The 137876-nt window shown below is 44.6% G+C and overlaps 4 protein-coding genes and 1 non-coding gene across 7 annotated transcripts; 2 read left to right on the forward strand and 3 right to left on the reverse strand.

Annotated features, from left to right (window-relative positions):
* The first annotated feature begins 3914 nt into the window (after nucleotides 1–3914).
* On the forward strand, nucleotides 3915–3987 carry TRNAC-GCA. Its single transcript has one exon. It is a non-coding gene; the product is annotated as a tRNA-Cys (tRNA).
* Nucleotides 3988–20544: 16557 nt separating this feature from the next.
* AMPD2 (adenosine monophosphate deaminase 2) lies at nucleotides 20545–32490 on the reverse strand. Of its 3 annotated transcripts, none has more exons than XM_043878758.1 (18): nucleotides 32021–32490; nucleotides 27068–27198; nucleotides 26713–26843; nucleotides 26155–26223; nucleotides 25954–26065; nucleotides 25530–25716; nucleotides 25173–25314; nucleotides 24952–25041; nucleotides 24571–24700; nucleotides 24183–24377; nucleotides 23966–24097; nucleotides 23640–23803; nucleotides 23277–23403; nucleotides 23026–23189; nucleotides 22612–22732; nucleotides 22167–22340; nucleotides 21880–21990; nucleotides 20545–21560 (listed from the first exon to the last, which is right to left on the reverse strand). In XM_043878758.1, exons 1-18 carry the CDS (start codon nucleotides 32028–32030, stop codon nucleotides 21351–21353), a joined length of 2400 nt encoding a protein of 799 aa, XP_043734693.1. In that variant the 5' UTR covers nucleotides 32031–32490; the 3' UTR covers nucleotides 20545–21350. The 3 variants fall into 3 exon arrangements, with proteins under 3 accessions (XP_043734693.1, XP_043734691.1, XP_043734692.1); XM_043878756.1 differs by lacking the exon at nucleotides 32021–32490 and adding an exon at nucleotides 31084–31439; XM_043878757.1 differs by lacking the exons at nucleotides 27068–27198; nucleotides 32021–32490 and adding an exon at nucleotides 31084–31439.
* Nucleotides 32491–39779: 7289 nt separating this feature from the next.
* GNAT2 (G protein subunit alpha transducin 2) lies at nucleotides 39780–48173 on the forward strand. The gene is made up of 8 exons (XM_043878761.1): nucleotides 39780–39897; nucleotides 41338–41380; nucleotides 41674–41815; nucleotides 42755–42912; nucleotides 44901–45029; nucleotides 45272–45401; nucleotides 47206–47359; nucleotides 47897–48173. Exons 1-8 carry the CDS (start codon nucleotides 39780–39782, stop codon nucleotides 48085–48087), a joined length of 1065 nt encoding a protein of 354 aa, XP_043734696.1. The 3' UTR covers nucleotides 48088–48173.
* Nucleotides 48174–56383: 8210 nt separating this feature from the next.
* On the reverse strand, nucleotides 56384–99043 carry GNAI3 (G protein subunit alpha i3). Its single transcript, XM_043878760.1, has 9 exons — nucleotides 98789–99043; nucleotides 73034–73076; nucleotides 72768–72909; nucleotides 68398–68555; nucleotides 66369–66497; nucleotides 63095–63224; nucleotides 62379–62532; nucleotides 57666–57878; nucleotides 56384–57575 (listed from the first exon to the last, which is right to left on the reverse strand). The coding sequence occupies exons 1-8, from the start codon at nucleotides 98904–98906 to the stop codon at nucleotides 57688–57690; spliced, it is 1065 nt and encodes a 354-aa protein (XP_043734695.1). The 5' UTR covers nucleotides 98907–99043; the 3' UTR covers nucleotides 56384–57575; nucleotides 57666–57687.
* A 2741-nt stretch (nucleotides 99044–101784) lies between these two features.
* GPR61 (G protein-coupled receptor 61) lies at nucleotides 101785–105033 on the reverse strand. The gene is made up of 2 exons (XM_043878759.1): nucleotides 102959–105033; nucleotides 101785–102290 (listed from the first exon to the last, which is right to left on the reverse strand). Exon 1 carries the CDS (start codon nucleotides 104562–104564, stop codon nucleotides 103209–103211), a length of 1356 nt encoding a protein of 451 aa, XP_043734694.1. The 5' UTR covers nucleotides 104565–105033; the 3' UTR covers nucleotides 101785–102290; nucleotides 102959–103208.
* Between the last annotated feature and the right edge of the window lie 32843 nt (nucleotides 105034–137876).

The raw sequence follows: 137876 nt of genomic DNA on the forward strand, positions 1-137876 counted from the left end.
GGAGAATTTTGAGCATTTCTCTGCTAGCGTGTGAGATGAGTGCAATCGTGTGACAGTTTGAGCATTCTTTGACACTGCCTTTCTTAGGGATTGGAATGAAAACTGACCTTTTTCAGTCCTGTGACCACTGCTGAGTTTTCCAAATTTGCTGGCATATTGAGTGCAGCACTTTCACAGCATCATCTTTTAGGGTTTGAAATAGCTCAACTGGAATTCCATCACCTCCAGTAGCTTTGTTCATAGTGATGCTTCCTAAGGCCCACTTGACTTCACATTCCAGGATGTCTGGCTCTAGGTGAGTGTGAGTGATCACACCATTGTGATTATCTGGGTCGTGAAGATCTTTTTTGTACAGTTCTTCTCTGTATTCTTGCCACCTCTTTTTAATATATTCTGCTTTTGTTAGGTCCATACCATTTCCATCCTTTATTGAGCCCATTTTTGCATGAAACAGGAGATGGCAAGAGTGAACATTGACATTTTAGGAATCAGTTAAATAATATGGACTGAAATGGGTGAATTTAACTCAGATCACCATTATATCTACTACTGTGGGCAAGAATCCCCTAGAAGAAATGGAGTAGCCATCATAGTAAACAAGAGTCCGAAATACAGTACTTGGATGCAATCTCCAAAACGACAGAATGATCTCTGTTCGTTTCAAAGGCAAACCATTCAGTATCACGGTAATCCAAGTCTATGCCCTGACCAGTAATGCTGAAGAAGCTGAAGTTGAATGGTTCTATGAAGACTTACAAAACCTTCCAGAACTAACACCCAAAAAAGATGTCCTTTTCATTATAGGGGACTGGAATACAAAAGTAGGAAGTCAAGAAACACCTGGAGTAACAGGCAAATTTGGCCTTGGGGTACAGAATGAAGCAGGAGCAAATCTAATAGAGTTTTACCAAGAGAACACACTGGTCATAGCAAACACCCTCTTCCAACAACACAAGGGAAGACTCTACACATGGACATCACCAGATGGTCAACACTGAAATCAGATTGATTATATTCTTTGCAGCCAAAGATGGAGAAGCTCTATACAGTCAGCAAAAACAAGACCAGGAGCTGACTGTGGCTCAGATCATGAACTCCTTATTGCCAAATTCAGACTTAAATTGAAGAAACTAGAGGAAACCACTAGACCATTCAGGTATGACCTAAATCAAATCCCTAACAGTGGAAGTGAGAAATAGATTTAAGGGACTAGATCTGATAGACAGAGTGCCTGATGAACTATGGATGGAGGTTTGTGACATTGTACAGGAGACAGGGATCAAGACCATCCCCAAGAAAAAGAAATACAAAAAAGCAAAATGCCTGTCTGAGAAGGCCTTACAAATAGCTGTGAAAAGAAGAGAAGCAAAAAGCAAAGGAGAAAGGGAAAGATATTCCCATTTGAATGCAGAGTTCCAAAGAATAGCCAGGAGAGCTAAGAAAGCCTTCCTCAGTGATTGACTGCACATAGCCTCTAGCTAAAAATTACACAGAAACTGGCTTCTCTGTGTACCTCTTTGGATTCATTTACTCTGAGCTACTGAATGACTATCTGCTGGACTGTGGGCCTCAGTAAGATACTGAATAAAACATAAACTCAGAGCTCTTACATTAGGGGTCTTTCTCATGGTTAACAGTTTTAGTGACCACAAAGGGACCCAGAGCAAATTTCTCTTCTTTACCTGAATCTACAAGGATCCAGAGCGTTGGTACTAGTAAAGTCTCCTTGTGCCCTTCACCTCCTCAGCAAGTCCCAATAACTGTATGTCTCTCCTGGCCTCAGATCTCACATCTTGGCTGATGATCCTGAGTTTTATTCCATGATTGGTAAACTCCTCACTATGAGGAGAAAGTCTCTCTGAATTTAAATCAGTTCAGAAAGAGGTACCTGGACTTTCAGTTGAACGACACTGGGAAGGAAGGTCACTCATTGGAAAGACACTGAGAAGGTTTTTAGGCAGGGGGCTGACCTGGATAAAAATGACCTCGTGTTCTTTGTTAATTAGCTAATTTAACAGAATTTGTTTGAATTAAAGTGAAGATATCATATGAGAGCTTTCAGCTTCGAAAATAAGGGACAGAGTTCCTCCTGGCCAGGTACAGATTTTTCAGGCAACTGAGCAATTTACAGAAGTGGTGGAGGTGAGTCTATACCTGTGCAGTGGTCCCTCGGGGAAAACCACTCACTAGTTTAAAAACTGCTTGTCTGAGGGACACACACATTAAGATTGGCCATGTGAGAACCCATGTTGAGATGGCTCTGAGAGCCCATGCTGGTTTTAGACTGCTGGAGGAAGAAGAAATGACTCTTGAGTGACACCTAGAGGAGTTCAGCTCAAAACAGCACACCAGCCCCGCACAGTTTTCTATAGTAATTCTGTCCTGACAAACCACCTTGAAATGGGAGGCAAAGGCATCAGATTGAACAAAAAAGGGGTGACAGGTAGATGGTCAAACCCTGACCACCCTAGCCAGGTTTATGTATGTACAGAGAATAAACTTAGAAGCACTTAGTTAAATGGGAACTAAAGACGATCTGGGCTTGAAATGGTCAAGATGAGGCTCCAAATGGGTTTTTTGTGTACACAACTAGAAAAAGCCAGCTTGAGAAAACATTTTTTCCAAGTTCTGACCCTAGGGGAGCAAAAGTCCTTCTGGGAGGAAATTACATTTATCTTCCTGTGCCTGTGAGATGTGGATGTTTCTCCAAGTCTTCTCAGGATGCTCTTATCTAGACCATCTCCAATTCCTGAGACTGAGAGGGAAAACAGCCTTTTTAAACTCAGGGGAGAGACTTAATTTGTTCCAGCTGTTCTTTATAAACTAACAGGAAGGGGGCTTCCCTGGTGGCTCAGTGGTAAAGGATCGACCTTCCAATGCAGGAGACACAAGTTCGATTCCTGGTCCAGGAAGATCCCACGTGCCTCAAAGCAACTCAGCCTGTGCCCCACAGCTACTGAGGCCGTGCTCTAGAGCCCGGGAGCCGCGACTACTAAGCCCAAGCACTGCAACTACTGAAACATGCGGACCCAAGAACCGGTGCCCTGCAGCAAGAGAAGTCACTGCAGTAAAAAGCCTGTGCACTGCAACTATAGTGGCCCTGTTCTCCGAAATTAGAGAAAAGCCCACAGAGCAACAAAGACCCAGCACAGCTATAAATCAAAAGTTATTTATAAACTAGTGAGTTTTGTTTATACCTGATTCATAACTAAAGCCTTACAATGAAAGCTATGTGATCTCTGGTTGTGTCTATCTATTATGTCTTATATATTTTATAGATAAGTTATGTTTCTAACTCCTGACAGTATTGCCGATCTTAATTTGTAAAGCAGCTCTCTTTAATTGGCTTAAAAGTAAATGCTTATGAATTAACTATTTCTAAATGTAATAGAAACCAACACATTATTGTTAAGATTATGTGATCTAGGACTGGGGCTTCCCAGGTGGCCCTAGTGGTAAAACACCCACCTGCCAATGCAGGAGACATGGAAGATGCAGTTTTTAATCCCTGGGTCAGGAAGACCCCCTGGAAGAAGGAATGGCAACCCCACTCCAGTATTCTTACCTGGAGAATCATGGACAGAGAAGCCTGGTGGGCTACAGTCCACGAGGTCACAAAAGAGTCAGACACGACTGAAGCGACTGAGCCAGCCCGCACGCGCGATCTAAGATTAATACTTAGTAAATAAAAACAAGTTTGTTGCTTGGCTTAATTCACATAGGCCTATCTTGTCTACAGAGTTATCAGTATTAAAACCTTTATTCTACCTAGGTTTACCAAAAGTGAAATAAGTTCATGTTCTGTCTAACAAAATTTGTCAGCAAGAAAAATAACTTGGTATGATGGTATTTTCATAAGTAAATTAAATGTAAGTGAGATAAGAGTTTGATGTAAACTTTTGAGAATAATAACTTCCCTGGTGGCTCAGATGGTAAAGCATCTGCCTGCAGTGCAGGAGACCCAGGTTCAATCCCTGGGTCAGGAAGATTCCCTGGAGAAGGAAATGGAAGCCCACTCCAGTATTCTTGCCTGGAAAATCCCATGGACAGAGGAGCCTGGTAAGCTAAAGTCCATGGGGTTGCAAAGAGTTGGATACGACTGAGCAATTCCACTTTCTTTCACTTTTGAGAATAACTATGTCTCATGGTACATCTACTTAAAAATAGTTTCTCCAGGGAATTCCCTGGTCGATGTTTTCACTGCCACAGGCTCAGTTTCAATCCCTGGTCAGGGAACTAAAATCCTGAGAGCCATGCAGAATGGCCAAAAAAAAAAAGGAAAGAAAGATCTTGAATTTAAAAAAAAGTTTCTCCAAATCTTCATGGTAACTTGAAACTTTGGAGTTTTGCTACATTAAATTAAATTATGGGAATTCGTTGAATGTCTAGATTATTTCCAAAATAAGACAAAATACTTAGGCATTAATTGCTAAACAAGTCTAAGTTTACCTATTTTTATCTTCTTAGTACAGAAAAAAAAAAAAGAAAGATGTTTTGGTTTATCAGACACACATCTCATACCACAATGAGGAAATAAATTATGCTGGGAGGACATGTGTGTTTCTAGAGGCTGTGGAATGTGTTTACAAGCTTGCAAATCTCACACTGCTAATGTGAAAGTGAGTAAGAGCTTCCCCAGTGGCTCAGAGGTAAAGAATCTGCCTGCCAATGTAGGAGATGCAAAACACAGGGCTTAGATCCCTGGGTTGAGAAGATCCCCTGGAGAAAGAAATGGCAACCCACTCCAGTATTGTTCTCTGGGAAATCCCATGGACAGAGAAGCCTGACAGGCTAGTCTATGGAGTTGCAAAGGAGTCAAGACACAACTTCAGCACTAACAACAAATGTGAAAGTAAATTTACAATTGCTTACTTCTTAGTTTTCACTAGAAATTAAGATTTTTAAAGGTTAAGAATTCTAGTCAATATGTGTGATTAAAACTAGTAAGGAAAAACATCTTGGTAAGCAAGGAATGAAAATGTGTTTGTTAAGGGAAAAAAAGTAATTTTATCCTAAAGAAAGGTTAATAAGAGTAAGAGAGAGAAAAGGAAAACATAGGACAAAATCTGAAGGTAAAAAAGTTGTAAAAAGTTCTCAGTAAAGTTCTTTTCCTGAGAAAAGAGTTTGGTGCATGGTCAGGAATGGCTAAGGTGAGAATAAATTTAACTGAATGAATGACTTTTTTGCATTAAAAGTAAGATAGTGCAAAACTAGAAACTGGCTTTCTCTCTGTTAGGAGGACAAAGGTTTCTTGGAATATCAATCTGCTTTTGATAACAGATTGTACAGTTTCTTCATCTTTTAAGTAACCTGTTGCAACTTTCTGTATTTGCCTTTGAAATCTTTACTGTCACTTTGGTTAAGTGAATAAGCATTGTTTCACAGTGAGCCATGATCCTATTTGGCCAAGTGTTTTAAAATCTTTTGATATCTTTGACAAACTTTCCCAAATCAAATTCTAAATGAAGCCCTTTCGATCTCTAACTAACTTTGAAACATTTTAGCAGGACTCTGAAACATCTCAAAGAAAGGTATTAAACAAGGTTTATTTGATATATTAAATTACATGGGAAGCACTGTCAAATGAGTGATAATAAACCTTAATTTATATTTTATGGATAAATGTTATTAATATAAATTCTCTAGGAATTACATGAAATTTGCATATGCTCTGGCATAATGTTATCAATCACAGTTTTAGTTATTATCTTAAAATGTCGCATGTCATAGAAATAACCAAATTTCTTTGTCAATCACATTGTAATCCAATCTTTAACCATGCCATTTTGTTTTGACATTTATAAATAGTTACTGTTTTACTCTGATGCTCTTACAAAATGCTTTGTCTTCAAGACAATTCATAGAAAGAACTTCTTGACAAGTAGAGGTTTCTGATAACTTTTAGATCAAACACTGAACGGGGTTGGAAATTACTGAACTCCAGTGGAGAACCTGATGGTTTCCTAAAACTGTTAACAGAAGGCTAATATCAACAAGAATTAGTTACATAGGGCTGAAGGTTTCCTTAAATCATGCTAAGTTTAATACATACATCAGCTTAATAATAGTAGGAAATTGACTGGGCACCTTATGAACAATGTGCTTAGTCACTCAGTCATGTCCAACTCTTTGTGACCCCATGGAGGAGGCTCCCGCCAGGTTCCTGGGTCCTGGGTCCTGCCAGGCTCCTCTGTCCATGGGGATTCTCCAAGGAGGAAGTCTAGAGTGAGTTGCCATGCCCTTCTCTAGGGGATCTTCCCAACCCAGGGATTGAACTCAGGTCTCCAGCATTGCAGGCAGATTCCTTTCTGTCTGAGCCACCAGGGAAACCCAAGAATACTGGAGTGGGTAGCCTATCCCTTCTCCAGGGATGGGAACTTCCCAACCCAGGAATTGAACCGGGGTCTCCTGCATTGCAGGCTGATTCTTTCCCCGGTGAGCTACCTTGGAAGCCCCACCTTATGAACCATATCAATATATAATTAGCCTTAAAGATAGTAGTTGGTATAGAACAGACTAGGTCAGGTAACCATGGATATACTAGATTGCACCTAATGGAGGTTCTTGACTTAAATTTTCACTTATGACCTTATTAATGTTATAAGACTTGTATTCTATTTTACAAGATGTTGTTTCTTTTTTTTTTTTTAAGATTTATTTATTTATGGCTGTGATGGGTCTTCACTGCTGTGCAGGCTACTGTCTAGCTATGGTGTGCAGGCTTCTCATTGCAGTGGTTTCTCTTGTTGTGGAGCACAGGCCCCAGGGCATGCAGGCTTTAGTTGCAGCTCACAGGCTCTAGAGCACTGGCTCAGTAGCTGGGGTACACAGGTTTAGTTGTCCCACAGCATGTGGGATCTTCCCAGCCCAGGAATTGAACCCATGCCCCCTGCACTGGCAGATGGATTCTTTATCACTGAGCCACAGGAAAACCCAAGATTATAGTTTCTTGTATTTCCCAATGTGTAAGTGAGCCTCTGACAAAAACAATGATTACTAAGCTACTTGAAATCATCAATCAAATATATAGTTCTAGACAAGATTAAAATTATTGTAGTACTGTAACTCTTGGTATGGGAAGAAGCAGCAAGGCAGAATCATGTCCTAGATCACAACAGTGAGACAAATGGCCCAAAGACTTTTATGGGTACCATTAGAAGGGCCCAGTCCAACCATAACACATCAAGTGGCCTGCCAACAAAATCCTCATTTGACCTAGGAACGAGCCTTTCTAGCACCATGGGACAAATTGGTCAGTAAATGTCTCTCAAACCTTGGTAGAATTTATGACCAAAAGGGGAAAAACTATAAGTAAACAGAGAGCATTGCTCATCACCCATCTCTACAAGAATTAACCCACTGCGCTGACCAACAGGGCACTTTGTGCTTCAGACAGAGGAAACAAAGACAATAACAGGATGTTCCGCTCTGTGGACAAGCAGGCCCCTAGTTAGGTGCACATCTCAGAAGAATTCTAGTGACTCCAGATTCTTGTACCCTTTCATGCATAGGAAAACACTATAATCCTTAACTTGAAATATGTGTCCTTTGTGACTAGCGTTAATCTTTCACCCAGATGTACACCTGACTGTACATAGTCTCTAGCTAAAAATCACAAAAAAACTGGCAGTTTACTCAGAGCTGAGTACTCATTTACTGAGCAAAGGTCTCCTGAGCCATAGTCCTCAGTCAGATGCTAAGTAAAACGTACATTCACAACTCTAGCCTTATGCATTTTTCTTTCAGTCAATGGTGGCAACGAGTTGGTCTGGCAGGAGCACAAACCAGGCTGTAGGCTTGGCTCCAGCAGACTGGAACTGGGCCTTGTGTGCATTCAGAAGCCCTGAGCTGACATGGGAGAAGCAGGAATCTCGAGTGATGATGTGATAGTGGTGGTGGTCTTGTTCGGGGAGTTCTGCCCTTGGAAGAGCATGAGGAGTTGGGGATAGCCCCAGAGGAGAGGCGGTGAGAACTGTGGTCTCAGTGGGCAATCTGGGACAGGTCAGCTCCAGCCTGGCTGAGAACTAACCAATTAAACATGAACCAGAGGTGACGCAGACTCTCGCAGAAGTGGCTGGGAGAGAAGGAAAAGCTGTGGCTTCAGGACACAGAGAGGTCAGACATCCCTCGCATCCCCAGATCCCTGAACCAACTCCAGCACACCACTTCCTGGTTCTGAGCCTTCCCACACTGGTCCTGCCTCAGCACTGGCCAGGCCCTGGAGTCAGGGGCAAGGCCAGAAGTGCAGTAGCTGGATGGGGCGGATGGAGGGTTGGGCCTGGGCAGGGCCTGACCTCCACTCCAAGCCCACCTCCCTCCCTGCCAAACAGACATCAACCCCTATTCTATTCAGGGTGTATGCAAGAGGGGGAGAGGAGAGGAGCCTAGAGGGATTGCCTGACCATGGGGGAGGAGGGTTTTCCCCTCTTTCCCCTCTCAGTTCTTCCTGCAGGCATAAGGCAGATCAACAGGAGAAAATCAAGTTTATTATGTGCACACAGGCAATCCACATAAGTATGAAGAATTTCAAAGACAGCAAGGCAAGATTAGGTATATGGACATGAGAGTGCTCAGTCACTACAGTCTTGTCTGACTTTTTTTGCGACCCTATGGACTGTAGCCCACCAGGATCCTCTGTCCGTGGGGATTCTCCAGGCAAGAACACTGGAGTGGGTTGTCGTGCCCTCCTCCAAGGGAACTTCCTGACCCAGGGATCGAAACCACATCTCCTGAATTGCACGTGGATTCTTGTACCACTGAGCCACCAGGGAAGCCCAGGTATATGGATATATACATTGATATTTGGTCCATCTCCTGGTGGTCAGATTTGCAGGTCCCGGGCAGGGGGAAAGCCATGCCTTACTTCTTGCCCTGGGAATGCCCAGCTTCAGCCCCTCCAGACCTCCCACAGATCACTGGCTTGTTTCCCAGTGGCTCCACTACTCTTGCAAGGGGCATATCTTCATCCACATGAGAACAATAGCCCATTAGGCGCCATCTCACCGCCAGAGCGCTTCGGGATTTTTGCCGGAAGGTAAGCCACAGCTCCCAGGGGCCAGCAGGGAGACTGGGACATCCCTGATGCAACCTTAGGAAGTGGCATTCAGAGAACAACAGGTACCTTTTATTGAAGAGTTGAACAGGAGCCTCTTTGTACGCACTGCTTTATTCCTTACCACCTCCCATGAAGTAAGTAGTATTTTAGCCTCTTTTAGCCAGTAAGAAAACTGCGGCTGGTTATTTCTTCTCACATTTGTTTTGTATTGAGGTGAAATTCACCTAACATAAAATGTAACGTTTTAAGGTGAGCAACTCAATGGCAATTAGTACATTTAAAATATTGTGAAACTGCCACCTCTATCTAGTTCCAAGGTTTTTATCACCCCAAAAGCAAGCCCCTTACCTCTTATGCAGCTGCTCCCATTGTCCCTCTTCCTCAGCCCCAAGCAACCACCAGTATGCTTTCTGTCTCTATGGATTCACCTGTTCTGGCTATTTCATATAAATGGAGTCATGCAGTATGTGACCTATTGTATTTCTCTTCTCTCACTTAGCGCAGTGTTTTCAAGGGTCATCCATGTTGTCACATGGTTCAATACTCCATTTCTTTTTTAAATGTATTTATTTATTTTATTTTGGAGGATGGGTACTTATTTTTATGGCTGGATAATATTCCATTGCATGGATATACCACTGTTGTTTATCCCTTCTTCTGTTGATGGACCGTTGGGCTATTTTTACTTTTAGGTTATCATGACCAGTGCTACTATGAACATAAATGTTCATGTGTTTATTTAAATACCACTTTTCAATTCTTTCGAATATATATGTAGGACTGCAATTGCTGGGTCTGATGGTAATCCTATGACTCACTTTTTGGGAAAACACCAAATTGTTTTCCACATTGGCTGCACCATTTTATACTCCCACCAGCAATGTATGAGGGTTTCAACCTCTCCACTTGTTTTCTATTTCTTCCTTCTAATTACAGCTATCCTTCTGGTTGTGAAGTTACTGCTGAGACTCATTTTTTTAATTATTATTATTTTTTTTTATTTTCATCAAATACAATGTTAACTTCTTCCCTCCTGCATAGCATGTGGGATCCCCAAGCGGGGATCAAAGCTGTGCCCCTGCATGGGAAGCACAGACTCTTAACCACTGGAATGCTAGTGAAGTTCTGAGATCGTTTTTTGTTTTTTTACATGAATTAATTTTAAATCAATTTTAAGAAGAGAATAGCTTGGCTGTTTGTGGACAGGGTAGGTAAGGCTGGCAAACACAAAGCCTGCAGCCTGGAGGCAGGAAAACAGATTTTTAGCCGGTTTGTCACTCCACTGGCTCACACTGCCTCCCCTGTAGCACCCCCAATGCCAAACCCAACCCTGACTCTGCAAGAAGCCTCCGAATCTCCTCTGTCCCCTGCATCGAGGTGAACCCCAGGTTGAGGTAAATCTCCTCTGGGTAGAAAGGCCATCACTGTGTCTCCCACCTTAATACCAGGGACTTGACCACAGAGACCAAGTCTTCTTTGCAGGCTCTACCTGGTCCTGTGCATGAGGACGCCCTGACTCGGATCACAGGGCTTCCCAGGGCAAGTCTGTGGGTTAGTCCCACCCTTCCCCATGATTTTTCCTATATGTATTAAATATGTATAGGAAAAGTACACAAGTTACAAGTATACAATTCGATGTATTTTCACAAAATCCGGACTCTGGATAACAGCATCGAGAAAAAAATAGGACATCATTTACACCCCCAAACAGCCCTAAAAGTCTGTACTACCTGTATGCAGGTCAGGAAGCAACAGTTAGAACTGGACATGGAACAATAGACTGGTTCCAAATAGGAAAAGGAGTACGTAAAGGTTTGTATATCGTCACCCTGCTTATTTAACTTATATGCAGAGTACATCACGAGAAACACTGGGCTGGATGAAGCACAAGCTGGAATCAAGATTGCCAGGAGAAATATCAATAACCTCAGATATGCAGATGACACCACCCTTATGGCAGAAAGGGAAGAAGAACTAAAGAGCCTCTTGATGAAAGTGAAAGAGGAGAGTGGGAAAAGTTGGCTTAAAGCTCAACATTCAGAAAACTAAGATCATGGCATCCGGTCCCATCACTTCATGGCAAATAGATGGGGAAACAGTGGAAACAGTGTCAGACTTTATTTTGCGGGGCTCCAAAATCACTGCAGATGGTGATGGCAGCCATGAAATTAACAGAAGCTTACTCCTTGGAAGGAAAGTTATGACCAACCTAGAAAGCATATTTAAAAGCAGAGACATTACTTTGCCAACAAAGGTCCGTCTGGTTAAGGCTATGGTTTTTCCAGTGGTCATGTATGGATGTGAGAGTTGGACTGTGAAGAAAGCTGAGCGCCGAAAAATTGATGCTTTTGAACTGTGGTGTTGGAGAAGACTCTTGAAGAGTCCCTTGGACTGCAAGGAGATCCAACCAGTCCATCCTAAAGGAGATCAGTCCTGGGTATTCATTGGAAGGACTGATGCTGAAGCTGAAACTCCAATACTTTGGCCACCTCATGCGAAGAGTTGACTCATTGGAAAAGACCCTGATGCTGGGAGGGATTGGGGGCAGAAGGAGAAGGGGATGACAGAGGATGAGATGGCTGGATGGCATCATCAACTCAATGGGCATGGGTTTGAGTAAACTCCGGGAGTTGGTGATGGACAGGGAGGCCTGGCGTGCTGGGATTCATGGGGTCGCAAAGAGTCGGACACGACTGAGCGACTGAACTGACTGACTGACCCCTGCAAGGGTTACCACTAGCCTGATCTTTAATACCATGGAGTGGTCTGGCCCGGTTTGAGGTTTTCGTAAATGGGGTCACTTAGCATACGTGTCTGGTTTCTTCAGCAGCACTGCCTGCGTGGTGTTCCTCTGTGTTTGTGTGTGACTGCGGTTCGCTCGTTTCCCTCACTGTCTGGCATTCCTTTGTGTGGCTCAGCCACATCCATTTCTTTCTTCTGCAGTTGACCCGCACTGAGCGGACTCCTTGCTGAGCTCCACGGATGGTGCTGCTGTGACAGTCTACCAAGGGGTGGGGTTCCTGGTCACAGGGCGTGCCTGTCCTGCTTTGCCAGATACCGCCAAACAGCTTTCTGTATCCACACCCACTGACTCTCCCCCCAATAACACAGGACAGTTCCAACGGCTCCACACCCTCATCGACACTTGGCGCGCCACCAGGCTTTTTCCTTTGGGGCCAACTTGGAAGGTGTCCAATAGTAGCAATCTGAGGTCTTAGTTTAGATTTCCCTGATGGCAAATGAAGATGAACACCTCATGTGTTTATTGGTCATTTAGATGTTCTCTTCTGTGAAATGCCTAACTAAGACCTCTGTTTATTTTCTATTGTTACCTTTTTATTATTGCTTTTTAGGAGTTCTTTTTTCTAGACACAAGCCCTTTATTTCCTGTTCTCATCCTGTGGCTTTTGATAAATAGAATTTCTTAATATAAATTTCATTTATCATTTTTTCCTTCGTGATTAGTGCTTTTAGTCTCCTGTTTAAGACATCTTTGCACTCCGGAGTCATCAAGATGTTCCTCTATATTTTCGTATAAAAGCAGATCTTCAAGACATGTAGAATTGACTTCTGTACATAGCGTGAGGGTGGAGTTGGCCTTGTTTCTTTATGCACATCCAGTTATTGAAAAAGCCATCCTTTCCTGACCCCCAGTTTTCAAGTAAGTAATAACAGTGGTTTCTCTTTGACTCACAGGAGCAAATGGAAGGCATTTGTTTTCTCCAGGTTTTGGATAAGGGTTGCACTTAGGACTGTATCTGTCATAGCCATACAAATGGTAAGTAGTCCCTAGGAGAAAAAAAATTCTCCCCAGGAGCCAGGAGGCAGTAAGGAAATCAAAGACCCTAGGGACCAGAAGAAGTACATAGGTGGGACATTCACAGGGAGTCCAGGGGATGGAGCTTTGGCTTGGTAGGCATTGACAGAAAATGGGGACAAACAGTTGACTCTAACTTTGGGTTACAGAGACAGGGCAACCCCAAATTGCCATCCCAGAGGGCAGAGGTTTTTGCTCAGGTCCAGGGCTGCAAGCACATCCTATATTGAAAATTCATTCTGGGGGCCTGTCATGGCCACCCTCCTCTTACAGTCTAAGGGACCTGCCCCCACCTTAGCCATAATGGGCTCCTTGGCCACCTCATCCACAGAAACCAAAGGAAGAAGGTAGTGGACACAACAGATAGAGCCAGATATCCTGGGTTGGCATCCTGGGCCCACCACTTCCTAGCTGTATGACCTTGGGAAAGTTACTTAACTACTCTGTGCTTTTTCCCTCTGTAAATGGCAATAATAATAATGCCTACTTCACAGGGCCAGTTTGAAGATAAATGAAATCATGCATGTAAAATTCCTAAAACAGTGACATATGGAAAGTGTTCAGTAAATGTTAGCCATTGTTATCATTATCCTGGACAACTGAATTCAGGCCCCCAAACTCCCTGCCAGAGCTATATGCTGAGCACCCATGGGAAGCACCCATTGAGAACAAGCACCCATTGATAATGCCTCCCATTCCAGCTGACTCAGCCCCTGTCTCCAAGAGCCAAGGAGACCCCTCCAGGCCCCACCCCAGGGAGGCACTGCCGTGTGGCCTTCAGGACACTGACCCCACACCAGAGGATGAAGGGGAGATGCTCCCCAGCCAGCCCCAGGATGCCTTCCTCCCTCCCCCTCCTCCATACAGGTTTTCCCCATCCTTACAAAGCCCAGTCAAAGCCCACCTCCTCCTTGGAGCCCAGAGCTTCCTCCTTGCTGACCACCACAGCCCACACCTGCCTCTGCCAGCACTCTTAGCAAGAGCTTTGTCTCTTTGACTAGGAACGTGTCAGGGACATAGGCCTTCCTCAAGCTCTGAAGATGACAGGAAAATCCACTCAGAGGAGATGAAACGAAATGAACTCCTGCAGTGCTCAGTGATCAGTCTGCCTCTTTGTGAGCCAGCCAGGCTCCTCTGTCCCGCCAGGCTCCTCTGTCCCGAGGATTTCTCAGGCAAGAATACTGGAGTGGGCAGCCATTTCCTCCTTTAGGGGATCTTTCTGACCCAGGAATCAAACCCACATTTCCTACGTCTCCTGCATTGCAGGTGAGCCACTGGGGAAGCCTGAACCCCTGTAGAAATCATCTTAAAACTAAGAGGTGTTCCAGATGAGGAGCCTGGGCAGCCGGGAAAGCCAGTCAGGATCTGCTGAATGTAACAGGACAGGGGGCCTGACTGCATGTGGCCCCTAGACCTGAAAGAAGAATGTAGTGACGAGGGAAGAGGGGTGGAACGGGGTCTGGAGCAGAAGAGCAAAAGGATTCAAATCCTCGTACGGGAGACAGCGTCCACACCAGCTCACCCCAGGCAACTTTCCTCCTGGGGGAGTCCTGGCTTAGCCTAAGCCACATCTCAATGGGAGGATTCATATGTGAGCCAGCCTGCCCACGGGGCTAGTGGGATGGGGCCCCATAGGTGCCAGTTGCATCAGACAGTGATATGGGTGCCTGGAGAGGGTGGCCCAGCCCAGCCTCAGAGCCAGGAGCTGAAGCCCTTGCACGTCTCACAAGGATCTCACTACCGCCACTGTGTGGATCTGTTTGAAACTGCATAGGGCTACCAGATAGTGGGGCAAGTGGAAGCTGAAATTCAGTCTACACTCTGCTCACCAAGGAACGTGCCCTGGTATGGCTGCCTGGGCCGGCGAGGGGGCTGAGGGGAGGCGGGAGTGGGGCAAAAACTCTTCTCTAGCCCACAACGCTATCAGGACGACACTTGCCCAAAGGGCCCATGTTTTCCTATCTCCCACAAAGGTGACACGTGGGTGAACATCAGCCCTGGGTTTGGACGTGACCCAGTGTTCAAGCAGCCCAGCAAGGCCTCTGGCCACACAGCGACAGCATGTGGCAGAGGGGCAGGAAGAGAGCCACCCGATTCTTCACAGCAGGGGCTCCAGCACCCAAGGCAGCCTGCCCTAGGGGCACCGTGACATGAGTCTCTGTACCCCCACAGCCGCACCGAGGCACCCAAGCGGTGCTGTGGGCACTGAGATCTGTTCAGCTGCAAGACAGGGATGGATCAGAGGTGACTGCAGCTTCATCTGACTTATAAGCTCAAGTAGGATGCTGCCAGGAGCTCCCAGATCCGGCTGGGTGACATCTTCCAAGGGCAGATGCAAGAGCCAGCGGCATCAGTGACAATGTGGCTGCACACACACCCTCAGGTTGCAGGTGCCCAGGGGCCAGCGTCAGTCTCCCCCCTCCATCCAACGGGGTATCCACTGACAAGAGTTCCTGGGTGATCAGGGATCAAAAGCCAGCCTACTGTCTGCTCACCAAGCTGTGCTCCCCAGCATGAGGCCTGTCTCGTCAAAGAAGGAGCATCTTTTTCTAATTACACAAAGGCACTCCATGAGTTAGCACGGCTCTGCCCGGGGGCACATGGCTGCAGAGGAGAAGGGGGTCCAGGGCCAACGGAGGCTGTTCAAAATCCTGGTTCCACCTCACTACTCACCAAGCCATTGCAGGTGGACTTTTGAGAAAACCCTCTGCTGGTGTTTTGATTCCTGTGATAAGTTGGTGAGCAGCTTGCCTGGTTTGCTGCAGGCCTCCCGTGAGCTGGGTCGGGGGGAGTCGGTTTCTGTGCTGCAGTCATCTCCAGACATCGTGACAGGTCGAGGAGCTGGCCTGCAGGGCCACCTCCTCCAGCAGCCTTTTGACTACCACACTACCGTCTCCATCTTGACCCCTGCCAAGATGTTCACCCGCCGAGGCCCTCAGCAAGCACTCCCTCCCTCTTGCTCCCTTCCCCGTCACCTCTGCCCCAGTACATGCCTCTCGCCCAGCAAATGTCTTTGCTGACTCTGGGATGTGAGCAAAAAGCATCAGCAGGAATCGGACTCTACAGTCTGCTGGGGAGAAGGACGGGTGGGTAGAGAGATAGAGACAGGAAGCATTAAGGTTTCATAAATTTCACACGAACACTCTGGCTTTTGTGTGCGCTCATCACCCAGCTGAGAGTTTTATTTAATGTCCATGGTAACCAGTGCAGGAGACCTTGGTATCTCCATCTTACAGGGAAGAGAACTGAAGCTCAGAGTTCATACAATTTGCCTAAGATCTCAGCAATAAAGTGAAAGAGCTGTATACCACGAAACAGCAAATTTAACCAGGGGTCACAAAGTTAACTACCTCCCTGACGGTATATAGATTGAACCAGGTGAAACGCTCAGGGAGGGGCAGGCGCTTTCAGTCCCTTCCAGATGCTGCATCTGATTCTTGGAGGCCCCGCCCTCATTGAAACAAACATTAAAATTGCACGCACATCCGTCATTAAATAGAACCCTCTTTGCTTGAAATGTGAAAGGATTTTCATGGATTTCCTTTTGAAATGACTTGCCTCCGAGTAACCCAATCAATATACTATTGGCTATGATTTCTCTTCAATCATCCTGCACAGTCTGGAACTGTTGCCAAAAATCCAACTTACAAACTGTTTTCAAACATAATGACATGTGTATGGATACCAAACTTAAATATTAAAGTTGATGTTACTTTCTCAAGGCACATTGCTAAACATTCAGCAATTTTGACATTGTCTTTTTCATAGTTTGAAGCCCCCGAAGATTTTCTTTCAAATCTCCAACATTCCTGGGCCTTTAGAAGTCCACCCTGGCCCCTAAAGAGGAGGGTGCATGCTAAGTCGCTTCAGTCATGTCCGACTCTTTGTGACCCTATGGACTGTAGCCTGCCAGGCTCTTCTGTCCACAGGATTCTCCAGGCAAGAATACTGGAGTGGGTTGCCGTGCCCCTCCTCCAGGGGATCTTCCCGACCAAGGGGTGAAACCCATGTTTCGTCTCCTGCATTGGCAGGTAGGTTCTTTACCACTAGCACCACCTGGGAAGCCCTAGGGTTGCTCATAAAGCCAGGACACTTGGCTCCTCCCCATCTCCAGACAAGCAGGCTGCCCCAGCAGGTCCAGCTGCAAGACCACCCACCCAAAATGGTCCAGGGCATCCTAATTAGGGCAACTTGGGCTTCCCTGGTGACTCAGACGGTAAAGAATCTGCCTGCAATGCAGGAAACCTGAGTTCGATCCCTGGGTTGGGAAGATCTTCTGGAGAAGGGAATGGCTACTCACTCCAGTATTCTTGCCTGGAGAATTCCATGGACAGAGGAGCCTGGCGGGCTACAGTCCACAGGGTCTCAAAGAGTCAGACACAACTGAGTAACTAACACTTTCTTCATAGATTATTCTCATTTTGAAAGCAGAATGATTTGCCAAATGTTGGGTTAAATGTATTTAATGCTTAAATTTTTATTGGAATTCCATATAAATACATTTACGAATGAGCCAATGCTTTGATGGAGTGAACGTTCTTATAAAAGGTTTGGAAATTAGGATCACTGTCATCCTAACCAAGCCTTACCAGCCCCTCCCATCTAGGGGCGCAGCCAGTGGCCCCCCTGGTCCCCTCAAGTCCCACAGGATAGGGCACGGGAAGGTAAAGCAGGGCAGGCCAGGGTGTGATGTGTCCTGGCACGATCCAACCAACCACAGTGTTTTGTGGCTGACAAGGGACAGTCCCCTGGCGCAGACTTTATTCAGGGCTGGCCCCATTCAAGGCAGACTGGCCAAGGCAAGCTGACTTGCCTGTTTTATTGTGTCTGGGGCCTTTCAGAGCAGACTAGTTTTTTTAATTCCCTCTGCCATCCACCATCACTCCACTCCCTTCTCCATGCAAGAGGCAGAAGCCCTAAGGAGGGAAGATGCAGCCTCTTCACAAAGCCTTCCATGCATGCCTCCCCAGCAGGTCATGGGGAGGGGCTCAACATGATCCCATGAAAGGGAAGGAGGCAGGATGCACAGGAGGCGTGGGCAAGGTAGAGGGCGGGGAAGAATTTTAACTGCGGTTTACACGCTTTGATTCATTCTATCAAGAAGCAGTAAGACAGGCAGACGATAGATACCTTGGACCTGGTCATTTTACTCATGGGCATCGAGAGTCGGAATATTCTGTAAAGCCTTATTTGCACGCTAAGTCGCTTCAGTCGTGGCCAACTCTTTCCCACCTATGGGCTGTAGCCCACCAGGCTCCTCTGTCCATAGGACTTTTCAGGCAAGGATACTGGAGTGGGTTGCCACGTCCTTCTTCAGGGGATCTTCTCGACCCAGGGATCGAACCTGGGTCTCCTGCATCTCTGGGATTGGCAGGCGGGTTTTTTACCACAAGAGCCACCTGGGAAGCCCAAAGCCTTGTATGCAGAGATAATAATATCTAACACATACTGAGCACTTAGTGCTTTATATCCAGGGACTCAATGAATCCAGAGTCAACCTGTGAGGATTATTATTATTGCTATTATTATTGCTGTTATTATTCCTATGAAATCAGTGAAGACATGGAGGCACAGAGAGAAGTAACTTGTCCAAGGTCACATAGCCAGTAAGGAGTGGAGCCAGAGTTCAAACTCCTGTGGTCTGGCACATGGCAGATAGTGGCAGCCAGGACATTAGGCCACAGTGATTCCTAACAAAGAGCCCTGACGGTCAGTTATGTTGAGGCTCACCATGGGACAGTGTACAGTAATTAAAATTTATAAAGAATATGAAAATATTAATGAAATGTGGAAAGACATTTAAAATATTTTTAAAATACAAAATAATACATGTATGATCTCACGTTGATGTAGGGCAGAATCCAACACAGTATTGTAAAGCAATTATCCTCCAATTAAAAAAAAATAAACAATTTTAAATGTCTTTTGAAAAAGAGCTAAAAAGTATGTAATATAAAATATATTTTAAACATATAAATGTATCTCAATAGTTGATCAAATATCTGTTGAAACTGGAGGATTGTGAGTGGACTTTTTTCTTCTTCTTACTTTTCTATATTTTCCAAATTTCTTTCATGAAAATTATTGTTTTCAGTTAGGAAAAAGTATTAAGGGCTGGTTTAAAATTATTTGCTCTCAGTAAGTGTTTAAGAGAGAAATTTCTGAGAAACAAAAACTCCACAAGTAAGTTGTTTTTAAAAAAAATAGTGGTGGGGGTAGTTGCTAAGAAACTTTTTAAACTGGTAATATGCTTACAGCAAGGCCTCAGAACACTGAGAAAAGTGTACAAGAGACGAAAAAACAATGAAGGATTCTATGACAAGACAAGTTCATTTACTCATTACTCATTACAATGAGTAAATAAGGAGTCTTTGCTGTCCTAAGGCAGCTCTTGCCTTTAAGGAACGCTTCTAGAAATCCTTTATCTTACAAATGAAGACACAGCATGTTGTTATTAAATACAGTCACTTCCTTGAAAAGTAAGTTCCCATCAGCCTGTTGAAGATCTTCCTGTGGGCAGATTCAGGCCCAGCGTGGGCCACAAGCTCCCCTGGCTCCAGCCCAGACTCAGCCACTGGCCCATTCCACCTCCTGAGCCCACTCCATCCCCAACAGAAATCAGCCAGACTTTTACAATCTCTTCCTTATCATCCAGCTCTAACACACTGCTCTCCACTGTATAAATGGCTAGAACGAATTGGCTAGAGATGCCTTCTGAAGACAGAACCCTGGGTCTTGGCCAGAAGCGAGCCTGTAGCCCTCAGGAGGCAGCAGCATCAAGGAGCCTCTGCCCAGAGGTGCAGACGCAGGAAGAGAGCTGGGGCTGGAGAAGGGCAGGCTGATGGAGAGGAAGCCAGCCTCCTGCTCCCTCACCAGGCCCCCAGTCACACAGGCTCATGCTGTTCCAAGGCTAATTGAGTCAGAACAGAATGAACAGCGTGTCTTTCTCCCCACTCAGCAGCAGCAGCAGGAAAACAGCTTCTCTATGACCAACCCAAGACCTGCACAGCACAGGGCACATTCCACTCTCCTTACATGAGCAACAGACTCCAAGAACCTCTGTGCCCAAGGAGGTGTTCCCAAAAACCATGCATTAACCATGGGACTGAAGCCAAGTGGCTTAAGTCTGCATTCAAAAAGCATAGGCTTGCTCCAACCCTTTGCAAGAGAATCTGCGGGGAACATGCAGATTTCTGCACTATGCCTCCCACCTACTGACTCAGAGTCTCTGAGGGCAGGACCTGGAAATGGCATTTTAAACAAGCTCCCCAGAAGAGCCTGATGCTCCTGGAGTTGCAGAACCACTGGCCTCAGGGTTGCATGCAAGCGCATATTCCCACATCTACTGGAGGCTGGGAGGGAGGACGATGGAGAAAGTGGAAAGGGGATGCTACTCCCCAAAATGATGTGATATGGATGTGCCCCAGACCTGGAGCCAAGTGTCCACTTCAGAGGGGGTGGGCCGGGCTGGATGAGGGCCTAGGGGCAGCAGTCGCGTCCCTGGCGGGCCTCTCCTCCCACCCCGCTTCCTCTGTCAGTTTCCACATGCATAAACAGTCAAGTCCATTCGTTCCCCTCAGAACTTGCTGTCCCTCCGTCCACAATGCTCCTGGATCTGACCTCAGCCACTGTCCACCACAGCTCTCCCTCTCCCAACAGAGACTCCACCTGCCTCATTACTTAAATAATCTTTATTTCTCATGCACTAGGAAAGATGGGATTGTATGAAACACTGCATTTCACAGCAAAGGCCTCAGTCCAGATCACAACACAGGGGACCAGGGGGGATCCAGGTGTGGTCAAAACTCTGGGGACCACAGTGGGGTTACTACCCTCAGGGCTGGTGGCAGATCCGGGACCCTCCCGCTACAAGGGCCCCAGACACGGCACAGGGCGGCTGCCCCCTCCCACAGAGGCACAGGAAGCTGACACCAGAGAAGCACACGGACCAGAGAAAGGACGGAGGAAACTGCTGGGCAGTGACTTGGCAGAGGCGGTGGTCCAGCACCTCCAGGGCCCGAGTCCAGGCTGGGACTCAGCCGACCCTACCTGCCGTAGAGCCGCTGGAGCTCACAGATCCCAGGCAGCCCATGCCCACAACAACATACGTGTACAGGCCACACCTGACTGCCTCCCCGGCCACTAAATTCAAGCCCCAGTCAAAGCTTGAATTTACCCAAGCAGGACCCCAAGGGCTAGAGGGGCCAGCCCCCCACAACCATCCCGAGCTCTCAGATGCCCGAGGACCAGTCAGGCTTCAGAGGATCCTGGGACAGGGCTTCCGGTGGGGCAGACCTCGAGCCTGGGCCCTCAGATGCCACGTGAGCCAAGACGAGGGCAAACCGGCCCCACTTGCCCCGGGGCGGCGCACGGACAGACACAGGTAGAAACATGCAGGACAGAACAAGGAACGACACATGCAGAGACCGTAACAGGCCGGGAGGGGTGTGCAGACAGGACGCGGGCAAGGTGCCGGGCTCACTGAGGCCCGGGGCTCATGGTGATGCCCGCCTCCTCCGGGATGGTCTCCAGCGTCTCGCTCTGCACGGCCTGCGTGATGAGCGCCAGCTCCTGGCACAGGGTCTCGTGGCGGTAGCCCACGCGGATGTCCGGCACGTTGGTGCGGCGGATGTCATTGCCCTCGGGGCCCTCCTTGGTATAGTTGGGTCCAAGCCAGTGGCTCTTCACCTGGAGGGGCAGGGTAAGGTGCAGGGCTGCCGCCCGCTCTTAGGGGCCAGCCGCCCTGTGTGTCTGTGTGTGTTAGTCACTTGGTCATGTCCGACTTTGTGACCCCATGGACTGGAGCCCACCAGGCTCCTCTGTCCATGGGATTTCCCAAGCAAGAATACTGGAGTGGGTTGCCATTTGCTCCTCCAGGTAATCTTCCCAACCCAGGGACTGAACCCGAGTCTCCTACATTGCAGGCAGATTCTTCACCTCTGAGCCACTGGGGACCTTCCCAAATGCAGAGCAGGGGAGGAGAGGGAATGGGGAGGGGGTGCAGTACCTTGTGGGAGAAGCCACTCATGAGCACGCTGTTGCGTGCCAGCTCGCACATGTCACAGGAGCTGAGCTTCCACACCTGGGTGGCGATGCTATACTCCTCCATCAGCGGCTCCTGCAGGGGCCAGGTTCCCTCAGGCAGGTGCACGGGGGCCTGCTGCCCACCCCCTCCCGGGGGCTGACCACTAGGCACGCTGCGCTCCACCAGCAGAGGCCAGCACCAGCATCGAGGCCCCGCAGCCCAGGGGGCCTTTGTGCCCCAGGACACCCGCCTGCCTGCCGGACGCTGACCTTGGTGAAATGGAACTGCAGGGGATCGTCTGTGGACAGCGAGACCATGAGGCCACGGGACAAGTACTCGGGCAGCGGGTTCCGGTGGTAGCTGAGGAAGAGGCTGTTGTTGCTGAGTGGGGACATGGCGATGCCAACCTGGGCCAGGTAATACAGGTACTGCAGGACCGGGGCCTGGGTGGGCGACAGGGAGGGTGGGCCTGTCAGGTTGGGGAGGACACCTGGTTCTAGGGGGTACAGGCCACAGTGCAGCTTGGGGGGCAGTCCAGGCTGGGCAGGAGTTGCGGAGGGTTGGTTACAGCCAGGTTCTGAACTGGGGCCTCGATGTGGAGGCTGGGGCCCCAGCTGGGGGTGCGTGAGGAGGAGGAGCAGCTGCTGAAGAGGCCTGATGGGCAGGGAGCAAGGGAGCCTCTGGGATGGGGGAGGCAGGAGAGCAGAGCCTGACCTTGCGCAGAAGCAGCCCGTGCGAGATGTTCTCAGCCAGCATGAAGGCCGACACCAGGTGGTGGATGGGCCCCGCCTCCCCGCAGTGTGGCCTCAGCACGAACGTATGGAAGCCCCTCTGTCTGGGGGGCCAGAAGACAGCGTTGGGTCCCAAGCCTGGTGCGCCCAGGCTCCTGAGCCCCCACCCAGTGACTCTGTGGGCTGAGGACCAGGGGTCAGGGGTAGGTTTTTGGCTGCGAGGGTTGAACTACAGAGCCCGGGGGGCAGAGAAACAACCCGTCAGATCCAAGACTGGGGGTAAGAGGTGGGTCAGGTGGCCCCAGCAGGCCCCAGGGCAGGCCCGGAGCAAGGCCTGCTGACTGAGAGCCAGCCAGGCGGGTAGAGGCGCGGCACCTGCGGAGCCCAGGGCAGGCACCTGCGGAGGTGGTTCAGCATGGCCATGTTGGCGAAGGTGTAGTACAGGTAGTAGGCGTAGGGCGGGTTGTCCTCCTCCACCCAAGCCTCAGGGAGCGGGCTCTCCAGGTTGAAGACGTGGTTCTCGGGCTTGGACTCATCATCCACACTGTCAAAGCCGTCCACCTGGCCCAGGACGCTGGGTCAGGCCCAGGGCTACAGCTGGGCCTGAGGCAGTGCCCTCCCCACACCCAGACCCGGGCCACCTCTCACATGCTCCAGGAAGAGATGCAGCTCCGGGTGGCTGGCAGGGTGGATGGTGGCCTCGAACAAGGGCAGGAAAATGTTCTCCAGCATCTCCTGGAAGTTGGCCAGCTGGCCCTTGGTACGGTACACATCGCTGCGGGCGAGATGTAGGTACACGGGCGCGCGCGGGTCAGGGCAGAACCACAGAAGCACTTCTGAGCCATACTGAGTGAGAGGGGCTGGAGAGACCGTGAGTGGAGCCAGGGCTCCCTCCTGTTCCGAGGGCCCGGCTGGGATGGGGGAGGGTCAGCCATCCCAAAGGGCAGGAGGCCAGCCCCGGCCCCATGACCTCTGCCCCCCACGTTCCCTCCCACGCCCAGGGACACTCACAAGAGGCGGGGCACCTGCACGAGCCAGCGCACGTTGGGGGAGTGTACACGGTGCATGACGGCCCAGCGCGCTAGCTTGTCCCACTCATCCCTTGAGCGCCCGTAGATGGAGAGCCGCAGCTCCGCGTTCTGGTATTTGCTCTCCTCCAGGTCGGACATCACCTCCTGAGCGGCATGCGTGGGCAACTGTCACCCTCAGGCTTCGTCCCCATCCCTGTCCCCGTGCCCACGAGGCACGCTCCATCAGACCTCTTCATGCCTCTCACCCGCCCCGCAAGCCCCCAGCCACCCAGGCTCTCAGTCAGGGAGGGCTGCCCTCCTCCTCACCTTGATGATGTGAGCAAAGTACTTCCCAGAAACCCTGTTGTCCGTCTTGATGAAGATCTCTCGGAGGACAGACTCCCCAATGGGGTTGTATTTGGCATTGAACTTGTCAAAGCGATGGAAGGTGTTTCTGTCCTGGGAGAGAAAAGCCAGCCCAGGTCACCCCTGAACCCCAGCCCGCACACCAGCCCAGCCCCTCAGCCCCCACGCCGTGACTGACTGCGTGCACGTCGAGCGTGTCCACACTCAGGTCATAGGCTGTGAGGTTCATGCTCTCGAAGACCTCCCGTAGCGTCTGCTCACGACCCTGCTCCACGTGCACGATCTCCTCCAGGTGCCGCTTCATCGCCCGTTTGATGAAGCGCAGCAGATGCTTCTGGTTCATGCAGGATGAGGCATGGATGTGCGTGTCCACCTGTGGTGGAATGGGCACTGCTGGGGCCTGGGCAGTGGGATGGGAGAGGACTCTCCAAACTGGATGCTGGGGAGGCGGGCAGGCCGTGGATGGGGAGGCTGGGCAGGGGTGCTGGGTCAGCTGTGTGGGGGCCCAGGCCCCAGAGGGGGAGGCTGGGCAGGGGTGCTGGGTCAGTTGCACGGGGAAGGCCCACCTTGCGGATGTTGTAGAAATCTCGGTGTGGCACCTTCTTCTGCGCGGCCAGCTCCTTCATTTCGTTAAGCAGCACGTGCATCTGGAACTTGGAGCTCAGGTACTGGAGCCGGCGGTAACAGAATGACTTTCTGGGCAGGAGGAGAACCAGGCAGGGGCTCAGGCATGCGGGGAGGCATCCGGGAGGGCCTAGGTGGCAGAGCCAAGGGAGGGAGCCGGAGGTGCGGGAATGGGGCTGCCAAGGGGACAGCAGCCGAAGACAGGGGAAGTCCAGGACTCAGGGACTATGAAAGGGTAAGACTGGGTGACAGGTGTCTGGGGCCAGACTGGAAAAATCCGAGCTGGGAGAGGAGCTGAGTGTCTGGGTCAGGCGCGGACTCACATGGGGCCATTGATGATCAGAGCCATCAGCACATTGACGTCTGCCACAAATTCCTGCAGGTCGGGATATGGCAGCTCCACCTCTGAGCAGCTGGTGTGTGAGGGGAGCTTGAGTGAGGAGAGCAAGCCAGGAGGCCCTGCGAGCCCTCCTGAGCCAGTGCCAGCCAGCCCCCTTAGTTTCCACCCCTCCACGGCCCCCAGCACACCGTACACCCCTCTTACTGCTCATCAGGTTCCCTGCGGGTGTACACGTGAACCACGCCCCGCACCATGCGCAGACCCAAGCCCAGGTCCCCTGGCATGGTGCTCGGCTCACAGTGCTCATAGGGGTGCTGCTCCAGCACTGGTGGGTGCACCGGGGCATCTGCAGGGGTGAGGAGGATGGAGTCAGGGCCAGGGCTCTTCCAGGCCACCTGCTGCCCAGCCCAGAGGCCCCAGCAGGACAGCTCCTGCCCCTGCCTCCCCGCCCTGCATGCCAAGAGGCTGGGAAGAAGGAGGCAGGCTGAGGTTCCTGGGCACCCAGCTCAGGGCGGCGGGATGCCAGGGTACACGGAGTAGGACAGGGATGGGGGGTCCCACCAGCGGACACGGGGGTGTCGGGGCCCTGCTCGTAGGTGCGTGTCTCCAGGGGCTTCTCGGCCAGCTGCTGCAGGTACCGGCGGGTGGTGGGGCAGAAGCTCTGCAGCGACAGGGCCATGTACTTCTCCCGGATGAACAGCGCCCGCACCACGCTCTTGGCCGCATCCAGCAGGTCTGTGAAGGGCACCTAGAGACAGAGGTGTGGACTCGCTCTCCTGGGTCCCAAACCCAGCCCGCTCTCAGCTCCTTCCTGAGGCCTGCACCCCAGAAACACTCAGACCACTCTATGCTCAACAAGATGGCAAGCTCCCAACCAGAGCCTCTGCCTCTCCAGCTATCAGAAAGAGAAACAGTCCCTCTAGCCTCTATCCCCATAGCCCCAGACTGGGGGAGCCCAGCAGGTTGCAAGGACAGGGACACTCACCCCACACTTCTCCTCGCCGGAGATGGTCACCCGCTGAAACTCCCGCTCCAGCACCACATCGCGCTCCCACAGGCCCCGGTCACCCTGCCCCTCACCCTGCTCCTTGTAGAGCCTGCAAGTGGGGAGGACAAGGGAGGGACTGGAAGCAGCAGAGGGACAGGCCCCAGCCCCGAAGCCCCCGTGTCCCTCTGCCCTCCTCACTGGAAGTCCGAGTCACTGTCAGTCTTCAGGAAATCTTGCTTGGCCCGAAGCAGGATGTCCGGCTCCAGCCTGGAGGCGAGAGGAGAGGGCAGGCACACGATGAGGCCCGTGCTCCTAGCCGGGCCCCTGCACTGTCCGAGGTGCCGTGCGTGTGTTGTCACGTGTGGCCCTCACAGGGATGAGGAACCCTGGGCCACGCGGGCTGCTCTCGCCCCATGTCAGAGATGAGAAAACACACCCAGAAGTTAAGCCACATGTTCCAGGACACGCTGGCGGGCAGAAGGCTGAACCAGACAGAGCCCAGCAGCCTGACGCCAAAGCCTATGCTTCTGTACACCACTACTCTGCGCCACCTCTCGGGGGTGGCCCAGAGGGAGGACTGGTTGGAAGAGAATAATGATGGGGCTCTGAAAGCGTCCGGATGGAAACAGAGGGATGCTGGACAGACTACTACTCCCCACTACCCTATAGCTGCCGCCTGGCTGTGCCCCCGCACTCTGCAGCAGCCTGGCCGAGCCCCCACCCCGTGGCCGCCTGGCTCTGCAGCTGGGGGCTTACTTGACATCCTGGCTGATCTGCCGCTCCAGGCGCTGCCTCCGCTCCTCCAGCTGCTCGATGGGGCTCTCCTCGGGGAACTCGTAAGGGGCGCTGCGGAGCTCACTCTCAGCCAGGGAGCGGCTGAACAGCTCCTGGTGGGAGGGAAGGAGGGGTCAGCGTGGCCGAGCCATCAGGGTCCAGGGATGCAGGGAGGGCACAGGGGCTGGGGGTACCTGGGATCACCTAGGGATCAGGGCACAGCCAAATATAAAGTTAGGGGACAGCTGAGGTGGAGGGGTGCAGGGAGCGGGGACCAGGCGTGGAGGCAGCGACGGGGGTGGGTGGGGGAAACGCAGGGGGTGGTGCCAAGCGATACCTCGGCGATCTCCTTGCATTTGCCATCCATGGACGTGCGCAGGTCGAGCGGGAAGTGCTTGAGGCAGGGGGCAGGGCCTGGCAGGGATCGGGCAGACTGTAGCGGAGGGGCCCCCAGCCCACCCCGAGCCTCTGTGGAGACAGTGATGCGGGGTCAAAGAGTGGAGGGCAGGGCCGAGGTACACTGGAAGCCCTGGGGCTCAGCATTACCCAAGGCCAGCCCCAGAGAGAGGCCAGCCCCGCTCAGAGGCTGCAGCGTGAGCCTACCTGTGCCCCTCACCTGCAGTCTGGGGACCCCTCAACCCATTCCAGGTTCGGGGGTGGGGCTAAGAGTCGCCCCTACAACAAACGGACTCATTCACCCCAGGAATAAAAATCTGAATCCTGGACTCGGGGCCACTCCATCAGGCCGTGAGACAACCTCCAAGTGAGTACCTGCTACAGGCAGCACCCACGTGTCCATGTACACACATGCACACTCTCACACTCTCTCTCTCTCCAGGCGCTCATCCACACCAGCGAAGCCCAGCGTACAGCTTCCACGGCAGACAGTCCAGGGTCAGACCTGCCTCTGGATGAGCAGACGGCCTCTCGAGGGCAGGCTGACCTAGACCCACAGAGCCTGGGGGAGCCACAGCTGCCACTTGGCTCTGGCCTGGGGACTGGCCCCCGAGGAAAGAGGAGGAGAGGAAGTGGGGGATCTGGTTGGGAGCAGGACCCCGACCTCCTCCCGGGAGGCCTGCCCTCTCCCCCAGGACCCCAGGGCTGCCAAGATGTGGCCTGGCCTCAGCCTGCCCCTCCCACTTCTGGCTGCCCCTCCAAAGGGAGCTGCCACAAACAGTCTGCGCCACTCAGAGGCCCCGGGATCTGGGCCGGAGGCCCTGGGGAGGGCCTGGGGAAGGGAGGATCGGCAGCCAGAGTCTCTCTCCACAGAGGGAAGGATTCCTTAGCTTCCACAGGAGGCTGGCACTAAAGACCTTGAAGCTGGAGAGTCTAGAGAAGCTGCCTGAGCTCCTAGCCCACCCCAAAGAACCTTTCCTGGGCTCCCCAACCCACCCTCCCCAGCAGGAAGCTCTCCAGACAGCTCTGGGGTACTCCCCTTCAGCACCCTCCTTCTCCCTCCCCACTGTGGCTCAGGGATGGACTGGAGGCCCTACCCAGGTGGCGCGCTTTGAAGTCTCCAGGCTGCTCCCCAAAAACCTGAGTCCTGTCCCACAGCTGGACAAAAAGAAGAGGGGGTATCTGTCCCAGATCTAGGATCTAGCCCGCCACCCCCCACCCACACACACACCCTGCTGCCTGCCTGGGTCCTACCTGCAGAGTCAGGCAGCGCCGGCCAGCAGCCCTGCGCCCCTTGCCCGCCTGTTTGCTGAGTGGAGCTGCAGCCAGTCCCCCAGGACAGCTCAGGGGCCGGCACGGGCTGTACCAAGTGCAGCTGTGTGCAGGGGAGACCCTGGGATGCTGGCAAGCAGGGGGCTGGGGAAGCTCAGGGGAGCACAGAAATCAAGGGAAGGAGTAGCAGAGCTGGGAGATAAGAGAAACCCCCAAACTGAACAGGGCCTTAACCTCTACAGTGCCAGGGCCCAGCCCAAAGTGGGGCCCCTAAGGGAGAGAAGCAGAGCAGGCTGATATGGGCAGGGCGGCTGGCAGGGAAGGGACAAGCCCCCTTAAAATGCAGTGCCCTAGGGGACGGCATGCAGGGCCTGGCTGATCAAAGGACAGGAGGGGGCAGCAGCCCTCCTCGGCTCCACACCTCAACACCCCTAGGTCAACTTCCTCTGCCCAGTGGCCTTGTTTTGCTCACCACTGTCCTCTGGGCCCCTGACTATGGGGTCCCTTGGGAGAGATGGGGCCTCTGCAGGGGAGACATGCTGGCTGGCAGCCGGGGTAGACACTCAGTCCAGGGAGCAACCAGTTTATGGAGCTTCCCTGCTGCCCCAGAGACCAGTTCACAGCCCCCTAGAACTCCAACTCTTCTCCAAGCCTATTGTAGGGGACAAAATGCCTGGGAGGAGAGGTTCAGACAGAGGACTAGAATTTGGAGGACTTAAGTTTGACTCTGTTCCCAATTACTGGCGAGTCTCGACCATCCTGAGGCTTCAAGTCTGCCTACAATGGGGTGATAAGGGGTCCTGCCCTGCCTAGCCACAGCTACCATAAGGCACACAGAGATACGGCTCTGCAAGCATTCTGGAAAGCCCCACTATCTGTGATTAGGAACTCCTGGGACCCTCCAAACACTTCCCACACGCAGTCCCACCCACTGGGGGTGGGTGGAGCTTCAGGTCCCAGCCCAGACCAAGGCACAGAGGACTGAGGGCGTGGAGGGAACAGAATGGGTGGGGTGGGGGCACTATCTCTGACTTGGAAGAGAGCAGAGCCGAAAAAAGAAGGCAAGATGGGCACTAGCTCGGCCCTCAGAGTTTAAGGCACAGCCTAACGTTCTTGCATTCCGCCCAAGAACCCTGATCCTACACAATCTTCCTCTTTCCTAACCCCTCCAGAAAGGCCGGCCACAGATCCCCAGGACTGGTCTGTGTCAAGTCAGCAGAACGGACACTGAGGCCCTGATCTCAACCACCTCTCCTAGCAGGGTGACCCAGGGCCTCCTCAGAAATGCTGGGGTGGCCCAGACAGGTCCTAGCAAGAGGCACCATCCCCTCAGCCTGTTGGGCCACCACAAAGGACTGCCAGGGCTCCCTAGAGGTGACAGACAGGCAGTAACCACCACACTCCCTGCTGGTCACTTTCTCCCAGGGTCTGTGCCACAGCACCACACACAACACACACACACACGCACGCGCGGCGTGGGAGAAGTGGCCAAAAGTCAGAGGGGGCTATGCCCTAGCCATTCCCATTAACTCCAAGATTCTTGCCAACCTGTCTACTCACTTGACCAGAGACCCTCACTCACTGCCAAGGCTGCCCCGGTAGGCAGAGACTACTCAAGGCTTTGACCTACAAGTATCAGCTGCTCCCACCATGCGACCACCCGAATGTGGACAAATCTAGCCTCAGGGGACACACCCTGTGGGGGCACAGACCTGGACACAGAGGACAGGGCCCCTCGGGCCAATACAGAACTCAGGCCAGCATCTTCAGGAGCATGAAAAAAACAGAAGGTAGGCAAAAGAAAAATCAGGCTACGAGTACAGACAGCTGCTGGGGGGACGGGGAACACTGGCTTGACCTGGTCATCAAAGTAGGGGTGGGCTTCCCTTAGCCACAGGCCTGAGACCAGCAGATAGCAGGTCGATTCCCTCAGCAAACACAGATCTGGGCAGTGGAGCCCTCAGGAAGATGGGCACAGCTGCACCATGCTGCCAGCTCCAAATGGTGCAGAGATGTCCACTGGCCTAGGAGCTGAACCAAAGGGTGCAGTAGCACACGCAGGTGGGCAGCAGCCCCAGCCTGAGCCCCAACACTGGCCCGGCCCAAGGGCACCCCACACTTCCGAGGAAGCTCACAAGACAGACCAGAAATGAACAAACTGCAAACAATAGATACAACTGAGCCCTCAGCCCCTGGATACCCACAGCAGTAAGTGTGCCCTAATGTCAGACGCCCAGTAAGAGGGTTCGAGATCTGGGATCCTGGAAAGAGAAACTAACCTCAGGAGGACAGCCCGAGTCTGCCTGGTAACCACACAGCCGCCAGCAGTGTGGCCAGTCTGCAAACCAGTCAGTCCCACACATCCCCTACTCCACACACACTCCACATGCAAACAATCTTAGCACAGCCACACACGGACACGTGTGCAAATACACTCTTGCTGCACCCACACCCACACCCACTCCTCGTTACAGAGGACCGCATCCCTGACACAGAAACCAGTCACCTGGCACCCCACCTCCGTCCCCAAACCGCCTCCCAAGCCAGCTGTCCCTGGGAAGAGGACAAGGGGCATCACTGCCGAGAAGGTATAGGAGAAGTCCCTCTCCTTAGGGGACCAGTGGCCTGGGTGAGAGGTGAGGGTGGGGAGCAGGGCCAGACTGAGGACAGGAGGCATACACTCACCTGGTACTGCAAAGGAAGCCTGGAGGCTAGCCCGCTTCTTAAAGGGATATTTGGCCTTGGGATTGCCGGGGCCAGATGAAAAAGATGCCATGGCTCAGGCCGCCGCGGAGCCCGCGGGGGTAGTCTGAGCCGCACCAGCTGGGCCTGGCTCTGCCACATCCAACCCCTTCCTCCGCCCCGCCCCCAGCGGGAGTGACTGATGCAGGAAGCAGAGGCCCCGCAGGCGGAAGAGGCCCTGGCCACGATTTCTGATGTTGTCTAGGCAACCTCAGGAAGGGGGGGCCTCCATCCCTGCCCCTTATCCCTCCCATCCTCTCCTCAATCCCAGGAGTGACTCGGCTGATGGTAACTGGGCCTGAGGGGGTGGAGGTGAGGAAACAGAATGGGGATGGGCCAGCCCCAAGCACCCTACTAACCCCGCTATGAGCCGGGGCTCTGGAGCAAGATAGTCAAAGTTCAGGCTAACTGGTCCAGCCAGCCTGGGAGAAAAAAAAATAATAATAGAGGGAGGGATCCAGCTCAGGTACCCCAAGCTCAGAACACATGTCTCTCAGGGTCAACGGACTCCGTGAAAACACAGCCCCTCTGGGGCAGAATCCCCATTTTTCCTTATCTGAACCCCGGGCCCCAGGTGGCTCAGTTCTGGGAGGATGGGGTAGAATTGAGGATCCCAGTCCAGTAGGGAGGAGCCTGTCTTGGGAAAATTCCACTGTCCACAGAAGCTGCCCTCTTAGAAGACAGGGAGGCCAGGAATCAGGGGCTTTCTCTGGGGTCTGGGAAAGAGGCCCCAGTGGCTTCTGACGTTTCCTTCTGTCTTTCCACACTCAGGCTCTGCTCTGCTGGCCGCTCCCCAGGAGCCGGCCGCCTTCCCTAGGTCTGAAGGCACTGCACTTCTCTGTCCCAGAGACCCTGCCCCCCTTCACACGCACACACTCACCTGAGGCCATGCTGCCCGAGCCCTGGGGGGAACCGGGGAGTCTGTTCGCCAGGGTCTGCACCGACTGGAAACCCGGTCACGAGGGAGGGGAGGAGGGCTAGGGTGCAGACCCTGCCAAGTGGCTCCAAGGGCCCCGGCCCTGGCACTGAGACGGGAGAAGTAAGACAGTCTTTCAAAATTGCTGGCTGCTTGGAGGCGGGCCCCCTGCCGACCTGGGCCGCTGCACTGGCCTTGTAGACCCCGGAGCCCCGACCCCCAGCCCGGCACTCGGGAAGCGGGCAGGCCACGTGCTCCCCAGAGAGCGGGACCCGGAACTCGTCTGGACTTCTCGGCACACTTTCAGTGTATTCGGGGTCGGATTCCGGTAGCTGGAACGTGGGGGAGTCACGCAACAGGTGCGACCCCACCAAAACCTCCCCAGCGACGGCGCTCTCCTCCGCAGCCCCAGGCCCCGCCAGGTCCGTGGCCCCGCCCCTGCCCCGGCCCGCCCCCGCCGAGCGGCCCCGCCCCCGCCATTTTTCCTCTCCCGGGCGCCACGTGGGCAGCAGCCACTCAGCATCCGCCCGGCAGCGTCTTGGGCAACTTCTGTGCGTCAGCTTCCTCACTAGTAAAGTGATGGGGTAATCGCAGTACCTCCCTCACTCAAAGAGGTTACTGTGAGAATTAAACGTTAAGCACCTTTGCACGATGCTGGGCAAAAAGCCAGTGCCCAATAAAAGACAGATAGCTGTTATTATAGTCCCCGGATTCTCTTTTAGCTGAAGCCCTTCCCCGCATTCTTATTCTAGGTCGTCTGTTTTCTTACTCAGGCAGGCGTAGCTGGGCAGGGTGTGCCCTGCAATTCTGGCTCCCATTCCCACATTTATTTGTGTACTTGTTGGTCAAGAGGTCAGGCTCTGTAGCCAGAATGCCTGGGTTCAATTCCAGACTCCACCTACTTCCTGACTGCCCTTGGGAATATTGTTAACTTCTCTGTGCTTCTTCTATTTCCTCTATAAAATGAGTGTGAGACCCTACTTTGTAAGTTGTTAGGACAAATGAACTAACAGAAGTGCCTGGCTTTAGTTACACTTAATGTTTCCTATTATTGCTGTGTCCTGGGCCTTGGTCCCCTTTACACTCTAAGTTGATTCAGCTTGTAGCCTATAAACAATGTATGTTGGGCTATTTTGGGGACTGCAGATACCCCACCCAACCAGCTGCCCTACTCCCAAGTGGCAGAGAATCCTACCACCAGGTTTGAAAGAAACCTGTGGGGGAAAGGACCTAATGTATTAGCAGCTCAGTCTTTTTCCTATTCTCCACCTTGTGGGAGCCCTTTGTCCCCCAAACCCAGTTGTATTAATCTGTTTGTCCAGCTCCTCCCAGTCCTCACCATCCCTGCAGCCAAATTCCTTCCCAAACTCTGCCTCCTCCTCCATCCGCCCAGGCTGGATTGTGGACCCTGAACCCGATTCTCTACCTGAATCTGGTATTGCCTCCATTGATCCCTGCCTAGTGCTCTTCACCCTGGACAACTAAAAAAAAAAAAAAAAGACCTCTGTAAACAAGGGGGGAAAAGTTCACCTCACAAAGAATCAATGAAACTAAAAAGAGAACAAGGAGAAACCATGCTAACCCATCAAATTAGCAAAGATTAATGGGAAAAGAGTCCTAAAGCAGGCAAGGGTGCGGTTAGTGAGATGGGACACACACATGTCCTACTGGTGGTCTTAAATGTAGAATTTTTCTGAAAGCCATTTGGCAACCCATAATCAAGAGTCTTAAAAAGGTTCACATTATTTGACACAGTAATTCCACTTCCAGGAATTTGTTCTTTTAAAAAAAAAGTTGCAAGAAAAATATGCACAGAATTGTTCATAACTGCAATGTTTATCACATAGAAAGGTTGGAAACTTAAAAGCCCAACAGGAAAATGTTTAAATTATGTCATATGCACACAATGAAATACAACCATTAAAAATTGTTCTGAAGAATTTCTTAGTAAGGTGAAAATGTTTACAATGTAAAATTAGGGTGGGAAAAATGGGTGCAAAAATCTGTACAATACAGTATGGTCCTAATTAAGTGACACATATGCATAGAAAATAACCACATCAAGTTTAACAAATGATTATCTGTGAGTTGTGGAATTATGAGTTATATTTATTTTCTTCTTTATGCTTACTTGCATTTTAAGAACTGTCTACAATGCATATCCATTACTCTTATAATCAAGGAAATGGAAAGCAACAGAAGTCTATGAAAATCTGTAATAGCCTCTACACCCCACCCACGTAATACTCTTCTATGTTTTAACCCCAGACTAAATTGGTTTGGGGGCCTTTAAGAATTTTAAGGCTGCTGGGCTCTCAACAATGAATAATAAATTTTTTAAAAAATTTAAAATCAAGGACCAGGTAAACCAAGCAGAATGTCATCTATATTGTGCTTGCACTAAATCACTTCTGTTGTGTCTGACTCTTTGCGATGCCATGAACTATAGCCCGCCAGGCTCCTCTGTCCATGGAATTCTCCAGGCAAGAATACTGGAGTGGAAAAAAAACAAAAAAGAATACTGGAGTGGGTCGCCATGCCCTTCCTCAGGGGATCTTCCCAACTCAGGGATCAAACTCATGTCTCATATCTCCTGCATTGGCAGGTGGGTTCTTGACCACTAGCGCCACCTGGGAAGTCCCTAGGAAGTCATCAATATTGACACAACGCAAATTTTGACATAGCTTTATGGGGAGGTATCTTGCATTGGACCAGGTCTTTTTAGGACTCCCCCTTAATCCAGACCTACCTACCTAACCAGCCTGTAGGTGGCAAGGCAAACCAGTTTACTAGTCCCTTCCTGTCCCTCCCTAGTCCTATCTACAGCACACCCTTCACCCTGTAATCTTCCCTATTTCTAGGCCTTTTGGTATGCTGTCCCTGCTAGGAAGTCTGCACTGATTACAGTTAAGCAGCCTTCTCCCCACCTACACATTATCAGCAAGAATCTTAGTAGGATTTCACTGTCTATCTAGAACAGTTTGGGAAATGAAGGCGTGAGTCATTCTCTCCGACCTCTAGCTATTTTCATGTTGGGGACTAAATGTTGTCTTCGAGCCTCTGAGATCTTCCTTAGCTTGAAACAAGCTTCCTTACCTCCTAGCCTGTAACCATGATGGTTTCTTGAATGGCTCTCCCTGAGCCCCAGGCCTCACTGACAATGCACTCATCTCTGAAGAACTGCTTCTCTTATCTTCTTGCCTGATGCTCACTTGTGATGTCAGCCTCCTACCGAGGCCAGACCACTCTCAGCAGATGGTAGGCCTGGGAGAGAACACCGGCAGCCTCAAGAGATCATTGGCCATGACGCTTTCCCAAACCATACCTTATGCCTAGATCCTTCTAGAATCAAGCTGTTCAGCTCTTTTTCTCAGCTTCTACCAGAAGCCAACCCCCCACCCAGCTACCCAGCATTGTTTATGGCAACAGGCAGCAGTATCCAACCATATTTGTTTGTAAGTCTTCAATAAGCTTTAGCCAAACCTTTGTCATTCAAGGCCCTTCACTGGCTAACCTCACTTTTCCTTGTTTTCATCTCCCAGCCCTTCCCTCCATGCACTTTTCACTTTTACTCCAGTTCCATCACATCAAACTTGCCAGTCTTCTCCAAGCACACTTTGTACCTCATGCCTCCATGCTTTTTCTCATGCTCTTTTCTCTCCTTCAAGTGCCTATCCTCCATTTCTGTTGTTCTGCTTTTCTGTTGAAAGTCTGTTTATTTTATAATTTTTCTCCCTTCTTCTACTATAGAATTTATCCATCTGCCAGTGAGATGTGTGTATAATTGTCTTTCCTACCAGGAGTCGAGGCTAGGTTTTAAACAGCTCTGAATTCTCCAGCACTAGCTGAACCGTTCCTTTAACTATGTTGTTTCTCTGTGAATTTACACCATCTCTTCCTTTGGACTGTAAGGTCCTGAAGGAAGTTCCTCCTTCATGGCCCTGCCCCCAAACTCCAGCTGGGTGATAAGGCTTTACCCACAATCCCTACCACTGAGTATAAGACAGATTTTGAGATTTCCTCTTAACTCAGAAAGCAGGACTTAGGTGGAAAATGGTGATTTTTTTTTTCTTTCATTCAGAATAATTTGGTTATGCAAACATTCAAACAGCTAAAGAAGATAAAAATTTTGTTTCAGTTATAAGGGCTATGAACTAGGACACCTGAGCTCTGACTGATTCTAACTTGTTTATTAACATGAGGATCACCTCTCCACGCTTCAGTTCACTACCTCTAAAATGGGAATAGCACCTACATGCTTTACTGACTCCATCAGGGTACTAAACCTAAATGCAATAATAAAGGAGAACAGCCATAGGAAAGGCACAGGAGCTGAAGACAGGAGACAGGAGGCATCATGGTGGTCCATGCACAGTAGCAGGTCTACACAATTAAGAGGGCAGGCGAGGGTCAGGAGTTCCCATACTCAGGTTAGTAATGGAAACTGGGAGGGAGCCCAGCAAGCTAGGAAACAAGCAGAAGCAGCACAGAAGTTTGCAGAGGTGGTAGATGAGAAAGAAAGTGAAAGTGTTAAATCACTCAGTCATGTCTGACCCTTTGCGACCCCACAGACTGTAGTCCCCAGGCTCCTCTGTCCATGGGATTTTCCAGGCAAGAATCCTGGTGTGGGTAGCCTTTCCCTTCTCCAGGGGATTTCCCCAACCCAAGGATTGAATCCAGGTATCCTGCATTGCAGACAGATTCTTTACCATCTGAGCCACCAGGGAAATCCAGATGAAAAAGGAACAAGCACAAACATTTTCCCCACTTGTGAAACAAGTCAGTAGTTCCTTTAATACAAGTGTGGCTGTTATTGAGCTCATGCATTTGCCTGTCTTTTTTGCCCAACATTCTTTCAGTGGCTGCTTTTATGGGGCAGTGGAAAAAAGATCGATCGCCTGTTTACTAAGCTATATGACCTTGAGCAAGTTATTGATACTTAACCCTCAAGTCGCAGTTTTCTGGTCTGTAATTTGGGGACAAGAGCACTTACCTTGGAGTTAGCGTGAGTTAACTGAGATGAACCATGTAAACTGTCTAGCCCAGTTCCCAGCAGCCCAGCTCTGCCCTGGGTATACCTTGCCGATATTGTGGGTAGGTTAGGCAGGGCTGGTGAGGTATAATTACTGAAACTTTATAGCCAAGATTCCAAGCCGGTCAATTTCAAAGACTCTCCTGTTTTCCCTCAGTAAGCACTTGCCAATTTCTGATTGGGAAAAGATGATCACTGTGGAAAGCACCTTGGCGGCTGCCTTCTTCTTCATCAGCCCTGAAAGTCTGGGCCCCAGGCCCAGGGCTTCTCAGCCAGATACCCAGATATGCAGGCAAGAAGCAGTAGAAAGGAAGATGATGATTAGGGATGGCTTAGAGTACCTGGCAGGCAAGGAGACCGAGGTTCTACCTCCCACTTTCTCAGTCTACCTGGCCACTGCTTCACAATTCCACTCTAAGAGGAAAAAGCAAGTTAAATCCTTCAAGGTCAGTGGCTCTCCACATTGGCTGTACGTTAGAATCACCTGGGAAATTTTTAAACTCTTCATGCCTGGACTGCACTCTAGACTCATTAAATCAGTGTTTTTAAAAGGCTTTCTGGGTAAATTCCAATCTACACCAAAAGCTGAGACCACTGTTCTAGATCACGATTCTTCAAACTCTGTTAATTTAGAATACAGTTTCTCAGGCTCTGGGATTGGCATTACTACTGGAACACAGGGCTTCCCTGGTGGCTCAGTGGTAAAGAACCCCCTCCGCCAATGCAGGAGACGCGAGTTCAATCCCGGGATCAGGAAGATCTGCTGGAGAAGGAAATGGCAACCCACTCCAGTATTCTTGCCTGGGAATTCCAAGGAGAGAGGAGCGGGCGGGCTACAGTCCATGGGGACGCAAGAGAGTCAGACACAATTTAGCAACTAAACAATAACAACAACTGGAACTTATTGATTCAAAAACACACTCTTTTTAAAACATGTATGTATTAACATCTTGGAAATCAGAATGATCTTCCAATCAGTGCCATCTAAGACTTGATGAAATACAGAAACAAGGATCTCAGGTAATTCTTATGATTTAGTCAGTCTAAGGGGGGAAAAAACGGTTCTCTAGTACTCCCTAGGGCAGCTTTCCAATTTTTAGTATCCTTAGAGTCACCTGTGATCCTGTTAAAATTCAAGTTCTGAATCTGAAGGTCTGTGCTAAGCCCTAAGATTCTGCATTTCTAAGAAGCTCCCAGGTGATGTGTGTGGGGCCTTGCACAACACTTTGGGTAGCGATATTTTACACCATGTCCCTCTGAGGAGCTTCCACAGCAACTCATTTAAGTAAACTTAAATAACTGGCCTAGAGAAAGATGACCAATGGAGAGTCTTCAATATGTCTGTGAGGCAACTTTAGGGTGCCGCACTCTCATTTCTACCTGGGAAGGGGCAGCTGGGATGAGAGCCAGAGGAAGGGTTGCCCCGACATTTGAGGAGCCAGAGGCTAGAGCCTAGTTTCCAAAGAAGCACTTTGTTATGTGAGGCAACACAAACCCTCCACAATCAACACGAAGTTCACAGGCCAAGTGAAGACAGGCCTCAGGTAAGCTTAATGGGTAAGCAGGCCCATTCTTGGGCTTCCCTCATAGCTCAGTTGGTAAAGAATCTGCCTGCAATGCAGGAGACCCTGGTTCGATTCCTGGGTTGGGAAGATCTGCTGGAGAAGGAAATGGCAACCCACTTCAATATTCTTGCCTAGAGAATCCGGTGGACAGAGGACCCTGTCAGGCTACAGTCCATGAGGTCACAAGAGTCAGACACAACTTAGCAACTAAACCACCACCAGCCCCATTCTTTCTACCATATACTCATTTTCCTTCCTTCTTTCATCCATCAAACCTTCACGGAGGATCCACAAATAAACCACAAGATCTGAAGGATTCAAAGATGAATCAGATTTGGTACCTGACCTCCAAGGGGAGGAATTCGGTCTAGGGAAACCCATTTGTAAAACCGATAATAACAAAGTGATTAAGTGGTAATAACAGGAGGATATAAAAAGAGACGCACCAACATAAAGGAGCGCTAATAGCTTCCTAGTGCAGCAGCCACTGGAGGAACTAGAGGGAACATTTCTAATCTTTCCAAAAACGGGCAAACCCTAAACAAAGATTCCCTGCCAGGAACCAGCCTGCCATGATGGAAGCAGTGCTTTGATGCCTTGAAGCCATGAATTCTGGAGTCACAACATGGGGAGAGCTTCCTCTGCACCTCTAATCTCTAGCTCTATACAAGTGCATCTAGGAAGAGACTTTTAGATCAGCCCCTCCAAAGTATGGGGCCAACCATTATCTTACTCCAGACAGTTTCAGTATCTGCATCCTAACCTCCTGTGTCAGAATCCAGCACATCATTTCCCTAGTTCCGGAAACGCTTGAGTCTTTGCCCTTTGTCATACTGAGCTCTTAATTGGTTTAGCCCATCACACTGCTAGATATAAAGGCTACAATCCCTAGACTTAAGTAGGTCTGCAGCTGGGGCAGGGAGTCTCAGGCAAGACAGGCAGGGTGCAACAACATAGCACCTGCTCTCTCACCCAGCTCCCTACAGACTGGCTTTTTAGGAGGACTAAGAAACTGATAGACTCGATCCCAATTTATTTTTCCTTATCTTCCCATCTCTCAGATAGGAAACCCTGGAGGAGAAGCTTAAGGGCTGGAGGAGGCTGCCGAGGAGAAGACGGATGAAAGATGGGGAGTGGAGCCAGTGCTGAGGACAAAGAACTGGCCAAGAGGTCCAAAGAGCTAGAAAAGAAGCTGCAGGAGGATGCTGACAAGGAAGCCAAGACTGTCAAGCTGCTATTGCTGGGTGAGCGAGATGGGACGATGAGCCAGAGGAGAAGGTACTGCTCCTTCCCGCTTATCCTGGATGGTAGGTGGGTTCTAGCCTGCCATGTGGGGAGGAGGGATGGAAGGTTATTTGTCCTTCCCCCATGCAGTCTCAGGCTAGGGGATCAGGAGCTCTAGGGCTGAGCACAGCCACCCCAAGATGTTCTACCAAAGTTACTCTGGAATCGTTTTGCTCTTCCTTGAACCAGGAACAGTGAAAGGGCCAGGGTGGACCCACGCATCTCCAAATCTACCAAACCTAACACCTAACAGCTTAGCAACTACCAGGAACTCTGGGCTCGCAGACACTTAACTAAGTCTGCAGTCAGAGAACTCTTGAGTCAATGAACTCAAGAGGATAGAGAAGTCCTACCATATAGTCAGTGTCATGTAGACTTATGAGTATGATTTTTACTAGTTCCTTCTCCTTGCTTTCAGTAAAAAAAAAAGAAATCTTTAAAAACATTAGAAGTGGGGAGCCCTGAGTGGGAAGGAATGGAGTCTTTACAGAAGTCCTTTCCTGGCTTTCTATTCAGTGACTGCCTCTAAAGCCCCTGCCAGATGGGAGGCTCATCAGCTTGATGAGCTCCTAAGCAGATCACAGGTTTGTGCTGAAAAAAGAAAAGCACCTCAGTCAGTCAGAAACTGATCTTGGCTGTAAACAGAACTAAGACAATAGAGTTTGGGAAACCTGGCCTAGAAAAAACCCCAGTGGTAGTACAGAGGTAGGCAAGCTGGAGCAGCTAAGATCTTTATAGCAGAAGACTGGCTGGCTGGGCTGGGCGTCCAAGGCCATGAGGTGCCTGGGAACTAGAGCCCCAAGCTAAAGCACCTCCTTTTCCTCAGCTGATCTGTGGCAGAGCACACACCTCTCTAAGCAGACACCAAGGAGCCCAGGAGGCTACCAAGGGGAGAGAGACAGCAAGGCCACTGAGCGAGCTTTTAAGCCTAAGCAGCTTTCTCCTACATTCCGGATAAGCAGCTTAGAGGAACCAAGTGCAGGATAAGTGGTGGAGTGGGGATTGGGGGAGGGGGGATGGTATTAAGGCATCAAGGACAGTATAGACTAGGGGAGAGGGTTGAAGGGTATGCAGGTTTTTGATTGAGGGAGAGTGAAGTGTGAATGAGGATGTAAGAACATTTTAGTCAATAAGGGAAATAGCGGGGGCATGGGACAGACCTCCACCCAAAACTTGTCCACTCAAAATGTCAACAGTGCAGACACTAAGAAACTCCCCTCCAATTCCAGATCAAATGGCCTGAGCTCAAGGCTGGTGCAAACTGAGGTAGCCTGCATCCCTGTATGTTCTCCCCTAAAAAGTCTCCCAAGTGAGCAGTGGCTTAGACTTCTCACAGGCCATCTACTGGCGGGTTGGGGAGAACTGGTGGCAATCTGAAGCATAAGCATTTCTCCCTGCAGGTGCTGGGGAGTCAGGAAAGAGCACTATCGTCAAACAGATGAAGTGAGTAGGAACAAAGCCCCACAGGACTGAGGTAGGGTGAAGAAGTCAGTGGAGTCAGTAGAGGCCAAGGATAAAGGGTCTTTAGCCTTTAGAAACCCAGGTGTAAAGAATATAAAGGACCTTATTCCCAATGTCCTTATTCTTCATGCCCCGTGTCCCTCACTCTCCACTCTGGGACAGCAGTATGAATAGAGAGATTGGGTTCTTACAATCCTTTAGACCCTCCCTGATTCCCAATCCCTTAGGTCTGGTTACTCAGGTCCAACTAATGGCTGGGTGTCTTCTCCTTGCAGGATCATTCACCAGGATGGATATTCGCCAGAAGAATGCCTGGAGTACAAGGCCATCATCTATGGCAATGTGCTGCAATCCATCTTGGCTATCATCCGGGCCATGCCCACACTGGGCATTGACTATGCTGAAGCAAGCTGTGTGGTACGTGGTTAATGGTATATGATTAGGGGTGGAAGGAAAGGCTAATGAGAAGAAGAAACAGGCCAGTGGCCAACAAGCTATGAGGAAATATGCATCAGAAAAAAGGTTTATGTCACAAAAATCCCACTTGAAAAACGTGAAAGTGTTAGTGCCTCAGTCGTGACCAACTCTTTGCAACCCCATGGACTATAGCCCACCAGGCTTCTCTCTCCATGGGATTTTCCAGGCAAGAATACTGTAGTGGGTTGCCATTCCCTTCTCCAGATCTTCCCAACCCAGGGACTGAACCTCAGTATCCTGCACTGGCAGGCAGATACTTTACTATCTGAGCCACTAGGGAAGCTCATTTGTTGAGCTTCAAATCTTTACTTCAGTCCTAGCAAAGCATGCAGTTCTTATCTTAGTAAGTGTTCATTTAAGTATCTTCCTCTGCCTGTTTGTCTTATTTTACCATTTAAACTGCTCCCCTCAGGTTCCCTGCCTTGAGTGTGGAACTTTCGTAAGCTTAATCCCTAGTTTCAGTATTATCCTTTTCCTAGATTTGAATAATTGAAGAAACAAAGGGGTTGAGTTCCTGTCTACCATCTTGTCCACTTCATGGTCAGTCTGGCCTTTAAACAAATCTCCCTGTAGCAAAGGACCCATATTTCCTGGCAGGACCCTCACATTTGGACTAAGGATGGAAAATGAAAACACCACAGAGGAAGACCCTGGGATCTTTGCTATCCACCAGACATCCCAGGACTGGATGTACTGCCACCCTCCACATGCAGAAGCACCCTCAGAAACTAATCAGTGTGTTTACTTAGAATCTTTGTCGAACACTGCCTCCACCTGCGGCTTTGATAGAAGGCAAAATGCTTTCCTTTCAGAATACCCAAAAGCCTCCTGGAAAGTCATTACTCCCATGTAATTCTGATCCTGGTTTCTGCCTTACAGGATGATGGGCGACAGCTCAACAACCTGGCTGACTCCATTGAAGAGGGCACTATGCCTCCTGAGCTAGTGGAGGTTATCAGGAAGTTGTGGAAGGATGGTGGGGTGCAAGCCTGCTTTGACAGAGCTGCAGAGTACCAGCTCAATGACTCGGCATCTTAGTAAGACTCTGATTGGGGGCAGGGTGGGATGAGATGTCAGCAACATTCTGGGAGAAATCTCAGCCAGTTGAAATTTTCTGGCCCTGAAAAATGGAGACCCAAGGACTGAATTCAGTCTGTATACCTGTCTTGTTAGGCTTTGAACAGTGTTTTACTATGCTCTGAATTTAATGCCTTTGAGACCTCTGCCCCAGTTCCCTTCACTCTGTATTACTTAACATTGGTCCAGGGCAGCCTACAAAGCTAAGACTCAAAATCCAAAACAGAGATGCTCTGTTAACAACCCTCAGTCCCTGTCTTGAGTCAAACACAGAGCCTCTTCTTTCAGAATCATGAATACTAATACAGCCCTGCAGTTCTGCCACATACTCCTTCAGGAGGCATGATTCATGATGGCTCTTTCAGTGCAACACAGGCTCTACTTAAGTCACTAAACTCTCCTTCACCCCTACTATCTTATGTCAAGGTGCCAGGGCAAAGGACACAAACTGCCATGGCAAACCAAAGGTCAGGGGTTAGAGAGCACCAACTTTGCAAAGATGCTTTCCAAAATATAAGGTACACAGAGCATCAGTCCTACTCAGCACAGTCTCCCGGAGGGGCATAAGCTTCAGCATCAAAAAGACCCAGATTTAGCCATTGTTCTATCACCTCCTCTAATAATAAAGTTATCATTTACTGTCCCTGGAGCCCCCACTCGGGCCTAAACACTGCTCAGTGCATTAGGTACATCTCCTCATTTAATCTGCACAATATGTCTTCATGGTAGATAGTAGTTTTTATCAGTCCCATTTATAGAGGAAAAAAACTGAGGTTCAGAGAAATAAATTAACTTATCCAAAGTCACACAGATAAATGGCAGAGGCTAGGATTTAAATCTAGGTCTATCTGACCACAGAGTTGAAGGTTTTTTTATAATACACCCACAATGCCTCTTGTCCTGGACCAGTTATTTAACTTTTCTGGATCTTTCCTTTATCTGTAAAATGGGATATGAAACCTGAAGGTTTATGAGGTTAAATGAGAACTTAAATGTGAAAAGCCCTGGCATATATTTACTTTTCTTCTTTCTGTCATCTCACTTCATATCTGCCTTTTTTCTTTTTAACTTTTAATGGTAACTGTCAAACATATACAAAAGAAGAATACAATCAATCACTTGGCTTCAGCAGTCACCAACTGATGCCGACTGCTTCATTTTAAATCCATTCCCCACTGGATTATTTAGAAGTAAACTCAGATATACCATTTCATCCTAAAAATTTCATTATGTATTTCTAAAAATATATTCCTAAAAAAAGAAAATCACATCATTATCACACCTTAAGTATTTAGTAAACCCTTAATGTTATCAAATATCCAAGTCAGTGTTCATTCAACTTTCTTCAGTTATCTCAAATGTTTTCCCTTCTACTTGATATACAATGTCTATGCATTGCACTGGTTCATGTCTCATAGAAATCCCTTTTAATCTACTCCTGCTTCCTGATAGAACTTTTGACACCCATTTAAACCAGCGGTTCCCAAGGACCAGTTTCATGGAAGATAATTTTTCCATGGGCCCAGGGCACAGGGGGGAGATGGTTTCAGGATTATTCAAGTGCATTACATTTATTGTGTACTTTATTTCTATAATTATTACACCAGCTCCACCTCAGATCATCAGGCATTAGATCCCAGAGGTTGGGGACCCTTGCTTGATTTAAACCGCCAAGTCTCATTCAAGAGTTTAGAAAAAAAAAAAAGAGTCTAGAAAACTTTGTAGTCAGATGAAACATATGGAAAAGTTATCTGATGACCTAACTTCCTTTTGTAAGGATACATGAGAAGGGTTTGAAGTAAACACTCCTAGATTCAACAATACAAATTCTCATGCTGGTTCGATCACCATATTACAGTTATATGCCTTTGGGTAACACCCTTCACCCTTCTTGACTTCAGCTGTGGAAAATTTAATGTCAATTAAATTGACAATCCCTTTTCTCCAGCTACCTGAATCAATTAGACCGAATTACAGCCCCTGACTACCTCCCTAATGAGCAAGATGTGCTACGATCCAGAGTCAAAACCACAGGCATCATTGAGACTAAGTTTTCTGTCAAGGACTTAAACTTCAGGTGAGTACACTGTTCCCTCAGAACATGTCAGATACCCCAAAGGGGGGCACATGAATGCTTCCTGGCCTTCACTAAAGCCCAGTCTGAACTACTACTACTTCCCTACTTCCCCCACCTCACCTCTCCACTTCCCACCTTACTGCTAACTGGCCCCAAGATGGCCATCTCTCTGGGGTAAACACCAAGTGCATGTGGGTCATACGTTGGGTATACATTTAAAAACAGGTGTTTTTTTCTCTCAGGATGTTTGATGTGGGAGGGCAGAGATCAGAGAGAAAGAAGTGGATCCACTGCTTTGAGGGAGTCACCTGCATCATTTTCTGTGCAGCCCTCAGCGCCTATGATATGGTGCTGGTGGAAGATGACGAAGTGGTGAGTGACTTTTGCACCAAGCAAAAGATAGACAGACTGATTGACAGATAGATCCCCCATGACCCGTCCTCTAAGCTTTGTGTCACTCCAATGGCCCAACCTGGGTGATCTCCGCTAACACTAATAGTCGAGCAGTCTTCTAGCAATCAATGTCTCAGGCAAATAATTCCAGGAATACCTCTTCTTCTGCAGGTTCTAGGTTAGCACTTTAGGGCTCCAGATTTACTGAGAGCTTGGTCTCAGATGAGACATCCAAGTACTACTTGGGACATCAAAAAGTTCATCAAAGAAACTGAGTATTAAAGAGATAAGTGACCATTAACTTGGCAAAGCAAGAGTTACTTAGTACTCTCCCAGGTTGCCTATGGAAGTAAAGCAGATGAAAATGACCGAGCAGAACAATGCATGATGTGCATCTTTATGCAACCTGATAGAAGGGCTGAATTAGTAAACTCACTTGGAAGCCTAAATATATACTCAGTGTCAACAGGACTCCAGAGAGACTGGCAAACCAGGTTTCTCACATGCCACTTAAATTGGCAGCTGGAGAACTACTTCAGGGTGGTTCTCTTGAGCCTATAGAGTTTTACAAGACAGAAGCTCTGTAGGATAATGTCAGTCCATCCAGGTAGAATCCAAGTTTTAGACAGAGGATGTCAAAGGCATGGGAAACCCCAAATTCACATAAACATTTGCTCCACAAATGGATGCCCACAGTTAACTGACAGAAGGCAAAGCTTCTATCCTCTGACCCCCTTCTCCAGTTCTTCTGCCTTCTACTTAGTACCTCAGGTTCACATTACAGCACTCTGAATATCCTCTAGCCAAAATGTCCTAGAGAGCCATTCATTTTCCAAGAACTCTTCTGTCCTTCTTAACCTTAAAGTTTACAAGGTCTTAAAGGATTTTGTAGGAGTGTTAGCAATGAGCAAACGTTACAAATTAAATTTGTTTTATTAGGTGAAAAGATTGAGCCCAAGTCAGCTAAGAGCACATTCCAAGACCCTAAAGGCCTGCTCCCTAAAAAAAGGCTACTTTGGGGTCACTGGGTAACCTCTGGACTCCACAGAATTATAGCACTACTTCTCACTCATTCCAAGTGGCAATCAGAAAAGGAAATAAGGCAGAAGTGTTTGTGGTGTGGCACTGGAAAATTTTTTAGCCCTTGCCATTTGGCACCAGGGTCAAATAATCGCTATTATGTTCCTACCCAAACTGAGATCTAGGACTAACAACCTATCAAAATCATCCTGGAGATGGAAGTGGACACGTGTTAACTGGCACCCAGTTTCAACCCTGAATTCCTTACCTGTGCCCTGGCTGCCAAAGATTTCCAAAACATTTACTGTACACCTATATGCCAGCTACTATCATGGACACTTAGAGAAGGAAATGGCAACCCACTCCAGTATTCTTACCTGGGAAATCCCATGGACAGAGGCACCTGGAGGGCTACAGTCAATCGGGTTGCAAAGAGTCGGACATGACTTAGTGACTAAACAACAACATCATCATGGACACAACAAACACATGATCTCATTTAACTTTCATAATAATCCTATGAAATAGGGAAACAGACTCAGAAAAGCTCAGTAATTTCCTCCAAATCATACAGCTGATATAAAGATCAGAAGGAAGTCAGATCTCTTTGGCTCTACTCTACCACACTAAACAGAGATAAGCTGTTCCCTATTTTCCCTTTTACATTTGGAATGCAGGTCTCTTCAAGGGGAGCAACAACAAGAAGCAAACAGGTATACCATAAGCCCAATCTGATATTTCTGATGGTATTTCCTCTCACTAGAATCGTATGCATGAGTCACTGCACCTGTTCAACAGCATATGTAACCACAAGTTCTTTGCGGCCACTTCCATTGTCCTCTTTCTCAACAAGAAGGATCTCTTTGAGGAAAAAATCAAGAAAGTCCATCTCAGCATTTGTTTTCCAGAGTATGATGGTAAGTTCCAAAGGCTGGAGACAATTCTTTCATAGTAATGATGGGCAATTGCCTCATTTCCTATACCAAGAAGTTCCTATACTAAGGAACTTGTCTTTAAGAAGTAGTAAATTTAACTCCTTTGCTTTGCTGAGTTGATGATTCCTTATCTCTTTAATATTGTCTTATGAGTTTTATGATGTCCAAGAGATATTTGGATGTCTAACTTGAGAAACTTGAGTATTCAGTTAAAGGTTTAAATTCAGATATCTCTGGAACAGAGCAGACATTAAATGCAGATGAGCCACTGATTATTCAAATGATACCTGCCAGAAATCAAAGGTGTCTAGGGAGACAGAGACACCTCTCTCCTCAATTCCTCTGCTCAAGTGTGAAACACTGGAGTGCAACAGAGGAGAGGACCCAACCTCCAAAACTAAACCCCCAACCACAGCTGTCTAACACATTTTGAGGATCATATCAGTCACTTAAAAAGTGAGTGAGCAACTAAGAAGGCCTAATTTATCCCACTTCTTCACTATTTTTCTGGAAAACCAGGGAACAACTCTTATGAGGATGCAGGGAATTATATCAAGAGTCAGTTCCTTGACCTCAACATGAGAAAAGATGTCAAAGAAATCTACAGTCACATGACCTGTGCTACAGATACACAGAATGTCAAATTTGTATTTGATGCAGTTACAGATATCATCATCAAAGAAAACCTCAAGGACTGCGGACTCTTCTAGTTCTCACCATTCCTCAAGTATGTTCTGTAAGCAGGCTCCGAATCTCAGTAATTTTAAGCAGAAAATTTTAGGTCAATATATTATGACAAGAAGAATGAATCCATTCTCCCTTGGAGATGGAGTATGTATGATTGCAACTGTGTCTCATTTGTTCTTTTAAAATCGGGATAGCTAGCGCAGTTTAGAGAATGCAAGACCAGGATCAGAAGACCCAGGATCCATTACTGGCTCTGCAACTTTCTATTGATGCAAAAATGTAAATATTTCATTTCTCTGAGCCTTGAGTCCCTCATCTATAAAATGAAGGTAACTTCTCTACTACTTCACAAGGTTATTCTAATGATCACAAACATAACTGAAGGAAGGCATATAAAAGCTGTGTGGTGACACAAAGAAATTCTACATAAAAGCTCCCACTAATGAAATTCAACACCAAGGTTTAGAGAATTATCCCAAACAAAAAAGCAAACCTTCCCTGCAATCTGCAAAAAAACCTAAATTAGTTAAAAACAGAATTTCAATAAACCTACCACCCTTTTTTACTATAAGACCTTTATGTGCCTTAGCTAAGAGATCTGAATCATCAGATAGATGTGAGTTTGTGAGCTCTAAGGCACACATCCAGTTTTTTGGTGTTTTGTTTTGTTTTTTTTTTTGGCCACATGGCTTGCCTTGCAGGATCTTAGTTCCACAAACAGGGATTGAACCCAGGCCCTGGTCAGAGTCCTAACCACTGGACTGCCAGGGAGTTCCCCAAAATGATTTTCGTTAAATCATATTATCCCTCTGCTCCCAAACTGCCAGACTGTGTTCCCTATATCTCTAAGTATAGGGATACTTATCCCTCTAAGTAACTCTGTCAGCTATATAAGACACTTTCTGAATGAACCTGGAGGACAGAACACACTCCCACTTGGAGTATTAATGATTATATTGCTGCTACTTCTCGGTCACAGAATTTAGAACAAGTGAGCAATCCTAAAATCCTCATTTCAACTGCTACATGTTTCAGAACAAAAAAGGCAGCTATTTTGCTTTAGGCACTGAAAATCTTTGCAGTTGGATCCATGTGATGCCTGGCTGAAAACAACATCTCCCCAAACAGGCCAACAATTAAATTACCCCTTGAGCTCCTTTGAGGGGAAACAAAGCTTGTATTTATCTTGACAGGAGGTGGTGAAGTTGAGTATAGATTTAGCATTTACAACTACTAGTGAGGAAAGCTCTTGGCATCCAAGATTTAGTATATAAAAGAAAGTGTCAATTAAAATGAAAATCTGCTCCTTGCCAGAAAAACACATTCACACTTAGGCTACTACTAGCAATATTGATACTAGAGAGCCATATGAGCTTGAAATACACTGAAGAATAAATTTGCAGGTGTTAAAATTGGATTCATTTAATAGTCTGATTCTTTGAAAAGAAACCAACTTGGGAAAATTACCAGGGAAATAAGGAAAACTACTGTCTACTGCCGATTAAAAAACTTAAACCGAAGAAAAAAAATCTGGGCAAGATCTCTTGTATCCAAGACCGTTCAGGGACTATTCCAAAGGGCACGCTCTAATGCTCACTAACCTCTTTGCTTTAATTCAACTTATAGGGGTTCTGAGATTTTTTTTTTTTTCTTTTGGTATCATAAAACCCTCTAGCAGTCTGATGAAGCCTATGGATCTCTTTCTCAGGATACTTTAAAATGCATAAAACAAAATTCAGAGAACTACAAAGGAAACCAACATACTGAACCAACAACAGTTGTATTTTTGGAGTTCTGAAGCCCCAGGTTAAGAATTTTGCTACAGCTATGACCTTACCTATTCAAGGCCCAAATGTAGTTTTTCCCATTTATTCTACCTTTAAGAAGGGTAACCCCACCTACCCGCAAATCACACCAAATTGTCTGCTTTCCTAAATTATCTTTTCCTCGATCTTTGACTCTAGGCAGGAATTGGTTATAAGCCAAACTATAGAAGCCCAACACAGACTCCTTGGTTATTAATGTTCATATAGAACTTGCCCTACAGTACTAGCATGAAAACAGAGTCAGTGGGACAGGTCTTATGGTAGAACAATCTCTAGGAGAATAAAACACAGTTATATTTTTGTTTTCTTTTGCTCTGGTAGACATCTCAACTTTTAACTGGTTTATAAACAAACTTCCACAAGCCAAAAGATGCCCTATATTCACTTTGCCGAAAGGTTATCTTGGAGGCTGGATAGGGAAGTAGCAGTACTTAAAAGCAACACTTCTACAGCCGCTTTACTCAGGTTAGATATCTGGTTATTCATCTTATAATGCTTTCAAGCTAAACTCTTCTAGAGAGTCTACACAGAATAAAAGTTGGGGGCCTTGGTCATCCACTCACCTGTTCCTTAGAACAAAGTCAAAATAATTTCCTAAAACTCTTAGCAAACACCAGGCTCTTCTCTGAGTAAAGGTAAGAGGATTTGACTTCAAATGTTCTGCGTAGGCTTCCAAAAAACGTATTAATCCTTACCACAGCTAATTGTTTGTCAGACCCAGAGATGATTCCTAAACCTTACACTATTAGAAACAACTACATTGGTATTTCTGCTATCCTACTGGCTTATTTTTATCTCATGGACATTTTGATTGTGTCCATGAAAAGTTCTCTTTGCATAAAACAGCTGCTAGAAAGTTTAAAACCAAAATTATGCCATATACTCACTCTGCTGTCTATATGTCTTCTTTTGCTGCATTTTAAATTTATATTATACTGTTGAATTTTATGTCATCACAAATTCTTTTCTGTAACAAGATAGGTTAGAAACTAATACTCGACCCTGTTTTCATATACTGCAACCTTAATGCTTAGGATGATAAAGCTAGAAGAAACTCAAAATATTCCATGTCCATCACTAGCAATTTATAGATAAGCAACTGAGGCCAAGGGAGGTGGAGTGTGTTCATCAAGATCACACCGCTGGGAAGTAACAGAACTTAAACTCCAAAATAGGTCTTCTGAATCCAAAGCCAGTGGTTTTTCTATCTGCACAATACCAACAGTCCACCAATCACCGTAACGTCAAAGTCAATTTTCTCATTCGCCTAAGCTCCTTCTAGTCCCAAACAAGTCCTTGGTTATTTTTAAATTATGCCAACTCTAAATCATAGCTATTTAACAAAACCATCTCCAAACTAGATACAAACTGGCCTCAAAATGGATGTGATATTAGCATAGAATAATAAAAATATAAATAGCTTTGTTTGCTGAAGGTATAATTTCCTGTTCTTATCTCAGAGGGCAGAGACCATGTTTTCCTTGAATTGTGTGATTAGACACTGATCAAAGTAAGCCAAATGTAAATTAAGTTCCATTTCATATCTGATGACAGTTGCTTTTTTTCTTACAAAAATATGACACATAAGGACAAACAGTATGATTTCACTTATATCAAGAATCTAAAGTAGTGAAATTTATAAAGACAGAAAGTAGAATGGAAGTAAGGAGTTATTATTTAATGGGTACAGTTTCAGCAGTTTCAGTTTGGGAAGATGAAAAAAGTTCTGGAGATGGACGGTGGTGATATTGCATAAAAACATGAATGCACCTAATACTACTGAACTACATACTTAAATATGTTAAAATGGCAAATTTTATGTTATGTACATTTTACTACAATAAAAAATAACAGAAAAAATATAACTGGAAATGTGCTTTTATGTTTCTGTCCATTAAAAGATGGATAAAATGAGCACAAAAATTCAGTATAAGAACCATATAAAAGACACATTTACTCAAAATAGTTCCTACTCTGATAAAAAAAAAAAAATTCACGTACATGTACCCCAAATAATCAAAATCTGGGTGGCCCCATCCCCAAGGTGAAAAATAAGAACCTTCAAAAACCACGCTATACTTGGAGCTGTGCCGTAGACCAAAGTGTGCTGGCTCTGCTGGGTGGAGAAGGTGGTGAAGGGTGAAGAGCTCTTACCTCCCACTGCCCTCTCTACCCGGCACAGCCCCCGGAGCACAGATTCCAGCAGGACTTCAGTGTTGGGCCAGGGACTGCAAGTGTGCCAGAGCCTCTGGTGATCCTGCTAGGCAGAAGTGTGAAGACATCTCTGTGAGGTCAAACAGATAAACTGCAGATTGTAGGAACTTTTCTGCCCTTTGGTCATGGAAAAGCAAACACCGGTTTGAACAGGAAATAAAGAACTGGATTTAAATGCAAAATCTTTACAGACCTTTTCACCCTGCTTCACAAAATAAAATTTGTAGTTGAATTTCTAGTAATTTAGTTCATTTTAGGTTTTTGAAATGAGTATGGCAAAAGCGATTCTGAGAAAAGACAACCAGCAACAATGAACATTTGTAGGTATTGTCTCAAGACTTACTTTTTTTTTTTGGAGTAGAGTACAATTTCGAGTATCATAAAGAATATTTATGAAACATTTCTAACCTGTTATTTTTATTTGATCAGAACTATAGTATATCAGAGCTGGAAGGAGTACTTTAGTCTGTCTTTAGATGAGGGATATAAGACTGAAAGATTTCATAGCTAGCTGGAAGCAGGGAAAAGACCAGAACCCCGCACATCAAGCAACTCTCTAACCTCGTAAGAGGACCCTTCATCCTATATAAGCAAAGATGAACAGTTAGAAAAAAACAGGTAATTTCTTATAATTTGTTATGTCCACTGGGATTCTCTCTTACATATAAACAAGCCTCTTGGTAAAAATGTTTGGATAACCCAAAGGAATATGGCCGGGGGGCGGGGGGTGGGGGCAAGAAGATAGGATATCTGTACAACACAATTGTACAGAATTTAATATTCCAGCTATAAATGATCTTACAGCTAATGCTAACACATTGAGACGGTGTACCCCATAAGTATATTTACTAATAGTTGATTATTTCTCCTACTATGTTGATTCCCACTAGATTTCAGGGAGGGAAAACATATACCACTGGGCATACAGAGATGTATATTTAACTCCTCAATTATTCCCTTTACCTACCTCATCCCCAAAAGATTTTCATTCTATAGCTGGTTTTGTTCTTTATCTACCGACTGTAAATGGATATTCATGTTATTATAGTTATCTTTGTTATAGGATTTTATCTTTACTTTTGTGTATCTTTCCATTTTCACTGGAAATAAATGGAGTGAAATAAATGAAATAAATGTTTAGAAAACCCAAGTTTCTTGTTTTGTCTAAATTTTGTATAAAAACTAAATACTCTTATCCAAAATGCAGTAATGTTCTTTGGCTAAACTGTCCTCAAACTAACTTTTTGTGTGAAAGGCACTTTAAGTTATGTACAAAAGGTGCTTTGTACTTACTGCAAATAAAAAATAACTCAAGTCATTCACTAGTGATTTAGAGGTTGTTTACTATTCATGTTGATCTTTAATATAAGGTCTATTCAGTTGTCCCCAGGATGTTGGCCCAGGTTAGTCGCATCAGAACCACCTGAGGAATTTATTTAAAAAATACATATTTTGAGGGCCTGGTTTGGACATTTTAATTGAGTCGAGGTTAGCCAAAGAATTTCTATGTTAATCTTCCACCACAGGTATCTACTGCTGCATAATATTCCATATTATTTCTGATTCCTGAGACGACCTGAGTAAAGCCAGGTGCAGGCCTGACACAGTACCAGAAAGTAACTGTCCTGCCCTGATATGTTCTAAAATATGCTCTCCTCGGCAGAAGTAACTCATAAAAGGTTATGAGAAAACTGGAGGGTGAGTGGTAAGGGGGAATGGGGATTCAAAACCTAAACAAAGGTAAAGGAACAACGATCCCGACCATCCTCGAAGTCTGTTCTTCAGTATGCCTCACTTAAATCTTTTACTTTCTGATAGTTGATAGTAAGAGGTATCTAAGTTCCAGATCTCTAAGCAGCTTGGTTTTCTTTTTTGTTTGGACAGTCATAAATTTATAAGGAGACCTGTGGCTGGTTCAGGTCAGGTCTCTGATTTGTACTTTGAAACCTAAACTGGAAGAAGAAAATTACCTGGTAGTACTGGGAAACAGATAATTTTATTCTTAAAGTCAGTATCACATATGAAAGATTTCACAGGAAATCAGTAAAAGGAATTAGTACTATTAATATTTTAGGTTTGTATCAGTGAGTACGGGGCCACTGTTTTTTGAACATCCAGAAGGAAAAAAAAAATCATGCAAAGGCAGCTTTTTGATTGAGAGTCTAACTTCCCCTTGTATGTAACTGCCAATGCAGCAAGGAGCTCTGCAACAGGAAATGCCAGAACTATGCTAAGCAAATGGACAAATATAAAAAAGTCAGATCAGGTCATCAAGATCCAAACAAAGTTATAGCTACAAATCAGAGAGAATGGCCACACATCAGTGGCCAGAATGTAAGAATATAAGGTGAGCAAATAAATTCAAAGAACCAGCAGTTATTTTTAAATACTCTAAAATGTGTATATAATAAAACACAAATAGAATACATAAAATAATAAAAAGTAAACCAGGCAAGGAAACAGATTTTTAAAATGTGGTCCATCTTTCTCAGAAAGCAGCACCCTGTGAAAAGTCACAACCCGTCAGGTACGATGCACTGAACTAGAGGTCTCGAGTTCAAACCATCCAAGATGAAAAGGACACTTCAAGGTCCACTTATGAATAACTCTAACAGTTCTTAGAATTTTCACGCCAGGAGGTGAAATCTGTTGAAAGGCTGAAACTGTAAGGTTATTTATTCCCTAAGACAGCCCATTAAGGAGCAGAATACTTCCCTCTTTACATAGGAGCCTAACAGATGGCAATTTTACAGCCCAGAGTTTTAATCAGGTGGCAAAGATGTGACTGTCAACGAAATAAAGCTGCTGTTACAGTCCTTCCTGCTAATGGCTATTTATTGTTATTTAATTTTTTAATTTTCTTAGATGTTTTTTAATGTTCTTAGATGTGCTGAGAAGCCTGGCCAACTAAATTCTGAAACATGATCCATCACAAATTTCCAGTATTCTCCACCAAAAAGACACAGGCAATTTTTCATTTCTTTGATTACAAATATCAATCCTTTTTCTCCAGGCTACTAGATATGATGTGTCATCCCCACATTTTGGCTCTGCTATAAGAAAAGATCTTTCAGTTCAAAACACAAATGACCATCAGATTCATCATATCAAAATTACCTTTTTAAAATTATAGACTGCTAGCCCGCCAGTCAAGAGTCAATCTCTGAGATGGATCCAGGTGATTTTGACTAAAAGCATATGTGAAAACCACTGACTGAAACTGTGCCCTCACAAATGTGCATTTTGATAAATTATTTGGGATGGAGGGGTAAGACGTGATCCTCACATAAATATAGGATAAATGTAAATGGTGTAAAGTCAAAAAAGAGAATTACTATTTTTCATTAATGAAAAGGCTAAAAAATTAACACATCAGATAGACACATTCAAATGAAAATACAAAATGCATTTCAAGTTAAATTAACTTTTTTGGATTATCTCTTGTTTTGGTTTATCAACAACACGATCCCACTAGCCCAGACTATGGAAAAACTACAGTTAAAGTAACATTCTACCAGTTCTCATTTCCAAATGATTCTACATCACAGAATACAATAAGGAAAAGATATACTCAAAATGCACAAGAACTATCCCTTATTTACACTGTGAGCATAAGTCAATCACCAATTGAAGCTAATAATTGTCTTTCTTTTAGATCCAGTTTTGCCAATCCTAAAAAAAAAAAGTTGTTAGATAATACAGTTATACCACCTGCAGAGTTGTAATTTTCCCAAGAAAGCAAAAAGAAAAAAACCTACCAATAAAGGCACTCAAGTGCTGTGGCTTGCCTTCTGAACCAGCTTTGGTGACCACCCTTATCTTTTTAAACCTACTGAAAGGTCACATCAAAAGATGAAATAGAATTCAATCCAAAAAGACTGAACCCCAAAAGGCACTGCTCAAATTACTGATATGGAATGCTCAAACTGCATTCTCTTCATTTGCCTTCCTGTAATGGACCATTCAATATTTAATGACATTTGCAGTAGTACATTGCAAAAAGGACCTGCAGGCTGAGGTGAAAAGAGCTCTTCACACAACCAGAATGTCAATCTGGAAAACGGGTTTGGACTGTGTATCACTTATACAGATGTGACACAACAACCTCGGTCAGGCCAGGACTCAACAGTACTATTAACGTCAAAAGACTTAAGCCCTTCAGAGAACCCTTCTACTTAAACCCATTCTCAGACAAAGGCCTAAGCACACTCAGCAGGGGCAAAAAACAGCAGAAGAAAATATTTCCAGAAAGGACTAATTACAAAAAGGAACAAACCTGGACTCTTTACTCGCCATTTTAATACTGCTGCCAACTATAACAGATTAAAATCTGTACACACAACAAAGTAGAAAAAAGTCCCAAAATCAATAGTTTCAACAAAACAAGGTACTGACTAAGGATCGCTACAATCAACATTGCTACAGTAAAAACAATGGCAAACAGGGATTTGGCACCACATTTACAAAGTAAAAGCATGCACTTTTAATACACTTCAGATGTTTCTCAACAGAGAAGGCCAATGGAAGATGGAAAACATGGGGCATCTTTTACACAACTCCCTATGACTGAGACAAACAAGCAAGAATCAAAGTGATCAATTTAGCAGATATGTAGCAGCAAAGTCACTGGTTCTGTTTGGAATTTAGCAATATACTTTTCTAACTGACAGCTGCCCTGGGTGTGTCTGTATCCAAGAAGCTGACTTTATCATACTACATCAGCATTTATCTAGTAATTTGGTGATCAGCATAAACTAGGTTAACCTTCAACCACAAGCTTAAAAAAAAACAAAAAAGAGAGCTAGAATCTTATTATAGACTTCTTCAATGTAACTGCCATTTTAGAAACCATAATGGTACACTGAACAGGATAGTAAGATAAATTTCATCCAAAAACCTATAATTAGAGCCCAAATAACTGAAAAGAATTAAGTTATTATGGAAATACTATATTCTGACCATACCTAGAGTTAAAAACAAAGAGTTCCTACTAAGAGGAATATTTTCAAGATGATCTGGTCACATCATGTGCATAGTTAAGATTGTTTGTGTTTTAATAAAGATTCTTTCACAAAAAAATAAAATTCAGTGAAGTTATTCTTCCCTTGATGAAAAAAAAAACAAAACTTGAAAAAATGAACTACTGGTGGTTTGTCAGGAGGGAAGAAGAAAAACAGTAAGCTACATATTGAAGTTCTGGAATGCAGCACCTCACTTCACATCTGGCCTAACGTTTGAGACTATGAAATCCAAGTCATGTCTCGGTGATCAAATCATACTTTACAGTTGCTCCAATTCCAATGTCTGACTTTAGCATCTCGTGTCAATTAAGAGTTCCCTAATACAGAAGATTGTGCTAAAAGAGTGCTAGGATTCTGCATGCTGCCGCCATTCCCTGGTCCCGTTCATGCTTGCAGCTGCCCAATGAGGCAGCAAAGGAAGTCTGGTCTCAACACTCCACACCGTAATAACTAGAAAAGAAAAACAGCTGTAATTAGAAAAAGTTTACAAAGTCAAGAGACATGACTGCAGCACTGTAACCAAACTGTTGAAAGCTTTACCTTTTATTAACATCCACATTCTTCAATAAAGTCCACATTCCTTTAAGTTGTTTTTAATGATGACATCTGTTACAGCATCAAAAACAAACTGCACATTCTTGGTGTCTGTGGCACAGGTGAAGTGGGTATAGATCTCCTTGGTATCTTTTCTTCTGTTCAGATCTTCAAACTGGCACTGAATGTACGCAGCTGCTTCTTCATATGTATTGGAACCTGAGGCAGACACCCAATATTCTCAGTTCAAATTGTAACAGCTGCCTGAACTCAATTAAGTCAGGCCATCACCATTTACTTATGGAGAGAGGGACTATAACCCAATTGAAATAAACAGATTTCTATTTTTCTATAATCCTTAGGTTTTTCTATAATCACATGTTTCTTGAGTGCACAATCTCATTGTCAGTAAACTTATCACAAAGATCCAGGAAAACAAAACTTTTTTCCTTTTTCCCTTTTATTTGCATTTTTTAGCTAAAAAATTTAGAAAGTATAAAAAGAAACTAGGGAAATGGGAGGATGCATTTCCAGAAGAACACAATTGCTTAAAAAGTTAGAAAACTTAAAAAAAAAAAGTTAGAAAACTTGTGATCCTTGGATCGATGTTGAAATAAACAATTCAAAAGGGTAACTCATGCTTCTTTTCAAAATCATCCAGTTTTAACAGAGCTTAGCCTCACAGCCTTACAGCAATAGTTTAAATAACCAAAGGTAATACAGTAGATGCAAAAGGGAAAGGGACTTGAATTGCATTTTATGGTATGTGAAGATCTCAATAAATCTGTTCTTTCTTCAAAGAGGGGGTTATCCAAAGTAACCCTATTTCAACAATATTTAAAATTAACACTCTCAATCACCTGTTTCCAAAACAATCTCGTCAACTTGTGAGTCTTTAGAATAGCCTTAGAAATTGCCTGCAGAGCCAGGGAAACTCAACAAAGACAACACACAGTTGCCTGAGAATTAAGAGGCTATTTTCAGTGACATTAAGCATGACCAAAAAAATATCAACAACCAAGTATACAAAGAAGACTAAATAACAAAGGAAAGCTCAAGAAAAAATGACTATTATTTAAACAGTATTTTAAAAGAGGAAGGAAGCTAGCCTGGTAGGTGCTTGAATAAGATTTACTGAGATGTACAGAACCTCTGGTAAACTAAAGCAGCTGTTGTTCAGTCACTAAGTCATGTCTGATTCTTTGCAACCCCACGGACTACAGCATGCCAGGCTCCTCCTTCCTCCACTATCTCCTAGAGTTTCCTCAAATTAATGCCCACTGAGTCAGTGATGCCATCTAACCATCTCATCCCTCTGCTGCTCCCTTCTCTGCCCCATGAGGAATATGAAAAGGCAAAAATTTAGACAGATGACCAAAACATGATTTTAGTTTGGTAGGAAGAGATACTGATACCTGGAAAATCAAGACTGTGAAAATTCTTAAGAAGAATGACAGCAATGGAAAACAGGCTTGGAAATTCACCCCACCCCCTACCGAAAAATGGATAAGATAATGCCAACTCTTTGCTCTGTGTGAAGATTCCCAGCTGAAACATTAACATCAATCCTTTACTTGTCTTAAGATTTTTCTCCCATTCTAAAATCTGGCTACCTTCTATAAACTTAACCAACTCTCCTCTTCCTCCTCACTCTTAACAAAGACTGCAGTTCTAATTCCCTAAGAAAAAGTCCCTAAGAAAAGAGGGGCCACAAGGGCTTTAAAACTACATCTCAACTTTTTAAGTTGAAATGAAACTCACATAACACGCAGTAAGTTTACAATACAGTGGCAGTGGTATTCAGTGCAGCCACACGTTATACAATCACTACCTCTCTCTAGTTTCAAACTTTCCTACCACCGCAGAAAAATACCCCATTCCCATTAAATAACCATTCCTCATTCCCCCGTGTCAATTTCCTGCCAACCAACTTGTTTTCTGTCTCTATGGATCTGCCTATTTGGGATATACCATATAGAAGGAATCATACAAATGTGACCTTTTCTGTTTGGCTTCTTTCATTTAGTATAAAGTTTATAGTATTCATCAAAACTGTAGCATTATCAATACTTTGTTCCTTTTTATAGCTAAATAGAAGCCTGGCAGGCTGCAGTCCATGGGGTCACAATGAGAGAGATGCGACCAAGCACAAACACACATACCTAAATAATATTCCATAGTACAGATGTACTAATTTATTTATCCATTTATCCTACCTAGACTCTTGATTCCTTCTTTTCCCACCTGCTTACAAATTTTGCTCCATCAATTACATCCACTTTTAACAACTTCTCTTTTGCTTTAGGATCTTACCTCTAAGCCTACAGACATTTAACGATCTCTCCTTCCCCTATAATCTAAACTGCTCAAGAGGAGGCTACACTTGTCTTTATTTCTTTACTTCCCACTCAGTAACTCACTGGTCCTGGCTCTGCTCTCATCATCCCACTGATAATGCTCTCCATTGACAATGATCTTCTAACTGCTAGCTCCACAAGACATTTTTTCAAAATGCATTTTACTTTACTTATCTGCATATGACACTGTTGACCACTCCGCACTATTTAAACTCTCCTCTTAGTTTACGACACTTTAGCTTTCCAGATTCTTCTCTTTATATCCAATACTAACCTTTCTTTCTCTCCTGCCAACAGAGGCTGGTATTTGCTCCCATTCTATTCTTTTCTCTCCTCACTCGATATCATCACCCTAGGTCATCTCATCCATTTTCATGTTGTATTTACACATGACCCCAAATCAGTATCTGTTATTAACCTTTAACCTCTCCCCAAGCTCCAAGGCCATATATGTAACTATCTATTAAATATCTCTATCAGGATGTTTCAGAAACTTCAAAACCAACATTCCAAAATATGAACTCCTATTTAACATTCCTAAATGAATTTATATTTAGGAACGTACCAAGTACCAATCAAGAGTGCCTTTGACTCTTTCCACTTCCTTACCCTAGCTACACTGTTTCACCTTATGATATAAAGCATTTACAGCATCTGCTCAGCTAACAAGAGATCTCCTTTCCTAGAAACACTTAATTCTGATCTAAAGGTCATAATGGTACAGCCCTAGTGCTCACGTTTGTTGACCCTAACCTCAACTGACTTAGCTAAGGGTTTTTGCCTTACTTAACCTTGGCCAATCAATCTGAACCTTGGGCCAACCAATTCCAATCTAGACTGTTTTTTTTTTTTTTTTTTTGGCTGCACAGGGTCTTAGTTGTGGCACGTGGGATCTAGTTCCCTGACCAGGGATTGAACCCAGCCCCCCTGTATCAGGAGCGCAGAGTCTTAGCCACTGGACCACCAGGGAATTCCCTAGCCTGGTTTTTAAAATGGAGGAGATACAGTAACCATGACAGGGCCAACTTTTATCATATAAACGGAACAGGGGAGAGTTGGTAAGGAGAGAGAGAAGAATAGAGAAGACACAAGAGAGAAAAAAGATGGGGAAAGAAGGGCTTCCAGGGCTTCTGACAACATTTCCTAATTCTAACTGCATTTTTGAGAACCGTCTGCATTCTTGCCTTGAATTCTATGATATGTCTTTGCACCTTCACCAAAAGTTTCTATGTACATACTGAAAGTCCTTACTAATTCAACTCCCCTACTATCTATCTTTATTGGCATCTATTATGTAATCTTTTAAAATCAGTTTCTACTACATCACGCACCCCAAAGAATATTCTTCAATAGATCACCCCTTCTCAGCATGGCATACAATGCCCTCTACGAGCATCCCTGGCCATTTCTCCAACCACTTCGCCTCACAGTCTAAGCTCCAGCAATATCAAATTTCTCCTAGGATTCAGAACAAATCGTGTCTTTCTCTTTTGCACATGAAGTTAGTTTATTAATGACAACATTTTGAAGCCAACCATTTTGATCCAGTATTTAAATAACAAGCTGTTTAATATTAAAGCAGAAGGTACTGTCACAATGCTGCAAAAATACAGCTTTACCCATAAACTTTTCACACAATTATACATTAAATGCTATTTTTATTTAAGCAAGGCACCCCTATTTGTTCTAAAATATGAGATGTGCTCTCCACTGAAATAGCAAATGAGGAGACTGAGATTTTTTTCCTATCTAGAGTTGGTTTAAATTCAAGTGAAGTCACTGATGTCCTTACCAGTCATGGCAGTTATGACAAATCACGTCAATTGTAACTGTGGATTTTTATATATGCTATTTTCTTTTCCTAAAATGTTTTTACTCCCCCACCTGCCTGATGATTTCTAGTTCATCCTCCTATTCTCTCACTCTAAGTGTCATTTCCTCTAGAAAAAGATTACACTGATACCACTGAGGTAACCACGTCTCTGGTTCTTCTATTAATGAACATTTCACACTAAAATGAAACTCTTTACATGTGTCTCTCTCTCTTTCTATAACAAATGTCAGTTTCTTGAGTGCAAAACTCTATCTTATCCTTGTTTTCTGTGAATACAAAATTTTTATCTTTCTTTGCCTCAAAAAATGAGGACAGAAGAAATATAAACATTATAAATATGATTATATCTGGAATAGCACTTTAGACTTAAGGGGTCTTAAGCACATGCTTAATGTTGATACCACTACAAATGAACATTCTCCATAAGGAGATACAAACAATATTCAAAATGAACGACAGCTGTAGGAAGGTCATGAAAGTTTTGATTCAAGATGTATACCTCCAACAAAATCTGTCATGACCCTTTACCTGTGTATTCTGGATAACAGATAGTTAATGAACTCCTCTTTATTTTTTCCTCAAAAAGATCTTTCTTGTTGAGAAACAGAATGATCGAAGTGTCTGTAAACCATTTGTTGTTACAGATGCTGTCAAAGAGTTTCATGCTTTCATGCATTCGGTTCTGAGAAAGAAACAAAGGATGACATAGGTCAGTAGCAAAAAGTAAAAGTAGATTAACTGTTAATGAAAAACAGACCAAAAAGGGTTTATTTCTTTTCTTCTCTTTGACTATGCCACACAGCATGCAGGATCTTAGTTCCTCGACCAGGGACTGAACCCATGCCTCCTGCAGTGGAAGTGTGGCATCCTAACCACTGGACCACAAGAGAAGTCCCAGACCACAAAGTTTTAAAACCACTGATGGGCAATCGTGGAAACTAGTCAGATACTGACAATACAAAAGCTGAGTCAGTCCTTATTTTTATAATTCTTGAAGCTTGGGAAGTGAGAATAAGGACTGGCTAATAAGAGACCTAATCCTGTCCATATACTCAATGTGCTGTCATATCTCCTTACGATTACTAGTGTATAGATCAATAATTTGAAAATATAATCTCACTGACAAGGAGAAAAATTAAGACTATTAGGTTCTGGTTCAATGAGTAAATAAATGGATGCACAAAGTCTTCCCATTTCCTGTTTGCATTAGACAGGCCTTTTATTTACCAGAAGTTCCAACATACCATCTCCTCATCTTCAGCCAGAACAAGGTCATAATCACTGAGGGCCACACAGAAGATAATTGCTGTCACTCCCTCAAAACAGTGAATCCACTTTTTTCGTTCTGATCTTTGGCCACCTACATCAAACATCCTGAACAAGGGGAAAGAATGCACAATTTTAGCAAGGTCACACACACACAGACACACATTTCTAAACTGAAATGGTTAGGGAAATTCCCACTATTGCATTTTCAAAACCCCATTTATAATAAAAAAAAAAAAAAAGACAAACAAGAAGCAGATAAAAATTATCTGTAGTTAAATGTAAGAGAACAATATGAGAAAATAAAATTGAAGATCAAAATTCTCATTTTAGAGAAACAGTTGAGCCTCCACTCTACCAAAGCTTGTGCCAGATGTGCCAAAAGTCAGCAGAGCACTGAAATAGATTAAAGGAAGGAGGGAAAGACAGGAAAAATGAAGAGCTGAACAATCTAAGATAGTAAAAATACTAACTAACATTTGCCAGACACTATCCTAAACATCTTTAAGTACATTAACTCATTTAACCCTCATAACACTCCTGTCAGTATTATTATCATCCCCATTTTACAGATGAAGAAACTGAGGTGCAGATATGTTCATTTGCCCAAGGGAACACTACTAACAAATGGGGACTGCAGTTCTAATTCCTGTACCCAAGCTGGTACCCACAACACCACTCTACCTCTCAAAACGATTTATCTCTTTAGTTAAAAGAGATAAAAAAGAAAAAGAACAATGAAAAAACATAAATCTCCAACTTGCATCCTGCTTCCATAACTCTACTGATTCAAAATTTTGTTTTCCTTAGTTTTTCTTTCTTTAAATTGAGTTACAACTGAGATATGTTTTTCTTAGTTTAAGGAAAATATTTTCGAGATTAATTGCAGAAAAAAGTAAACTATATTTTATTGTAGAACTCTAAGAATCCAGTATCTAAACACAAAACATAACCAGTATTTTCCAACTTCAAGTCTCATTCAAACTAATTAATAATAACAAAGCCTCAAAACTGTTCACACACCTTATGTTCCACCTATGATTAGTTTTAGCCCACTAATCCCTTCCAGGAGACTTTCTCGATATTCTGAGTAAACTGCTGAACTGCTGTCAGCAGCATCCTCTTTCACCACCTGCAGTAAAAGGAGGACCTGCACTGCTACGTTTTTAACTGCACCAGGGTCTGAGGAGGTATGCATATACGTGGTTAGCTACTCCTAAGATGCATGTCTGAGGACAACGGTAAGATGTTTCAAGGTTAAACTCTGCCAAGCTGGCTCAGTGTGTCAGATCTACAGGGACTGGGTGTCTATTTCCAGAGAATAGTTCCTATAGAGACCGAGAGAAATTTAAGACATAGTTGAGTAATTTTTCAGTGTATGTTTGAAAAGAACAGTCATCTCATCTCTTCGTGACCCAACTTTCACTTTGGCTGATCTTACGCAGTTTTTTGAAACTTTAGTCCTGACCCCTGAAATGAGGCAATCACAAGTTGGCTCTAATACAAGGTCATGTTATAAGTTTTAGAAAAGTTAACATCACATATTTCACCATGGACCTTTCAAGGGCAGACACACACTGGTACACCAATAATTTCAGTATGCTCTACCATTTCTTTCTATAAAACTAGTAGAACACTGTGAAGTTCCCAAAGTGGGCTTTTCACACATATTAACATTTAAAGTATCATTCACTAACATCAACATTTTATAAACATTACCTCATAACTGAGAGGCAAGTAAGCAATTACAGAATGCCTTGCATATAGCAGATGCTCAATAAATGTTTGAATAAATGGATAGTGGTTTTTGCCTAGAGAGAAGAGGAAAAGGAAGAAGTGATAGTACTTCATAACAAGATATCTACATGCCAACAATAAAGTGTGTGCAGAACCTTAATTAGATCAGGCTATTAATCCTGACATAAAGAGACCAATAGGATTTACCTAACTAAAGATCAACTATGACATCAACAAGTTTCCCACACTAAATAAGTAAAGGTCATGACATAATTATAAATGCATTACGAATCTTATAGCATACAGTCATCTCATTTTTATGGTTTCATGACTTATAATCCATGGAGACTCTGCTATTCTTGTTAATAAATTCATCAGTACTATGATAAGCAGCTCTTCTACTTTAAAAATATTCAGCTGAACTGATATTTTCCTGCATCAGGTTTCAAATTCATTTTGGTATAGTAAGACTTCAAGACTTCAACTAGTGTCTAGTAATAGCTAAACTCTGTATGGATTTTGCATACAGAGTTGAAAGTTCTATGTTTTGCATACAGAATTCTATGAAACAGTTTTTTCAGAGAAAAGAAAATTGAGAGAATCTGAGCTAGAAGTTACATTTGCATGCAATAATGCTGAATGTCACATTCTACATATAAGCATAACGAAGTAGCTAAAAAGGACATCATATATTGAAGTGGGAAAGTTTACTCCTAAGCTCAAAGGTCACAAAAGCAGAAAACAGGAACCAAAAAGACAGGTCCGTTATTAACACAGAGACAAGCTGAAGCCTATTCTAGAATTACTAATGCTGATAAGAAAATCCTCTGTTATTAGAAAACTAGAATTTTCTCTCTCTAAAACAGTAATTGTTTATAAATCATCTTACCTCTGCAAAATAACTCTACCCCTAGATCAATATTCCACTCTGTACATAGTATTAAGAATTAAGCTGTGCATTATACTATGCACTAATCAGTCAAAGGCCATGACAATATTAGCTTCATTCCATTAAACTTAAAGAGAAGTGAGATCCAGTAAGAAACGGTTGACACTGGTGAGAAAAGCACTTCTATTTTAATATCAAAATGCCAGAACAAAGCCACATAAACTAAGCCAAAACACTACTTTCTATCCTTTTAGTATTGTTGCTACCCTTCTAAACAACAAACATTCAATACCTGTTTTGGTGATTCCAATAAAAAAGCAGCTGAAAAGGATAAAATTAAAGATAAAATAAATTGATAACCACATGATTATTTTTATTGATATGTAAGTTCTAATTTAATTTTGAATTCAAATTGCTCCAAAAAGAAAAAATATTTGACGCTATTTGTAGAAAGAAGAAACACTTGGACCCCCATTCACTTAAAACAGCCAAATACTAGCAGATGAATATAATTATAAATTTCTGAATCAAAGAAAGTTGCCTAGATAAATTTTACCCTGATTAACATACTAACTAAAGGAAAGATATTTGTGTTTGGCATATCTAGAAAAAGGCTAGTGACTTACTTGAAGTATAGGTCTTTGAAAGTGAAATGTGTTTCCACAATGCCTGTGGTCTTCACTCTCGTCCGCAAAACATCTTGCTGAGTTGGAATGTAGTTGGTTTGGGATATTCTATCCAAATCATTTAGGTAACTAAGTAAGTAAAATACACATTTATTTTTACCTAGTAAAGCCAACCATGTGCAGAGCAAGTCAACACTAAACTAGTTCCTTGCTGAAAGCAGAACCTGTACCTGTCACTAAAGTGGCAGAACAAATCAGATCTTCAGTATCTCAGAAATGATAATGAGGGGAAAAAAGGGAATCTAGCACAGGACAATTAAAGTAGATTCTTTATACACTACACAAAAGTGGTATTAATTCTACCAAAATTTAACTGTGAAAGCCAATTAAAAAACATGAAAATATTATTCTTAATAAAGACTCCTGAAATTTAATACTAAATCAACTGTGTACTGCACAGTACAAAAATCCAACCAAACAAAAGCCCTCAGACATTTAAATTAATGGGTTGTTTGTCTGTTTAAACATTTGCCAGGACATTAGAAATGCTGTTTGAATTATTAAAATTAAAAAGAACGACTAAGCTCAGTAAGAATGAGTATTTATTTCCTCCTGTTTTCATTCATGAAAGAGAAAAGTTAAAAGATTTCTTTTTAATCTAAGCCAAAAACAAATAAATACATCCAAAGAAACTTCACTTGTTCAGTGAAATAATTTAAAAACTGCTTCAAAGCTAAATTAAATTATTCACAATTTCAGGCCCCGCCCCCCCAGATTTTTTTTTTTTTAAAGAAAAGTTGATACCATAGTAAGTGAATCATTAATGACCATCTATAAAACTTAGTAGGAAATGGCAACCAACTACAGTATTCTTGCCTGGAAAATTCCATGGACAGAGGAGACTAGTGGGCTATAGTCTACGGGGCTGCAAAGAGTCGGATACGACTCTGCATGCACACACGCACAAAACTAAGTATCAGCATTAATGTTAAGGAATCAGTCAAGCTTAGATCAGCAATTATGAGAAAACAAAAACCTCTATAAATCATGTGTGTTCAGGTATAGTTAGAGGATTCAGAGCTTACTGAATATATGTTTTAAAAATTACAATCTAGCTTTGATGACTACGGAGAGAATTCTAGAATCCTGACATGTTTCCGAAGTCAAGTTTTCATTTAAAAAATATGTTTCTCAAATATCATTTAATTTCTTCTTATAACAATTTAAGCTAGAATGATAGGAAAAGTAGGAGAATATAATATTGGAAAAAATACCTTAATGCTTAGAAATGCCTTCATTTAGTACAGAGATGAATACAGGTAACAAGAGCACACCAAGACCCCAAAACAACATTAAGAAAAAACCCACACATTCTGAATATAGGTCTTATAAACACACTGTACAAGAAGCAATATATGACAACATGCAATAGCTTAACAGAAGTATTAATTACAAATTTTCTAAAACTATGTAACACTCCAGAGAATTTTTTTTAACAAGCAAATGCTTCAACTTTGTCCCAAGACTCAACATTCCCCTTCTATACAAAGCCTATTATTGTGATCTTAGACAAAAGATTTTTAAGTGGTGACTAGTACCAGAGAAATCCATAGTGCAGCCCAGCCACAGAGAGTTGTGTGCATAAAAGGGATATCACAATTTTAACTTCTCTTGTTAACTGGCAATCAATGTAAAGCCCTTATGCAGAGAGAACTTACTGAGTTGAAAGAAATTCAGGACTCAGCTGCAATAGACTTCTCTCCTCTCACTTATTTACTATAAATGACCACAGAGCTACTTTAATGATGCCAAGTGTTCCATTTACATTTCAAGAGGAAATATTTTCCTCCAAGCCACATAAAATGACCAATGGCTCTATAACCCTAAACTGAAACAATTTTTATAAATATATCCTACAGAATTCTAAGAGTGTCTGTTCCCAAAACATTTCCTTAAGAATAGGCACTAAATTTTCAATAGGGTTACCAAGATACTTTCTGTTTTAGTTTCACAGGGAAAAATTACTTACTATGAAGCAGAATCATTGAGCTGATATTCCCTGGATCTGCTGAAGCAAGCTTGCACCCCACCATCTCGCCATAACCGTTTAATCACTCCTGCTAATTCTGGAGTCATGACTCCTTCTTCGGCACTGCCAGCTAAAACAAACAATTGCCGGGCATCGTCCTGAGGAAAGCATTTAAGGGAGAGAGACAGATGATTCTCTATTTCTTGAAGACTTAATAAGTGTCTCTTTAACACACACATGCAAATATACAATACATGGTAACTAGTTCTAAAAAGAGACATGAAAGAGACCTTTCCTGGCAGTGTAGTTTGAAAGAATTTACAATGAAGCCTGTTCTCCCTTCTCACTCCACTACAGTCAGAAGTGCAGAGCAGAGCTGAGGGATGATTTCACTCCCACTCCCACTTCTCACACTACCATTCCCTGAAAAGATCTCTCCTGATGGTCCTATAAATCTCCATGCTGGTTACTCGTGATTTGACAAAAAAAACTGGTCTGTGAGACAAGGCACATGGACTACATCCTATTCTGTTAAAGGAAGCCTATAATAAAATAGAAATGAAAAGACTAGCAGGTAAGAGGTAAAGTCTAAACACATCAAAGGGAGTAAAACATTAATCAAGTTTAAAGCAACACTGTTCTCTTTTTCCCCACTAAATCTCAGACAGAAGAACAGGAAGAAGAAGAGACTGAAGCATTTACGGAGTCTGGATGTCTAGTGGGAGAAATAAATCCCTAAGGGAAAAATTCAGAGTCTCCAGGTTTCCCTGAAGTATAATAATCTTCTAAATAAGAAAGAGGAAGAAAGGTAGAAGAAAAAGAAAGTACCACAAAGAGATTTGATCAAAACTTCCTGAGTCACAGGCACAGCTTTCTAAGTGGTTATAGTTTTAAAAACTAAGACACGTGAGAGATAAAGAGGACAGAAAGGGCTGTGAGAACTGTGACTGCTTTGCTTTATTCTACCCAGCCCTGCTTGTCAGATACTTTAAAATAACACAGATCTCATGGGATGATTTCCCTGCCTTGAATCTAATATTTATCTGTCTCAGGAGATTTTTAATTAACTGTTAAGAATGCAACTGCTAAACAAATCCATAAAGAAGTAGTAAAGGGGAAAGGGGAGCAATCAACTATATTACAAGTAGTCGGGGAATAGTCTTCTTTTGCGATTCTTTCCAGTATTTTTCCTAGTAATATTTTAGAACCATCCCTCTGTGATAAACTTAATCTAACATCTATATTCCCCTCCTCTATCTTCAGAGATAATAATTTTATAAAAAAGGAACGAATGAGAGAAGCTCAAAAATTACACAAACTGGCAATGTACTCAACAGCCGGCATGTCCTTCTATGTATATGGTATAAACCCATGGACTGCAGCCTACCAGGCTTCTCCATCCATGGGATTTTCCAGGCAAGAATACCGGAGTGGGTTGCCATTTCCTTCTCCAGGGGATCTTCCTGACCCAAGGATCGAACCTGGGTCTCCCGCACTGCAGGCAGATTTTTTACTGTCTGAGCCACCAAGGAAGTTATATATGGTATACTGCCTTATTTAACATTTAAAGATTTTATAGGGACTTCCCTGGTGGCTCAGTGGTAAAGAATCTGCCTGCTAATGCAGGAGACACAGGTTTGATCACTAATCCAGGACGACCCCACATGCTGCCAGAGCAACTAAGCCCATATGCCACAACTACTGAGCCTGTGCTCCAAAGCCTGGGAGCCACAACTACTGAAGCCCACACGCCCTAGAGTCCGTGCTCCACAAGAGGAGCCACAGCAATGAGAAGCCCATGCACCACAACTAGAGAGTAACCCCTCACTCACAGCAACTAGAGAAACACCTACGCAGCAACGAAGACCCAGCACAGCCAAAAATAAACCTAAATTTTTTTAGTTAAAAAAAATAAAGACTTTATAGTCCCTTGGTTCTGAAATTTGACCTACACTCAGGCAAGTATTCAAAACCTCAATAAGTATTAGTGTTTTTAAATACCATGATTCTAATTTTAGAAACTTTAAAACAGAGATACTGCTACATATTTTTGCTGTCTTGACTTTGTTAAGTTTGAGGAGGAAACATCTTTCCTTTAACCCCTTCCAGAGACCTACTCCTGCTTGTCCACAATAAACCCTCTTTTATAGGCCCATAAAGAGGCCCCTCTTTTCAGTTATGATCACACCTCCACCTATAAAGCAGATATGAAAAAACAACCTATCCCACATCAGCTCTATGCTTTTCCATTCACTCTCCTACCAACTACAAAAAACTAGCAAAAGATAAGAGGAGCTATAAATATAAATCCTTACATATGAAAGAAAAAAAAAAGAGAAACTTCAAAAAATTATACAGGTTGTAGATTATGATGAGTAGATGCTGGAGGGCTAGGTGATTCAGCAGACATGAGAGGAATTAACAATGTCAACTGCATCTGGTGACACAGGAGTGTTAGGACCTGGAGATTAATGGTACTGATTTGATCAAGAAAGAAATGTAAGGAAGAGGGATAGTATGGTGTGAATGTTTGTATCCCCCTCAAATTTCTATGTTGAAATTCAAGTGATAGTTTTAGGAGGTAGGCCCTCTGGGAGATGCTTAGGTCATCAGGGTGGTGCCCTAACGAATGGTTCGTGAATGCCCTTATAAAAGACGACTCCAGACAGATCCCTTCCCCTCCTGCCTAGTGAGGACACAACAAGAAGTCTGCAACCTGGAAGAGAGCTCTAACCAGACCATGCTGGCAGCCAGTTCTCAGGCTTCCAGCCTTCAGAAGTATGAGGAATAGTTTCCAGCTACTGAATCTGTGGCATTTATTATAGCAGCCTGAACATTCTAAGACAGAATGTCACCTGCATCTGGTGACAAAGGAATGATGGGACCTAAAGATTCATAACAACTAATTTGACAGAGGAAAGAAAGGAAAGGAGAAGGAATGGCCAGGAGGATAGAAAGGAGACCAGATAGTGAGAAATAAAAAAGGAGGAAACTAAGAAAGTAAGTAAATAATTGAGATGGAGAAAAAGCCAACAAAGAGAGGGAAGAGAGTAAGTATTACTAACCAGTTATTGGATACAGCAAATATGACAGAGAAACAGAGTTGGTAATAAGAAGGAATGAGAAAAGAGAGGAAGACTGAGTAAGAACACAAGAAACAACTGGTAGATGGGGTGGAGAAGAAGGAAGACGACAGGCTGATGAGAGAAGGGATAGAAAGGAGTAAGACAAAAATAAAGACTTCGTTTATTCTTGTCTCAGCTACCACATTTTTCCTGCTCAGAGAGTTAGAAAAACAGTCTCTAATTTCTGTGATATGGAATTTCTACAAAAATATCAAAGTCATGCCCCACACATTCCTCTTCCCGTTTTCTTCTCTCCAATCATTTTACAATCCTCATTACACCTTCCCTTCCTTCATGGCACCTCCAGACTTCCTAGTCTAATATTATCAATTATAACCATCCTTTTACTATGACTCCCTCCAATACTTTTCCCACTTATTTACTGAATACTAATTTGCATTTGAAAAGTTGACAGTTGCTTAGAAGAGTTCCTAAGCTACTTTACAGACACAGAGGCTTTGCCTTTCCAGGCAGCCTCCTGAAGTCACTTCTTTTTATCGACCACAGCACCTAAGTATGACTGATAATGAACACAGCTGATGACTCCCTTAGTTCTAGGAAAGCGTTACATATTCCCAGGCTTCTCTTGGAATTTAGCTAATGATGATATGAAAAATCCTGCACCCTCATTTTGGCCCTCTCCCCACTGTATCGAATATCTTAATTTGCAAACTATACTTTCAGGGCCCAATAAGTATTATAATCAATCAACACAACTTATGAATATCTGACACTGCAAAAATTATACTATACATGGTAAAACTCAATTCTATAGCCTATAGTACAGAGTAGTATAAGGATAGAGTATTCTTGAATACCGGAAAATCACCTCTAAAATCAAGACTTAGTGTTCATGTCCTTCTCAAGTTGATCCCAGAGACTGGTATTTGTTTTTAATCTCTACACCTCAGAAAGCAGAGCTAATCATCCTGACAACCTCTTTTAGATCATTTTAATTTATTATCATTTACTACTACAAAAGTCAACAGCACTGTAAAAGCAGCAAGTGAATAAAACAGTTACCACAAAAACCTACAGTATATCCACAGAATCCCATTTCCTAGATTTATACCTCTGGCAGTAACCAAGTATCTCCTAAAGTAGATTGTTAACACATCTCAAATGAGCAGCCAGTGCTTTGCTACATCTTGTCACTTACATTTATTTCCCTAAAACATGAAGCAGATTTTGCTTAACTGCATCTACTGAAAAAGAGCAAGTAAAGAGGAAATGAGAAACACTCACTGCTCTGGCAGCTTCCCCAAAGTCAATCTTTAGCCGTCCCATGGCTCTTATGATTGCAATGATGGACTGTATAGTATTGCTGTAGACAACCACTTTATATTGTTTACATTCTTCCTCTGAATAGCCATCTTCATGAATGATTCTTTAAAAAAAAAAAGAAAACCACAAATCATTACCATGCAACTAAAATGAAAGACACTATGGACTTTTACGCATTTTGAGGAAATGTATTGAACAGTTTTACAAAAGACCATGTTCCAACTTACTTCATCTGTTTCACAATAGTGCTTTTGCCAGATTCTCCAGCACCTGAAAGAAGAGAAAACCAGACTTTGAATTCATCTGTAATCCAGCTCAAAAGTATGAAGTCAACATGAGTGATAATTCTAGATTAACAGAAACCACAAGTCCCAAGGAAAACTTTGATTAGGTTTTTCTATCAGGAAAAACTACAAAGCTTCTCCATTCGAGACTTCACACACACACACACACACACACACACATTTTTTTTACTTTCTTCAGCAACCAAATATAATTCATTGAAAGTGTCTCAGTGCCATCTTGATATAATTTGTATATAGCAGGCATTCTAAAGGAGATATGGCAAGATAAACACCTCTACAAACTCATCATCTACATGAAACATCATGCATGAAAAAGATACTGAATACAGGCAAAAAGGAAATGATTATTTTTTGGCTTATTCACTTTCACTAATTCCTCTGTCGATATCCATGAACCTGAGAAGAAACTTCCACCTTAACAAATCCAATGGTCAATTGTCGGCGAGACTAAAGAGTTCAAACCAGAAGCAGAGGGGCACTGTCTCTACCACCTTTCCACTGTGCATTCCCTCAAAGTCACACTTACCTCCTCGGCCACCTAGAGTCACTTTAATAACCTCAGATGCGGCCCCTGAGCTCCTTACCATTCCACCCGCACTTCCCTTGTGAACTCACTCTCTTACTTCCCAAGATGCCTATCTGACACCACCTCCTCTCTCTCAAACTTTACAAACCCCTTCCCACTCTGACTCTCAGCTAACGATTCCACCTCCTTCTTATGGGAAAAAGTAAAGCACTCTGAAGAAATTATCTCATTTTCCCATAACCAAACCCTTCAATCTATCTCAGTTCAGCTCAGCTCAGTCGCTCAGTCATGTCCGACTCTTTGCGATCCCATGGACTGCAGTACACCAGGCTTCCCTGTCCATCAACAACTCCTGGAGCCTACTCAAACTCATGTCCATCGCATCGGTAATGTATGGATGCAAACACCTCATCTTCTGTCGTCCCCTTCTCTTCCTGCCTTCAGTCTTTGCCAGCATCAGGGTATTTTCCAATGAGTCGGTTCTTCACATCAGGTGGCCAAAGTATTGGAGTTTAAGCTTCAGCATCAGTCCTTCCAATGAATATTCAGGATTGATTTCCTTTGGGATTGACTGGTTGGATCTCCTTGCAGTTCAAGGGACTCTCAAGAGTCTTCTTCAACACCACCATTCAAAAGCATCAATTCTTCAGTGCTCAGCTTTCTTTGCAGTCCCATTCTCACATCCATACATGACTACTGGAAGAACCACAGCTTTGACTAGACAGACCTTTGTTGGCAAAGTAACGTCTCTGCTTTTTAATATGCTATCTAGGTTGGTCATAGCTTTTCTTCCAAGGAGAAAGCACCTTTTAATTTCATGGCTGCAACCACCATCTGCAGTGATTTTGGAGCCCCCCAAAATAAAGTCTGCCACTGTTTCCCCATCTATTTGCCATGACGTGATGGGACCTGAGGCCATGATCTTAGTTTCCTGAATGTTGAGCTTTAAGCCAACTTTTTCACTCTCCTCTTTCACTTTCACCAAGAGGCTCTTTAGTTCTTCTTCGCTTTCTGCCATAAGGGTGGTGTCATCTGCGTATCTGAGGTTATTGATATTTGTCCCGGCAATCCTGATTCCAGCTTGTGCTTCATCCAGCCCAGCATTTCGCATGATGTACTCTGCATATAAGTTAAATAAGCAGGGTGAAAATATACAGCCTTGATGTACTCCTTTCCCAACTTGGAACCAGTCTGTTGTTCCATGTCCAGTTCTAACTGTTGCTTCTTGACCTGCATACAGATTTATGAGGAGGCAGATAAGATGGTCTAGTATTCCCATCTCTTGAAGAATTTCCCACAGTTTGTTTTGATCCACACAGTCAAAGGCTTTGATGTAGTCAATAAAGCAAAAGTAGATGTTTTTCTGGAATGCTCTTGCTTTTTCGATGATACAATTTAATGTATGGCAATTTGAACTCTGGTTCCTCTGCCTTTTCTAAATCCAGTTTGAACATCTGGAAGTTCATGGTTCACATACTCCTGAAACCTCCTGGCTTGGAGAATTCTGAGCATTACTTTGCTAGTGTGTGAGATGAGTAAGGTTGTGTGGTAGTTTGAACATTCTTTGGCATTGCTTTTCTATGGGATTGGAATGAATACTGACCTTTCCCAGTCCTGTGGCCCCTGCTGAGTTTTCCAGATTTGTTGGCATATTGAGTGCAGCACTTTGACAGCATCATCTTTTAGGATTTGAAATAGTTCGACTGGAATTCCATCCCCTCCACTAGCTTTGTTCGTAGTGATGCTTCCTAAGGCCCACTTGACTTCACATTCCATGATGTCTGGCTCTAGGTGTGTGATCACACCATTGTGGTTATCTGGGTCACGAAGATCTTTTTGTATAGTTCTTCTGTGTATTCTTGCCACCTCGTCTATCTGCACCTCCATTAATCTTCTCTACCCTCATCAGTGGATGAACTATCTCTGCCGGTATATCTAAGACTAACCCCTCCAACTTTGCACTTATCCACCTTATTTTACCTACTCAAGGTCTTGGCTGCTACAATTATTCCATGTCACTCAAACATCACTGAGTTTTCTCTACCCACTGGTTCACTCCCATCAGTATACAAACTTGCTGTACTACCTTCCATCTTATAATCAATACAAACACACCCCATGCATGCGTGCGTGCTAAGTCACTGCAGCTGTGTCTAACTCTTTGCGATCCCATGGACTGTAGTTCACCAGGCCCCTCTGTCCATGGGATTCTCCAGGCAGGAATACTGGCGTGGGTTGCCATGCCCTCTTCCAGGGGATATTTCTCACCCAGGGATCGAACCCATGTCTTCTGCAATGGCAGGTAGGTTCTTTACCGCTAGCACCACCTGGGAAGTCCCTCAAACACACCCACTTTCTACCTTTTTGTGACTCCACAAATCTTTCTCTAGCTACCACTTCATTTTCGCTCTTCCTCTCATACCCAAACCCCTCTGAGTTGACTATATATATACACGTTGTCCAATTCTGTACCCCCGATTCTCCTTAACCTATTCCAATCAGGTGTTTATGTACTATTCAACTGTAACCACTTCTCAACGTCTTCAGTAACTTCCATCTTAACAAATCCAATGGTCAATTCTCAGTCCTCATCTTACTCAAACCCTCAAAAGCAGAATTTGTCCAAGTTGATGACTTCTCCTGAAATATTTTCTTCACTAGCCAAGCTACTAGAACCCACATCCTACCGGTTTGACTCCTACCCCACTCCTTCTCAGGGTCCTCCCTCCTATCTCTGAATTCTAAAGGCTGTATTGCCTCAGGGCTCCTTCCCTGGATGGTTTCTCTACCTACATTCATTCTCTAGGCCATCTCATCTAACCTCCCAGTTTTAAACACGATTCATAAATTGGTAACAGTTAACATCCACTGAATACTACATGCTAGACATTGTTCAAACGCTTTGCTTGTGTTAACTTATTTAATCCTCACAATAACCCAGTGACGTACATATTATTACTATCTTAATTTTATAGAGATGTCAAATTAACTTGTCCACTATTACATAGTGAATGCCAAAGTTGAAAACTGCATTTACACAGGATGGTTCCAAAGTTCTTGTACACTGCCTGTTTGCTAATGATTCTCAAATGTCAATCTCTAAATTCTGGCTTCTAACCTTGACTCTAGGGTCATAAATGTAAATCACTTACCTGATAATCTTGTATTTCTAGCAGACATCTCAAAATGTCCAAAGTGAGTTACTGCTTCCCCACCCTCATCCTCAAACAAGCCTTGCTCCACCATGTTTTCTCTTCTCAGTGAATGACATCAGCATTTACCCACTTGCTCAGGCCAAAACTGATGACATGCAGCTGATATATAGATGGAATGTGGGTGCCAGGACAGATATGTATACTGAATTAGTAGAGCTTAATTTTTAAAAATAAATATAAATATACAGCTCTAACAGTTTCTTCTTGTACCACAACAGATGGTCATGAGCACACTGAAAATCACAGACCTAGATCACTGCAAAAAATTCCCAAATGGTCAAATGCTTCAGATCTCACCTTTCCTATGGTCAGTTTTCCACTCAGTAGCTGAAATGAATTTTGTAAAATGTAAGTCAGACCTTGTCACAACTCTGTCCCCAAACTCTCTCATAATGTCCAGTTACACTCAAAATAAAATACATGGGCAATAAGGCCCAATATGCTCCAGCCCCTGCCTGCTCCTTCACTCTCAATTCCTATTATTCTCCACTTCGTTCTCTGCACTTGTCAGACCAGCTTTCTTGCTTTTCCTCCAACATACCAAACTGGTTCTCAATGAGCTAGATCCTGACTCATGATTTTCACATTTACCATTCCTTCTGCCTGGAATAAATTTTTGCAATATCTTCTGCATCCAGGTTTCTGCTTCCCTCAAAATAGCCTTCCCTGACTAATCTATCAAAACAGCCCCCACTTGATCACATTCTCTCCCTTTACTTTGTTATATTTTACAAACTACCAATCACTTCTTCACATTATTTACTTGTTCATTTCCTGTCTTCTCCACAAAATGTAAGCTCCATGAATGTTTACTCATCCTTGTATTCCCAGGATTTAGAACTGTGCTTGATATAAATTGGTTACATAGGTAAGTAATGTTGAACAGATGAATAACTTTGGTTTTAAAAGCATAATCCTTTATAATCCATTGTTAGTATTTCTCAACTTAATCAACCAAAATTGTTGGTTAAAATAACATTCAAATCATTTTAAAATTCCAGATACCTATATTTTTACAGAATCAAAAACGACATTTATATATGGTTTTATCTCTGTTCTTACCACTTAACTGACAATCAGGGGTTGCACTAAAATAGTTAATAATCAAGTAACACACAAAGAACTTTCTTACGGTGGTGAAGAAGCTAATGTTGAATGGTTCTATGAAGACCTCACCTACAAGACCTTCTAGAACTAACACGCAAAAAAGATGTCCTTTTCATGATAGGGGGCTGGAATGCAAAAGTCAGAAGTCAAGACATACCTGGAGTAACAGGCAAATTTGGCCTTGGAGTACAAAATTAAGCAGGGCAAAGGATAACAGAGTTTTGCCAAGAGAACACACTGGTCATAGCAAACACCCTCTTTCAATACCACAAGAGAAGACTCTATACATGGACTTCACCAGATTGATATCAGATTTATTATATTCTTTGCAGCCAAAAATGCAGAAGCAAAACAAGACCAGGAGCTGACTGGCTCAGATCATGAACTCCTATTGCAAAATTCAGACTTAAATTGAAGAAAGTTCGTGACACTGTACAGGAGGCAGTAATCAAGACCATCCCCAAGAAAAAGAAATGCAAAAAGGCAAAATGGTTGTCTGGGGAGTCCTCACAAGTAGCTGTGAAGAGAGGATAAGCAAAAGGCGAAGGAGAAAAGGAAAGATACACCCATTTGAATGCAGAGTTCCAAGGAAACAGCAAGGAAAGAAAAGAAAGCCTTCCTCAGTGATCAATGCAAAGAAATAGAGGAAAACAACAGAATGGGAAAGACTAGAGATCTCTTCAGGAAAATCAGAGATACCAAGATAACATTTCATGCAAAGATAGGCACAATAAAGGACAGAAACGGTATGAACCTAACAGAAGCAGAAGATATTAAGAAGAGGTGGCAAGAATACACAGAAGAACTATACAAAAAGATCTTCGTGACCCAGATAACCACAATGGTGTGATCACACACCTAGAGCCAGACATCTTGGGATGTGAAGTCAAGTGGGCCTTAGGAAGCATCACTACGAACAAAGCTAGTGGAGGGGATGGAATTCCAGTCGAACTATTTCAAATCCTAAAAGATGATGCTGTCAAAGTGCTGCACTCAATATGCCAACAAATCTGGAAAACTCAGCAGGGGCCACAGGACTGGGAAAGGTCAGTATTCATTCCAATCCCATAGAAAAGCAATGCCAAAGAATGTTCAAACTACCACACAACCTTACTCATCTCACACACTAGCAAAGTAATGCTCAGAATTCTCCAAGCCAGGAGGTTTCAGGAGTATGTGAACCATGAACTTCCAGATGTTCAAACTGGATTTAGAAAAGGCAGAGGAACCAGAGTTCAAATTGCCATACATTAAATTGTATCATCGAAAAAGCAAGAGCATTCCAGAAAAACATCTACTTTTGCTTTATTGACTACATCAAAGCCTTTGACTGTGTGGATCAAAACAAACTGTGGGAAATTCTTCAAGAGATGGGAATACTAGACCATCTTATCTGCCTCCTCATAAATCTGTATGCAGGTCAAGAAGCAACAGTTAGAACTGGACATGGAACAACAGACTGGTTCCAAGTTGGGAAAGGAGTACATCAAGGCTGTATATTTTCACCCTGCTTATTTAACTTATATGCAGAGTACATCATGCGAAATGCTGGGCTGGATGAAGCACAAGCTGGAATCAGGATTGCCGAGACAAATATCAATAACCTCAGATACGCAGATGACACCACCCTTATGGCAGAAAGCGAAGAAGAACTAAAGAGCCTCTTGGTGAAAGTGAAAGAGGAGAGTGAAAAAGTTGGCTTAAAGCTCAACATTCAGAAAACTAAGATCATGGCATCTAGTGGCAGACTTTATTTTGGGGGGCTCCAAAATCACTGCAGATGGTAAATGCAGCCATGAAATTAAAAGGTGCTTTCTTCTTGGAAGAAAAGCTATGACCAACCTAGACAGCACATTAAAAAAGCAGAGACATTACTTTGCCAACAAAGGTCTGTCTAGTCAAGGCTATGGTTCTTCCAGTAGTCATGTATGGATGTGAGAGTTGGACTACAAAGAAAGCTGAGCACTGAAGAATTTGATGCTTTTGAATGGTGGTGTTGAAGAAGACTCTTGAGAGTCCCTTGAACTGCAAAGAGATCCAACCAGTCAATCCCAAAGGAAATCAATCCTGAATATTCATTGGAAGGACTGATGCTGAAGCTTAAACTCCAATACTTTGGCCACCTGATGGGAAGAACTGATTCATTTGAAAAAAAAATCCTGATGCTGGCAAAGATTGAAGGCAGGAAGAGAAGAGGACGACAGAGGATGAGATAGTTGGATATCATCACCATCTAGATGAACACGAGTTTGAGTAAGTTCCAGGAGTTGATGATGGACAGGGAAGCCTGGGGTGCTGCAGTCCATGGGATCACAAAGAGTCGCACATGACTGAACGACTGAACTGAACTGAACAGTAGTGTTGGAAACAAGTGATTTTGCCCATGCATATCTAAAAAAACCTTAATGATTTCATTCTGAGGAAGAGAATACAAAAGCATATCAGTCATATTTTAAATAGTCTCAAACACACAATTCCCAGATTATCCAATGTTAGCAACAACTACAGAATTAACCATGAAAAGTAGCGATTAATGAAGTAATGTGTACCATTCTTTTATATATTGAAAACAGCATTTCAATCACTGATGTTGGATTATTTTGAGTGAAATAAGTGTATTCATCTCAGAATCAATTTCTACTCATCCCACTAAGTTCTACCCTATGAAGGTGCTGATTTTTTTAAATGTTGTTCTCTCTGTTTTTCCAAAGCTACTGATAAAATATCAGTTTGTCTTCTCTTTATCATACAACATTATCACACAACATACAGGTTTTTATCAGGCATCTAGTTCTATCTCTTAAAAGAAAGCACCTCTTACCACAGAACTAAACACAGGATCTGTTTCAGTGGGCATTCCATGGCACTTCATACAAGTAAAGAAAAGAATCACTTTATACCAAGCCTTTGACCCATTCAGTTTCTAGATGACTAGGAAAAGCACCACCATCTTATCTTTCTTCCAAGTACAAAATCTAAGAGTCATCTGGAAGCCACTCACCCTTCTCTCTTTACATCAGGCTGTAACAAAATCCTCTTCTTATGCATTTCTCAAATTAATCCTTTCTATTCTTCACATGTCTGAGCCTGACATTACATCTATTGTATGTTACTGCTATAATTTTCTCAAACTTCTAGCTTAAGGCCCCTTTTCCTTGTCATCATCTCCAAATGGCTCTATTTTTTTTTTTTAAATTCAGTTTATCTAATAATTCTCCAAATTCTTATAATATTTTCTATAACCCTTTTTCTTATTAGTCTGAACTCTTCACTTTCACCTCAATCCTCTGTGCTCCACTGCTTCAACAGTAAGTTCTCTAGTAACTTCTCACTCTTAGGTTTTCCCTAAACTGCTTCCCTTGTCTCACCTTCTCCCCCCAATATACATGTGGTGTTTGAAACTTCTTCATTTTATCTGCATCTCTTTACATAGCTTCCTTCAAAATTCATCAAGTTTAAGGAGGGATTCATTTAACTGTCTCCAATTTTCAATAGTAAGGATATAAAGAATGGAGTAGACATAAAGGAATTGCAAAGACCGACTCTATGGCTTGGAGAGGAAAGAACTGAAGATGACTTTGTAAGCAGAAGAGGTAGAACTAGGCAGGCAATAGGATATATAGGGGAAAAAATCTGAAAGTTTCCAGAGACAGGAAGGAATGGGATAAGTTCGGTTTAAAAGATTTATCCTTCTAATGATATTTATCTAAGGGACATCCTATATAAAAAGTAAAAAAGGCCAAGAGCTGAAGTTATAGAGATTTTTGAGAGAAAATGAAGACAAATAGCTAAGTTAGATGGCCCTGTTCTCAATAAAAGAAGCAAAGCAGTCTGCAGAGAACAAATAGAATTATTAACAATTTAAAAATCATGTTATAAACTGTCAAACAGAACAAGAAAGAAACACACAATCACCAACACTGTAAAACCAAAAACAAGTTACCAGTACATACTCTACTGTAAAATCACTGTAATTACCTAAATATATTCTAAATTTTACTTTAAGGAGTTCCTTGAGAGCAGGTACCACATCACAGGCCCCCTCTATTTCTTCCCACAACATATACTATATTATGTGAAAAGTAAGAGGTGGTGATTTCTTTGCAGGTTTTCTTTTTTAAGGTCAGTGAATTGCTAGCATAAATAAATCACTATATATCAGTAAACACATTTAGCTTACATACACACTGATTTTAAAAATTAACCCTGAAAGATGGCTGACGCTCAAAAACACTGTGTCACCTGATACCTCCTCTTTTTCTCTTTCACTTTTGACTAAAAAAAACTTTAAAGTCAGCCCAAAGAAGGTACGTGAGTATATTATGCTCTTTCATATTTGTGTGCCATCAGGTATAATAAATTTCCTCATCTGTAAAACAGGGGTCCATAGGAGATTCTTAGAGCAGTGCCCAGTACATACTAGGTATTCAATATATTTTAACTAGCTATTATTTGTGAATGCTGTTTTCTCTGTTCTGAGTACCACCAAGTGATGTTAAGGCCCAAAGGAGCTTAACTTAATAAAAACTTATTGGATATTGGATGTTGATTCAAAAATCGCAGTAGAAATGGTGTAACTACTTAGCTGCTCTCTCACAACAATACCATAGATTGAATCTGGATTCACACACTTAACCAGCAACTTACAACCTAAAACCTACAGCAAACTACATCAAAGCATTAGTCATTTTCTCTGCCCCACCCTGAGGAACAAAGACACTTTCTTCCTTGAATCTATTTTCAGTCCTTAGATACTCCTGTCTGCTATCTCTTCTCCCACACTTCTCACCCATCTGCACCTCTGTAGCTTTTTCTTTAAGCTTTCTCACAGGTCTCTGCACTACTACCTCCTACTACCTCATATATTAGTAGTTATTCCAGTGACACCTGAAAAATCTCTTTTCCTTTCAAATACCTGTTTCTGTGGAGAAATCATGAAACTTCTAAAAGCCCAGGATTATAGCTTCAGCATAACCCCTTTTCTAGAGGTCTGCACAGCACCCAACATGTCACTATCTTTAGATAACCCTCTAGCCAGTGCTAGACCAAGATACAGCTCATGGTCTCTCCATAGGCCTCCATAATCAGACTATGGGAACATATGACTGGAACAGGTATAGACAGCGTCTCTCCCACAGCAAATTGAAAGCTTGGTCAGCAAATTTTATTTTTCTTTCTAAATTATTTTCACCTTTCATTTACAACTCAAGCACTTAGAAAGACTTTTTAGTTAAATGCCTTTCTCCAGGGGATCTTCCCAACCCAGGGATCGAACCTGGGTGTCCCACACTGCAGGGAGATTCTTTACCATCTGAGCTACTAGGGCAGCCATGTAGTAACAAACTATGCAAGAGGAGACTTTGGTCCTAGCTCTGCCATGACTAGCTTGTGACTGTGTGGCAAGTCACCCAGTTTCCTTATACATAAAAAGTGAAGGACTTTGGCCTAAATGTGCTTTATGCTAATATTCAGTGACTGTATTATAATTATAATACTAAAGGCAGACAAATTCTGACACACAGGCTTCAAATCAAACCATGGAGCCACATCTTCCTATTAACCCAACAATCCACAGTACTACCATAATACAGTGATCAGCATGTTCTCCAATTATGCCCTCTAGTCAAGAAGTAACAAAGAGCAGAAAGAATTAAAAATTGCAACAGTGAGAAGGTAAGAGCTGTCTAGCAGCCAAGCTCCTATATTCATGCTCAAGGATATTCTGTATTTAAACAGTCTAGAATAACATTCAAGTTGATTACTATTCTTAAAAAAAAAAGTGAATATCTATAACTAAAGATCACAGATACACAATTCATGCTATTTCCAATGAGATTATCTATTGTGGGAGGAGTCTTATGTTGATGTTTGGCAGAAATCAACACAATACTGTAAAGCAATTATCCTTCAATTAAAAATAAAATTTTTAAAAAAGAGTATCTATTGTTCATACTGATTACTTTCTATTAAGGCATAAGTAGCTAACAGAATAAAAATTCAGATTAACAACTGACATTTCATCCAACATGCTTTTCAAGGTACCATACTTAACACAAAGACTAGTTCCCAGCTTTCTAACTCAGTAAAAGAAATTAGCGCAAAATTACAGATGGGGAAAACGTCACAGAACAAACAAAAATTGTTATTCCGCCTTTGAAACAAACCAAAAAAAACACACAAACATATCTTGCATTGCCTGGCACTGCTAGACGTTGAGACTTCAAAGACAAATAAGTTTAGGAATTTATGGTCCTGCAGGAGAAGTTAGATCTATTTTTCTTGTGAAATTAGCAAGTTTCCTTAACCTAAAATATAATTTTTTCACCCAGCCCACTGTCTCTCTAAGTATGCCAGTCTTCTGCACTTAAACATTCTTGAAAACACTATTCAATTCAAACTCAACTCTTTGCTGAAGCCTCCCCTATTCCCTCTGAACACAGTCAATTAATACTCCCTGCTCTGCTGGCTGGCACAGATTATTCCCTTTCAGCATCAGCCCTAGAGGTTAATTTCCAAAATTAAGACCCAAACTGTCCTTCCCAGTCACATCATCTCATTTTATCTCTAGCCAGCTCTGGCTACTCAATAAGAAAAAAATTTTTGACTCTCTTTCCAGCTCCTAATCTCATAAACTGCTAATGGGTTTTCTTGATTTTGATTCAAATGGTAATGAAACTCTTTTTGGTACAACCTGAAAATCCTTCCACATCTATGTAATTCTCCCTCAAAGTGACTCTGACCAGTTTCAATCTGACCCTACACAGGCTAATGTCAAACACCAAAACACTAACACTTGAACAAATTATTTTAATTATTTGTGTTGGGGTCTGTTTAGTATTCCACTAGCCCTAAACTCAAAAGCACACTCCTCGAAAGCACAAAGACAGTGCCTTCTTTTTGTGTCTCTATCCCTAACCTAGAGCACATTCTAGGACACAGTAGACACATAATAACTGCAGGAAAAATGGCTTGAGTTTCTATGAGATTCACTGGTTGCCTAATCACATTTTGCAAATGCCAAATGCAATAGACGGAATTTTCAATGTGGGCAGTTAACAGAAACAGGACATTTCATTCCTCTGCTATCTTTAGTCAGCCCCACACCCATTCGTGGTTACGTCTTCAACTCTCACCTCACAACTATACTTGACAATAAATTTGGACTCACTCGCAATTCTCCCTGGGCTGTGCTTAGTCGCTCAGTCGTGCCCCACTCTTTGCGACCCCATGGACTTAGCCCGCCAGGCTCCTCTGTCCATGGGGATTCTCCAGGCAAGAATATTGGAGTGGGATGCCATGCCCTCCTCCAGGGATCTTCCCAACCCAGGGATTGAACCCAGGTCTCCTGCATTGCAGGCAGATTCTTTACCATCTGAGCCACCAGGGAAGCCCCCTATTCTCCCTATTCCCCTCTAAACTTTATTCTCAAACCCTGTTCCAGCTCTCTTATACCCATTATCCACTTCAGTGAAATTAACTGCTATCAAACTGTCCTGTCCACTCTGTATCCAATACCTGAAAGAGTGCAAGAAATGTCAGGAGTGCTCATTACATATTTGTTCACTGAATGAATGAATGAATACCTTAACAATAAAAGATGGCAGTGAGTTGTGAACAGAACAAAGATAAAGGGTCTCCTCTCTGAGAAAGATTTTTCTAGGAAGTAACTATATACCAATCACCAAAGAGGCTATAAGTGCACTAAAAATTTTTTATTAAACTTAATTGATATATTAAGAGTACCTGCCTGCCCATAACCTCTTCTGGAGACATCCCTATTTCATTTGGGGGTTGGGGACTACAGGATCTGGGCCATGCTCCTCTCTATGACTTGATAGTCAGTAAATACCTCACACAGGACCCACCTAGTCACAGGCTGACAGAAGGCCTACAGCCTGTGTGACCTAGCTCCAAAAGATGAGTAGAACCAATCAATTACTGGAGGACTCTGCACTAGAAGACACAGAAAAAGTCATTCTAAACCACAAGGTCACAAAGTGTGAAAACTTAGACTACCATTATAGCACATCAATACCATAAAGGTATGTTAGTCGCTCAGTCGTGTCTGACTCTTTGCAACACCATGGACCGTAGCCTGCCATGCTCCTCTGTCCATGGAATTTTCCAGGCAAGAAGACTGGAGTGCGTTGCCATTCCCTTCTCCAGGAGATCGTCCTGACCCAGTGATCAAACCCAGGTCTCCTGCACTGCAGGCAAATTCTTTACCGTCTGAGACATGAGGGAAGTTCCCCCATAAAGGAAAGGATTCAGAAAGTTGGTCTGGAGAGAAAACAGTATAAACAAATGCACAGAGATTCAGAGACGTCATGAGAGACTGCACAGAAGAAGAGACTAAAAATAACTGAGAGAAGAGAGAATGTATGGGACCAAGGAGACAAAAAAGAGAGGAAAACACAAAGAAGAATTAGTCAAGACAAAGTAAAAAGAGGCAGGAATAGTGAATAATGAAGACAGTGAGAAAGAAACAGAATAAAGGCAGACATAGGTGGCCAATGCCAGTACTGCCTCAGTGTCTGCAGCCTGATTCTTCGGTTTTTCCGGCACTTTCATAAATCTATCTCTAGTTTAACAATATTTCCCCCCTTCAACTCTAAGCTAGTTTGAGTGAGTTTTCTATCCCTTGTGACCGAACAAAACAAAACCACCACCACCACCACCTTGAATGGAACTGGCTTAAAAAGTTAATTATAATCAATTACCCCTTTTCTGGCCTTTAAAACTTTTTAAGTTGCTTCAATTAAATACTGAACATAAAAAGAGATATTTATGACATGTGCAAGACAAAACAAATATATATGTACCTATCACTCAATATAAAGTTAAACATTACCAGTTATCTGAAGTTACCTATGTGTCTCCTCCCAGTATCAATTACTTTTTCATTAAGTACTTCCAGAAGGTAAACACGCAATAAGGGATGGGGAGAATTTTTTTTTAATCTCTAACAACCAAAATATGTCTGGCTTACACAGTGGTGCAGGGTTTGTTCCGCTTCACATCTTTCATGGACATGATCCTATCATTTGACAAGTCACATTATAAACCACAAAGCAGAAAGTTATCATTCATAAACCATCTATATGGGGGTAAAATATTTTTTAAAAAAGAGGCAGCTCACTTAGCCAAGTAGCTCTCCTCAAGATATTTTCACTTGAGAATATGAACAGTGTTACTAAAGATCATGTGTTTTCTTTGGACAACAAGTCAATTAAAAGAGGGAAGTAAAATGGGAAAAAGAAAAAAAAAATTGATTCAATGACAAACAATATTGTAGCCTTCAACTAATAAAAATAAATGGAAAAAAAAAGAAAGAAAAGGGGGAAGTAGGCTCTCTTCTTCACTTTCATGAAATATAACAAGTATGCCTAAGGGATCAGTCATTTGTGAGCAAGAAGGGGGCTCATTCTCTGACTGCTGCAATGTTCTAATTCTGGCTTCTGGTAAGTAACTTTCCTTTTATTTCTTTGAAAGCAGAGCAACATAAAGTCACTGTGGTGCTAAGGCTAAATTACATGGTGTGTACACATGACCTGACTGAAAACTATTTTTGAATAGGTACATTTCTTACCAGCTCTGCCTCAAAATTTTCTAGTGAGACAGAAATGTGAAATACACATTTAACCCATACAAATAACTCATAGCAGTGATGTCCTACAAAGTTAACTGTAATGTTACATCCATTCACCAAATTTTCACATTTAAAAATATTATAATCATATCACTACCTAAGTCTCAAACACTGATGGCAGCTTACAGCACTTTTCTAAATGCCTATTTAATTGAATGTAAATACCAACTTTAAAAATTCACCAATAACAAAATATAAATTCAGTTGTCTACAATTTCAATTCCGTTTCAATTCAAATTCAGTTATAAATCCCTACGGATGTCTACAATTTCAATTTCCTTTACCATATAAATGCTTACCAACGCTGTAAGTAGAAACCCCAAAAAGTCTGGGTTCATACATGTATTTCCTTCTACTAACCTTTATTACAGCATGAATTAGTAGTAGAATGGCAAAAAAGGAGAGATAATAAAAGGGAGGAGAATGCAAAGTCTCTAGATGATTTCCCCCAACTTCTATCTATATTTATCTTTATCTAGGGGCTTCCCTGGTGGTTCAGTGGTAAAGAATCCACCCATAATGCAGGAGATGTGGTTTTGATCCCTGGGTCTGGAAGAACCCCTGGAGAAGGAAATGGTAACCCACTCCAGTATTCTTGCCCGGGAAATCCCATGGACAGAAGAGCCTGGCTGGCTACAGTTCACGGGGTCGCAAAAGTTAGACTAAACAACAAATCTTTATCTATTTAGCTGTAGTAAAATGTAGCTTTTTAAAACACAGCTAGTAAAAATTCAAATCAACACTCTCCAAAACCTCTGTATACCTTTCCATCCTTACTGCCTACACTCCTCCCATGCCAACCCTTCACTCCAGGGCAAATCTATTTGCTCAGTCATATTTCTGAGTCTTTGTACATACTATGCCCTCTGCCTGGATGTGCTTCTCTCTAGTGTCTGCCTTAAGAGTTCCTATTTATCCTTCAAAGTCCATCTCAAATGTTACCTCGGAGAGGACTTCCCTGATATGTCTCTCCCTCCTCCCAAAACTGGCTATTCTTTCTGTAACAACATTCCATTACCACTGTTTACTTGTGTATCTCCACAACTTGAACTGCTTAAGAGTTTTGTCTATTTCTCATTTATATCCTCAGGCTAGCAAAGTACCTGTGTACACATAAGACAATCAGATACCTAATCATAAATAAGTCAATAAACAAGCCTCCTTCTGAACACTGAAAAGCAAAAAGCTTAATAAAAAGTAGCCTTTACTAAATGCAATGCAGTGTCCTGAATTGGATCCTGCAGCAGAAAAAGAACATTCATGAATAAACTGCTGAACTTCAAATAAAGTATGAAGTTAAGTTAACATTAATGCATCAACATTAATCTCTAAGTTCTGACAAATAAACCACAGCTATGTAACACATCAACACTAACGAAGATCAAGTGAACACTATACAGGAACTCCATGCATTATTTCTGCAGCTCTACAAACCTAAAATTATTCCAAAACAAAAAGCTTATTGAATAAACTTTTAAGTAGTCTAGAAAAAGGTGAAAACTACAAAATCAATAAGAACATGAATGTGGACTTTAATTGCAACTATAATAACAAAAATAAAAGAATAAGAAACATACTTGTCAAAAAAAAAAAAAGAAACATACTTGTCTTAGACATAGACAAAGAAAGGAAATTATTTTCAATAATCTAAAATGAGCCTAAACATGTGAGGATTTATTAATGCTGCAAAAAGGTAAAAAAAAAAAAAAAAACAGGACCTACATCATTAAACTGAAGTAGTTCAATTTTTATTTTCAGAAATACATGTGTAACTCAATATTAAAATAACTTGCACAGAAAGCTTAAAACAGTGCCATCACGTCACATACATCAGAACTACAATATCTACATAAATCATTGTACTATTTATATCATTACTTCAAACCGAGTCCTATTCTGAAGTTAATGATTCCCATGTTCTAACTGCAGTAAATAGAGGGGGAAATGTTCTATTAAAGGTATCTCACTCTAAAACAATCCGTCTGTAATTTACAGTAATTTGTAAAACATAACTTCAAAGTCCGGGGCAAAATTCATTTCCTCATTACTTTAAAAGCAGTGACTAAAGAGGAGCTTTGCTGCTTCTCAACTGATTTTAAAATATTTTTAACCTAATGATTCTAAAATTATATTGGTAAGTTCCAAGGTCATATCTTAGTATAAAATACTATCCATTAAATAAAACCTATAAAAACTAGGGATTTCAATACATGACTAAAACAGAAATCCAAATACAATGTTTAAAGATAACATGTTTGTAAGTTCTCAGAATTCAATGGAATACTATTCTACTTTTAAAATCCAACTTGAAAGGATGAAGGAAATTTTGAGTATTTAACCCAGTGTAGATAGGTTGCATGATCATTACAGGAAGATAAATTACAATATGACAAGAATCAAGTTATCTTGCTCATTTTAAAGAGGTCTGATTTAAATGGTCCCTATTTTACAAGTGAAGTAAGTGTTAACAGCAGGCCACGTGAATAAAAGCAGGAAATACAAGAACAATTTAAATATACAAATAGTATATGTTTCAATCCTGGTGAGAAATGCCTGCCATGCCAGCTGTAGATTTATACAAGCAGCTAGAAAAAATTAGAACACTGTCGACTTTTAAGCAATGAAAATTTTTTAAGATGTAAAATACTAACAACACTCAAAAAACTTAAGACTTTTATATGATTATTAAAACACCTATTTGAGATACAGACATGTGACTATAGCAAAAAAACAGTAATGGAACAATGTATCTCAGCTAATCCTTAGAAGCCTTAAACTTTAAGTATCTTCTAAGTTTAACTCAGAAATCAAAGGAAACTCATGTCTAAAGACTGTATCTGGGAATTCCCTGGCAGTCCAGTGGTTAGGACTCTGCGCTTTCAGTGCCATGGGCCCTGGTTCAATCCCTGGTTGGAAACTAAGATCCCATAAACTGTGCAGCACATCCAAAAAGAAAACAAAAGACTACATCCTCCTGAAAATTGTTTCAAAGATCACCTAAGCCATTATTCAGGTACAAATCAAACAAATTTGGTCTTTCTGGTATCCTTTCTTCGCTTGGTTCTTATCAGATATGTTCATTTCTGTTAGCAACTAGCAGCAAGACATCAAAAATAGTGTATTCCATTTACATACAGTGCTGCATCAAAACTGGAACAATTAAACAGTGATCCTAACACACTGTTATTCAGTTCAAGCAGCTTGAATTACAGAAATGACACGGATGATTGCTACATAGGTAAAACAATAGCCTGGAGAGATAAAGGTTTAAAGATAACTCTAACTTGCCCAGCACTGATAAAGAATTCTACCAAAATGAAGATAATTAAAATGGGTGGGAAAATCAAATACTAGAAGAATTTACTTATATCCTCTTGAATATTTACATACAAGTACTTCGTGAATTTATGTCTTTCAAGTTTTAAACTTGTTTTTAACTATCTTCCTAAACAGCTTTATTATGTTACACTACTTTCCATCAAACTCAGGAAAAAGAGAAATAACACAAATATAGCCTTCTTAATAACTTGCTAAAATATTCCATCTGTTAGGGGAAGCACACTGATTCAAACCGCCCACCCTGGCCAGGCACCATAGTAACCATTTGCATGAGTTGTTTTATGGCAGGAGATCCTGATAAGGAATATGGAACTAATAGGCCACCACCAGCCGGAAGAGTTCGGGAAAGATCGGGAAAGATCGAGAGGAGACACTACCTGTCCGTCCACTTCCCAGAATCCCTCTTGCTAGCATCCATCTTGGCTGAGCGATGCGTGCGCCACCAGGAAAGACTGTGAATTAGAATGATTGGCCAAAGACCACCCGGAAACTAATCCCATCACCATAAAACCCAAGACTGTGAGCCACGAGGCAGAGCAGTTCTCCTGGGTTCCCTTACCTACTGCTCTCCACCTGGGTGCCCTTTCCCAATAAAATCTCTTGCTTTGTCAGCATGTGTCTCCTCGGACAATTCATTTCCGAGTGTTAGACAAGAGCCCAGTTTTGGGCCCTGGAAGGGGTCCCCCTTCCTGCAACACATCTAGTTGACAATATTAACTTCACAGACAAGGGACCCCTGAGGCTGGACTGCACTGTACAGAAAAAGGAAAATGAAGCTCAGAGATGAGGACTGCTCCTCCAGTTTGCAGTCTCTGCTCTGTGCCCTACATTACATGCCATCTCCTATTTCTCAATTGAGTTACTAGTCCAAATAGATGGGTTTTATTAGTGCTAGTCTACTGCACTGTTGACTACAAAACAAACGTTTTTGATTACGGAGCACAGTTGCTTGACAGTGCTGGGTTAGCGCCTTCTGCACACACAGTGCATCAGCAGTACGGATGCACACCCCTTCTTTCGTGGATTTCCTTTCTTTTCACTTAAGCCACCACAGAGCCCTGAGCAGCGCCCTCAGTTACAGAGCAGGTTCTCATTAGGTGTCTATTTTATACATAATGTCCACAGTGTATGCACGTCAATCTCAATCTCCCAATTCACCCTACCCTAAGGGGCTTCTCGGGTGGCTCAGTGATAAAGAATCCGCCTGCCAAGCAGGAGATGCCGGTTCAATCTCTGGGTCAGGAAGATCCCCTGGACAAGGAAATGGCAACCCACTCCAGTATTCTTGCCCGGGAAATCCCATGGACAAAGGAGCCTGGCGGACTACAGTGCACGGGGTTGCAGACAGTCAGATGGGACTTTCGCAAAGAGTCAGACAGGACTTAGCAACTAAACAGCAACAGCAGCAACATACTACAAACCGGTAACCTGAACACGTTTAGTGTCCACTGCTCTAGACAATTCTTCTAAGACCCACGTTTCAATTTTTTGGTCTTTACTGCTAATATTCTAGCTCCTGAAGACTTAAAGCATATCTTCCTTCCCATTTCCCCCAACAAGTCCCACCTCCAAGTAAAACCAAACAGAAGAAGACACAGCATGGATAGCTAAAATCTAAGAGCAATCTCTTTGCCAAATGTTTTTACCTACTCCCTAACAAAGACCTCTAAGCAAGGTTATTAACAAGGAGAAAAGTGGTCCATTTTCCCTCCTCCCTAGCTCTGGACAATTTTCTGGTGCTCATAAAAATAACAGGGGGAAAAGTTAGCCAGGAAAAAGTAGGGGCAATGATGCATAGATTCTGAACTGATTATATGCATTTAAGGAAATTAATTCCTGAATTAAAAATCAAGGTAATTAAATTCAGATGACATTAACTATTCTAGTTGGTTGTATTGCTGTTTTGTTTGGCCTTGCCATACACCATGTGGGATCTTAGTTCCTCTACCAGGGATTGAACTCAAGCCCCCTACAGCTGAAAAGAAAATCTCTGCGTTGGATATGTTGATAATGGAGTTTAAAATCTTGCATCTACCTGAAGCTGAATTTAATTACAACTCCCAACCACACAAAATGACAACCTGATGTTGAAAATTAGCAGCCATGCTCGTGTGAATTAAAGAAAAACTAAACAATGATATGTTTAGCTCTTCAGCATTTTCATCTCATTCCATTAAGTTCAGCTTACATTTAATGAGTGTCTATTAGGTAGGCATTATCATCTACTAAACATTAACTCTCTAGCCATGCCTTTTTAATAGAGAACTTGGCCCACCTAGTCCCTGAAAGGGTCAGCCTTATGAAACTCATGATACCCCACAACCCTGCCATATTCCCACCACAGGCAGGCACCTGACAGGGACGGGCCAATCTGATATTCTTTTCCAGGAACCCAGAATGAGAATCCTGGGAACCTGAGTCAGAAGATATGAAGTACCTGAACTACCAGATTAGGCAGTGTGTGAGCCAGAGGTATCACAGTAAGTCAAAACTGAAGACTTGGGGAAGGGAAGTAGGAGCAGAGGTCCTGAATGAGCAGAGAAAGCTGATCTGAAGAGGTGACTTACCAACAAAGCAGAGCAAGTGACCAGTCTACTCTAGGGGAAATGGGGGAGGGGACATGTATTACATTCCACATGCATTCGACCTGCTTGTATTTCATTTCTTATCTATCCTTGGATGTCTGATGCCTATAAAGTTGCCTACTGTGTCTTTTCAACAAAGACCTCCTTGACTGGAACAAGTATGAATGAGTTTCTATTTCTTACAGGCAAAACACCTTATCATTATATTAGGTGCTGCAGCAGATATAAAGATATAAAGATACCAAGTTCACTCAGCCCTCAAAGGCCATACATAGCTAGGAGCTGCTAAGTATACAAATAACCATAATATAAGGTAGATAATAGCATAAAAAGTACTATGAGGTTTCAAAAAGAGGGACACATCATATCCAACTCAGAACATCAAAAAGGTTTCATGGAGGAAAGGAAACCAAAATAGTAATCATAATAGATGGTGCTTGGGATAGTTAAAAATTATATTTACTAAGAAAAATACAATCTTGGAGACAGTAGTCGAGTCAATAACAAAAAAATTAATTTTACTGGTCCAGGAAATACAAAAAGCTGGTTAACAACTGAGTCACAGAACTTGGCAACTGGTTATATGGATGAGAGCAAACCAAGGGTTAAAAAAAAAAGTTCAGTTTTCAGGGTAGGTGATTTTGAGAATGACAATGCCAGAACACAAAGGTTCACAGGAGGTGGATTTGGGGAAGAGAAGTGAAGAGGGGAGGCAAGTTCTGTACTGGATATATTGACTTGAGACAAGTGACAGTGAGCCGTTCATTAATCACTGGGGAACTGCAGAAAGAGAAGACATCTCAAGCACAGAAAACGGTTTTCTCAAAATTCCAAATACAAAACCTTTAGAGAAAAGAGGTGAAAGATTTTTCACAGTGTCTAGGTTTTTTCTTTTGCATTTTGAATGTCCCATTTTTGCCCAGCCACTGATTTTCCTGGTCTAAAGGATGACAGACTTTAGGGAGGTTAGGCAGTATCAGAAGAACTTGATGAAAATATGGTTCTTCTCTCCAGAAAACCCCACGTAACCACAAATTTTGCTAACAATTTTATAAAGTTCATCTTCTGAAGCTCTAAGGAGCACACACATCCCAGGTTTTTTGTGTTTTTTTTTTTTAAAGGCATGATGTGAAAGACCCTGTGGAAGAAGAGAGTGGGTTGGAAGAAAAAGAGGAAATATCTGCAGGGACTCATCCACTCCCTTTTCCTTTCCAAGCAACTAGAGCATGAAGCAGCACACCATGGGGGAGAGGCAGAGTGATGAGCACAGGGTCTCATCTGAGGTCTGAGGTTTTACCAACCATCTGTAAGAGAATAAACTACTTTTATCAGAGATAACTGCCCCCAAACTAAAAGATTTTCTGTAGTAGTCTAATAGACTAAAATGTTTAATATGCTAAAAATTATTTTTAACTAAACAGTTGCAGCAATGATTAAAAAGTTATAGGCCCCATCAAATCCAGAAGTACTAAGCACCCAACTCTATGGTCATTCCTGTACTTACTACAGAATTAGGATACTCAGGCAAGATCACAATATTGTAACTGCTGAAAAGGATACCACACTTTCAGACTGCAGAAGTGATGAATGCAAATAAAAGACACAAAGAACAGTAAGTTCTTATAAGAAACAAACCAACCTACTTTTGCATGTGAATTTCTATTTTTTTATGCCCAGTTTCTTTTGCCCAGGCATGAGATGCATAATCACAAGAAATCGAAGAACTGTCTATGAATCTTACACCAAATAAATGGCAAACATTATCAAGAATATCATCTTGTGAGAGTTTAAAATAATAGCATATTTATCAAACGACAGTCTGATTTTCAATAACAAGCATATTCAGTCAGTAACATGCAGATACTTAAATGTAAATAAATTATAAAATATAGGGTTTAAGTGAGTTAGATGGTTCCAATTCTCTGCATGTAACTTAATTTTTGCCCTGCCACTACCAGCAAAATCCTAAAGAAGAAAGCATTAACTTCATTTTGTATAACAATGCTTTCTCAAGATCTGCTAACGGGAACTATCAAGAAATGGATAGAGGTAGCAGAGGAGTAGATCATTCAATAACTCACAAAACTAAAAGATAATGTTTAATTCCTTTTACCACAAAAGAGTTGTATTAAAATTCTTCGGAGGTCTTTGAAAAGGGTTCATTAATATTTGAAAAATAATCAAATATCTGTCTGAAACACCCTTGAAAAAAGCAACTAAAATGGTAAGTTTTCCAATCATTGTAATAACAGAAGTCACCATTTAGTTAATATTAATTTGCTAAACAGTTTACATGTATTATCTCATTTGAGCTTTGGACGTAACTATCACATCCTCACTTTATACATGAAAATAAGACTCCTGTGGTTAAGTTACATGCTCTGGGTCTCACAGCTAGTAAATGGAGGTGGGAATTGAATTCAGTTTTATGTGACTGCAAAAGCAGTGCTCATATCCATTATACCACTGATTCCCAACTTTGGTCACATCATGCTGCACGCTTAAAATTATAATACTTGTATAGATTACCAACGTAAACTGGAGGGACCTCGTGAAAATAACATACATTTTCTTTATATTATAAAATTATGACATGAAAAATAAAGTACAAAATGTTACAGATGATATTAAACACTAATTGGTATAAATCTTCCAAATCAAATATTTTCAGTTGCCAAATTCAGAAAGTGTACTGGTGGAATCATACCAAAAATGTTCAAATATCATTCTAACTGCTGTGAAATTTGAAAAATTAGTTACAAAATGATTTAAAATCATAAAAATGATTTAAAATTTCAAAACCATAAAACATTTGCAAACAGCACACTGCAAGCCTTCCTATGCACTACACTCTGGTTAGGAAGCCCTGTATAACATAATTTTGTTTTTTTACAGAATATTATGATTAGACACTAGTATATCAAGAGCTTCTCAATAACACATCTAAAAGAAATTTAAACAAAAAGTAACGAAAGAATTACAATACTGCATTCCTCCTGAATTTCTATAGTAATTTTAATTGGTAACATTCATTTTGTTAAAATAATAACAATGACTGCAACCTAGACCAAGTTTGATAGTTTTACAGAGAGGAAGTAAAAATGACTTGCATGTATATCAAAGGAGGTATTCAACAGCAAAATTATTTGTATACTGTGATGAGTGCATTTTGTTTATAGAAATAGCAAGGAAGATAACTTTAATTTCATATGTGTATTATGTCATGACTCAAGCAAATGCATTTCTCTCTGCAACCTATTTGAATCTGTTCATTTAACTTGCTCAAGAATATAAAAATAACTTACTTAAAACAAAGAAATTGATTAAAAAGTAAAAGCAAATGCTGTAGTACTTTGATTTTTACCTACTGCTTTTGAAATTTCCTAAGTGATCATGTGTTTAATTTTGTTTTTAATTAAATCCACTATTTATAAAGTCGTGTATTACAACAGCCTAATAGCCTGAGGGGATCTCTGATTACAAATGTAAACCAAAATAATCACAGAAGATAAAAACACACCTTTACTTTCATAACCAACTGATCAATAGAAACAATGCTAATGCCTTGAGTACTATAGTTAATATCAAACATCTGAAAGGTCCCAAGGAGCTATGTCCAACAGTAGCTGGCACATGCTGGTTAACAGTTTATACTTAAGTATCTACTACTATCAGGGACCATGCTCATTCACAAATGATACCTGTTGTATGGAAGAGTAGCAGTTTGGAACTTCAATTTTTTTTTTTCATACATTCTGTAAGATCAAGTATTCAAACTGAAGGCTCAAACTCCAGTGCATACCTTCTTCTCTTTATTCAAAAAGCTGTTACCAGGGCTTCTGCAATCTACAAATTGTCAAATACATTAACATGAAAAGACTAGCATGGGCACCCTGAACACCCTAGAGTACAAAATAAACCCTGGGTTATTTATGGTGGTGCATTCTGTCCTCTGGAGCTTCACACCATAAAAATTTGGCACTTCTCCTAAAGCAACTTCTTTTTCCCAAAAATCAATTGTTTTAAAAAGCAAAGTTCTATTGCTTACAGAAACCATTACTTCCACTTACTCTTCCCTAACAGATCCCTAGAAAATACTAACAGTGAAGAAAAAATGTGGCCTAATTTATTGGTAAGCTGACATCAGGGTATTTTATATGATTCACTGAGCTTCTAGAAAACAATCTCTCAAATATTCTAAAACTAACCAGGTTGAGTAAAATGCATCTGACTGTACATAAAAACTACTTAAAACGAATGTCAAGTAAAATAAACTAATTCCTGAAGCCAGTATTTTTCGTTTGAGAAACAAACAAAAAAGCCCAGCTCAACAGAAGTTTGTCACTATCCCATCTTTTACAGTAAGTCCAATTCCATAATTTATCCTAAGATAACTGCATTCCCACTGCACATCATCCCCAGCAAATATTCATCAACTCCCACTGTGTCATCTATTGTCATCATCACATCCTATGCCACAAACCTCAAACAAGCCAGTCCTTAAATATCCTCAGCTCACACCAGCTCCCCCTTTATAAAAACAATGGTAGGAGCTATAAAAAAAAAACCTTAAGAAAATAAAAATAATAGGAAATAGTGGATAAGTACACACAGCCTCTACACTCAGACTCTTTTCCTTTACACCTGAGAACTTGTCAGTTATTTCAACCATACACCTTTGTGTTCCTGGATAACTCAGGGTTCCTCCACCTCGGCGAGAGCGCAAAATGTCCATTCTCTAATAAATGACACGGTCCTACGTGACCACTCTGTCCCAGCCCCCCTATTTATATTAATTATTCAAGCCCCCCAGCTCTAATCTGTCATAAAGTATCACCACGCTCCAAACTCACAAGCCATTATACAAGCCCAACACTCTCCCGTCCTCAATACCAACTCACTTTAACCCTTCCCTTGAAAAACTTTCTCTAACATCAGCTCTTCCTTTATGAGCTTTTCCCATATTCCTAATACAGTCTCAATGTCCTACTGGACCACATTTCGAAGCTCCTTCGGCTAAACACAATCCCAGCATGGTGGCACACCCTCTTTCCAGCCTAATTCCTACAACCCCAAAACCCCACCCCCTCATCACGCCCTCCGGCATCAGCCACCAACTCCACACCCCGCCCCACGTCCGTCACGCCCTCCAGATTCTTCGGGGTCCTCTCCTCCCGCCGGACCAACCCCCCATTAGGACTCTCAAGTGCCTGGGCCCTCCAAACCACCCCGCCAGCCCCGCCCCCAGCCCCTCACCGAGTAGCAGCAGCTTCACTTCTTTGGCCGCTTTCTCCCCGTCCTCCCGCAAGTTGCGGTCGATCATCTTGCTTCGCTCCACCGCCGCCTTATCTTCGGCGCTCAACGTGCACCCCATGGCGGCGGCGGAAGAAGGGACCGGGCCGGGGCTCACTCACAAACCGCGGAGACTGCGGCTTGGCAGGCGGAGACAGAGTCTACTGCTGGGCGGCGGCCCTCTCCGTCAGCTCCCAGAGCGCCCAGAGGGACCGGATATCCGGCGTTTTACGACACTTCCGGCAACGCCCGCGGCCGTTACTTCTTCGACCTCCCTAGCTGGGGTAAAGGAGGCGTGACCAAAAGCGGAAGTACGGAGAGAGAGAGAGAGAGAGAGAGAGAGAGAGCAGGACGCCGAGTGTCGGTTCCGCGATGTAGGGCGGCCCTATCGAGCTTATCGGGCGCCGCTCGACTTTAGACCCCTTTCACCTTTTTGGCTGTCTTATTTGGATGGCTGTAGAGATACCAGGGATTGGTTTCTCCGGTTCAAGGCACCCTCCCGAGGTCGCACGGCCGATTGGCGTGGGGAATGGGAATTCCCAAGTAAAAGCCCTCAACCCGCACGGGAATTTCTGCTGGGAATTTGTCACTGGCCAGAAAACCGATTTAAATTCTGGCAGTGGAGATCTGAGGCCAAGTGTAGGATAGTTTGTCTGTTGGCGTCGTCCCAACCAGAGTTATGGGATGAGCATTACAGTCTGGGCCTCGCCGCGGTCACGCTCCACATCTGGAATAAGTTAAGACCCACCATGCCTGGGACTTTGCAGTCCCTTTCTGCCCTCTCCTCTGGCTCACTACTGGTACCCAGTTGGCTTGAGAGTTGCCCAGCTACTATGTCGGTAAAGGATCTCTTGAAATCGGTAACAGATCTTAATTACTAGAAAGGTAAGAATGTGGTTTTTCCATGAAATTTCCATGCTGCCTTTCCCCCACACAAGCCAGATTTAGCGCTGACATATTGTCGTGCGTTAAGGGCTTAAGACTTTCTACCAAGATAAGTCAACCAAAGTTCCACACCCTAAAACAAACCAGTGCATCCTGTGAATCTCCTTTTAAAATTTCCTTTTGTGGTAACACACGAAAAGAGAAGTCACAGTAAAATTTGTTTCTCAGCTACAGTATCATCTGGATGTTGATAAATCCCCTATGAAAGCCCCACACTGATAAGTCTTTTTACTCATAATCCTGGATTCTATGGTGAAAATAGCCCTACATTACTGTTACTTCCAAAGAGCCCCACAAAAACATTCACGGTACATTCTAGGGAGGGGAACTCTTGTAGCCCCCAGGATCTTTCCCTATGATTAAATATTACTTCCCCAATCGAACCTAGACCTTAGAATGTAAGATCCCAACAGAAAGATATATACGGTGACTGATGATCATTAGAGGGATTTCTTGAAAACCACATTAAATAGCCTCATGCACCTTACTTTTTCAATACCAGTTCTTCAAAGTTCCAAATCTCCTACTCTTCCTAGTGACTTAGAATATGGGGGATGCTCTGCCATAATCAATACTTATGGGGGGAAAGGGCAAAAAGAAGGGGAGAAAAAAACAATATTTATTGAGTACCTATTTGCCAGGTATGGCTAGATACTTCGATTTGTCATCTCATTTATTTCTCACAACAACCCTGTGATTGTGGGTTGTTATCCACATTTTTACAGATAAACAAATAGGCCCAGAGAAATTAAGCATCTTTCCAAGTTCACACAGTGAGTAAGTAGATCTGACTCCAAATTCACTCCTTTTCTACCTTGCCGTTATAAGATGTTCCCTGGGAGTCCTGACAACAGCTTTTCATCTAGGATTGAGAGTTACTCCAACAACACTGGGGGGAGGGAAAAAATAACTTGAGAGCACAATTTTCTCAACCTGTTGATTTCTTCAGTGGATTTATAAGTCAAATTTTGCCTAGGAACTGCTTTCACAAGCTTAAGAATTACATATGGAACTTTACCAAGTGATCCTGGTGATTAAAATACTCCTGGAAGGTGGTCATGACAGAAATTGTTGGGAAAGTTCTCAGCATAATAGAAGAGAAAATTTTATTTCTTTCATGATCAACTCAGGGAAAAATAAATGCAAATAAACCATATGTCAAAAAAGCATAAAGCATATGTCAAATTCTGTAATAAATGCCAGGGAGGTCACAGTGTCAAGAAATTTCAGCCTAAATTAGCAATATCCTTGCACTCAAGATTTTCTCCTTTGGAATATGGTAAAGGAAGGGTTGGAGGGCAAAGTCAAAAGAAAAGGCAAAATAAATTAACAAAATGGCTGCCAGGCAATGCTCCCCCTCCCCACCTACACTCATCTTTCCTATTTCCACTAGACTCACACTGCCACCTGCTGGCAACGCTCAGTCTACTAGTTGATCAGTGATGTTTGGATGTTTTCCCCTATCTAGAAATGCGATTCCTCATGAATTTATCTTAAAAGGGAGGAGAGAGTGGAGGAGAACATGCCTTCAATCGCAAAAGACTCTCTTCGAAATATAAATTATCTGAAGGAACTCCTCAGTGCAATAAGGCCTTGTGCTAAAATAAGTCTAGCAGTAGGAAGACAGAAACCTGGAAAATTTCCTAGATCTGAAGAGAAAAAGCTGCCCTATTTCATTTAATAAATCATTTTCTTCAACTAGAGTTTCATCTGCAACCCCCACACTTTCCAGTCTGCAGGAAGCCTCCATGTAGACATCTTGCTGCATTGGGCTGAACTCTCAAGTTAAAACCATGAACATATTTTTCAATATATTTCTCTAAAATTCTATAATGCTTTACTATATGTGAATGCTCTGTCAAAATATAAAACAAGGTACCTGATCAAATTAAGACTGTGCACTCCTTGAAGGCAGTGACTATAAATCTGTGTGAGTCCCAGAGAATGGGGTATTCAGCTATTATGCACTGGGTTGAACTGAAGGAGTCAATGTTGATATCAGCATAACATTTTTATAATAAAAATTATTTATTAGCTGTTCAAAGGGGAAGCTAACCTACTCCCACCAACCCGTCTTCCCCTTTGGAGCTCAATAAACCAGGAATTTGTTCAAATACAGATCACATCACCATCTGGTCCTGCCTTGACTCTTTAATGTTACCTGATTGAAATGAGGGAAATGGATGAACAGGCAGTCCCAGATGGGTGTCCTGTCCAGTTTTGCAGTTGTTCCCCCTCCCTTGAATAGACCGCCATCAGTATCACCTAACAGTTCCTACAGTTTCAGTCAGCTGAGCCCAGTTCCTGCGCCCCCTGTCCAACCCAGGGCTGCAGATAGGAGAGAGATTTAAGTCTTTGTCACTGAAGCTAATTTTGAGAGCGATGAATGGGAGTAGGGAAGCATTTAGTGAACCATGGAAACCCCACCTTTCCCATTCCCAACCTTAGTCTCTTGTACCCGGTTGTCCAGGGGGCTGGCGATGGGTCACTGCCATGAGGAGAGAGATCAGGGAGGCCAGTTCTGGAAAATAAAGATTTACAGTATTATTGGTCAGGGTTATTATGGGCCTCTCTGTATCCAACCACCTTAGCAATTCAAATGTTAACCCCTACCTTCAGCAATCCAACCCCCAATCCTTCCATTTCATCCTAAAAGACAAGGAGAAAGAGCCATCCTGTTTTAATCTTGCCTCTGCTAAGATCAAGTCCCAAAATTGATCTCTCATGTCTAAGAGAGAGAAAAAATACAACAGAACAGCTATTCCTGGAAGGTGGGAGAGAGAGCTGCAGTCAACTTTCCTCTCTTCTACTCTGTAGGCCCTGATTACTACTTCCGCTTGCTCTGACCAAACTCAAGAAAGGAATAAAGCTGGTCCTCTCACTTCAAGGAAACCTCAGGTTTAAAACTAGAAAAAAATCTGTTAAATGGAAACACTTGGCTGCAATTTTGTCCTGTTTTTTTAAGCCTAGCAAGGAAATGAGAAGTCAGGGGTCATTTTCTTACCTTGCCTGGGAGCAGTTTCTACCATGGGCTATTATACTGAAAAATGAAAGATCCTAAAGGGTCCTCAGAATAACTCCACACCTGGCCTGCTGCCCTATGTCCTCCAACTCCTACCCTTAGAATTTCCCTGCTTCCTGAAGAATGGAAAGCTCACTGGTTGAAAGGCATCATCATCATCATCTCACCTTCGTGACCCTTGACTCTCGTCACCATCTCACCAAGTTCCCTCCCCCAGTAGTCAAGGATCATAGCCATGTCCAAGGCTTTTGCCACATATCCATCCAGTTGGCTCTGTTGCTGATGCAGAAACATTAAGCAAAAGCTGTGTGCAGAGGCCCCAGCCCCAGCTAGCCAGAAAAAGGTGATCCCACAAGGAGTTCCTTGCAGTTATAACTGGCCCCCAGCCCCATCACCCTCCAAGTGTCCACCAGCCCATCATGACTCCAGTCGTGGTGTGGGGGCGGGACGGAGGTAGTTGTCCGACATGATGATATCGCTGGTGAGTTGTTGCTCCAAGAACTCAGAGGTCTCCTCAGCTATCTGGCCAGGGATTCGAAAGTCAACTGCAGGTGGCTCCTGCTTGGGGCTGGGTACAGGTCGGGAAGCCCAGGACTCCGTGGGACAGCCAGTGCTCTGAAGAAACTGCAGGAAGTTCTCCTCAATGGAGCCCTCCCGGCTTGGCAGCCTCAGCTCCTCCTCTGGAGCCTGTTTGAAGAAGCAGACAAACTGCTTGCTGAGCTCCCCCCGGATCTGCCGATTGAGACATCCGTAGAAGAAAGGGTTGGAAGTGAAGCAGAAGTAGCCAATCCAGGTCACCACATTCTCCACCTGCCCCGTCGAAACAGGCTGAGCACTCAGGGCGACATAGAGGTGAAAAGAAAAGTAGGGCAACCAGCAGAGCAGGAACTGTCCCCCCACAGCCAGGAGGACCACTGCTGCCTTCCCTCCCCCAAACGTCCGGTGTGGCGTGGTCTGGGGGGCCCCTGAGCTGGTGACCATCGTGGAGCGGCTGCTGAGAGACTCAGAGCGTTGCCGGGGGGTCTCCATCCACGTGGGCAGCGGTCCATGCTGCATGGCAGCCACACGGGCTACTCGGAACATGCTGCAGTAGACCACTAGGATGAGGAGCAAGGGCAACAGGAAGTAAAGGACAGCAAAGACCACCACAAAAAGCTGGCAGTAGGCACTGTGGCTCCATTGGAGTGAGCAGCCTAGGGGGATGCTGGGAGCTCCCTCCTCCCGCGAGACCCTTCCCAAAACTGGCACAGAAGCCATGGCCAAGGCCTTCACCCACACACCCACCAGAACAGAGGCCACCAGCCCCAGCGTCATGCGCACCTCATAACGCATGGGGTGGACCACGTAATAGTAGCGCTCCACGTTGATGGCCGACACTGAGAGAATGGCCAGGCTAACAAAGCATATGCTCAGGAACAAGTAGAGGCGGCAGGCGACCTCCCCAAAGAGGTCATGGTCAAAGAGGGCGGAGCTGGAGAGCATGGCCAGGGGCATGAGGGTCAAGGCAGCCAGCAGGTCCACCAGGCAGAGGTGGAAGACAAAGACAAATTTTCGAAGGGCAGGTGTCTTGGCAATAACAGCCATCACAGCAGCATTGCCAGCCACAGCGGTCAAGTCCAGCAGGAGCATGAAGAAGAGGGCCACGGATTCTGAAGCCACGTCCCGCAGCCCTGCCTCCGGGACCCCACTGGCAGTAGAGGGACCTGGGGTTTGAGGGGCCCTCCCCAGCGTGGAAGAGTTCCCTGATGACTGGGGGATGGGTGAGGACTCCATGGGGCCGAAAGAGGACACCCAGGTCACCTCCTGTCACAGGCCCATCCCCCATCCTAGTCCAGTGCCCCTGGGATGGCAAGCCCAGGCCCAGGCTTCCCAATTTTGTGTGTGCAGATCTGGGGGAGAGAGCGCCTCCTGCTGGAGCGTCTCAGCAGGCTCCTGTTGCCAGCCTTCAAGGCCAGTGACTGAGGGCTCAGGAGACAGCTCCGGTCCACCTTGGTGACTGCAAAGAAGCAAGAGAGGGAGCGATGCAGGAGCCTCACCCACTCAACACTCCATCTTCTGAGTGGTCTCCAGCTCCTTTTCCACTTCCTTTTCCTCTCTTTTCCACACCCTTCTCCCCTTTCAAGGACTGTTGTCCAGAGTCTAAATCCTCTGTCTCCCTTTCTCAGGGTCCCGCCGAGCTCTGGGATGGTGCCCCAGTTTTAAGGTTGCTTATGTAAATTTCCTGATTTCTTGTCTCCTCAGAATGGCAGGAATCGTTGTGGAGAACAAGCACAAGATCCGGTTTCCAGTCCCAGGTCTGGGAATTACTAACTCTGTGGCTCTTCTCAGCTTTGGTTTCCTCATAAAGCCATCTGTAAAATGAAAGGAATAATACCTACTTCACAACTGTGCTTGGAAGATGCTGCAGGATTTATTAATAAAATCCTAATAAGCAGTAATGTATATATGGTGCTTTCCACATGCCAGGCCCTGTTCTCAGCATTCCACATATATTAACTCATTTTAATCCTTATGTAACCATATGAGGTAGATATCCTTTCCCTATTTTGCGGTTGATAAAACTGGGACCTACCGGAGATAAAGGAACTTACCGAAGGTCACATAGCTCGTAAGTGGCCAGGAGCAGTTACACACCCAGGAGGCCTGGCTCCAGGGCTAGCACTCAGCCCCCCGTGCCATGCTTCGCCTGAAGGTGCCCTCCACAGTGGCTGCAACACAACAGACATTCAGTAAATAGTTGTTGAATTTGAAACATGTCTAAAAATGTCTCTCGGGCTTCTCTGGTGGCTCAGTGGTAAAGAATTCCACCTGCCAATGCAGGAGACACGGGTTCCATCCCTGGACCAGGAAGATCCTATATGCCGCAGAGCAACAACTGCAACTACTGAAGCCTGCACGCCTTACAGCCCATGCTCCACAATGAGAGAAACTACCCACGATGAGAAGCCAGTGCACCACAATGATGAGTAGCCCCTACTCGCTGCAACTAGAGAAAAACCCACACAGCAATGAAGACCCAATACAGCCAAAAATAAAAATTAATTAATTAAAAATTTAAAAATGTCTCCCGCTGAACTGGGGCCACCACTGGGAAGAGATAGCCTGAAAAGGGGAAAGATTGTGCTTAAGTTTGCTCTAACATCACCACCCCCAAGCCAAAGAGCTGCCACTTTGGGAGTGTTGAGAAGGACCAGTGAAAACAAAACATCCCACTGGCAGGAAACTGGGAAGTCAATTCATCCAGCCTCTATTGCTCCCAAAGGCAGAAGGGCATAAGTCATATGAAAGCTGCCCATCTCTACCCACTCATTAACTTACCAAGGTCACTGTGCCCCCGGAGGTCAGAGAGGAGCTGCTCCTAACCTCCCACTCTCCAGGGCCCTGGATCTTGGGTCATTGCAGCTGACCATGGAGGGACCTCTGGCCAAAACCCTCCTGTTCCTGGACTGTTACCATAGACCCAGAACAAGAAGGGGGAGTAGGCATCTGTATAAAAGGTATGGGGAGTGAAGGTGGGTGAGCATAAAGCAGAGAGGTAAACCGGAGGAATCTGGCAAAGGAAGAAGTCTCCGGGTTCAGCGTCTCTCATTTCTCTGATAAAATCTGTTTTATGTGTCTCATTATCCATGCTGAGTTTGCACAGAATTGAAATAAGTTGCCCAATGTACAGTTGACCCTTGAACAACATGAGTTTGAATTGCAGGAGTCTACTTAACACGCAGATTTTTTTTTTTCAATAATAAATACTACCGTACTACAGGATCCCATCAGCAGTATGGGATGCAGAACAGCAAGACGGAAGGCCGACTGTAGTTTATACAGGGATTTTTCACTGCTCAAAGGGGCAGCACTGCTAACCCTCACATTGTTCAAGAGTCAGCTGTAATTTTAATTTTTTTATTTCCATTTGCCATTCTTGCAGTCCAGAGTCCCTCAGCATAGTGTACTAAGGTATAAAAATTAGAGGCAAACTGTGGCCATGCCAAGTCTAATGGGCTTTTTGCAGACAAGTCAGAAGTTTCCTGGGTCACTCTCCTCATGTGTTAAATGGGAGGGTTGGACTGGAAAAACTTCAAGCTTTCCATATGTGATAACATTGGATGGCTCAGTGAGTTCCTGGGCTATGGAGGACCTGGTGGCTGCTCAATTAAACCTCCATCATTTCTCTGACTGAAGTAAAGAGGCCCACATGGGGCAGATAGGTCCCTTGCCCCTTGATAGCCACAGCCTTACAATCACCCTTGGTTTTTGGCATTACCATCAACCTTGCACTAATTTAACTTCTAGCATGCCATGCTTGCAGTATGTGCTCAGTACAACTTTGCGACCTGAATCAAACTCAGATTGGTCAGTTGAATCCTTTCCTCCAGGATATACTCCAGGAACACTCAGCTGTGTGCCAGCCAGGAGCCTCTCTTCTGAAATGAGTAACTTGGGCTCCTGGACTTGAGGGAGTCCTAACTTTGGACTAACTACCCAGAGATGTGCCTCTCCCAGGGGATAAAAAACAGCTCATATCACATTGTCTCGGAGTCTGTGGAGAGGGTGAAAGAGAGGGCTCAGGGTAGAGACGCTTATCATAAGACAACCTTCCAGAAAAAAATGTGGGGAGAAACACCAGGAGAGGCAAACTTGCCCTTTTCTTTCTATGCCATGACTCCCCCATCCCTTCTACCTGAGAGTGGGGCCCAGAAGACATGACTCTGGGGCCCTGGGAGCTAAAGGAGTCAAGGCCCACCACTTCTGCCCAGACATCAAGAGTCTGCCAGCAGGGCCTACCCAGGGTCCCAGACCGCAGGAAGCAGATGTGTGTTCCACGTGGAGATGGAGAGGTGCTGTGCAGCCATAATGGAGCCCTAGGCAAGAAGGCATTGAACATTCCTCTTTTTCGCAGCCCCTCTGAGCCTTGCTAGTATCTCCGCACTGCTCCCTAAATTCCAGCATTCCCATTTACCTTCTAAAGAAAAGCCAGTATACCCGCTCCCCAGCACTTCCTCACTGATGGACCAGGGTAAAGGCTGGGAGGGACATGGGATAACAGTTTCACAGTGGAAGCCCAGGGAGCCTCGCTCCACTCCTCGCTCGATTATCGTGGCTTCTCGGATGCTCTTATCCTCTCCCTGTTCCCTTCTAGCAACCCTTCCCTCACCTCCAGAACATCTCAATACCTGGAAGGCTTTGCCATCCTAGAGGTTGAAGTCTGGGCCTCTAGCAGGGGTACGGTCAAGTTACAAATAGCCTTGTCTCAGGAGGCAAGATGTACATAAGTGCCCAGCCCAAGGCCACAGAGGTGTTGGGATTCACATGCACCTGTTTCTTAGTTACAGAGCTTCCATCCCGAGGACCCGAGCCTGGCCTTCCTTCAGACAGGAGCAAACCCCCACCTAAGCCAGGAGAGATTTTCAGGGGGCTATGGCACCTCCCCCCAGCAGAGTTGCCCACGCCTAGGACACAGAGTTGCCCGTCGGCCTGGATGCCAAAGGACCTATTCCTAGGATGTAGGGGACCCATTTCTATGACATGGAGCAAGATAGATGGGGAACCCTGTCTGTCTGCAGGATGTGGATACTCCTACTGGAGATCAACCCCCATCTCAAGACTTCAGAGATGCCCACACCCCAATATTTCCTTCAGGATACCTGGGGGCCCACCCCCGGACAAAACTGCCCATCATAAGGGAGGGTGGGCTATACCCTTCTACGGGGTACCTCAGCACTCATCACCAGGCCTGGGTCTGGCCCCCATTTCTGGCCTAGTCGGCAACTCCTACCTTTGCTGAGCAGCTCCCGGCTCCCATGTGATAGCGCCTCTCAGCTGATGCTTCTCCAAGGCTGCTGAAGCCTGAACCACTGCAGTGATCAGTGAGAGGCAGCCGGCAGAGCAGGATGCTCTGAGAGCTTCTGGGTCCTAATGGCCTCCTGCTTCCCACCCAGACCCTTGGAGCCACTTGGGGAGCCAGGAGCCAGGGACCAGTGCCCCCAGGCAAGGCACCCAAGAGTGGGCCCAGCCCCTCCCACTCCTCTCAGGCCGCTGGAGTGGTAGCTCAAAAGCCTGGTGAGGCCAGGTGATGGCAAGCTGGGGAGACCCTCCTGGCTAACCTGATGACATAAAAAGAGCACTCAGAGTCAGAAGATCCAGGTTTAAGGCCTGACTCTGGCAGTTCCTAACTGTGTGACATTAGGAAAGTCACTTGTCATTTCTGGTCTTGGTTTCTTATTCGTTCAAAGGGAGTGAAAGTGAAAGTGTTTGTTACTCAGGCGTGTCTGACTTTTTGTGACCCCACGGACTGGAGCCAGCCAGGCTCCTCTGTCATGGAATTCTCCAGGCAAGAATACTGGAGTAGGTTTTGCCAGTTCCTACTCCAGAGGATCTTCCCCACCCAGGGATCGAACCTGGGTCTCCTGCATTGCGGGCAGGTTCTTTACCGTCTGAGCCACCAGGGAAGCCCTCAAAGGGAACTGAAGACAGATGGTCCCCGAGGTTTCTGACAGCTGGGCCATTGCCTGGTTCTGTGACATCAGAACCAAGGCACTTCCGTAGTAGGCCAGTCAGTGCAGACACAGGGCCCCAGGGGCAGGTCTGACAGGGGCTGTGGCTCGAGAGCATGGCCCAAAGCTGGGCTCCTTTGGAAGCTGCTTCCTGTATAGAGAGAACAGGTTTGGAGGAGAGCTAAGGGCTTTGTCCTAATCCTGCACTTGCCCCTCAAAAAGTGCTTTATTATCGTCTTCTTGGATAGTATGTTTTCTGGTATGGGGCTGTGAGAGCTTGTGGAGATGGGAGAATTGAACACCCTCATAAGCCACCCTGTGGCACCAACACAGCGCTGCTTCCTCAAGGCAGGGTGGGAGGCAGGAGCTTGGGGAGGCTCTGATTGTTCCGGATCTATGGGGCTGAACAGAGCTGAGAAACATCATCGGCAGAAGGGCGAAGAACAGGTGATGAGCCTTTGGAAGTGAGATGAAGGGGCATGACTTCCCACCAACTATGAAGAAAACAGCTCGCTCAGGATTGGGGCTGACACCCAAGGACAGGATCCTAAGACTGTAGAGTTGTAAGACATCCTACAGGCCAAGGCATCTGTGCTTCTGAGGCCCAGAGAGGTGAAGAGATTTCCCAGAGTCACGTATGGCAGAGCCGTGAGCCTAGACAAGGTATTCAGTCATGGTATCTGCTCCAGAGCCCTCTTCCCTGAGACTCACCTGTATGGGAATTCCTTCTGTCTCAAAAACAGAAGAAAGGGAATTCTGGAACTGTTTACCAGACCCCAGTCAAAGAGTCATAAGAACAACGAATTACCCAGGGAACACAAAGAGGGCAAGGTGGCTTTCCCAGGCCCTGGGTCAACAACAAAGAGTCCAGTGACCAGCCCAGACCCACACTGTGATCTCCACTGTTCCCATCCGCCCTTTCTTGAGCTCTTATGAGTGCCAGCCCTTTCACATATGAGGCCTTCAATCCCCACACCAGTTTTATGAGGCAGCCATCATACACCTTACGTCACAGATGAGGAAATGGGTACCAGAGGTGAGGTGACTTTGCCCAGATCACAGAGCTAGTAAAAACCAGAGCCAGTATTTGAACCCATGTCTGTTTGAAGTCAAAGCATTTACTTCTTCCCCCCTACCCCCATGGCTTCTCTGGAGGCCTGACATGAGACTCGGGGCTGAGGCCCTAAAGCCAATTCCATAGAAATGGCCACTACCTTCCAGGAAACAGCCTAAAACAAAATTAGACATACCTGAGTACAGGGAAATCTAATTAAAATGTCAAATTAAACCCGAAGACAGCAAAGTGATTTTTATCAAACCTTGTGCTCTCATAATTGGCAGGATCATCCTGGCATCAGTCAGACCCTCTGGGATCAGGTAAAGCCTGTCCCTGATCAGGGCCCACATCATTCCTGCAGGGGCCTAGCTCAGACTGACATGGCCCCCGTCCAAGGATTCACAAAGAACCAGAGACTACACTTAGAATGGGATTATAGGAGGGACTTCCCTGGAGCGTCCATGGCTGGAACCCAGATTCAATCCCTGGTTGGAGAACTAAGATCCCACAGGCCACACAGTGTGATCAGGAAAAAAGAAAGAAAGAGCGCTGGATTGGTCAGAAGTCCTTGGTTCTAACTGGGCTTTACTCTGTTGGTCAACAGCAGGAACTTAGCCTGTGCCTGAGTATTACTATCTATAAAAGGGATAAAATTCTTTACTTCCTACTTATCCAATAGGGATTTGTTGTTGTCGTTTAGTCACTAAGTCATGTCCAACTCTTTGGAACCCAGTGGATTGTATCTGCCAGGTTCCTCTGTCCATAGTATTTCCCAGGCAGGAATACTGGAGTAGGTTGCCATTTCCTTCTCCAGGGGATCTTCCCAACCCAGGGATTGAACCCACGTTTGCTGCTTGACAGGCCGATTCTTCACCACTGCGCCCCCTGGGAAGCCCATCTAATAGGAATAAGAAGCCTACAATACATAGCCTGCTTCTCAGGCTTGGGGGAGCTAGTACAGTTACTCTAGCTGGACAGACAACTGGGGTGGTGGTCAGCAGGCAAAGTCTCCAGGTCGTGAAGTCCCTCCCAGGATCCTGGCGGGGTCCTTGGTACAGAAGTCTGATTTAGTACTGAGGTCTGATTTCATCCCAGCTTGCTCCTTGCCCTACCTGACCCTTGCCCTCCATCAACTCTTTTTTATTTTTGGCATGCCACATGGCTTGTGGGATCTCAATTCCCTGACCAGGGATTGAACCCAGACCCCAGCAGTGAAAGTGTTGAGTCCTAACTACTCAATCATGGGGCAATTCCCCACTAGCACCTCTTGATGGGCTTATGTTCACCCCTCCCACTCTCTCCTGCCTCCACAAGATGAGGCCTTGAAATGGACCACGTTTATCTTTCATTCATCCACCCATGTGTTCAGAAGTCTCTTGAATGTTCCTTATGTTCCCACAGCGCCCTTCCCATTGCCCTTCACCTGCTTGGTGGCACCCGCTGCCCTCCTCCTCTCCTCTCTGGGTCTGTCAAAACCTGCTCTCAGGGAAGAGGCTGATAAATCCATTCATACTGATAGCAGCTTAGTGTGTTCTCTCTCCCAGGAATATTAACAATTTAACAGGGAACAAAGGGAAGAAGCCGGATGTTGGGCTTCCAGCATCGACAAGGGGTATCCCCGAGATCCCACAGCAAAGACTGGTGTTGCCCCCGGGACACCGACATGGTGCCCTCCCAGCCCCCACCACACCCACATGGACATGCAAGCCTCCGCATGTGGAGAGCAGGCTCACAGCTGGGACCTCCCCACCACAGCTCAGCTCCTGGCTCTCCAAAAGCCCCCTGTGCCAGCACCAGCCACACCTGCTCCTCAGGCAGCCAGCCCCCCTGCCCACCATCTGTGGCCAGGCTGAGGGGCTGAAGAGGGAGTCGGAGGAAAGCAGAGGTGAAAGCCTTTCCATTCCCTTTATTCCCCCACAGTCTGGCCTACACCCCCTGCCAGGAGCCAAGATCTGACAGTATATTCAGCCTGCAGCTGCCACTGGTCATGTGAGCCCATTGCTAGGTTACAGGGACCCAAAAATAAATCCTTCCCAACCAGATTAGAAACTGAGGGCCTTGGATGAACCAGACTCACAAGAGTGACAGGAACACCCACAGAGCCTGAGCAGGCCAGGCCTGCTATGAGACCACAGAACCTTTCCCTTGCTGCCCGCCCACCCCCATCCATCAGCTGGGGCTCAATGCTGGACCTCCAAAGAAAAATTCCCAGAGAGCTGCTGGGCCCTTGCTAATTGCACAATAAATAGGCATCCAGGCAGAGTGGCCCTTCCTCACTAGTATCAGGGGCTGGTTGGGTGATACCTTTCTGCCTCTTCTTCCCATCCAGCATCCTCAGCATCAGCCTGCCCCCTCACATGCCCCGCCCCATCCCAGGGTACCTGCAAGGCACCATTAATCATTTGCCCTGTGGCCAGAAGGCCGATCTGTGCCAGTTTCCTTTTTCCAGACTCTGGGAGGGAAGGCAATCTAGCAGTCACCCCAACTAGGCACTTTGACAGGAGAAATGTCACAACAATCTTCTGAGTTAGTTTCAAAAACTCCATTTACACATGTGGAAACTGAGGCTCAGAGAAGTTAAGTGACTTTCTCAGAGCCACACATCTAAGCAGCTAGAAATCCCAGATCTCTATTTACTGAGTCTGGAGGTGGGACAAGGAAAAGGACAGGGAAGCACAGGGAAGGGAAGTAGGGGTCCCTGAAATCCCTTCCCTGGAGCCTGATAGCTGGACACTTTACTTACTCTGAGTTGGGAGTGCTGTCTCTCTCTGCTACTCACGTCCACGTCCTGAGACCAGCCACAGCTGACCCAGGCCACTTGCCTCCTTCTTTATGGCTTTGGGCTCTGTCACCTTCTCTGGTCCAGGACCTAGATGGGGTCATTCCTGATGCTCAGGCCTGAGGAGAGTCATGTACAAATCCCCAGTAATCATTACCCTTCTACTTCAGAAACTTGACCTGCAGTCAAAATAGCAGAGCTTTGAGGGTCATCATGGGTGCATGCTCAGTTGTGTCCAACTCTGACCCCATGAATTATAGCCCACCAGGCTCCTCTGTCCATGGAATTTTCCAGGCAAGAATACTGGAGTGGGGTGCCATGCCCTTCTCCAGCGTATCTCCCTGACCCAGGGGTCAAAGCCACATCTCTTGCATCTCCTTCATTGGCAGGCAGGTTCTTTACCACTGGTGCCACCTGGAAAGCCCGTGGTGGCTCAGACAGTAAGGAATCTGACTGCAGTGCAGGAGAGTGGGTTCGATCCCTGGGTCAGGAAGATCCCCTGGAGAACGGAATGGCTACCTACTCCAGCTTCTTGCCTGGAAAATTCCAAGGACAGAGGAGCCTGGTGAACTACAGCCCATGCAGTCACAAAGAGTCAGACATGACTGAGCAACTAACACACACTTGAGGATCATAGGGGGCTTCCCTGATAGCTCAGTTGGTAAAGAATCCACCTGCAATGCAGGAGACCCCAGTTTGACTCCCGGGTTGGGAAGAGAGGGTCATAGAAGGTCAAATAGTAATTTTACAGATGAATAGGCCCAGAGACAGGAAGTAACTTGCCCAAGGCTACACAGCTAGAGGGCAAAGGAGAAGTGACCAGAATCTAAGCTTCTGGATTTCTACCCCCTTTTTTTGTGCCTGTCACTAAGGACAGCTGGGGGTCTGTCATACTTGGTGCTGGAGCAAACCCAAAGTTCCCCCAATACCAGGCTCCCTTCCTCGACTTGCCACATCTCCAAGGCCCTCCCACCTGCCTGTTCTCTTCAGGAAAGTGCTCCTCCTCCCCAAGCAAGGGTCTAAGGAGGCCCAGACCCCCCCACTCAGCTCCTTGTACGTGTCTTACCTCCCCATTCTGATGACACGCCTATCATCACCTAAATCCTTGGAGCATCCATTCTCACCTCCTGCAGCTCCCAGCAGCCCGAACTACAGGCTTCATGTTACTCAATTCATGAAATATTTTTTGAGCACCTTCTACGTGCAAAGCCCTCTTTAGGAGGTAAGAGAGAGGGTACAAAGGTGAAGCAAATACAAACATTGCCCTCTTGGTGCTTACAGTCTAGAACGAAGATGAAGCAGGTTATCACCTTCAAAGGAGAAGTACTGTGGAGGTTCAAAGGAAAAAGTGAACCCACTTGCTCAGGAAATCTGGGAAGGCTTCCTGAAGGAAGTGGCAGGGGTCTTAAAGGAGGAAAGTGGAAAGTGAAAGTGAAGTTGTGTCCGACTCTTTGTGACCCCATGGACTGTAGCCTATCAGGCTCCTCCGTCCACGGGATTCTCCAGGTAAGAATACTGGAGTGGGTTGCCATTTCTCTCTCCATCATTTCCTTCTCCAGGGGATCTTCCCAACCCAGGGATCGAACCCCGGTCTCCCGCATTGGAGGCAGACGCTTTAACCTCTGAGCCACCAAGGAAAACTCTCAAAGGAGGAGTAGGATTTAAACTCCAAGTAAATTGAAGAATTGATGCTGTTGAACTGTAGTGCTGAGAGAAGACTCTTCAGAGTCCCCTGGACAGCAAGGAGATCAAATCAGTCAATCCTAAAGGAAATCAACCCTGAATATTCATTGGAAGGACTGATGCTGAAGCTCCAATACTTTGGCCACCTGATGTGAAGAGCCAACTCATTGGAGAAGATCCTGATGCTGGGAAAGATTGAGGACAGCAGGAGAAGGGGGTGACAGAGGATGAGATAGTTGGATGGCATCATCAACTCAATGGACATGAGTTTGAGCAAACTCCAGGAGATAGTGAAGGACAGGGAAGCCTGGCGTGCTGCAGTCCATGATGTCACAAAGAGTCAGACATGTCTGAGTGATTGAACAACAACAACAATTGAAAGAGGAGAGGAGGAGAGTAGTTCAGGTGGAAGGAGCAGGTCTTGGAAAAACATGGAGACAGGCAGGTTTACAGAATACCAAGGCAAGAGAAGTTGTCCAGTTTGACTGAAAATAACACATGCATAGAGAAGAAGCGAGAATAGAGAAGTACACTGGCCAGACTGTGAAGGCCCCGTAAGCCGCACTGAAAAGTGTTCTGAGCAGGGAAGCACAGGGCCACAAATGTGCCCCACCTCCGGTCTTTCAGTGAGTCAGTTGACAAGTATTTACTGAACCCACAAGTTCCAGAGTGAGGTGTTGAACTCAAGGCTAGAAATTTTCCTTATCATTCCGGCCTAGTGAGAGGCGCAAAAAAACACATAGATCATCATGGAGACAGTGCCTGTGAACGTACGACAGAATGAACTCAGAGGAAAGGGGCCATCAGTGATGAAGTGATGGAGAGACAGATGAGACCCCTGCATCTCACAGGTGACCTGCATATCTATTCTGTGAGGGAGGTGAAGAGCCGAGTGGTAACTCAAATGCCTGGAAACTCTCCCTTCTAGATTTATGTGTCATGAGATGCTGCCCAGCCTGATCTGCAGGGACAGGACATCCTGGACCACCCAGCTGTTCATTCCAGGGCAGGTTGCCCGGTTGCCCACTCACTGCCAGGTCCTGGGCTCTGTCATAAGAACAAAGAGCTGAGCTGGGTTTCCCAACTTGGGTTCCAGAGTACTTTCAGCAGTACCTGGTCTCTGACTGTAGGGGGCATCCCTGCTCTACATCTCTGGGACAGCGCCCCCTAAGTGACGTGTACTCAGCCCTTCGGGACAAACGAGAGGTAGGGTAACCTGACCCTTCCTTCTCCACACTGGGCATGGCTGGGCACAGGGATACGAGCACTAGGCTTCTTTCCCAGTTTTCTTTCCTCCAAAGTCCTCTCCCTCCATTTCTGACCCACCTAAAAACAGGATCCCCATCCCCATTTAACTCTCACGTCCGAGGAAGGGCCAGACAGTTCTAGATCCAGAGCTCCTTAGGGATGGAGAGACAGCCTGTGTGTAGTCCCTCTGGGCAAGGTGGAGAGGGACAGATTGTCAGCCCTGGCCCACCCACATGAGGACCCTATTGGAGCATTATGTGTGAAAGCTTGTTCTCTCAAATGGCCTAGCCTAGAAGGGTAGCTCCAGAGGGTCTAAATCAGCCCTGGGAACAGGGGATCCTAGCTAGATAGTGAGGACCAGGACACCAACTGCTTGCTACATTTCAGGGCCTCTAGGCTTCTGCTTATTTAACTTACATGCAGAGTACACCATGAGAAACGCTGGGCTGGAAGAAGCACAAGCTGGAGTCAAGATTGCTGGGAGAAATATCAATAACCTCAGATATGCAGATGACACCACCCTTATGGCAGAAAGTGAAGAGGAACTAAAAAGCCCCTTGATGAAAGTGAAAGAGGAGAGTGAAAAAGTTGGCTTAAAGCTCAACATTCAGAAAACTGAGATCATGGCATCCGGTTCCATCACTTCATGGGAAATAGATGGGGAAACAGTGGAAACAGTGTCAGACTTTATTTTTCGTGGCTCCAAAATCACTGCAGATGGTGGTTGCAGCCATGAAATGAAAAGATGCTTACTCCTTGGAAGGAAAGTTATGACCAACCTAGATAGCATATTAAAAAGCAGAGACATTACTTTGCCAACAAAGGTCCGTTTAGTCAAGGCTATGGTTTTTCCAGTGGTCATGTATGTGTGACAGTTGGACTGTGAAGAAAGCTGAGCGCCAAAGAATTGATGCTTTTGAACTGTGGTGTTGGAGAAGACTCTTGAGAGTTCCTTGGACTGCAAGGAGATCCAACCAGTCCATCCTAAAGGAGATCAGTCCTGGGTGTTCATTGGAAGGACTGATGTTGAAGCTGAAACTCCAATACTTAGGCCACCTGATGTGACGAGCTGACTCATTGGAAAAGACCCTGATGCTGGGAAGGATTGGGGGCAGGAGGAGAAGGGGACGACAGAGGATGAGATGGCTAGGTGGCATCACCGACTCCATGGACATGAGTTTGTGTAAACTCCAGGAGTTGGTGGTGGACAGGGAGGCCTGGCCTGCTGCGATTCACGGGGTCGCAAAGTCAGATACGACTGAGCAACTGAACTGAAATGAACTGAGGCCGCCCTGACAGCAAGCAGCCACAAGAGGGCAGTGTTGATCACAGAGCTGCAAATAGTCAAGGGCTGTTTCCAGGTAGAGGCGCCTCACTTCCAAACCCTCATCAGCTGTATCCCTCCTGGGGGACTTGCTGTCTTGTGGACCCCAGTTTTCACCTTTTAGACTCCCACAATATATGCATGGAGGGCCAGGTAAGCGGGCCAAGGATCCCAAGAGAAAAATCTCTCCCACTCCTAGGAGGTGGGTAGGAAGAGGTAGGCAGGCTAGCCTCCTGGAAGGAGCACTGATCTCAGAGTCCAAAGGCTGCACCCGCATGAGTGAGCAGTGCACTTGGGGCTACTCTACCCACTTCTCTGAGCCCCAGCTCCAACTGAGGTTTGGACTAGACCTGTAGGTCCTCTCGAAGGTCCTTTGCAGCTCTAGATTTTGAGTCTGAGTCTTAGCTGCTGTCCTCAAGTGGCTTCTCTCTCCAGGGCCCTGGCAGCTTGAATCAGGGCCTGGGGGTAAGGGAGTGGACGCAGGAAATCAGAGTGGGCACTTCTACTCTCCACCAACCAGGTCATTCCTCTGGGAATTACAGCCAGAAAGAGATTCAGTCGTAAGACTGGGAAGGGACCCAGGAAGGGATGAATGGCATCAGCCAGGCCCCAGAAAGATTCCTCTGAAGGGTTCCATCGGATTGGTTTGTGTGTGACGGTGTGAATGGTAGGAGGGCTGGAGGCTGGCTGAGCAGTGTCCCCTCCCAGGCCCAGGCTACTCAGAAAGCCACAGGGCCAGATTAGACAGACCCAAAATGGAGGCTACAGGAAGCCTAGACCCCTTCCCTTGGCCTTTTCTCTCCAAATCCCCTAACAGTCACCTTGTCCCCTTCTCCCCACATTTCTCTGACCCCTGCCCTGCTTCCAGCCCATACCCTCATCCCCAGAAAGCAGAGTTCACAGCCTCAGTACTAGGGGAGGGTCCCTGCCTGACCGACCCATCTCTGTGGGCAGGGACTCCCTGCCCACCCAGCATCCCTCCCGACCAACTGTTCACTGTGCCTCTTTGTCCCCAGACAGTGTCTCCTGGCTCCAGTCATTTCACACCAGGCCCCCGGACACACTCTGCCCAGCACCTCAGCTTCCCTGCTGGCCACCTATACGACACGCGGGCCTGACCTTACACAGTACGGGGTGTCTTCTGCTTCCTGCATCCCATCTTCTCTTTCTTCCCTGCTGGCCTCATTTCTCACTGTTTTGTCTCTTATTTGGCTTCCCTCCTTCGACCTCTCTCCTCTGCCCTCCCTAGCCCGTTCTCAGATCTCTCTAAGTCTCAGAGCCTCTTTGCCCTGGGCCTCTGCTCCCCAGCCTCTCGGTTTCTTTGCCTTCAGCGGACACCTTTCCTTTCTCTCTCTCTCCTCCCTCACTTCCTCCTCTGCAGTGAGTGCATTGAGAATCCGATCCATTCCTCCCTGGACTGAAGGTATAAATAGCAGAAGGAGGCTGGGCTAGGAGCCAGACTTGCTACCAGCCTCTTCCTTGCAGCCCCAGGCTTGGGCATTCGGGACCAGTGGTGGGAAGGGTCCAGGGCAGAGAGTGAGAGGATTGGGATTGAAAGCCACTGTACAGAGAGGCAGACTCAGGCAGAGAGAGGATGTGACAGGAATCTGGGAGTGTGGATCTTCAGGTCCTCCCCACCAGCCTATCCACCTGCACTAACACGGTTACAGAATTCCTTCTTTGCTGCTGGAGAAGGGGCTCTGGGTCAGAAGACTCCCCAGGGCCGCTCAAAGGCCTTGCTACCTCCTCCTGGCCACAGATGCATGGGCCCAGGTGGCAGCCAGCACAGCAGCTGGGGACTAGAGTGGAAGTGGTGGCCTCAGGAAACAGGCCACAGTCTCACCCCAGCCAGCTCCCCGGCCTAATTAGAGGCCGGAACAGGCATTGATCGTCCCTGAGCTCATTATGTCACAGCTGGGGAACAGCTGGCCAGTTTTTTCCAGGCCATTAGCTGCACCATGAAGTGGAGAGAGGGAGGGGGCGTGTGAGCAGGATCAATACCCTGTCTGTCTGCGGGGGAAGCGCCTCGTGGCTGCCTCCTTCTGCACTCAGGGCCGGGCTTCTCCTCTCTGGAGCAGCCTGCCTGTGTGCTGAGCTCCTTGGCATTCACACACCAGGCTCAGCTCCTTCCAGCCTGGAGGCAGGAGAGACAGACTCTGACCCGACCCTGATCTGACCGGCGGGGACCCCCTGAGTCTTCTCTCTCTGGGGATGAGAAGGGCAGGAAAGAGTTTCAGGTTACCCACGCTGGGCTCAGAGGGGACCTTTAAAGTCCAGCTTCTCTCCACCCCCTAGGCAAGATGACACCTATGGCAGCTGTTTCTGCTGGCCCCGGGCCCACCTCTCTGTGCCCCCAGGCTGAGCCAGGTTTGGTTTCCAGGGTGCGGGGGCGGAGGGAGATGGGAAGGGATGCTCCAAACCTCGGGGAATGGCAGGTGGTGGAGGAGCGAGGCAAGCAGGTCAGCTGAGCGGGACCCAAGACAGGAGGCAAACTGCCCACACGCCCTGACCCCCAGGAGGCCCGCTGTCAGAGGGGAGTTCAGCTTTATTCAATGAACTGGCTTCTTACTTACAGAGTCAGAAGGTGTCAAGACCTCTAAAATCCCCCAAATGATACTTCTCAGTTTACAGAGAGAGAAAGCAAACTCTGCTGCTGCTAAGTCGCCTCAGTCATGTCCGACTCTTTGTGACCCTATGGGCCGGAACCCCCCAGGCTCCTCTGTCTATGCAATTCTCCAGGCAAGAATGCTGGAGTGGGCTGCCATGCCCTCCTTCAGGGGATCTTCCCGACCCAGAGATTGAACCCTCATCTCATGTCTCCTGCATTGGTAGGCAAGTTCTTTACCACTAGCGCCACCTGGGAAGCCCAAGCAAACACTAACATGCCTTAAGCTCTCTATGCCTGGCCGACTACTCTCAGCATTTCGCTTTAGTTCTCTCTGTCCTTTCCTACTGGTTCTATGTGAGTTCTGATGCAGCCCTGGGGACTTTCAGTCACATGTCCTTAGGCCACCAGTAGAGTTGTGGGAACCACCAGGTTCCCCTCCATCCTGCCCCCACCCCACCCCACCCTGAGCACCACCCTGGGGCCAGCTGCTGTTCCTGGGCAGTTCCCCTATCCCATGAACAGAGACCAGGATGTGCCACGCCCTCTGCTACCCAGACGTCCCACCCTAGCCTCTGTTTCCAGAATCAGCAGTGAATTGAGCCTGGGAGTCAGAAGGCCTGAACTCCAGACTTGAGTTCCTGCGAGGCTCAGCTCCAGTCATGCAGAGCTGGCAGACTGGTTTGACTAGATGGGCACAGAGGACAGACGACCCTTCAAATGCATTCCTCGTGTTATGGATGAGGAACCTGTGTCCCGGTGAGCAGAAGCTGTTTGCCTAGCTGGTTAGAGCAGATCTGAGACTGAGTTTGCCAGCTCCCAGCTGGTGAGTGTTGCTTTTATTCCACCACAAAGCCTTGGCTCTAAGTTCCCAAAGCCACAGATCAAAGTCTAGTGGATCACCCTTGACCCATCCAATGTGCCTGTGTGTTCAGTTTTTCAGTCAAGTCCAACTTTTTGTGACCCCATGGACTGTAACTTTGTCCAGGGGTCCAGGCTCCTCTCTCCATGGAGTTCTCCAGGCAAGAATGCTGGAGTAGTTGCCATTTCCTCCTCCAAGGGATCTTCCCGACGCAGGGATTGAACTCATGTTTCCTACACCTCTTACCTTGCAGGTGGATTCTTTACTGCTTGAGCCATTGGGGAAGCCCCTGACTGATCCAACACATCCTGACAAATCCAACAAATTGATTCCTAACGAGCCCAGAGTGCACCCTCTTCCTCAGGCCTCTGAGAACCAAGCAGAATGCAGGTTGGTTACCACGGCTGCCAGAAGCAGCTTCTTCTCCTGGAGCCTCCATCCGGTCAGGAGCAGCTGCTACCAAGGGAGCTGATGCAGCAGAGACCAGCTGGGCCCTGCAGTGGCTGATGTTCCTCCATCTGTCTGTCTGGGTCCAGGAGGTGCCAAGAGCAGAGGGAGTCTGGTAGTAACCTGGCCTTGCTGAACTCCTCCTGCCTGATTCACAGAGATAGAGCGAATTGGGAGAAATTAAGTATTGCTCCTTCTGCTGGCGTCGTGAGGAAAGAAATGTCTGTGTGGACTTGAAGATGACACGGCAACTGGCCTCGGAATCAGGAAGAACACAGGAATGAGTTCCAGAGGCCAGCTTCCTGGGGCCATCGGCAGGGTGGCCTCCTCCTCCTCATCTTCTCCTTTGACTCCAGAAGGAAGAGTGACAGCTTTAAGCAGCAGGGGCAAAGATGCTGAACCCCGTGGTTCTAGCCAGAATGTAGGGGGGCAGGGGTGGTCAGACAGCCTAGTGAGGGAACTCTAGCATAGGGTGCCTCAGATGGGGATCTTGTGGCAAAAGAGCTCTGAGAAGCCAGGGGCACAGGAATCAGCCCCCCTGAGCCTGGAAGGGACAGAGAGGCACCAGCGCTGAACCATCTCCCGTCAGAGTGTCCATCAGAATGTCTATGATGAGGAGAGTCCTTGTCCTGGCCGGGCATCCCATGGGTACCATTTATTAGCCCTGTGGACTGGGGCAAGGCCTGGTCTCTCTCTGATCGTCAGACTTGCCTGATCTGTGACAAGATGCAGAGGGCAATGTTAGCCTCACAGTTTGCTGCAGCTTTAAGGCTGATGGGGCGGGGGGAGGTGGGGGGAAGTCTGTGAGAGGCTTCAGAAAACAGGAATGATGATTTTCATTACCCTACACTGCCCTCCATCAGCGTCTGTATGGTGTGTGGCGCTAGGACCCTGATGCCCAAGTTGCCAGCAGTGGTTTGTATCACCACATTGTGTACACAAGGACTTCTGTCAGGAGGGACAGAAGCACACAGGGCCTTTCCTTCTAGAAGGGACTACCCTGGCCCCACCAGCAGATGTTTATGAATCTATAACAGCATTCATCAGTCCCCCCAGGGTCCATCTGCTCACAAAGAAGAGGCCTAAAATTGAAACAGCCAGGATGTGAGTGCGTACACACACATGCACACACAGGCGTATACAGGGACACAGGCACTCGCATGACAGCAATTCATGGTTCTGCCATCAATTGTCCTTCCTTCTGAGGTGCTGGGCCTTCCAGTTCACAGTCCGTTAAAGGGTCAGTCTCTCCGGGTGTAACATGTTGTGATGGTAACTGGTTGAAGAATTAAGAGAAATGTCAGGACTGAAGGGACAATTTTGCCTTTATTAGTTTTAGTTTTCTGGGAGAAAGATACTACTAATGATTTATATTTGGTATCATATTTTATGACTTAAAAAACAGTGTCACATACATTGCTATTTAAGCCACATGGCACTCTTAGGAGATGCACACTATTATCTGAGGCTCAGAGAGTTGAAGGGCCTTTCCTTATCTTCAATTTTTATGATCTTGATATTTTCAAACACTACTGTCTAATTATTTTGCAGAATGTCCCTCGGTTTGAGTTTGGCTGATGTTGCCTAATGAGTGGATTCAGGTTAAGCATTTTTATCAGGAATGCTACAGAAATGATGCTGTATTCTCAGTTCATCTCCAAAGAGACACAAATGTTGATTTGTTCTGTTTCAGTCATGCTAACTTTTTTTTTTTTGGCTGCCCACTAGCTTTTCTCTAGTCGAGGCACCTGTGGGCTTCTCTTGCTGCAACCCACGGGATTCTCGCTGCTATTTGCCTGTTTCTCTAGCTGCAGTGTGCATGGGCTTAGTTGCCCCATGGCATTTGGGATCTTAGTTCCCCAACCAGGGATCAAACTCATGTCTCCTGCATTGAAAGGCAGATTCCTAACTGCTGGACCATGGTTCCCATGGCCAGGGAAGTCCCCAGGCATGCTAACTTTTCTCAGTTGGTTAGAATCATGTCAGCCAAATTTTCCCAATTAAATACAATTATAAGTACTGTGGTTATAGATTAATAAGCATTTATGGGGAGATATGCTAAAACTGTGTAAATATCAGGTTCCTCATCAAATTTTCACCCACAGGTTTTAGCAGCCATATTCTTACCTAAGTCCTTTATTACTGTGATGGTGACCAAATGGTGATTTTTCTAATTTCCTCTTTTCTGTCTTTATCAATTGGCATTCCAATGTAAGTTAGTGCCTTCCCTTCTCACCATGTATTTATTTGTATCTATATTAACTCATCCATTCCTGTTTTATTCAGTGGGTTACTATACTGAATATTAATACTAAGATTAGTTACTTTGATGCCTAAATTGCCCCAGACTTGGCCTGCATGTATCCTTTCAATCTGGATTATGTATCCTTTTGTTTCCATCATTCTTTGAGCACTTCCATACTTTCTTAGCACAAGGAGATGCTCTAGGTTCAACTATAAATTTTTAGGCTGATCAGTCTTGGTTCTTTTTAATGAAAATGGTCTTTAGAAATAAAGAGCTGAGTGATTGGTGTGTTCACTGCTATCTGGGTATCATTGCTTATAGGACCTGTCAGCAGACAGAAACAGAAATATGTATGTACACACACACACACACACACACACACACACACACAGCCCTACATCTATGTATAAAACATGGGTTCAAACTAATTACACCAATTCTGATGGCTTATTTCCCTTCTATAAATGTAACTCCTTTCACTAAGAAGCCGTGAGAAATATGGCTCCCATTATCCTCAACATATTATTTTCTCAAGTCCTCTACTTGCAATCAATCTCCTAACCATACGGGCCATATTCTCTGCCCCGGCCTCACCAAACATTCTGCTTGCACTGGCCAAATTTGGACCCTAGTCTCACTGACCACATTAGCTATGCTGGCTGAATCCTCCATCTATATCAAAGGGAAATAGGAGAGGAAGGGCACATTTTATCATTTTTTTAAGGATTGGATTTATTGAAGTTTGTCCTCATCACATAGTTAAATCAGTTACAGTCATTCAGACACATCACATAACCTAAAGATATTTATTCCAATAACAGAGAACCTTTAATGTCTCTAATAGAGCCAGTATTTATGAAATTATTTCTAGATGAATCTGAAAAACAGATTTAATGTATGTATTCTTAGTTCTATATTTTTAAAACTCTCATAATCTGTTTTCTTATTTTATATCGATTCTAACTTTGTAAAGTTGACAAAGAGGAGACTCTTTGTTCTACTGGTAAGTTCAGGAACAAAATTTCAAAGAAGGTATGTCAGAGACTAGTTGTTTACCAACCCATTTCTTTTGCCTCCTGGGTGCAAGCTGGACTACATTTCCCAGTCTCCCTTGCAATCAGGTGCGGTCATATGACTGAGTTCTAGCCAGTGGAATGTGGGCAGAGGTAATGAAAGCCACTTCTAGACCCATAAAACCTTCCACACAGTTCTGCAGGCTCCAAGTCTCTACCCCATCTGCTGACTGAATACAGAGGATTCAGTAGAGGATTCCAAAGCCTAAAACAGTTAGCAGAGCCACAAGATGGATAATTCTAGGTTCCTGAATCACCCTATGGGAGGCCATCAACTGAACATCTGCATTCAACCTTTATGTGAATGTGATGTCGATTTGTATTGTGATAAGCCACTGAGACTTCAGGGTTATTAGTCAGGTCAGTTAGCTTTCCCTAACTAATACAGAAAGTAAATGAATTGCCCATGTTTAACCTTTAGAAGTGGTAAAGTATCACATGGAACATGACCTTCTGATCCCTACTTGAGGGTTCTTTCTATCAGATTGTGCGTGTGTGTGTATGTGTGTGTGGGGGTGTGTGCTCACACACTCTTTGCGACCCCATGGACTGTAGCCCACCAGGCTTCTCTGGAGTTTTCCAGGCAAGAATACTGGAGTGGGTTGCCCTTTCTTCCTCCAGGGGATCTTCCTGATCTAGGGATCAGACACAAGTTTCCTGCATCTCCTGCATTGGCAGGTAGATTCTTTACCACTAAGCAGCATGGGAAGCCCCTTCCTATCAGTCAGACCAAGCTAAAAGTAACATTTTCCTTTTAGCCCAAGCATGACACTAGACCCCCTTTTAGCCCTTCCCCTTTCCCGAGGGAACCATGTCCCACATTTGCTGTTTCATGGATTCATCTTCAGCTAATGAAAGCACCTCTCTTGCCTAACACCTGCCCTCTGACAGGAGACTTACTCACCCTGTAGAGGTCTCTGATGAAAGGTGGCCGTCCTTTCCTGCAAGCAGACTCTGTGATTGGCGTGGCAGTGGTAACAGAGCCCACAGTTGGGATGGTCCAAAGGGTTTGGGGGACAAGTTGATTTCCTCCTCTGACACAGGAGGTCAGCAGCAGTTCCGGGTCACTCCTACATCCTGGCTTATTCATAGGCCGATAGCTACTGGTTTGGTGTGTCAGCACAGTCCAGGCTGATAAAAAACATATATTTTCTTGAACAGGATGTTTCTCACCTTCCTCTCTTCAGACAAGTTTTAGAGACTAAGAGAGCTAGAGAGATCAGGTCAAGTGGGTGGGGAGGGTGGGGAACAATGCAATAATACAGGGGAAAGGAAACCTCTGACAGGAGCTGTGGACATGAAAAGCCTTGGGAGTTTTCTCAGTATCACAGTCTAAATTTTATAGTAATTCACAAACTCATATTTCCAGAGTTGGGCAAAACTCCAAGGTTTGCTGAGGCTTCATTTCATAGAGAAAAGCCTAACTGTCACTTCATAGAGAGAGAATTGATGACCTGAGTGATTAAGGAGCATGTTTAACGTCACAGAGATAGCCGAGGCTAGGGCTAGACCCCAGAACAGTGCTCTTAGCACTTTTCTACTTTGTTCGCAGGTCTGATGGGAGCCACTCAGTTCAAGCAGTTGGAGCAGCAGATGTAATTAGGATATTAAGTGCTGGAGAGTGTGGTCCCTGAGGACACATCTCTCCATGACCTTGGCCAACCCCCAAGCCTCCCTGAAAGCCTTTCCCTGCCTATATGAGAAGCCAGCACCCATCACCCACCAGGGTCTGACACAAACATGTCTGGGGTGAGTCGCTCAATTCCAAGGTGAAGCAGGAGTGGGAACATCTCCAGTTAAAACTCCAGAGCATCTTGGAAGGGAAAGAGTCTCCAGACTGGAAAGGCATGGAAATTTCCCTGAACCCAGAAGCATGCTTGGAATAGTACCGCTGCATCACCACTCCAGCCCGGCCTTGTTAGTGAGGCAAGCCGCAATCAGGAGATAATTAGCTTGCTGTTATTTATTCCCTGCTCTAATCAGCAGCCCACTGCTTGCACAGTGGAGAGGGCTCCCACCCCCAGAGCAGTGGGGGTTCTCAGGGACCTTTAGTTACCAGCCAGGAAACAAGTGGCAGAAGACAAAAGGCTGGGGAGACGAAAAGAGGGAGGGAGAGCCTTGACCACAGGACCCAGGCGCTGCTGGGCTCTGCACGGCAAACAAATCCCTGGGGAGAGGCAGCTGGGAATCACCAGGAGCCCTGGGCAGCGTTACACTTCGCTTCATTTTGTTCCTGGAGTTGGGCTCTGGTCGATAAAGGGCGGCTGGCGTTCAGCTCCCTGTTCTGCCTCACTGCAGTCAAATTGCCTTTTTCCAAGGCGACTTTCAGAAAAAAAAAAAGATGACATTTATCAAAGCCTGCTGAGTGGTGACCTTGGTGGGAGGGAGAGAGGGCGGGTGTACTGTCTGTGGAAGCAGGCAAAGAAAATGAGGAGAACCTAGAGGGAAGGAAATGCTTTCAAGCCTCAGAGTTGTTGGAACAGACACAGAGAGATTACTCAGGGTTGGAGGATGTGCTCATCCACACTCCCTCCTGGCCCCTTCCTCATCCTCAGTAGCTCATTCTCATGGGCAATCCCTGCCTTTCCAGGCCCAATACTCGACTGAGGATGCTCCATCAAACAACAACCTCTGGAAAGGGGTCAGGCCTATGACTTGATAACTGCAAGATACACAACCTTAGAATCAGTAGCAGTTCCAGAATGTCTGCATAGGGCAGGTTATGAGGCTGCTATTTGATTGGAGGGGCAGGAAGTGAGGGAACCAGAAAACTTGTACTTTGCATAGCAAATACATTGGTGTTTTTTTTTTTTTTCCTACATATGTCATACATCTGTAGGGCATGCAGAGCATGCATAAAGCCCTCCCAAACCACTTATTGGCCCCAGTGCTACATTTGTTGCTGTTTTTCAGTTGCTCAGTCATGTCCGACTCTTTGTGACCCCATGGACTGCAGCACACCAGGCTTCCCTGTCTTTCAACCAACTCCTGGAGCTTGTTCAAACTCATGTCCTTTGAACTGGTGATGCCATCCAACCATCTCATCCTCTGTTGTCCCCTTCTCCTCTTGCCTTCAATCTTTCCCAGCATCAGGGTCTTTTCCCATAAGTCAGTTCTTCACATCAGGTGGCCAAAGTATTGGAGCTTCAGCTTCAGCATCAGTCCTTCCAATGAATATTCAGGACTGATTTCCTTTAGGACCGACTGGTTTGATCTCCTTGCAGTCCAAGGGACTCTCTAGTCCCAAATACTACATAGGATCCCAGAATTGGAAGAGAACTTAGGAGTCATCTGTAGGACCTTGAGTCCTACACAGGATTACTCTGAAAGTCTTCTCCCTTCTCTTCTCTGGCCTTGTAAGCCCTTTACACACAGGCTTTTATGGCACCTGTCACCATGCATTGTGAACATCAATGTCTGTTTCCTTTACCAAACAATGATACTTGATAACAGAAAGGCTTCTTGTGCCTCCACCTTTGTATTTCACTTTTCTATTCCTAAACACTCACAGGAGTTCTTGCTATATGTGAATCGGGGTATGTGTGATAGAATGAATGAACAAACAAATGAAGGGACATCTGAGCAAAACAGTCATCCAGCCCCTGCTTTAACACTTCCTGTGATGAGGAGTTCATTACCTCAAGATGGAAAAGATCTGTTACGGGACAGTTGAAATGTCAGAAGATGTTTCTGGACATGGAATGTAAATCTGCTCTTATGACACTTCTATAGAACAGTTCTTCCCTTTAGAGGCCCAGAAGCACAGAGGCCCTCAATCTAGGATTCCACATATGAGTCTAATGAGATCCCTGCCCCCAAGAAATATGTGTGAAATTCTGTGTGTATCTGCCCATGTACTTAGGGGTAGGGGGTCCATGGCTCCACAAAGGAGTCCTATTGCCACATTTGATTTATTTATTTATTTGGCTGCCCCTGGTCTTTGTTGAAGCATGCAGGAATCTTTAGCTGTGGCATGTGGGATCTAGTTCCCTGACCAGGGATCCAACCCAGGCCCCCTGCATTGGGAACACGGAGTCTTAAGCCACTGGATCACCAGCGAAATCCCTGTATTTCCAAATTTTAGAGCCCCACTTCATTTGTTTACTCCCCCATTAAACATATACTAGACAAATCAAGAGTCCTCAAAAATGCTTACTTTTTTATTTTTTTTCCCTCCCACTTTTCCAAAGAAAGCAGACTCCCAGGTTGTTATGCATCTTGAGCAAAACTAGCTCTGCTACTCTAACCATGGATGATTAGACAGGGATTAATTCACATACTGAAGTTAACCATGAATGGGTGGGGCACACAGGAAGCTGAAAGGAAAGAGTTTGATAGGAATTGTGATCAAAAGGGTGCACCATGTTGGATAGCAGCTATTTGACTCATTCAGAGGCTCTTCATGGGGAAATAAACATCTTTGGTGAAACTCACAGAAAGTGGGTGACTTTGGAGTTGCAAGCCTCTTTTTGCCAACTCAAATCACTTTTTCAATTCTCCAAGTCTTGGAAGCACTGGGCTCATAGTGACTACAGCTAATAAGGCAACTCCCCAGTTACAATAAACCTCTGTGGGGTCCTGCAATAAACCTGTCTTCCTGAAACCTATTAGGTTGACTCTTCTTGGCAGTATCAAAGATTCTGACTAATACACAGCCCTCCAATTTTCACAAGTGGCTATTATGACTTCCTTCTAAAGTATAAGATACTCATTGCTAAGCTATCCTTCATATATGAGTTACCAAAATAAGTATTCACACACATTCTCATTAAATCCTTATAAAATCCTACAGTAGTCATTCTCAACTTGGGAAGGGTACAAAGAACCACCTGACTCCACCTAAAACATATATTCCCAAGGCCCCATCTCCACAACTTCTAAGCAAGTCTGGGGTGAACCTTGAATTCATTTTTTAAACAAGTTACTTGGAGATTCTGATGTTGGTAGTCTAAATCCCTCACAAGAAGAACACTGCCCTGGGAGTTTTCCCCAACTGTCTTAATGATCAAAATGCCTCTCAGACTCTGCCCATAAAAGTTCTGATGTAGTTGATAAGGGGCTCTGGAATTTTAATAGGGTAGGCATCTTAATGTTCAAGACTTCCCAGGTGGCACAGTAGTAAAGAATCTGCCTGCCAATGCAGGAGACCCAAGAGACATGGGTTCGATCCCTGGGTCAGGAGGATCCCCTAGAGGAGGAAATGACAACCCACTCCAGTATTCTTGCCTGGAAAATTCCATGGACAGAGGACCCTGGTGGGCCATAGTCCATGGGGTTGCAGAGAATTGGACATGACTGAGCATGCACCAGGCATAATGTCCATTTTATCTGTGAGAAAACTGAGCCCCAGAGTAACTTATCCACAGTCAGACAGATAGTTGACAACAGAGGTAAGATTAGAATCCAGCTTTCTTGACACTCAGTCCCACGCTCTTCCTGCTGGATCACAAAGGCCACACCACCTGCATAGAGGCCTGGACATAATAGGCAATTGATAGAGGTTTGTTAAATAGAATCCACGCAGGTTCTAGAGGGAAGAAACTATTTCTATAAAGCATATTTGCCTCTTGTTCCACCCAGCCTCACCCCAAGGCACATAATACAGTGGTCTGCCCTAGGGGCTCAACAGATGTTTGTGAGAGAATGCATTATTGTATGATTACTGGACTCTGTGCTGCTCTATCAGCTACCTCTGGCTGTGCTCCAGATTGTAAATGAGCTGCCCAGAACTGAACTTGATACACGAGTGATGGTCTGACCCAAACTGAGGATGGCAGGATCTCCTTCGCCTGTGTTTTTATAGGAACTCCTGTCTCTTCTGGGGAACAGGACCTTGCCCTTCCTGCCAGTCTGAGGTGTGCCCTCATGAAACCAAGAGGAGAGAAAAAAAAAAATTTTTTTTTTAAAAAAGAAAGTAACCAAGAGGAGCTGACAGCTCTGTTACTGGCCCTGGGCCTCCTCCCTCCTTCAGCCTCGACTGTGGCTTCCTTATTCTAGCTTCCCATTCATCAACACTTAGAACTCTGCTATACCCATAACCTTGACAGCTTTCCTCCAGTACTGCTTTGCACTACTCCTAGAAAAGAACCCTAAAGAGCCCTGCGTTGAAAAGAACCCTAGACAAGGATGATGGGCACCAGACCATTCTTAGCTCCCCACATTTACAGAATGCATGCCACATGTTACATACTCCATAGGAGCATGCATGCTAAGTTACTTTAGTCGTGTCCAACTCTGTGTGACCCCTATGGACAGTAGCCTGCCAGGCTACTCTGTTCATGGGATTCTCCAGGCAAGACTACCGGAGTGGGTTGCCAGGCCCTTCTCCAGGGAATCTTCCCAACCCAGGGATCAAACCCACGTCTCTTACATCTCCTGCATTGGCAGGCGTGTTCTTTACCACTAGCACCACCTAGGAAGCCCTCTATTAGGCACATGAGCTTATTAAATACACAACACCATTAGGTAGATACTTTATGCCCTCTTTACAGGTTAAGCAATTGGTTCAGGTCATCCAGTGAGTAGCAGAGCCAAGATTTGATCCTGAGGAGCCTCGCCCCAAACACTATGGTCTTAACCACAAAGTTATACTCCCTTTCAAGGTTAACTCAGTTCTGCCTTGACCCAGCTTGTGAATTTGACTGCTAAGGCATCTTCCAGCACTGGTAGATTAAACTTCTCTCATCTCACCAGCCCAGGTGACAGTGTGATTAGCCTGAGAACAGGCTAAGAACAGTAGACTATAAGTGGTCAAAGAGTAGAAAATTCAGACACAAATGAATAGGTAAAGACTCAAAAAGTATGATTACATGGAAACAATTTATTAATTCAAAGAGTTAGCCCAATGGCCTTAGATAAGTGGAAAAAAAATCCTTAACTGCAAGTTTATCATTTAATTTAACTATAATCCTTTACAAAATCATAAAAATACCAACTTGCTACACTGGAATATTAACTCCACATATAATAAAAACTATTCAAAGATTCATACAACATGAACTAGCTTAGAAGTCTCATGTTAGTTAAGTTTTAATTTTAAATGTAAAGGCTTTCAAAATCAAAAGAGTGTTGCATGCGCAGGAAAAGAAAATATTTTCAGACTTTGACAAAACTTCTTAATGAAAAAAAACCACCAAATTCCTTTTGGAGGACCTCCTGGTTATCCAGACTTCCAGGGAGGAGTTGAAGAGTAGTCTTATTTGTCACAATGCTTGGAACAAAAGTCTTTCATTTCTGAGATGTATGGTCAGCTGCAGGCTGACTAAGGTAGGAGGACCCCACGGCTAAAGGCTAAAATAACATTCTGAACTGTGAATTTATTTGTCAGCAATATTTCAAAGACACATCTATCTGATGACCTGTTGCAAAACTATTTTGAGATGTCTATATATGGATGTCAAAAGTCAAGAAAGTGTTTATGATTTAGCCATCAGGAATGATCACCTCTATGGAAGCAGAATAACCCTGACCAAAAGCAAGCACTACAGATTGAACAAGATGACTCTAGAATTATTAGACAATATATATGTACAATGGAATATTACTCAGTCATCATAAGGAATGAAATAATGCCATTTGCAGCAACATGGATGGACCTAGAGATTATCATACTGAGTGAAGTCAGCCAGACAGAGATGCTGAAACATCATATGACATCCCTTATATACAGAATCTAAAAAGACATGATACAAATGAACTTATTTACATGACAGAAATAGACTCACAGACTTAAAGAATGAACTTATGGTTGCAGGGAATTAGAGGGAGAATGCAGGGGAAGGGATAGTTAGGGAGTTTGGGATGGACATGTACACACTGCTATATTTTAAATGGATAACCAACAAGGTCCTACTGTATAGCACAGGGAACTCTGTTCAATGTTATGTGGCAGCCAGGATGGGAGGGGAGTTTGGGGGAGAATGGATACACGTACATGGATGGCTGAGTCCCTTTGTCTACACCTGAAACTATCAAAACATTACTAACTGGCTACACTCCAATATAAAATAAAAAGCTTAATAAAAAAAAGAATTATTTGACAAAACTGAAGATATCAAGACACTGAAAGATGTCTATGGCACCCTTCTACCCACACCAGTGATTCCTCTTCTGCCCCTGGTCAGTATGCACATCCTTGCACTCCCTGCAGACCAAGCAGAGCTTCCAGAAAGTGTGCAGGGTGGAGGTGGAAAAGAGTAAGGAGAAGCAAAAAGGGAGCTGGATGTCAGCTGTCCAAAAAGACATTAAACAAAAAGACAGTAAACAATGGGTGAGCATGCTAAAAGGCAAGTTAAAAGAATCAGAGAAATGAGTGGCAGTTTAGGACTGAAGATGGGAGGAAGAGGAATCCTCCAAATTGAGCGCCTTCGGGGACAAACTAGAAACGGAAACATTGGTCAATTGCTAGATATGAAATGGCTCAACTCAAATGGGAAGGGCTCAAATTTCAACCCTTTAAGCAATACTTAACAAAGCACTCACCTCCCAGAAATGGCTTCATCCTGGTGCCCCCTCTTTTTGGAGATACTCTTAAGAATGACAAAACTCATGTTGACAGCAGCAATACCACTGAGGTTCTCCACAAAATGAATATTTTTAAAACTAAATTTTTTAATTTAAATTTGTAAATATTTTTAAATTGAAAAGATAGCCCAGAGAGTGAGAGCTTAAAAATATGAGTGAATACTCTAAATAGGCAAAACCCTAGAACGTGGGAACAAGGCAGGCAGGCATGCAAGGTTATCTGTACATTTTTGGGGGAGGGGGTTGGGTTTTTTACTTTTGTTGATTTATTTATCTTTGATGTTTTGATCTGTATATATGTTGACATCAAGACCAGGGGATCTCCTAACTTTCATGGCGAAAATTAGGTTTTTAAAAAGATAATACTTATAAATAATAAAGCACAGTCACAACTATTAGCTCATTTGATCTCCCAAATAATCCTATGAAATAAGTTCAGGTGCTATTATTATTCCCATGTTATAGATAATGGAATGAGATTCAGTAAAAATAAACTGAAATACCGAAGGTCACAGAGCCAGTGTACAGCTAACTTCTCCAAGACCAAACATTATGCTTCATCCTTACCTATTGTGTGGTCAGGCCATTCAACATGAGCGTGGGATTCTTCTTTCCTTTTTTTGGCTGTGCTGGGTCTTCATTGCCCTATGGGTTGTGGGATCTTAGTTCCCTGACCAAGGATTGAACCCATGTTCCCTTTATTGAGAAGGTGAATTCTCAACCACTGGACCATGGGGAAGTTCCCCAAGGTGGCTGTTCTCTTGCTCTCTTTATATCAACCAGGCCCTACTTTACTCACATGACTATCCAATCTTAATTATAGCACTTAAACAGTAACTGCCTGTGTGTTTGCCCCTGACCCAGCCACTAGTTTCCTTGGTAACTGATGAGCCAACCTTATGTCAATTCCCCCTATAAATGGTAGCCTCCTGAGCAGCTTATCCTAGGTAACGAAGATAGATGCCACGTCCTGCCTGCTGCCTGCCATACACAGTTGGGGTGTAGCTCCAAGATATTTTGCTTCAGGTGTGTAAGACTCCCCTATTTAATAAACAATTGCTGTCTCTGTCTCTGGGCTCTTTCTTCAGTCTCAAGGCTGGGCAATTACAAGGCTTGCAGCCCAACAGCCCTACACTAGGCATTGAGACTAACATATAATGAATGTGCTGCTGCTGCTAAGTCACTTCAGTCGTGTCCGACTCTGTGCGACCCCATAGACAGCAGCCCACCAGGTTCCACTGTCACTGGGATTCTCTCAGACAAGAGCACTAGAGTGGGTTGCCATTTCCTTCTCCAATGCATGAAAGTGAAAAGTGAAAGTGAAGTCACTCAGTCGTGTCCAACTCCTAGCGACCCCATGGACTGCAGCCTACCAGGCTCCTCCATCCATAGGATTTTCCAGGCAAGAGTACTGGAGTGGGTTGCCATTGCCTTCTCCAATGGATGTGCTAATTTAATGCAATTATTAATTAATGATTAATTCAACAAACATGTTTTAATGCCTATTAGGAGCCAGACCAAGGGTAAATCCCTGCTCCCAAGGAGCTTACAGTCTAATGGAAAAGCAGATATGTAAATAGAATTATAAATGAAAAGTTTTATAAGAATATATGTGTGTATGCTCGCTAAGTGGCTTCAGTCATGTTTGACTCTGACCCTATGGACTGTAGCCCGCCAGGCTCCTCTGTCCATGGGATTCTCCAGGCAAGAATACTGGAGTGGGCTGCCATGCCCTCCTCCAGGGGATCTTCCCGACCCAGGGATCAAACCCATGTCTCTTACATCTCCTGCTTTGGCATATGGGTTCTTTACCACTACACCTGGGAAGCCCATAATGACATATATGTAAGAAAAGATCATCTAAGTATGCCCAGCAAATTAGATTGTGTTGTCGTAAAACAAGGGTGGCCAGCTGCCTGGAGTCTTTAGAAAGAAGTCAAACCATAGCTTCCTAACAAAGTGTCTTTCACCAGCTCTGACTGAAGTGCCCAGTACTAGTTATCGAAAAAAGAAAAAAAAAAAAACTTCTAGTACAGAGAAAAGCAATTCATCCAGTTTCATAACCTGGTAGACATATCCAACCTTTTTTGCTCAAATGCTGAGCTGACCAAACAACCTTTCAAATTGTACTTAGGAACGCTGGGTTGACGCACTCCAGCAAGAGGAAATAAACACGCACTATAAATAACCTGTTGCTATTTATCCTGCCAAAGCCCTCTTTTCGTTGTGAATTAATAGACGGTTGTTCTGGTCTAGAAAGCACCTGTGGCAGACCTATCATGAGTCAATTTTTATACCAGTGCCATCCAGTGGAACTTTCCATGATTATGTTCAAAAGGGTAGCTAGCCAAATGTGGCCATTAAGTGCTTAATACGGGGCAACTAAGGAAATGATTTATAATGTTATTTAATTTTAATTAATTTAAATAGCCATGTGTAGCTAGTGGCTACTGTCTTGGACGTCATAGCTCCAGATCCTTGGTACTCAAAACGTGCCCTGTGGATTAGCAGTGTCTGCATCACAAAAAGTTATTAGCTTCTTAGAAACGCAGAATCTCAGACCCGACCCCAGACCTAAGGATTCAGAATCTGCATGTTAACAATATCCCCAGGTGATCTGTATGCACATTAAAATTTGAAAATGGCAAGGTTACTTCTGCATGACCTAAAAAAAATTTTTTTAAAGGGATTGACCACCGTATCTGTGGTGACCTCTTCAAATTGCAGACACCCACATCTGAGGCCAGTGTCCAGCATAAAAGACCTTCTTTGTATCTGTCCCTCATCCATCCATAAACATAGCGAAGAGGGAAAGGAGAAAGCCTGGTACACTGGGTCTAAGGAAAGTTAATACAGGATATGGGAATGGGGTGGAAAGAGAAAGAGTTTCTCAGGGATACCTCTACAAAATAAAATGATGAAATTCCCTTGATGATTATTAAATATGATGATGGGTATATGGGCATTCATAGGACTATTTTCTTTGGTGTATGTTTGAAATTTTTCAAAATTGAAAAATAGATGTGATTTTTAGAGATGATGAATGTCATATTCAGCCTCCAAGAACGGCCTCCAAAGATCATCTCCTCCTGTATTCATACCTTTGTGTAGTCTCCTGCAAAAATGAATCGGGACTGGTCCTTGTGACCAAAGTGGAGGTGACAGGTGTGACCTCAGAAAGCTAGGTCATGGTGACTTTGGCCTTGTTCTCTCTTGGATCTCTTGCTCCGAGGGAAATTAGCTACCATGTTGTGAGGACACTCAATCAGTCTCATGGAGAAGCCTTTATGGACAGAAGTCAAGCCCTCTGGCCAAGAGCCAGTCCATCATACAAGTGAGCCATGGAACTGAGCATCGCAGAAGTTGATTCTCCAGCCCCAATCAAACCTTCCAGTGACTGTAGCTCCATTGGACTGCAACTACCAAGTCAGAACTGCCTTTCAAGCCACTCCTGAATCTCTGACCAACAGAAACTGTGAAAGACAATAAATGTATATTCTTATATTAAAACACTGAGTTTTGGGGTAATTTTTATGTTGCAATAAAGAACTAATACAATGTGATTTCAAATTTTCCCACCCCCTCAATACCTTCCCTATCTTATCACTGATGCCTGAAATAAACAGGAAAGACCTTTTCGCACTGTGCATAGGGTTAACATGCTAATACCCCTTGAAGGCTGGGAGCCAAAAATTTGATGCTTTCGAATTGTAGCACTGGAGAAGACTCTTGAGAGTCCTTTGGATTACAAGGAAATCAAACCAGTCAACCCTAAAGGAAATCAGCCCTGAATATCCATTGGAAGGACTGATGCTGAAGCTGAAGCTCCAACGCTTTGATGCAAAGAGCCCAATCATTGGAAAAGACCCTGATACTGGGAAAGATTGAAAGCAAAAGGAGAAGGGAGCAGCAGAGGATTAGATGGTTAGCATCACCAACTCAATGGACATAAATTTGAGCAAACTCTGGGAGATAGTGGAGGACAGAGGAGCCTTGTGTGCTGCAGTCCATGGGATCACAAAGAGTTGGCCACAACTTAGCAAATTAACAATAACAACATAACCCCTTGAAGAGATAATACATTCCCTTACATTTATGGTAAAATATGTGACAGATATAAATTCTTTCCTTTTAAAACTCTTAGCAGGCTAATGTAGTGAGACATTAATTTCAGTCTTGCTCTTGCTGTTGTAAGAAACTAGAAAGAATAGAAAGGTAAATCCTCCCTTAGGTTCTAGCATCTGAAGAACAGCTAAAGTTTTAATTATAAGATCTAGACTCTGCTAATATGCCCTTCTTCCCATGCCCAACCCTAAAACCCACACTGGTTAACAGCTTCTTTGTGTTTCAGGGATTACCCTAAAGATGACAAGCCTCCCACCCCCTTCACTTTGAGGATTAGATAACAGAGAAACTATGCTGGAATTGCCCCATGAAGGACAGAAAGAAATTACACTGGTTCAGGAAGATGGCACGTGGCCAGGCCTAAGGGAGGAATGAGTTCCCCCAGGCTGGGAAAGATTTCTGAGCTTCCAGAAATGGAAACTTGTCCCTGGCTTGTACGAAATCGGGGTGTGTGTGTGTGTGTGTGTGTGTGTGCGTGTGTGTGTGTGTGTGTGTGTGTGTGTGTGTGTGTGTGTGTGTGACAGCGAGAGATTGCTTCACAAGGTGTGTGTGTGTGTGTGTGTGTGTGTGTGTGTGTGTGACAGCGAGAGATTGCTTCACAAGGTGTACCCCTACTCCTGCCCGTC

Source organism: Cervus elaphus, chromosome 20, assembly GCF_910594005.1.
Source record: "Cervus elaphus chromosome 20, mCerEla1.1, whole genome shotgun sequence".
Lineage (NCBI taxonomy): Eukaryota > Metazoa > Chordata > Mammalia > Artiodactyla > Cervidae > Cervus > Cervus elaphus.

Excerpts from the sequence above, each read along its gene's own strand:
- AMPD2 (XM_043878756.1), bottom strand. The coding sequence starts at position 31,174 with ATGGCATCTTTTTCATCTGGCCCCGGCAATCCCAAGGCCAAATATCCC. Across the intron at positions 23,404-23,639 it reads GTGCAGGTGCCCCGCCTCTT|CGATGTGTACCGTACCAAGG; the intron begins GTGAGTGTCCCT and ends TCTCGCCCGCAG. Across the intron at positions 22,341-22,611 it reads ACGGGCTGCTTCTGCGCAAG|GCCCCGGTCCTGCAGTACCT; the intron begins GTCAGGCTCTGC and ends TCGCCCACCCAG.
- GNAT2 (XM_043878761.1), top strand. The coding sequence starts at position 39,780 with ATGGGGAGTGGAGCCAGTGCTGAGGACAAAGAACTGGCCAAGAGGTCC. Across the intron at positions 41,816-42,754 it reads ATGCTGAAGCAAGCTGTGTG|GATGATGGGCGACAGCTCAA; the intron begins GTACGTGGTTAA and ends TCTGCCTTACAG. Across the intron at positions 45,402-47,205 it reads TGGTGGAAGATGACGAAGTG|AATCGTATGCATGAGTCACT; the intron begins GTGAGTGACTTT and ends TCCTCTCACTAG.
- GNAI3 (XM_043878760.1), bottom strand. The coding sequence starts at position 98,906 with ATGGGGTGCACGTTGAGCGCCGAAGATAAGGCGGCGGTGGAGCGAAGC. Across the intron at positions 73,077-98,788 it reads AGTGAAGCTGCTGCTACTCG|GTGCTGGAGAATCTGGCAAA; the intron begins GTGAGGGGCTGG and ends CTCTTCTTTCAG. Across the intron at positions 63,225-66,368 it reads TTCAAAGACCTATACTTCAA|GATGTTTGATGTAGGTGGCC; the intron begins GTAAGTCACTAG and ends CCCCTTGTTCAG.
- GPR61 (XM_043878759.1), bottom strand. The coding sequence starts at position 104,564 with ATGGAGTCCTCACCCATCCCCCAGTCATCAGGGAACTCTTCCACGCTG.